Source organism: Phyllobates terribilis, unplaced genomic scaffold, assembly GCF_046119375.1.
Source record: "Phyllobates terribilis strain yellow unplaced genomic scaffold, ASM4611937v1 Scaffold_1__5_contigs__length_1240528914, whole genome shotgun sequence".
In the NCBI taxonomy this organism is placed as follows: Eukaryota; Metazoa; Chordata; class Amphibia; order Anura; family Dendrobatidae; genus Phyllobates; species Phyllobates terribilis.
Window position 1 is genome coordinate 787,804,186 of NW_027362761.1, and position 144,179 is coordinate 787,948,364.

Consider the following 144,179-nt stretch of genomic DNA (forward strand, 5'->3'; position numbering starts at 1 on the left):
ACTGTACACAGTATTCTAAGTGTGGTCGCACTAATGACTTGTATAGAGGTAAAATTATGTTCTCCTCATGAGCATCTATGCCTCTTTTAATGCATCCCATTATTTTATTTGCCTTTGCAGCAGCAGCCTGACACTGGCCACTAAACGTGAGCTTGTCGTCCACCAATACACCCAGGTCTTTTTCAGTTACAGTTTTGCCCAGTGTTTTACAATTAAGCATATAATTATACATTTTATTTCCTCTGCCCAAGTGCATTACCTTACATTTATCCCCATTAAAGCTCATTTGCCATTTATCAGCCCAAGCTTCTAGTTTACATAGATCCTCCTGTAATATAAAATTGTCCTCCTCTATATTGATTACCCTGCAGAGTTTAGTGTCATCTGCAAATATTGAAATATTACTCTGTATGCCCCCTACAAGGTCATTAATAAATATGTTAAAAAGAAGGGGGCCCAATACTGACCCCTGTGGTACCCCACTATTAACTGAGACCCAGTCTGAGTGTTTTCCATTAATAACCACCCTTTGTTTCCTATCACTGAGCCAATTCTTAACCCACATACATACATTTTCCCCTATCCCCATTGTTCTCATTTTATGTATCAACCTTTTGTGTGGAACCGTATCAAAAGCTTTTGTAAAGTCCATATACACAACATCCACTGCATTTCCTTGGTCCAGTCCAGAACTTGCCTCCTCATAAAAGCTGATCAGATTAGTCTGACAGGAACGGTTCCTCGTAAACCCATGTTGATATTGGGTCATGAGGTTATTCTTCTTCAGATACTCTAGTATAGCATCTCTTAGGAAACCCTCCAGGATTTTACCCACAGTAGCGATTAAGCTTACCGGCCTATAATTTCCAAGTTCAGTTTTTGTCCCCTTTTTGAATATTGGCACCACATTTGCTATACGCCAGTCCTGTGGTACAGACCCTGTTATTATGGAATCTTTAAAGATTAAAAATAATGGTCTATCTATGACGTTACTTAATTCCTGCAGTACTCGCGGGTGTATCCCATCCGGGCCCGGGGATTTGTCAACTTTAGTGATTTTTAGACGCCGCCGTACTTCCTGCTGGGTTAAGCAAGTGACATTTACTGGAGAATTTTTGTTATCACTAATCATGTTTTCTGTCATGCGATTTTCTTGTGTAAATACTGTTGAAAAAAAATCATTTAGCATATTGGCTTTTTCCTCATCCTCATCCACCATTTCACCCAGACTATTTTTAAGGGGGTCAACACTATCATTTTTTAGTTTTTTACTATTTATGTAGTTAAAGAATATTTTGGGGTTATTTTTACTTTCTCTGGCAATGATTCTCTCTGCCTCAATCTTTGCTGCCTTGATTTGGTTTTTACATAATTTATTTAATTTTCTATATTTATTTAATGCCTCATCACTACCTACTTGCTTTTGTTCTCTAAATGATTTCTTTTTGTCACTTATTGCGCCCCTTACAGCTCTATTTAGCCATAGTGGTTTCCTCCTATTTCTAGCATGTTTATTCCCATAGGGTATATATTGTACACAAGTCCTATTCAGGATGTTAATAAATGTCTCCCATTTGCTTTGTGTAGTTTTATGTCTCAGGATATCGTCCCAGTTTATTGCACTAAGATCATCTCTTAACCGTTGGAAATTTGCCTTCCTGAAGTTTAGTGTCCTTGTAACCCCTCTACTACACATCTTATTAAAGGTTACATGAAAACGTATTATTTTGTGATCACTATTACCCAAGTGACCCCCAACTCGTATATTTGATATGCGGTCTGGCCTATTGGTTAATATTAGGTCTAGCAGTGCCCCCCTTCTTGTTGGGTCCTGAACCAGTTTTGAAAGGTAATTGTCTCTCATAGTAGTCAAAAACCTATTTCCTTTGCTTGAACTACATGTTTCTGTCCCCCAATGTATTTCAGGGTAGTTGAAGTCTCCCACAATAATGACTTCTCCTTGAGTCGCTGCTTCAACTATTTGCTTTACGAGGATATTCTCCGCTACTTCCATTATTTTTGGAGACTTATAACAAACTCCTATCAGTATTTTATTATTTTTTCTCCCTCCCCTTATCTCCACCCACAGGGACTATACATTTTCATTAGATTCACATATATCCTGCCGCAAGACAGGTTTTAAGGATGATTTTACATATAAACACACACCCCCCCCTCGCTTGTTTGTACGGTCATTTCTGAACAGACTATAGCCCTGTAAATTAACTGCCCAGTCATGGCTCTCGTCCAGCCACGTCTCAGATATCCCTACCATGTCATAATTATTTTCCAACAAAATTAATTCTAATTCCTCCATTTTGTTGGTGAGGCTTCTGGCATTAGTGTACATGCATTTTATGTATCTCTCTGTACCTCTATTCCTTCTTACTTTATTGACTGTTCTAACCCCACCCCCAATTTCTTTATTTGTGCCCAGGTCACTATCTGCACTATCTTCCCCACCTATAAAACGAATACCCTCCCCCCCAATCCCTAGTTTAAACACTCCTCAAACCTTCTAGCCATTTTCTCCCCCAGCACAGCTGCACCCTCCCCATTAAGGTGCAGCCGGTCCCTAGCGTAGAGTCTGTAGCGAACTGAGAAGTCGGCCCAGTTCTCCAGGAACCCAAATCCCTCCTTCCTACACCAGTTCTTGAGCCACTTATTTATCTCCCTAATCTCCCGTTGCCTCTCTGGCGTGGCACGTGGTACCGGTAGTATTTCAGAGAATACCACCTTGGAGGTCCTTGCTTTCAGCTTGCAGCCTAATTCCCTGAAATCATCTGTAAGGACCTTCCACCTACCTCTAACTTTGTCATTTGTGCCAATGTGCACCATGACCGCTGGGTCCTCACCAGCCCCTCCCAGTAATCTGTCAACCCGATCAGCGATGTGCCGGACTCGAGCGCCAGGTAGGCAGCACACTGTTCGACGATCCCTGTCTTTGTGAGATTGCCCTATCTGTTCCTCTAATAATTGAGTCCCCCACTACCAGCACCTGCCTGGCCTGCCCTACTCTCCTATTTCCCTCTTTACTGGAGCTGACACTCCTCCGGCTTTCAGGGGACATGCCTTGCTGCAGTAGTGCTACTCCTGTACCGTCACTCCCCTCATCTGCCAACTTTGCAAACTTATTGGGGTGTGCCAGATCAGGACTAGCCTCCCTGGCACTCTTCCCTCTACCACCCCTTCTAACTGTCACCCAACTAGCGACCTCACTGTCCTGCAGCTCCCGACTACCACCCTCCCCCACATCTACCCCAGTGAGTTGCTGCTCAGTGAGCAGCAGACTCCTTTCCATGTTGTCAATGGATCTCAGTATTGCCAGCTGCTCATTTAGATCCAGTATCTGGGCTTCCAAACGCACAACGTGCACACATCTCGCGCAGCAGTAAGCAACCTCGACCGGCTGTTCAAGGAATACATACATGTGGCAAGATGTACACTGGATAGCATTATAAGTTTCGGTCTAGTAGTGCAAGATTAGATTATTTCTTTTTTGCTAGGCAAGCATATTCAATATAATAATGGCCCGTAGAACACTGCAGATCAGGAGTACACCCAGCTTTGTTCCGGCAGTCCAGAGAGTGAAACCGAATCTGCCTCTGAAGCAGAGCAGTTTTCAGGCAGTGGCAACCCATCTTCCTCCACGTGATGCCACAGCCTGGTGGTAGCAGAGTCAGAGTCAGTTGTCACTGGTGAATCGTCAGAGACAGGACTAAGTACAGCAGTCCCCCCTTCACTGTGGTATCCTGACAGTGATAAAGTTTGGTTTAATAGGACAATATTCACAAAGGTGGACACTACAAAATAGATAATCAGTAAAAATAGGAGAGGGAAAGAGGAAAAAGGAACGAAATGTGAATAAAAAAATTGGACTAGCAAGAACTACTTGCAACCTGCGATGTCTAAAGTTTATATACCAGTATAGACCAGGACATGGGTTGCAAGGCTGTAGACTTCTTTCTATTTAAGGATAAGGACTATAACCCAATACGGAAAGATTTTCTCCTTGGCCTCCTTAGATGTATCCTAAAGAGGAATTATTTTGTCTTTGACGGCCGCTTTTACCTCAAACAGTCACACTCCAAACTCCACTATGGTGAAGACCAAAGAGCTGTCGAAGGACACCAGAAACAAAATTGTAGACCTGCACCAGACTGGGAAGACTGAATCTGCAATAGGCAAGCAGCTTGGTGTGAAGAAATCAACTGTGGGAGAAATAATTAGAAAATGAAAGCCATATAAGACCACTGATAATCTCCCTCGATCTGGGGCTCCAAACAAGATCTCACCCCGTGGGGTCAAAATGATCTCAAGAACGGTGAGCAAAAATCCCAGAACTACACAGGGGGACCTGCAGAGAGCTGGGACCAACATTACACAGGCTACCATCAGTAACACACTACGCCGCCAGGGACTCAGCTCCTGCAGTGCCAGATGTGTCTCCCTGCTTAAGCCATTACATGTCCGGGCCCGTCTGAAGTTTGCTAGAGAGCATTTGGATGATCCAGAAGAGTATTGGGAGAATGACATATGGTCAGATGAAACCAAAGTAGAACTGTTTGGTAGAAACACAACTCAGCGTGTTTGGAAGAGAAAGAATGCTGAGTTGCATCCTAAGAACACCATACCTACTGTAAAGCATGGGGGTGGCAACATCATGCTTTGGGGCAGTTTTTCTGCCAAGGGACCAGGAAGACTGATCCGTGTACATTAAAAAATGAATGGGGCCATATATCGTGAGATTTTGAGTGCAAACCTCCTTCCATCAGCAAGGGCATTGAAGATGAAACGTGGCTGGGTCTTTCAGCATGACAATGATCCCAAGCACACTGCCAGAGCAACAAAAGAGTGGCTTCGTAAGAAGCATTTCAAGGTCCTGGAGTGGCCTAGCCAGTCTCCAGATCTAAACCTTACAGAAAACCTTTGGAGGAAGTTGAAAGTCCGTGTTGCCCAGCGACAGCCCCAAAATATCACTGCTCTAGAGGAGATCTGCATGGAGGAATGGGCCAACATACAAGCAACAGTGTGTGCCAACCTTGTGAAGACTTACAGAAAATGTTTGACCTCTGTCATTGCCAACAAAGGATATATAACAAAGTATTGTGATGATGATTTTCAGGATTTGTTTTCTCATTTTGTCTCTCATAGTTGAGGTCTACCTATGATGTCAATTACAGGCCTCTCTCATCTTTTTAAGTGGGAGAACTTGCACAATTGGTGGCTGACTAAACAATTTTTTCCCCACTGTATATACAGTGGGTATGGAAAGTATTCAGACTCCTTTAAATTTTTCACTCTTTGTTTCATTGCAGCCATTTGGTAAATTCTAAAAAGTTCATTTTTTTCTCATTAAAGTACACTCTGCACCCCATCTTGACTGAAAAAAACAGAAATGTAGACATTTTTGCAAATTTATTAAAAAAGAAAAACTGAAATAACACATGGTCATATGTATTCAGACCCTTTGCTCAGTATTGAATAGAAGCACCCTTTTGAGCTAGTACAACCATGAGTCTTCTTGGGAATTGTAGCATCGGGGTCTCTGCCCCTGCCAGGCAGAGACGCCGTCCCTCTCACCGCCGCGCTACCCGCCCGGCGTCCTCCAGCGCTCCTCTTCCTGCTTCTGCCGGTGTGCGCAGCTTCCCGGGCACTGTGCTTAGGGCGCGCGCGCTCCCTCCCTCTTAAAGGGGCCGCGCATGCCGCCCTAAGGAGTCCCCGGCCAATTGCCGGAGACCCTCCCATATTTAAAGCACCTTCTCCAATATGGAGGTGCCCGAGCAATAGTTGATGCACAGTTTACTTACCTCTGCTTCAGCCCTCAGGTCCCGCTGCTAGTCTGACCACTAGTCCTGCCCGCCAGCCTGACTACTCTCCAGCCCGACAGTCTGTCTTCCGTTCAGTCCACCTGTCTATCTATGGGCTTTGCCCGCCTGCTTACCTGGAAGCACCTGCCTGTTACCTGTCAGCCTACCTGGAGGCTCCCGCCTGTATCTTGCCGTGACCACCTGTCGGCCTACCTGGAGGCTCCTGCCCGTCACTTGCCGTGACCACCTGACAGCCTACCTAGAGGCTCCCACCTGTCACTTGCCGTGACCACCTGACAGCCTACCTAGAGGCTCCTGCCCGTCACTTGCCGTGACCACCTGACAGCCTACCTAGAGGCTCCCGCCTGTCGCCTGCTGTCTCTGCCAGTTCATCTACCCGAATCTCTCGTCAGCCTGCCTGCTGTGCCCATCTGCAGTATCGGTCAGTCCCAGCCATCTGACCCGTGGGAGTCACCTGCTCTCTTACAAGGTCGTCCCCAGAGTAGCACCAGGTCCCTCTGCTCGGTCCCTCCCTGGTCACAGAGTCGATACTTAGTTACGCCCCTCTGGGTCCCTCCTTGCACCGCAGCACAGAGGTTCCACCACCCGGATCCGTAACAGGAATGATGCAACAAGTTTTTCACACCTGGATTTGGGGATCCTCTGCCATTCTTCCTTGCAGATCCTCTCCAGTTCCGTCAGGTTGGATGGTGAACGTTGGTGGACAGCCATTTTCAGGTCTCTCCAGAGATGCTCAATTGGGTTTAGGTCAGGGCTCTGGCTGGGCTAATCAAGAATGGTCACAGAGTTGTTCTGAAGCTACTCCTTTGCTAGTTTAGCTGTGTGCTTAGGTGTCATTGTCTTGTTGGAAGCACTCTGGAAGAGGTTTTCATCCAGGATATCTCTGTACTTGGCCGCATTCATGTTTCCTTCAATTGCAACAAGTCGTCCTGTCCCTGCAGCTGAAAAACACCCCCATAGCATGATGCTGCCACCACCATGTTTCACTGTTGGGATTGTATTGGGCAGGTGATGAGCAGTGCCTGGTTTTCTCCACACATACCGCTTAGAATTATCACCAAAAATTTCTATCTTCGTCTCATCAGACCAGAGAATCTTATTTCTCATAGTCTGGGAGTCCTTCATGTGTTTTTGAGCAAACGTTATGCGGGCTTTCATATGTCTTGCACTGAGGAGAGGCTTCCGTCGGGCCACTCTGCCATAAAGGCCCGACTGGTGGAGGGCAGCATTGATAGTTGACTTTGTGGAACTTTCTCCCATCTCCCTACTGCATCTCTGGAGCTCAGGCACAGTGAACTTGGGGTTCTTCTTTACCTCTCTCACCAAGGCTCTTCTCCCACGATTGCTCAGCTTGGCTGCACGGCCAGGTCTAGGAAGACTTCTGGTGGTCCCAAACTTCTTCCATTTAAGGATTATGGAGGCCACTGTGCTCTTAGGAACCTTGAGTAATGCAGAAATTCTTTTGTAACCTTGGCCAGATCTGTGCCTTGCCACAATTCTGTCTCTGAGCTCCTTGGGCAGTTCCTTTGAGCTCATGATTCTCATTTGGTCTGACATGCACTGTGAGCTGTGAGGTCTTATATAGACAGGTGTGTGCCTTTCCACATCAAGTCCTATCAGTTTAATTAAACACAGCTGGACCCCAATGAAGGAGTAGAACCATCTCAAGAAGGATCGCAAGGAAACTGACAGCATGTGACTTAAATATGAGTGTCTGAGCAAAGGTTCTGAATACTTATGACCACGTGATATTTCAGTTCTTCTTTTTTAATAAATTTGCAAAAATTTTTACATTTGTTTTTTTTTTCAGTCAAGATGGGGTGCAGAGTGTACTTTAATGAGAAAAAAATGAACTTTTTAGAATTTACCAAATGGCTGCAATGAAACAAAGAGTGAAAAATTTAAAGGGGTCTGAATACTTTCCGTACCCAATGTAGACCAGATTGTAATTTGGAAATGTTACATAGATGATGTTTTATCTGGAGGGGCATGGGAGATACCTTGAACAATTTTATTGATATCCTCAATAGCAATCGGCTTAATTTGAAGCTTACACTCTCCTTCCATGAGAACTATATTCCATTCCTAGGTATTATGATCTGGAGAGATGCAGATGACATGATCAAAACGAATCTATATAGGAAAGACACGGCAACAAACAGCATCTTGGATGCCAAGAGTGTCCATTCACCTGCAACCATCAGAGCCAACCCGAAGGGGGAATTTTTGCGGCTACGCCGCAACTCTTCCACGTTTGAGGGATTCAAATTAAGAGTGGTGAAATTAAAGGAGAGACTGCTTGATAGGATCTATTCGAAGATGATGAAGAAAGCGTACAATATCGTTTTGAGAACAGAGAGGAAAGATCTTCTGACCCCAAAAAAACAGAATCAACATCAGAATGATGTGAGATTTATCACAGAATACCATAAGGACTGGTCAACAATGATGAATACTTTTAATAAACATTAGGGGATTTTGAGGTCTGATTGTGATCTCAATCGATTTCTTACACCATGGGCATTTGCGGGATACCGTAAAACAACTTCTATCTCCAGTCTCCTAGTCTGTAGCCACTTTAAGCGGAATGGCAGAGCTCTGACAGTAAGAGATCCAGGCTTCTTCCCTTGCAAGATGTGCATGTCAAATTCTGATCCCTATGAGATCCTTTCAAGACGCCTATGGAGAAAATTTTGTTTTACAGCAACATCTCAACTGCTCCTCTACCAGGTTGATATACTGCTTGGAATGTACCTGCGGACTAAAATATGTGGGGAAGACCACTTAGAGATTTGAAAACCCATGTGAGGGAACATATCATGAGTATTATTAACTTTGATAAAGACGAACACGCAAGTCGGGAACATCGAAGAGTCTTCACTCCCATCCCCATCGCAAGACATTTTAAGAATAAACATGATCTGCGGTGGAAAGAGCTTAAAGGGTGGGCAATTTACCAACAGAAATTGGACATCAGGGGTGGAGACCTGGACTCAATCCTTCTAAAGAAGGAAAGTGAATGGATATTGAGGTTAAATATGGTTAATCCTTATGGACAAAATGAAAACTTTAATTTTGAGTGTTTTTTTATAGTATCTTGCTTGGAATTTAACAACCCCAGGTCCGGTCTTGGACTATAGTGGTCCTATGTGGTTGACGGATACTGGACCAATACCTGAGAAGCTTTAATGAACTTATATGTGTAGGTCCATAAGAACCATGAAACTAATCTTCTGTAAATCCCTCGTTTTCGTTATGAATAATGCATGTGAGTTTTTACCTCACTTTAGTCCTTTGGTGTATTATGTGGGCATTGATTTAGTCAAGGTCTCGATAAATAACATTGTAAGGATTCTAGCATATTCCGATTTCTGGGACTTATGACTATGACTATGTACTCCTCTACATTTGGGATATATTTTCCCTATGTAGGAGTGCTGACTAAATTGAATTTATGTAAATTATCCTTATAAATGATAACAGATCTATATAAATTAAAGAAATTGTCATGACATGTATTAACTTTCAATTCTTATGATTTTGGGTCAAAATTACCAGATGAATTGCCCAATGCATTTATGATATTTGAGTGGTATTTAACACATATATATGCATTGTAATTTTTTTTATTTTTGTATATTTATTATATTTGTTAATTTCACAACTTCATGTATCTTATACATTCACAATTTGATTGGCTGCCATACCTGTCAATCATGACAAGGTGCATAAATAGCTTGAGGAGGCGGTCGACTCCGCCCTTAGAAAAGGCCGGTACCCCCGGCGAAACGCGCATAAGCGACGGTCTGTCCTGTAAATGTTATGTGACTGCACACCTAAGATCTCTATGTCCTGTTCCTACCACGTCATTGTGCCGTTTGTGCCCCCAGTATGCTGACTGATATTAACAGACCACCGTAGTGCCTCTCCAGAGCCTGACTGCCTCCGGTGACACAGACCGCATGCGAACTGCTTGCACGAGATCTGTTTGGGAGACCGCACTGATCTATGTGCGGTGTAACTGTGCGTACCGGTGGTTCACTTATGCATCTAACCGCAAGGTGCCACACTTAACTATCTGTGTGGCTCCTGTGTCGGCTGAGATTCTTATCCCACATGATTGGTTTATGGGATCACACAAACACAGGTGTGATCCCTGTCAGTGAAGTATCGGTTCCAATCTACCAACACTGTTAGAACGAGAAGTGGCACCATAGGATGAATTGATGAACTATAGCAATCCACAGGCAATATTTGACTTGTATATGAAGATTGCGGCTAGTATGGCCACAATTTAATTATAATCAGCCCCCATCGTTGGTAGTGTGGATGCCATTTCTATCTAACACACAATACAGTCATTTTTACATGCCAGTGTAGGATGGGCATAATTTGAGATCCCTAGTCATGGATATATATTACCCAACCACTAATTGTAGGGACATTGGTTGTGGAACCACTTAATTTTAGTGCTGTCCCACACATTACAGGATTTAGAGGGTCACAGCTATTTAATTTATACATATAGCAGTGACCCTATATATATCCTTAATAGGATGTATGGTCTATTTTATATTTTAAATGAGATATTACTCAATCAATAAAAGTTAATTTTTTAATTCTTTCCTGCATCACGACAGTACATTTTCCCCTCAAATTTCCCCTGTATCAGCAACCCCTGGAACAAAATTTTTCATTACCCCAGAAGTCATACAATTAATGGCCCACCAAACCAATTTATTTGCCCAAAAATATATTTCACAAAATCCCACATCCTTTCATTCCTGTTCATGGATCCCCACAAATGTCCCTGAAATAAAAAAAAATTTGGGCCTTACCATCAACATGGGTTTAGTAAAAAAAAAAACACTCTCTGCCCCAATTGGGCAATAAAATCTGTCCACAACACCCCTGTTTTTGTAACTGTCATGTCCCGAGCCCGATATGAAGCCCTAATGAAAATCCTTCATTTTTGTGATAATTCCCAAGCCCCCCCCCCTCCCCCAAACACCCAAGAAATGACCCCTTGAAGAAGCAACATAACAAAATGTATGTCAGGGTTTTTCACCCTGTGCTGCTATCCCACCCAGGTATACTCTCTATTTTTTTTATAATCTATTAATAGTTTTGACATTTACTGATGCATGAGATTTAAATAGCAATCTTTTCTAATTGGTCTCTTATACTTACCATGTCTATTCTAACTGACCTGTATGCCACACTGTTTTCCACTAGGCACTAATAACCAAACTAACCAATCTTGATTACCTGAATGCACTGCCACTTTACATATCATCTTATTTCATTTTTACAAGGTGGTTGAACTCCTATAAACAATTTGTTTGGGATCTACTTTGCTTGCTCCAATTCATTTATTTGGTGTTCATACCTTTTGTCTTTTATTTCCTGTTTATTATTGATACAGCTGTATGTGAATATAGAATAGACCACTAGATGTCACTAGATACCTGATATAATATTTATACCTTATATTTATAAGGATTTCATCTCGAGTCACTAGCTATTATTGATTATTATTCTTTTCTTTTTATACCTATTTATATAGCGGTAATTGTTCTCTGCACAGGAATCTCTGCTCATTTTACCCTTTATGTATTTTATGTATTTTTCTAAAATTTTTGATATTTGGGCTCTATTCCAAATAGAGCCAAATTTGTGTTCCAAATTTCACACTGTGCCCCTTCCATTTGGAGCCCTGCTGTTTGTTCAAACAGAATTTTTTGACTACATGTGGGGTATTGCCGCACTCATAAGAAAGTGTAGCAAACTGTAGGGTCCACTTTTTGGTGTTACCTCTTGAAAAAGTGAGAAATTTGGGGCTAAAGCAAGATTTTTGTGAAAAAAATGAACTTTTTCAATATGACGACCTAATGTTATCAAATTCTGTGTAGTACCTGTGGGTTCAAAATGCTCACTATACCCCTGGATAAAATCCTTGAGGGGTGTAGTTTCCAAAATGGGGTCAGTTGTTGGAGGTTTCTGCTGTTTAGGCACCTTAGGAGCCCTGCAAATGTGACACGGTGCCTGCCATCTTTCAGTCAAATTTGTGTTCCAAAATTCAAATATTGCCCCTTCCCTTCCACGCCCTGCCGTGTGTCTACACAGAACTTTTTGACTACATGTGAGCTATCACCACCCTCGTAAGAAAGTGGGTAACAAACTGTGGGGTCCTTTTTTTGGTGTTACATCTTGCAAAAGTGAGAAATTTGGGGCTAAAGCAACATTTTAGAGGTAAAATTTAAATTTATATTTTTTTCATTCCACTTTGCATTAATTCCTCTGTAGCACCTGAAGGGTTAAAACATTTCCCGACAACAGTTTTGAAGTATTTGAGGGGTGCGGTTTTTAAAATGGCCTCACTTTATGAAGTTTCCAATGTATAGGCCCCTCAAAGTCCATTTAAATCTGAATAGCTCCCTAAAGAAACAGATTTTGGAAATGTGTTGAAAAAATGAGAAATAGCTGCTAAAGTTTTAACCCTTCTAACATCCTAACAAAATAAAATGACGTTTGAAAAATGATGTAGATGTAAAGTAGACATGTGGGAAACGTTATTTATTATTTTGTGTGGTATAACTATCTGATTTATGGGCATAAAAATTGAAAGTTTGAAAATTGCAAAAATTTTCATTTTTTTGGTCAAATTTTCGACATCTTTAAAATATACGCAAATCATATCGACCAAAATTTACCACTAACATGAAGTACAGAATGTCCTGAAAAAACATTCAGACTGTGTGCCCACTATGTGTTTTTCAATCGTTTTTGCCGCGGAATTTCCGCAGCTAAAATGCTTAAAAAACGCTTGGTAATACGTGCCCCATGGTTCCCAATGATAATCCGCAAAAATTTCCACTGCGGATTATCATTGCTGAAAAATACCACGCATGTCCATTAATTTTGCGGACACGCAGCGTAATTGCCGCCATTGACTTGCATTGAGACGCATATTATCCGTGTCAGTACATTTGTACACACGTATATTATGCGTTTCAATGTGCGGATGGTACCCAGGTTTGGAGAAGAGGAGGCTCTCATCCAGACCTGGGTACCATAGAACCTGTAAAAAAAAATTAAAATAAAAAATAAAGATTATACTTACCTTCCGTTGGCCCCCGGTGTTTTCTCCGCTCCGTCTGGTCTGTTGTATGAGTCGTGGTGGTGTGAAGGACCTGCGGTGACATCATTTAGTCATGTGACATGTCACATGACTCAATGACATCACCGCAGGTCCTTCACACAACCGCGAGCCGCCCAAAACACCGGACATCGGAAGGTAAGTTTAATCTTTATTTTTTTACAATTTTTATTCTTTTTTTAACTATTTCTTGGTCACACTATATAAATCCATGCCGGTTGCATGGATTTATATAGTGTGACCAAGTTGTCAAGCACTTTCCAAGTGATGCTAAAATAGCTTGATAACCCGCATGCAGAAATGCATGTGAAGAACGCTTCTACCTGGCAGGAAAAACGAATGTACAATCCGCATGCGTTTTTCCTGCCAGGGAGATGCAGAAAAAATCAGCAGCATTTCTGCATCGTGGGCACTTAGCCTCACAGAAACAGGGGGATCCGTTGAAGTGTTCCAGAGTAATTGCCTCATAAAGTGACACTGGTCAAAATTGTAAAATTTAGCCTGAACATTAACGTGCAAAGTGGGCTCCGTCACTAAGGGGGTTCTACACATACATGCCCTTTTTAGTGGAAGTTCTGAAACAATATGGTGCCAGTGGTTACTGACAGGTCTCCAGCCATAGCTGTACGTTTAGTCACGTCAGTGTGATAGCCCCTTTTCCTGACACCAGCATCATATAGGGCTGGTTAGGACAGGAATTTATAAGGTAATGCTGCTGGGTTGGAGGGCATGGAGGACGCCATTACAGGTATAGGCCAGTATTTAGTAACGTGAGGAGATTCTCTCCTCTGCTTCGTCACACAATAAAAGCTTTATGACATTCTGACGCTGCGCCTCCGCGCTTTTATACCTTATCTGACTAAACACTTCCGGTTTGCGCTGTCACGTGACAACAAGGTAATTCTGCCGCTTAATAAAGCTTTAACAATTTGAACGTCCTCGCTTTCCTGTTGGTGAAAAGCATTGTGGGAGTTGTAGTTTGCCATCTTTCTCTTCCCCGGGTTTCCCTTTCCCGGCCGACACGGAACTGTAGCAGCTGTAGTTCAGGTTCGTGGCTTATTCATTCCGCGTGTGTTTGTGTGCGCGCAGGGCGTGCGTGGCCGTGACGTGAGCGCCCTTGAGTGTGCTGGTAATGAGCTTTCCCATTGTACCTTTCCTGCTGACACACATCAATGGGGTGCGCTTCCTTGTGGGGGGATGTGTGTTGCACCATGTTACATGACTGCAGTACGGGGGCGCAGAATACGTCAGGTGGAGGGGGCTGCCCAGAGCTCCCACTAGCTGCTGTTGGTGGATCTTATTCTTCCTAAGTGCCCATCAGTCTTCAGTGCAGTCAGTCACCAATCCTGGGGGGCCACTCAAGGGCAAGTAGTGACAGCGCAGGCACGGTACTGTGGCTCACTGCTGTAAGTGGCCCGTAGTCCTCATTGATGACTAAATGCCAAGTGTGGGCGGCATGGAATGGAGGGGACCAGGGTAGGCCATTTTGATTATTTAAAGGATTTATCCAGGACTTTTTTTTTTTTGCTATGGGACTAGAAAGGAGCTTGCTGCCTATTCGCGTGTTGTGCCCAGTGTTGATCTGACGCCAGTTCTGAGATTGGCACTGGGCATAACAGGTCGACAGAGCAGCCGCTAGAGGAAGAACTGATGTGTTGACGCCGAGCAGCTGAATTGCGGGCAGTGACTGCTCTGTGTGTCATTGCCGGGAAGAACAGGCTGGTAGTTAGCCATTAGCTTTGCCCAGGGTATATCCTTCAATGTCAATACAGTATATTAGAGGATTAATACTTTAGCCAGAGATGTGTTTTTGGCCCATTGCCAAACTCATTCCTAGGTAAGGTCTATGTAGAAGATTGTTCTTTATAGCAGAGTAGTGAATTGATGGAGCGTTCCATACCGGGTGAGAAGGGTTTCTAAAACGACATTAATGGTAACAAAGTTGTTTTGCCAAAGAAATGGCAAATTTTCTATTCTAGGATTACATAGACAACATGAGAGCAGAGCTGTCAGCTTAATATGCCCCATATAAGAGCAGCTCCTTACAGCTACAGGTCCGTTCTCCCATTAGCCAAAACGGCACAAAAATGCTATGCGGCAGCCCTACCGGCGGGCACAGGGGCAGCCGCCTGTCTGAACAGTAGGGAGAGTATTCTTCTCATGATTACATTGAGCTCGTATACCATATGTCTGGTGTATCTTTTCAATGCTCTTAGTAGCCTAATGGCGGAACGTTATTTGTGAGCTTTTGGCTACCAGGAGCACAGACTTATTTCCATAATATATGGCCACGCTAGGTAATTATGTATCTAAAGCTTATTCATAGTAGCAAAGCTAGACCTCTCTAGGCTACGTAGGCCATCATACGTACTCTGAAATGCTTCATCTACTCCCCATCCATCAGTGCTGTATGGTAACAAATGTCTGGTATGATGGACTAAATGAGCGAAATAGGAAACTCCTCATTTTCCTGAAATGCGACGATCACTGATGTATAATTTTCCTAACACAGCATATTGCTACAGTTGCGTGTTTTTGGCACAGTATGTAATGACACTTTGACAGTAATATTTTGATTTGGCGATTGTTATTTCTGGCGTTTTGTAGGACACACAAGACCAATCCTCAGAATGGCTGCAGACTCGATGGAAATTGATGATGGTCTATACAGGTGAGTAATGTAATACTGCTAAATCAGAATATCATCCTAAATAACAAATCATTTTATTCGCATAGGGCCAACAAATTCCGCAGCACTTTACAATTAAGCGGGGACATGTGCAGCCAATAAAGACCTCGCAAAGTAATACATAGTTCAACAGTTACAGGAGGATTGAAGGCCCTGCTTGGAAGCTTACAATCTATAAGGAAATAGGGGACACATTAAGTAAAAAGTGCTTGTCATGTATGAGCCTGTCACCAGTATCTAAGTGCAGTTACCGTGTGCTGTTGGCTGCATGGAGGATGTGGAGACAGATGAATAAGAGGGAGCAGATTCTCAAGAAAATTTAGGCAGAAGAGTTGGATTAGTGAAATGAGGTGATAGGCCTGTCTAAAAAGATGTGTTTTTAAGGAATGCTTAAAATGTGAGGGCTTGGTATTAAACGGATAGTCCGGGGTAGTGCATTCCAGAAAACTGGCGCAGCACAAGAGAAGACTTTGAGACAAAAGTGGGAGATTTAGCTTATGGAAGACATTGGTCTAAGAACAGTTGCACAACAGAGGGCATGGGTAGGGTGATGGACAGATATGAGGTAGGAGATGTATGTTGGTGCAGAATAGTGAAGAGCTTTGTAAGTGAGAGAGAGAATTTTTATATTGTACTCTGTAGCGGATGGGCAACTAGTGTAATGACTGGCACAAGGTGGAGGCATCGGTGAAGAGACTGGACAGAAATACAACCTAGGAGTAGCATTCAGGATGGATTAGGGAGGAGTAAGTTTGGCAAGAAGGGAGACTGATTAGTAGAGAATTTTGGTAGACTAAACTAAAATAAAGTGAATTGAAATTGCATGAATAACGAGAAGCAAAATGTCAAATTGAATCCAGTAAGAAAATTGAAGTTGTGTTTCAAAAGGTGATTGTGGACATTGATATATCCTGACAAATCCCTTTTAAAGGAGTATTCTCATCTTAGACTTTTATGGCATAATGTGTTGTAGGAATTCAAAATGTTTCTTTAGGCTATGTGCCCACGTTGCATTTATGAAGCAGAAAATTTCTGCTGCATAAATGCAAGTCCTCTCCCGGAAAAACGCATGCGGAATTCCGCACGCGTTTATCGCGCATTTTTTGCGCGTTTATCACGCGTTTTCCACATGCGGAATTGCCTTGCGTTTTTTATGCATTGGACAAAGGCAATTCCGCTTGCGGAAACGCAAAATTAAATGACATGCTGCGGATTTTTGAACGCGGCATAAACGCTGCGGAAAAATCCGCAGCATGTGCATAGAACTTGCGGAATCCCATTGGGGACCATGGGGTGCGGATATACATGCGTTTTTCAAGCGTTTACGCTGCGGAAATTCCGCAGCATATACGCTTGAAAAATGCTACGTGGGCACACAGCCTTAAGTAGCTGTAATATTGTTGCTACCCAATGTGTGATTAAAGAGGATTCCAATGTTCCATCCCAATCTACTGAAAAATGCCAGTGACCAGTTACAGCGCTCATCTCCTCAATGACTGGAGTAAGATTTCTGGCGTAAGGAATGCCACAGCTCCTCTAATCCATTCTAATTCTTCCCACCCCCGACAAGCTCTGTCCATTTAGTGGTGGAACTAGCGTGGATGTGCCAGGAGTAAGAACTTGTGTCCCAATGGTTCCTTAATAGAAATGTGTATACTGCTTGTGTGTGTATATCATTGTTACTCTGTATTTGACACAGGCCCCTTGTTGGCTGATGGACTGCGTTCTGGCTTGATGATGTACTTTGGACAATAAAGATACAAAAGCAATCATTCCAGTGCCTTGGAAATATTTCATTTTGTGCATTTTGGCAGTAGTGGCGTGAATATGCAAAATGTCACTAAATGTTTGCACACCTGCAATTGCAAAAATGTTCTGTTTTTTCAAAGCGATTTTCTCCAGAATTCTGGTGTATTTGCTTTGATAACTTGGGACACAAGTAGGCAATTACTGTGCTTTGTGAAGAATAATGTGATTGTGGGAATAACTCTTTAATGGGCTACACTAAGCATACACCAGGGGAACCTAAATTAAGTTGTAAAAACATAAGAAATCCTAATATTTGACCTTGGAAAGATTAGGCCTAAAATGCTGATCTGATCTCGAGGGGTGTATAATCAGATTCCTCATGGTTTTTCATTTTTGCCCCCATTCACATGTTGCCTGTCAAAGAGTAGTGTGATAGGCTTTCAAGGTGTTACACTTTGAATGCCTGAATGTGTTCACGTGGCCTTATATGTGGTAAATCTATTGCACATTGAGCCAAGCCTTGCTAGATACTGTGAGTGAAGAATGTAGTGATCGCTAATTAACCCCTTCCCAGTTACATGACATACTATTATGTCAGGCTCAGGAGCCAAGACCGTGTCACAGTGGAGCACAGCAGCATCTGCTTCTAGAAGTAGTGATCACAGGTATACTCTGATCACTGCTCCTAACTCCTTAAATGTTGCTGTCAATCTCGTACAGTGGCATTTACAGCGTGCATTGCCTCCCATCACCACCACCCCTCGTGGAGCAATTGTAGAGCGTTGATGAGTTGCCACTGCAGGTAATCGAACAATCACAGGTTCAAATCTCCTAAGCGGACTAAAAAAGTACAGTGAAAAAAACACGTTTTTTTATAAATGTATCTTAAAATTCAAATCACACCCCCCCCCCCTTTTTCTACACTTTAAAAAAAAAAAAAAATCATATTTCGTATAGCTGAGTCCCTAAAAGAGAGATCCGATTTTTATTTATTTTTTTTACAAATTTCCACTTGGGTTTAAAAAAAAAAAAAAAAAAAGTTTTGCTCATATGAAGAATCATGTTGCCAGGATATATATATTATATTACTCACTTATATAGCGCCATTAATTCCACAGAGCTTTACAGACATTATGGGCACTGTCCCCATTGGGGCTCACAATCTAGATTCCCTATCACTATGTCTTTGTAATGTGGGAGGAAACTGGAGAACCCGTAGGAAAACCACCCAAACACGGGCACGGGGTGAACATACAAACTCCTATCGATAGATAGAGGTATAGTTATAGTTTTGGCTCTTGGAATAAGGGGAGGAAAAAAACTAAAGTGCACGAAAATTGGCAACGACTGGTTTAAACCATAGGCTTTTCTGCCTCTTACAAAAATGACAATAAATTTACTCTACTCTTGGGAGTAGAACTTCTGCTGCTCCTTCCATCCCTCTGACCAGTATGTGCTGCCAAGTATTGTATATTCATGTAATTTTTACCACATTTTCCTTTTTTTTTTTAGCCGGCAAAGATATGTTCTGGGAGACACAGCTATGCAGAAGATGGCCCAGTCTCATGTTTTCCTTAGTGGCATGGGTGGACTTGGTGTTGAGATAGGTAAGAATAGCCAATTCCCTATTTTTATGTTTAAGAAGATCTATTCCTTTAAAATGCATTTTTTTTTTCTTAAATGGAATGCGTTATCAGAAAATGACCCATAGTCGCGGGGTATGCTGGGCTGTGCTGTGTGGTGAAACCCTGCCTACAGCCCATCAATCAGGGGGGAGCGCGCCACTGGGTCACACCTGGCTGCAGCCGAAACTTGAGGTTACATCAGCGGATGTCGGAGTCGGCTGCAGCCGGGGGTCACATGATGCCAGGTGAGCGGCCAGTGATAGCGCCGCTCACAGGTAAGGTTGACAGTGCAAGATTTACAAAAAATCTTATTTCCACCATTTACATCGATGGGGGCATGCTCTATAGTAGTGGACAACCTCTTTAAGGAAATTCAGGTGTACATTATTGGCAATAGGATCTGGGTCAGTCTATCTTTTGCACTGAAGCATCTGAGTATGTGCACAGGTCATTGAGAAGGGAGGGGGAGCCAGGTCAGGTGTGACTTCATCTATTGTGATTGATGGATCCTGTGTTATCAGCTGTGTGAATAGATGTTACCTGTTGTCTATGTAATTCTGCCTCCTATGATATTGAGCCTCTTCAAAACTCTTCCTGAAAGGACAAAGTATGAGGCTAAACTAGCCCGAGTGACCAGTGTAAAAATTGCACAATTGGGAATGTTTTTTTTTTTTTTTTTTCAGTAACAATCATGATATGAATAAAAAAAATGTCTAAATCTATAACACAAACTTGAGTTAAATAGACTATTTTCTGATGACCTTTTCTCTTTAGGGGTTAATGATGGCTTAGGTACTCTTGCACTAAGTCCATTTCATGCCTGAGTGTCACTGCAAAACGTGTTTTCATGGGCTACCACAGGTAGATACAGATTTTCGAACGTGCAACTGTGGGACCTTATGCTGATTAATGACATAGGATGGTCATCAGTGTGCTATTTAAGAAGTACTCCTTCTCCCATCAAAGTTTTTATCCTCTTAATATATTGCAATCATCATACGTATTATACAGCACTGTGTACTTACAATTGCTCATTTTGCCTTTCTACCCAGTTAATTATTCTATTTCTCTGTTCTATGTAGAAACAGGAAGTCTGTTGTCCCTGCATTTATCATTCCCCTCTTCACCTCCTGACCCAGCTGCTCCGTTCTTCCTTTCCCTGCTATAGACCTTTGCAGTGGTTTATGACTCATGACTTGTGCAAAGAAAACTGACCTTCTCTTTCTACCTAGAGCTTAGAAGGATTCAGCTAGTCAGTTTTTAATCACATGATGTCATAAACCTAATGGAAAATAGAAGAATTAGCTGGGTAGAAGGGTAAAGTGAGCAATTGTGAATACATTGTATTTCTAAGGGTATGTGTTGCAGAACAACAATCATTATTAGACCCGTCTAGAAAATGTGTGCAGCCGATCTCTGGCATGTATATACAGAAAAATGATGGGGAACAAGCATTATGAGCTTTTGTTCATCTAATCATCTGTGTTAAATGGTGATGAATGAAACTATTCAAACCAAGCACAGTCGCTCAGTGCACCCTTGGCATTGATGAGCATTTCAGTGTACCTTCCAACCAAATTCAAATTTTTTTATTTATTTTTTTAACTAAAATGTTGCTTTATCTCCAAATTTTTCAGTTTTCACAAGGAGTAAGAGAAGAAATTTCATCAACAAATTGAGCAGTCCATTTTTGTCCTACGTACACTGATACTCAATATGTGGTCGTACACTACTGTCTTGGCACACTGCAGGACGGAAACTGTCTGGAATAGTTTCCAGATACAACATGGTGTCTGTAAAGTCACAGATGCCAAAACAGTAGAAATCTCCCACAAGTGACCCTATTTTGGAAACTATGACCCTTGAGGAATTAATTTAGGGATATGATGAGCATTTTGAACACACAGGTGTTTCGCAGAATTTTGTAATGGAGGACATGAAAATGAAATCTTATGTTTTCTCCAATAAAATGTTGCTTTAGCCCTAAAGTTTTCATTTTCACAAGGAAAAAAATTACACCTTTTTAGTTTTTTTTTTTTGTGGAATTTCTCCTGAGTACGCTGCATGTGGTCGGAGATTACTGTTTGGGCACACGGAAGGCCTCGGAAGGGAAGGAGCGCTACTTGAATTTTGGAGAGCAAATTTTGTTAAACTAAATTGTGGACTCAATCGCATTTAAAGACCCCCCCCCCCCTCTAAAGTGCCAAAACAGCAGATCCACTCTCCTCCCCCCAAAAAGTAACATTACTTTACAAATTACACCCCTCAATGAATTCATCTAAGGGTGCAGTGAGCATGTTGACCCCACGGTTAGATCATTGGGTGGTGAAGAAAAGTATTTACACTTTTAGCCAAAGATTTTTAATTTGATCAAGAAGCAATAGGAGAATGAACTGTATTTTGTTACATAATTTCTCCTGACTGTGACAACATGGCAGGTTGGGAGAGAAGAAGAGAGATTTGACTTTTGGAGCGCAGATTTTCCTGGAAGAGTTTTTGGGTGCCATTTGCAGAGCCCTCAAGTGCCAGAACAGCAGAAATCCTCTCATTACCTTTGAGAATTCATATACTGGTGCAGTGACTATATTGTTTCCATGGGTGTTTTCCACAAATAAACAAGTAATTGATGTTGCAGAGTGAAAATTGGAAACAAGCCATTGTAGTGGCCAATACACTGTAGTGGCCAATACACTGTGACCAGCTTGTGCTTTTTGAGACATGCACCCTGTAAATTAGGTGGGCTCTTCTTGCTACAGTAATGGCAAACATGTGGATGGTAAGGGTATGTTCACACAACGTCTTTGTTTTTTGGGGGGCAGATTCTATGTAGAACCCTCTTGGAAAAGCACTAAAATAAATGCCAAAATGAATGAACATATGGACTATAATGTAAAAATAACTTGCTGGTCATATTTTCAGTCTTGTTGAGTTTCTTTTAACAACGTCAGGTTTTGAAAGCTGTGAAGTGGCTAAAAGAAGTGACCTGTTCATTCTTTAGGTGGCTTCCATCATCATTATCTTATGAATCAGATAAAAAAAAAAAAGCCAGCAAAAGTTGACAAAACAAATCCTTCCAGAAAAAAGGATTGTCTGCTACAAAAATGTTGTTGGTACATCAACGCCTAAAAGACACTGTGTGCACTTACCCTTACTGTTGTGTACACTCTCTGAGGCTCAGCGAGGATTGTAGAAGTTTTGATACATTATTTTTAGTTTTTGTTTTTTTTTTTTGGAGAGGGAAAGTACAATATAGCCTTTCCAGTCTTTGTGCTACTAGTACCGTGGAAACCACCTATGCCTGGTGACAATGACTTACCCGAGTAGTGGCTTATTGTTTGTGGGTTGACTCGAAACTTTGGCTTGGTACCATTTTGGCTATATAAAACTTTGGAATGCATTTAAGGCTCAATTCACATTTATCCTGTGCTCTACGCTGAGCACTTATGTCATGGTTTCGTCTAAATCTGTGTAATATGGGATTCAGACAGAGCCATTCACTATAATAAGGCAGATATAGTCACTTTGGACTAATGCCTTTGTTTGGCAGTGTCCATCTTTTTAGAGATGTACAAAAATATCTTTACTAAAGGGAACCTGATGGCAGGATATGTTGTGAGGAGGAGGCTTCATTTTCTTACCCTACGCCCTGCGACGTGGTCCCTGTTGGAAATGGTGGTCATAGTAACTGGCAGTCACAGAATATAACTTTTTTTTGGGGGGGTGAAAAGTCTTCATCTTCATGGACAAATTGACACATTATCATAGGTTGAGCCCAGGGATACTAGATCTTGATGCCTTCATGTTGCTGCTTCTAGTCACTGTTTATTTTTCACATTTGCAAAATTGTCTTCAAATTTTTACATTTTAGATGCATTGAAGTACTAAAAAGATAAAAGCTAATATTACTTAATTTCACTTTTTTTTTCTCTCATAGCAAAAAACATTGTTTTAGCTGGAATAAAGGTAATAAATATTTGTTTTTTTATTTTTGTCTTTTTGTGTGTATGATGTATTTTTTCCTCTGGAGCTAGATATATCTAACAGGTCTTTTTTCTTTAAGGCACTGACAATCCATGACACACGACATTGTGATACATGGGACCTTGGGACTAATTTCTTTATCAGGCAAGATGATATCACAAATAAGATAAACAGGTTAGTATCTGTCAGCTTTTTTCTGTATTTAGCTGTATATAAGGCATAGTATTTTTATAAAAGGATTTAATTCGGAATACAACATTTTTGTACTGTAGTTGTCTGCTTTTACTAAGCACATAAATACTATGTAGATTTTTTTTTTTTCTTATCTTTTTCTATAATTTAAAGGGCTGAAGCATGCCTTCACCACGTTGAAGAGCTCAACCCTTATGTTCAAGTAATGTCATCAACTATACCTCTGGATGAGGCTTCTGATCTGTCATTCCTGAAGCAGTACCAGGTAAAGACGTTACTCTTCTTGTCACTGTGAATCCTTTACTATTAAAGGGAATCTGTCAGCAGGTTTTTGCTATGTAATCTCAAGACAGCATGCTGTAGGGGTTAAATCACAGATTTCAGCGATTCCTCTTATCAAGCTCCATTTTGCTTGTAATTGTTTTAGCACCAGGAGCTTATCCTTGCTTGGGCACAGAAGCATGTGCATGCTAGTCCAACTCCACCCCCTTCTGTGATAAGCAGCTCACTGTCTATGGACATTGTATATACAGAGCCTGGTGTGGGCGGGGTTAGCTTCCTCAGCTCTGCTGCATTGCTAAATCTAAAATCTCTGATAATGTCAGAACATCCGCACCCAGTAATCTAATGATACATTGTTGGATCCAGCTTTTCTTTGCCTACGTTGGTTGCTCTCAGATGAGGTAGCAAAAACCTGATCACAGATTGCCTTTTAAGTGTGTGATTGACAGGTGCACACATTCAAATCCATTACATTGCCAAACTTGAGCCAGACACAAATGTCCAAATTTTATATTTTCTTTGAACGTTTAGTGCGTAATATTAACTGAGGCAAGGCTTCCCCTGAGGACACGAATCAATAACTTTTGTCATGATCAACAGCCACCTATCAAGGTAAAGAATACATGTGTCCGTAGTAAGATGTCTTCTCACAATTCAGGATTTGGTAACACATTGTTTTGTTACAGTTTATCTGCTCCAATTCTTACGGTGTTTGCTCCTATGTGTTTTGTGACTTTGGAGATGAATTTCAAGTCTTGGACCCCACAGGGGAAGAGCCAAAGGAGATCTTTATTTCCAATATAAAACAGGTAAGTGCACATTTCTCATTTTAACAGTGTTTCCTTTTAATACCTTCACAGTCATGATCTTTTGTAATGAAGTACAAACAACCCAAGAATAATTACTTATTATTTTTATTGAAGGTAGGAAAACAGTGTTCCATATTCTCATTATTGATATTAATGGAAATATGCTAGAAAGGTTCCCATCACATTAAATATAATAATTCTGTGCATGCTCTGCAGGACTAGCACTGCAGCCGGAGCCTCCCCTCACTGCTGTGTCCACAGTAAGAAAAAAACAATAATCTTTCAAACAATAATGTTGCCAAAGCGCTTAAAAAGACGCCCATCTGTCTTTTGACCCCTTCCATTGATTTGTATTGTAAAGTACAGCGCGTCTTCGAGCGGAAAATGCCTGAACTATGGTTTGCTCACTTCTAACTGCTTTGCATTTTTGGAAGCCTGCGACGGTTAAAAAGACGCTCAGAAACCTCAACATGGCAAGTCGTTTTTATATAGCAATAAATATGTTCATTCTTTTGAGCATTTAAGTAGCACTTTTTCAAGTGTTTATTTGGATGAAATCAGTCTAGAAAAGACCATCCAGTTCCTAACTGGGCTCATTTTTGGGTTTTATCATGCATGCGTTTAGAACAGCTCTAAATATCTTTCTCGTTCAGACATGTGTCATTATGGTGATATCTGGAACGGCTGAAGAAAAATAGGCAATATGTCTATTTTTCACATTTATTTTTTCTTTTAGCACCTCAAAGCAGTGCTAAAAACATTTTAAATTGCATTATACTGTGCGTAGAAACAGTGATTCAGACAGGCAGATTTTTTTTTTTTACCAGGTTTTTTTTTGGTTTACCTTCTATTTTTTTATTTTATTTTACTCACTATGCCATATATATATATATATATATATATATATATATATATATATATATATATATATATATATATATATATATATATATATATATATATATATATATAATATAATATTTATTGTGCTGATTTCCCATATAACTGGGGCTAGTATATTTACTCCAGTTACAGGGGAAATTCGGCCTCCTGCTGCATAGCAGAGCTGACTAGGTCTCCTAGAACACAGCAGCTGCTGTTCCCTCCCTCCACCCAGTAATCACATGATCACAGGGTTTCTCCTAATTTGTATACACAGTTGCTTGTTCAGCACGGTGTATACAGAGATCAAGAAGGTAAACATGTTAAAAAAAAGTGTTTTTTTTTTTTTTTTTTTTTTCTTCTCTGGGGAGTCTGGTTGTGTCTGACAATCAGTTCCCTTACCCCACTGCCTCACAGTCTTGTACTTGATGCTTACTCTGCATTGACATTTTAAAATGTCAGATAAGTGTGTCCTTCCCGGTTTTGTATAATCAGTGGAGACGGTCTAGAAATAGTTGAATAATTGACATAACTTTTAAAGTTTTGACATTTTAACAGTTTTTTTTTTTTTTTTTGTATGTTTACTAGTAAATAAAATATGATTTATCTGGTGGATTTGTGTTTTAGTCTAATCCTGGTGTGGTCACATGCTTTGATAATCGCCCTCACAATCTTGAGTCTGGTCAGTTTATGACTTTTCGTGAAGTCAATGGAATGACCTCTTTAAATGGCTCCACACACCAGATTACAGGTGAGTCGCACTCTATGCATAAGTTGGTTGTCATTTGTATATCTCATGTTTGCTTCTTTAGTGATTAAATATTTCTGATGTTTAATAAGTATTGCCTATATTTGTCATTTACCATTGTCTATTACACCAAATTTTTTCATACAAATATCAAAAGCTGCTTTTTCAGATAAGGTCTAAAACCTAGTTTTGACCAAATAGAGAAATAATAATAATTAATCTTTTTATTTATATAGCACCAACATATTCCGCAGCGCTTTACAATTCAGACATTATCGGCACTGTCCCCATTGGGGCTCACAATCTACATTCCCTATCACTAGGTCTTTGGAGTGTGGGAGGAAACCGGAGAACCCGTAGGAAACCCACGCAAACATGGGGAGAACATCAAAACTCCTTGCAGATGTCCTTGGTGGGATATTGCTAGTACTAGGTATTAGCATGCATGGCATCAGATTAGTAATCATGTAAGAAAAAGGAATACATTTAGGGTGGGTCCATTTCCGCTGCTGATCTTACCAGGGCTGTGGAGCCGGTAAGCTAAACCTCCGACTCCTCAATTTCCATGCCACCGATTCCACGACTCCGACTCCCTCATACATGGCTCATGTTTAAGTGATAAATTTACTGTAGCACAGATTCATCTGAGCTAAAAGTCTAGACCCTTAGATCAGAAATAGGACAGACATTTATAGGACATTTCATAACTTTCCCAAATTCTTATGAAAAAATATTCCCCACAAACTGCATTGACCTACTGTACCCAATTTATTATATATTTTAGGAGTCAGTCCATTTTATACCGGCTACAACTCCACGACTTCGACTCCACAGCAAAATCTGCATGTGCTTTACGTGCAGATTTTCTTTTTTGTACAAGTCCTAAAATCCTTAGTGTATGTCCTCAATGAATGCACAACACCATGAACAGGGCATAAAAATATCATCAACTTGTAGGCCAGATATGTAGCAAATATCAACTTGCCTGGTACTTTAATGCATTACAGGTTGTAATTGCACAAACTTTGAGACTTTTTGGCTGGACTACATCGAATCCACTGCATTATATTGAATACTCCCCCGCACAATAATAGGATTGTGATTTATTTTATTTTTTTTTTTACATATTTGTACTTTTTCCCCATAGCCTGCTCAGTGTGTGAACTATATCTGTCTCCTTCTATAACTTTTATACTCTTCACAGTTACATCACCTTACTCATTCAGCATTGGCGATACGTCAGACATGGACCCATACGAGCATGGTGGGCTAGCTGTTCAGATTAAAATGCCACAATCCTTCAGCTTCGTAAGTAGCTCCTGAGAAATGTTAGGCAAATGTTTGATATAGCTTCGCTCCAAAAAAAAAACACTTTTCAGCTGAAATAGTAATTCTATTAAAGAGGTTGTCCGGCTTTAGGGTACAAGTCTTCAGTCATATGACACTGTGCTCTGAGGATTCTCCAGTGCCGGCGGAAGGCACATGACCGCAAGTATCTGATTTGCTTACATGCAGTGACGTGCAGACTAGACGTGCGTGGCCTGCATCAATATGACTGTATTGAGTGTGAACGGAGTTGTGCAAATCGCATACTTGCGCTCACATTACTGCCCGCTCCCGGCACCAGAGAAACCTCACAGCACGCTCTGAGAATTCATAAGTCTGCAGTAATGTAGAGTGACTGCAGACTTGTACCTCAAGGCCGGACATCCCCTTTTATTCTCAGTAAGTAGTAAGAGAGGTTTTGGAGACTAGATACGAGTAAATGTAGTAGGCAGCATTCACACACAGCAGTCATGCTGCAGCTTTTAACCACAACAGCCCTGTGCCACTGCAGTCTTTCCACTGTTTCCCCGCACAGTCACTTGGGGACCACTGCTTCACCTACTGAAAGCCATGGTTATTAATAACGATTGGCCACACGGTATTACAGGTGAAGCGGCGGTTTTCTTGCAAAGATTTGCACAGGGAAACAGTAGAAGGATCACCACACAATTTCCCAATAAAAGATGCAGTATATTGCAATTACTGAATGATGCCTAATCCTCGGCTTGTATTTAACAGCAGAACATCACCTTTACTGTCTTAATGGAAAACTTGCTTTCTTTTTTTTTCAGGAAAGACTAGAAAAACAGTTACTGGACCCAAAATATCTGATTGCAGATTTCAGCAAACCCGAGGTAAATAAAATGAGAATATTAGAAATGTATTGTATAAAGTCTAATGTAATGAGAAGCATACTGTTCCTCGTTGTTTATATTGATTTCGATCAGTTATTTATTTTACTCGCTTATATAGCGTCATTAATTCCACAGCGCTTTCCAGACATTATCACTGTCCCCATAGGGGCTCACAATCTAAATTGTTTATCTCCCACACTCTAAAGACATATTGATAATCGGTAGAAACCTAGGCAAAAATACGGCGTACGTACAGACCCCTTACAGATTTGGTCAGTGGTGGGAAAAGCCCAGTACCCCAGTGCTGCAGGGCTACATCGCTAACCACTGAGCCTCAGTGTTGGGTCATCAAGTTTTTGCTTTTTTTTTTTTTTTTTTTAATAGATTTTGACCCAAACAAGAATTGGTAGAACTGGTAGATTGGGCTAGTTCTTGATCTGTTATATAGTCTATTATAGTAGCCTATTAAAGCTTGTAAGATCACAAAGTCATTGGTAAGAAAACATTATTCTATGCTTGGCTCCACTTTTGGTAAAAGTTTCAGTATTCAAACTGCAAAAAAAAAAAAAAAGTTTGAGACTTTTCATACTATTGGGGTCCCTACAGTGGCTCATCCACCAATTTGTCCTTGTCTGTATTTTGGGAGTTTTATTGCATTTTTAAATCCAATCCAATGTTTTTAGTTCTTGGTATTTTTTTGGCAGAAAAAAAAGCAAAGTCTGAATCAAGCCCTAAATCAATAAAATTAATAATTGCTATGTAAATAAAGAATAAAAAATAATCATCTTAAATTAACCCACTACTTGCCAAATTAGCAATTTTCATTTTTTGTTTTTTTGGACCTAATTAGAAAATCTTAGTTGCTAGAAGCAAAAAATTAGGCGTCCCAAAAAAAGGACATTAATAGATAATGGGTTTTAGCAATAAGCTTTAAATAAATCCTTGGGTTCCTGAAGGTATATTTTACCACCAGGTCCAAGCAATCCAAGTGCTAAACTGCTCATTACTGATTAATACTGAGAATTACAAATGTCCCTGGTAAGTGCAGAATAACAAATATTTGCAATATGGAGAGTATTGTGTATTTTGTAAGTCTTTAGTACTTCAGTGAGTGTGCCTTATTTTTCTTCTGAATTCTCAGGCACCATTAAGCATCCACTCAGCAATGCTGGCATTGGATCATTTCCAGGAGAAGCACGATCGTCTGCCAAACATAAGGTAGTTTTAGCACGTGTAAGACTGCCATGAAGAGTTGATTGTGCAATGCTTAGGATGTTATGCATGAATGTTCCTGGGTCACCTCATCTACATTAATAGATGCATTGAATAAATAATTATCATTTTTTCATTTTTGTTTAACCACTGAAAATGTAACGGATAACTGCCAGAAGTGTTTTATCCAGCACACTTTATTTAATTATTTTATTGAGGAGTGTATGTAACGTGGCGAGGGGCGGTAGCCGTGGTGAGGTGCTCTACTCTTACGCCATAGGATGTTACATGAAAGTGGGGGTCCTGGCTGGGTGGGTGGAGTTGTGCTGTGAGAGCACTACACCTGTGCAGGGCGCATGTAACCGTTCAATGGACCAGATGTTTTACAGTTCAATGAGGGAGACAACCATTTGAAAATAAACTTTTTACTGAACAGAAACTCTGTAGGGAATATATACAAGAGATGGCGCGTACAGTCTTATGAACGTTTCCTTTTACATCTTAAAGCATTTTCCACACATTTTCGTTTCTCTATTGTTCTCTTTCTACTGGTCCTCTGTTTCCACTGTTTCTCACTACTTCACCACAACCCAGCTTTAACTTTTTATAGCCCTGAATGTGGCACTGCTCACCTTGGACCCTTAGGGCCTGGAGTGCATAGCAAGTGGACCTCTCGGTCAGAAAATGGTCACTTTCCCTGCAACTACGCCTCTCCCACTCTGGGATAGACCCAAACATTAATTCTTATTATCACTATTGTCAAACTATACATCACAGTTCACATTGCATCACATAACATTTTACTATAATAAACTGGTTTCTTCAAGAGGGAAACTTGGGCAACATGTCCATATCCTTGCATGTATATGGGAGGTATTGAATTACCGTATATTCCGGCGTATAAGACGACCTGGTGTATAAGACGACCCCCCTACTTTCCTGTTAAAATATAGAGTTTAGGATATATTCACCGTATAAGACTACCCCTTTTCCAACGCATACCAAACACCGGTAAAAATGAAAAAAAAACAGATTTGAATTTAACATGGTCCTTTTTTAATTTAAATTCTTATGACATGCAGGTATATAGCAGGAAAACTGTCACTCATAAACATATTAAAATAGGGGGGACCCCACGTCATTTTTTGGGGGGGTCCCCCATTCTAATAGCTAGTAAAGGCTAGGTATTCAGCTGGGGGCTGATATTAGTAGCCTGGGAAGCTCCGTGGGTATTACCCCCTTCCCAGGCTTCAAACATCTGCCCCAGCCGTCTGCTTAACCTCCGCTAGAGACTATAATGATGGTGGATCCCACGCCAATTTTCTTTTTAAAAAATCCTTTATTTTAACACTAAATGACAATTGAGGGGTTAATAAAGATGCAGTCCCTAAATTATTATTAATTTTGTAATTAATTTTTCCCAAAAATGTTGACGTGGGCTTCGCCATATTTTTGTGTCCAGCCAGGTACAGCAGGCAGGAACGGGCTGCCCCCAACCACCAGCTGCCTATTTGTACCTGGCCGGACACAACAATATAGGGAAGCCCTTTTTTTTTTTAATTATTTCATGAAATAATTAAAAAAAAAAGACGTGGGGCTTCGCCCTATTTTTGTGTCCAGCCAGGTACAACTAGGCAGCTGGGGGCTGGAATCTGCAGCGCAGGGAGACCCAAGCTTTCTGGGCCCCCCCCGCTGCAAATTGCAGTCCGCAGCCACCCCGGAAAATGGCGCGTTCATAGAAGCGCCATCTTCTGGCGCTGTACCCAACTCATCCAGGGCCCTGGTGCGGTGGCTCACTGGGTAATAAAGGGGTTAGGGCCAGCTTGGCATTATCAGCTGGCCCTAAGCCCGAAATTCATGGGGTCACGCCAATATTAGACATGACCACCATGAATTTCTAGTAAAGTAATTAAAAAAAACACAACACCCAGAATAAAGTCCTTTAAGTGAAATAAAGACACAATTTATTAATGTTCTAAATTAAACCATACTTACCATCACGCCCATTCCAGCTGAAGCCAACGATCTCCTGCAATAAAAGTAAAATAATAAAGCAACCTCATCCTTACCTTTCCATGGTTCCCAGGACCGGTCCAGCTCTGCTACATTCACATGACAGGCTGGACCGCAGCAGAACGCTGCCGTTCAGCTTGCCATGCGGCAGACACGGAGAAGCGCAGGCATGCTTGTGCTCCTCAGTGTCTGACTGTGACGGCATCCAGATGAGCCGAGATCATGTCCAATGAACTCGGCTCACCTCATGCACGTCACTGACAGCGTGGGAAAATTCTCCTGCTCCCCGCATGCGCAGTAGAAGTTTCCCACGCTGTCAGTGACGGACGTCCAGGAGGTGAGCTGAGTTCATTGTCGGCTCATCTGGATGCCGTCACAGCGAGACACTGAGGAGCGCAAGCAAGCCTGCGCTTCTCAGTGTCTGCGGGATGACAGGCTGGATGGCGGCGTTCTGCTGCGGTCCAGCCTGTCATCTCGATGTAGCAGAGCTGAAGCTGTCCTGGGAACCATGGAGAGGTAAGGATGAGGTTGGTTTATTATTTTTCTTTTATTGCAGGAGATCGTTGGCTTCAGCTGGAATGGGCGTGATGGTAAGTATGGTTTAATTTAGAACAATAAAGAATTGTGTCTTTATTTCAATTAAAGGACTTTATTCTGGGTGTCTGTGTTTTTTTTAACTTTGACTATGGGGTTAGTAATGGGGGTGTCTTATAGACGCCTCTCCATTACTAACCTGGGCTTGATGTCAGCTGGCATTATAAGCTGACATCAACCCCAACCCTATTACCCCCTGCCACCGCACCAGGGCAGCGTGGAAGAGCGAGGCTAAGTGCCAGAATTGGCGCATCCTATGGATGCGCCATTTCTGGGGCGGCTGACGGCTGGTGTTTCTAGCCTGGGAGGGGGCCAATATTCATGGCTCCCTTCCTGGGCTATTAATATCAGCCCCCAGCTGTCTGCCTAGCCTTTGCTAGCTATTAAATTAGGGGGGACCCCACGTCATTTTTTTTGGGGGGTCCCCCATTTTAATAGCTAGTAAAGACTAGGTATTCAGCTGGGGGCTGATATTAGTAGCCTGGGAAGCTCCGTGGGTATTACCCCCTTCCCAGGCTTCAAACATCTGCCCCAGCTGTCTGCTTAACCTCCGCTAGAGCCTAAAATTAAGGGGAACCCCACGCCAATTTTTTTAATAATAAATCCTTTATTTTAATACTAAATGACAAGTACAGTAACCAACACTATCACTGTACTTCATATATATGTGACTGACATGTTTCTATCTATCTAATCTATGTGTGATGCTCTATTCTGTCTGTTATAAATTGTCGGGTACAGATGCTGAATTGCCGGCGGCTTTTTTAAAGAGACGGTGCATGAAAACACTATTATTTGTTTTAATAAATCCTTTACACTAAATGACAAGTACAGTAAGCAATACTGTCACTGTACTTCATATATATGTGACTGACATGTTTCTATCTATCTAATCTATGTGTGAAGCTCTATTCTTTCTATTCTAAATTGTCGGGTGCCGGCTTATGCCGCTGCTGAATTGCCGGCTTTTCATATATTGTCACAGAAGCGATGCGAACTTCCCTGCTCCGGACACAGCGCAGCCCTTCTGTGACAAGTGAAAGCTGTCGGCACAGAAGCCCTGCGCTGTGTCCGGAGCTGGGAATACGCAGCGATGTGTCAGTTTCAGCACAGAAGCGCTGACTGTCTGGACCTACCGCCGCCGTATTTTAACTCCCTCCACCTTATATTAACTCCGACATGGCAGGGATACGGCCACGGCAGCTTATTAACACCCCCAGAGTATCACCGCATGTCAATTTCTGAAAGTTTAAAAGCATTACCGGCGTATAAGACGACCCCAGACTAGACAGAAGATTTTTCAGTCTTCAAAAGTCGTCTTATACGCCGGAATATACGGTAATTTGGCATGTGGCAGTTGTAAATTGGCAAACCTGGCTTGCATGTCCTGCATTTGCCCTGAACTGGCATGTAGTGCAGTCCTAAGGGAGACTAGGTGCTGTAATTGGGTTATGTAAATTTAGTATATGAAATCTTGTTTCTGTAGGTGCCTTCAGGATGCTGAAGAGATGCAGACTTTAGCGGCATCTGTAAATGAAAATCTGCAGAGTAAAGTAGGTTTCACAGCCTAAAGACTGCTTCTCAGGTTAAAGGCTTTATTCTTTTGATTATTTTACATCTGCGACTACTGATTTATCTCCCATTTTGAAGTAATACTTTCACGTGTACAGTGTCTCTGGTTTTCATGCACGCAAACTTATCCGCAAACTGCCATCTTATAGCTGTATACATTGCACCGTGACTCCATAAAAATTAAAAACTATTTTAGATGTATTGGTTTTTCCATGATCAAAAAGCCAAATGTATCCAAAAGGGGTATAGGTAAAAACAGCTTGTTCCTCAACAGCAGTCTTATTTTGTCGACATAAAAAATGTGTCTGTGTGAGTCTGCATTACATAATATTGAAAAAATGGCAGCACTCCTCCAATACGTGAAAAAATAAGGTGCTTTTATTAGTGCATATCCAGTAGCAATGTTGCAGTTCCTCCTAGAGCTTTAAAGAGGTTCTAAGAGGAACTGAAACGTCTGTGTTTTTTTCACATTTTATAGATTTTTATTTATTTTATTTTTTTTCAACTTGGTCTTTATTTATTGAATTTATTTAAGGAAGGAATACAATCACAAAGCACTACCGTGCCGAGATATAATAAGCAAAAAAACAATCACTGAGGGGTGGGAAATAACAGTGGGAGATATCAACTTGTTACTCAAATCCTGGGAGCAGTGCAGGGCAGAAATCTCCTATGAACATTAAGGAACAGAATGTGAAATCACATAACTATGATTGCCCAAAAACGATTGGAATAAAACAGTCAAGAGTATACAGAGGAGAAGGGAGAAAAGAGAAGAGCAGAAAAGGAGAAAAGTTGGGGAAGCAGTCGGGAGAGGTATTCAATGTGGGCCTAAAGAATATAGGTTCAACTTTCCCCAAGAAGGGCCAGGTAGTCAGCCGTGGAGCTAAAGTCCAGGCAGTAAACCAGGTTTTGAAAAAACGATCATAACTGTTATTAATCGTAGAGGTAAGTTCCTCCATTAGCATTACCTTGTTTATTTTAGTAAACCAGAGGCCTCTTGTCTGAGCGTTCCGGTGATGTGAATATGTAAAACTTGGGGCTCTCCGAATATGACAACGTAAAACAGAATTTTTTTTTTTTTTTTCAAAGTATGTATGTCTTTATTCAACCTTCTTTACTATTATGAGAAGGCCAAACTTTTAAATTCCTATTTTGCATTTGTGTTCTGTAAGAAAGCAAATGTAACATCAACTGATCTTCACTATACTATTGAAGGAATAAAATTATCCACAGTATCTATAAACAGAGACATGGTGAGGGAACCCTTGGCTATTTAAATTAATTTAAATCTAGTACAGATGAATTACATCCTAGGGTACTGAAAGAGATCAGAGAAAATTGCAGAACCACTAGCCAGAATCTTTGAAAATTCCTGGAGAGCGAGAGAAGTCCCAGAAAATTGGAGGGCAAATGTTGTCCCCCATCTTCAAAAAATGAAAGATGGAGCCAGGAAATTACAGGCCAGTGAGCCTTACTTTTATACCAGGAAAAATCTTTGAACAAAGTATTAAACAGCATATATGTAAGTACTTGGGTAAGAATACCGTAATTAACCAGAGCCAGCATGGGTTTGTAGAAAACAAGTCATCTCATACTAATCTAGTTTCCTTGTATGATTGAATCACTGACTGAGTGGATCAGGGAAATGCGGTAGATATACTATATCTCGACTTCAGCAAATCATTTGACAAAGTATCTCATACCATCCTTATTGAAAAAAAATGACCATGTATGGGATTTACAATGCTATGGTTAGGTGGATTCATAACTGGCTTAGTGATTGTACTCAGAGTAGTAATAAATGGTTGCACATCTAATTGGAAGCTTTTCAAGTGGGGTACCACAAGGCTCTGCCTTGGCCCCAATGTTGTTCAACATTTTTATAAATGATCTAGATAAGGAAACTGAAGGTAAACTAATCAAATTTGCAGATGATGCAAAGCTAGGAGGGATAACTAACCGTAGAGAAGACAGAAGATTCAGAAGGATTTAGGTAAGCTTGAACAATGGGCAGCAACTAATAGAATGGTATTTAACTGAGAGAAATGCAAGATTCTACATTTGGGCTAGAAAAACGAAACTTGCATCTACAAAATGGGAGGAATAAAACTAAGCAACTGCACACGTGAAAAAGACTTAGGTATGCTAATAGATCACAGACTGCACATGAGTCAACAGTGTGATGCAGCAGCAAAAAAGGCAAACACCGTTCTGGGATGTATTAAGAGAAGCATAGTGTCTAGATCACATGAAGTGATTATGCCCCTCTACTCCTCCTTGGTCAGACCTCATCTAGAATCCTTTGTCCAGTTATGGGCACCACATTTTAAAAGACAGTGAAAAACTAGAGCAATTTTGGAGAAGAGCTACCAGGATGGTGAGCGGACTGCAAACTATGTCCTATGAGGAACGGTTAAAGGATCTGGGAATGTTTAGCTTGCAAAAAAAGAAGACTGAGAGGAGACTTAATAGCTGTCTACAAATATCTAAAAGGATGTCAGTGTAGAGAGATCATCTTTATTCTCATTTGCACATGGAAACACGAGAAGCAATGGGATGGAACTGAAAGGAGAACATACAGATTAGATATTAGAAAAATCTTTAACAGTGAAGGGTGATCAATGAGTGGAACCAGCTGCCACGAGAGAGGAGTTCTCCTTCAAACATAGGCTGCACAGACCTCTGTATGTATATATGTCATTGTGCTGCTTGGATAAACCAGGTCTTCCTTTAAGGCTTTATAATATTTATTAATATGAGTATTACATCTTCATATTTGTATGCCAAGACCAAAACACAGACCACGTGTCAATCTGTAAATTATAATTATTCTCTGTAAGTTGCTGGTTTTGGAAAACAAACTGCGTTCAATAAAACTTGACAAAATACGGATGTGTGAATAGACCCTAAGGGAGCATCTCTAAACTGGCTAGTAGAGCGTGTTACCAGTGTGTGTGTGTGTGTGTGTGTGTGTGTGATTCCTTTCTTTTTAATACAAATAATGCCCATTAGCCTTTTTATCAGACAACCCCTTTAACTTTGACCTTTTATTGTCCCTTTTGAAGGGGTTTTCTGTGATTTAGATTTCTTTTTATTCTGGTTTCTTGGAGTATAAAAATAACATTTTCTGTAATCCTCTATTGCTGCTCCAGCAATGCCTCTCTCCCGCTGCTTCAGGTCTTTGACAGGCAGCAGCGCTGATATCACGAGTGCATCACATGTGACCTTTACAGTCAGTCACTGTTCTGAGCAGTCTAATGATGTCTACATCAAGACGACCGCTGAGCCCAGTGATTTGTAGTGTAGTCGTGACCTCATTGCTGTTGTGATGGGTGAGTATAAAAACATTTAGTGTTTTGTTTTTATTAAAAACGTCTTCAGCCCATATAATAACGAAGTTAGTCCCTTTTGTCAGTTTGATATTTCTTCATATGGTAAACTTGCCTATTCTCACCCAAACTTCTCATTATGATTTTTAGCCCTCACTTGACAAGCACTTGGTGAAGTGGATATCCTGGACAGCTCGAGGTTTTCTTGCTCCTCTCGCCGCAGCAACAGGTGGAATTATCAGCCAAGAAGTTCTGAAAGCTGTCTCTGAAAAGTTCTCTCCTTTACAACAATGGGTAAGTATTCCCAGCTCCCATTTAAGATTTCACTTTTTGCAGGTCTTATCTTGCTGATCTGGCCTAGAGCACCAGGATAAGACCCTGCCTCCCCAGAGCACGGGTATATCTTTAACTCAAAACTGCAAACACTGATTACACAAGAACCACAAGACTGATTTCTTCACCTCCGGTATCATTTTAATCACTGCAGCAGCCCCAACATGACACTGCCTTTTAATTTACTTGGCAAAATCCTTCTGACAAGTTTCCTTTTAATGCTGAACGAGTATGTTGTCAATGCTCATAGCTTCCGCTGTAGGAACTAACCGCCACTGTCCTTTTCATTATGCATGTTGTGAAGTGATAATACTTCTGCATTGAAGGCAACCTCTCTGGTATCTTCTCGTCAGTGCCATGCATCTCCAGGTTCACCGGCCACGTCATACCTAGGCTCGGCCTCGTGCCCTAATGTTATGCGCCTTCCATGTTGCCTGCCACGTGACCGTCCGGTGTGGTTAGGTGACCCAGTGACATGGTTTCCGAGCACCGTCTCCACCGTGTCACGATATACATTATGTCAGATGCGCTCCATACCTTTTGGGTTACCTCCTCCCTCATTTAGAAGCAGTTATAAAACACCTTAGATATGACCTATCCCCTCCTGACGAAACTGAAGGTAAAGACGCACGTCGAGGCGGGGCTTTTAGGTTACGGTCTCACTAATTCAACTATGGCTAAAGATATTTCCTATAATACAGCGGTATGTAAAAGTTTTGGCACCCCTGGTTAAGGGAAATGTGTAATCTTTAACTCTAGCCCTTTAGAGATCATTTCATCTTCAGCTTGCTTAACTGTCCACAATAACACTAATTTTGACCAAGGTTGCCCAAACTTTTACATACCACTGTATATTGGCTGATCATGACTATTAATTTATATACGGTCATACCTTTGTGTGCAAATATATAATGTGTCAATGGTTATGTCTTCTCCATGTAATACTCTGCCTATCAAGTGCATATTGACATCTATTAACTTCCCTCCTTGGATATATGGTACTACAGCTACAATTTATTCAGCACTTTGCCATTTGTATTTTACCTATGTAGCAGTATCCTTTATTTTTTGTGAGATACCTCTTGTTCCTTATCTTTGTTTCATATAATGGTCCCTTGACTCTTACAAGGGTCCTCTTTTCTCTCCTGTATTTTGGATCTAGTATTTTACTGTATCTACACTACATTAATAAATATATTTTTTTATAAACTAACTATTTCTGGCTCCCTTATCTATCTTGTATGTTATATACCTTTTAATGATATGATGTATTGCTTTAGACACCAAATTCAATTGGGTAATTCTGGCAAGCTAGGCCTTTATATTATTTATTATGAAAGCCCCTGGACTCGCTACCACTGGAAGTTCCATTAAATTATATAGTTTGTATCTGTGTTTTTTTTTTCTCTATTTTTAGCTTTTTCTGGATGCCATGGAAATTGTGACTCCATTAGACCAGATAAGCCAAGAAGAGTTCCTTCCTAGGTATGACTTTTACCTGTGATGTCAGTAGAATTGTGAACGCCAGGGGTGGGCAATTAATTTTTCCAAGGGGGCACATGAGAGACTGTAGTGGAGGGACCAACCAATCGTCCGAACTTGCTTAGATCTGATTTATTATGTAACACAGGTACTTTAGATGCAGCGACACAGAAACACAGAGCAGCCAGTACATGGTTAATAAACAAGGGGGATTTACTGTAACAGGGTCAATCTCCACGCAGGGAGTAACAGGGGAAATATGGGGACAACAAGGGAAGTAGCAGGTAATATGCTATAACTGACAAGCCACAGTTGGGCTAGATGCAGCAGAGTCAACACTGTTGTAATCGGCAGTTTTTACACTTGGCTGACGCTAGCTCCTCACAAGGCAGTTGCCGGTTGGTGCTGGTGTTGCTTTCTTCCGGCTTCCCCCGCTTAAACAATGCTCCATCTTCTGGTGGCAGCGGGCGGTCTCCGGTTTGACCCGCTGAGCCCCTAGTCCATAACACGGCACCTCACTTGCTCGGCTCCAGGGATCCTGCGTCTCTTCTCCCTCTAGTCGGGCTTGGCTCCCACTGTCCACTGCTGCTTTTCCCGCACAAAAACTCCTTTTCCACCCTCTTCCTAGACACAAGCTCAGCATCCCGGTCACCTGACTCCTAAGCTCTCTCTCTGGACACATCCCCCTGCAACAAGAGGCACTGCCCCGGTAGTTCCGGATCCCTTGTTCTGAAAGTACTTACACCCCGGTCTTCCCCCTTACAATTATTTTAGATTTTATCACTTAAAGGGAATTTGTCCTCAGGTTTCTGCTATGGTATCTGATGGCAGCATAATGTAGAGACAGCAAGCCTGATTCTAGCGATGTATCACTTACTGGGCTGCTTTGGGACAGTTTTTTATGGAATCTCTGCTCTAGATGTAGCAGTTCTCTGAATGCTGAGCTCTTTATAACCCTGCCCACACCACTGATTGGCAGCTTCCTATGTACACTGAATTGTCAGAAAGCTGTGGACGGGGCTACACCATTAGCCCGACATGTGAGTCAGTCATCTAGTGATAATCTCCTGCTGATAAAATACTGGTTGCATTGAAACTACAGCACACCGCTTAATAAGAGACACATCCCTGTAATCGGGCTTCCAACTACTACATTATGCTACTCTCAGATTAAATAGTAAAAACGTGCTGACATATTCCCTTAATTCTGTATAATATTAAACTATGGTTCATACATATTACCATAAGGCTTATTGTAGTATGTATTCTAATCAGAAACAGCTAATCTAAACCATATAATTACTGCTTTTCATACCCTTTATAAAAAACAGAAAAATCGTGCTGCCCCTGTTATTCAGCCCTTGCACAATGATCAACATTTCCCCTATAGAGTATGAAGCCCCCAGTCAGCCCACTCCCTCACAGAATGATGTCCTCACAGCCCCTTTCACACAGTATAATGGCACTCCTAATGCGCATTTTATGAATCTAGCTAAAGACTAATGCTTATATTAAAGGGAACCTGTCAGATTAATTTTTTTTTTTTTCTACTGAAAGATTTTAACTTAAATTATGCTGATTGCACAAAGTCACGTTAGAAAATGCATAATGTGTAATATTTAGAAAATGATGTATAACATATCTGCACTCAGGACCGCTCTTCTCCTCTCTCCTCCAAAGTAGCTGAAACATTTGATAAGCTGTAGAACAAGTACATGTTGAATGACAACCTCTTCTCCATTAGTGGGGGGCACGGCCATGCTGTTATTACCATTATCCTCTAGTTATAATGGTTCTAATCGAAATCTAATTAATTCTCTGTCATTTCTGAGGTGTCTATTCACAGCGGCCACAGTTGTGAATCCTCATAGCGCGCACTGCTGTGAGCATTCTCCAGGAGTGGGCAGGCATGTGACTGCAAGTATACAATTTGCATACATGCGGTCACGTGCCAACTAGACGTGCGCGGCCTTGCTCAATACAAATACTTGCCACCCGCTCCCAGCATCGGAGAATCGTGTCCTTGCTCAATATGCACACTGTGAGGATACACAAGTCTGCAGTCACATAAAATGTCTACAGAATTGTACTGCCCTCCTCATGCCTGGGCAACCTCTGTAAGGCTTACTATTACGGCAACATTTGGCTACACCTAGTCTCTACAAAGCATTGGAAGCTCACAGGTTTTTTTCGGACAAGTAATTATGGGAGGGTTTTTTTTGCTATACATGGGCTTTATTTTTAGGTCGCTGTCATATTTCTATTTTTTTTTCTTTAAATATCAGGCAATATTTGTGAAAAAATGACCACACAGGACCGCTAAAATACCTTTGTTCCACATTCCGTAACAATTATTTTTAGCTATTAGACACACTTTTACGGGGGTGGGGCTAGTAACAGTGTTTTGGATTGACAGTGGCATTTTTGTTTTCGCCTGTTTTTTCATTTATTTTATTTTACACATTGTACCATCCCGTAAGGTCATAACAGAACTTTTTTTTTTTTTTCTTCAAGATGAGGGGGAGCATTTAAATATTGAAATATTTTTATTTTCATGTTATTTCTGCTGTAAATGGGGCTGTTATGGCTCCAGTTACAGGGGAAATGCAGCTTAGCAGGGGCTGTCCGGGTCTTCTATGACCCAGCAGCTTCTGCTCCTTCCCTATATACAGTGATTGTATGATTGTTGTGCGCCATCGGCGCTTCTTATTACTGCATGCACAGCACTTGTTTAGCATTGTGTATACAGCGATCGAGAAGGCACAGAAGGTAATAAACCGTCTCTGCTTTCTCTATGGGGACTCCGGCTGCACTTCCGCATCTGCACATTGGGTGTAGCCCTGCTACGTTTTAGAATGTCACTATAGGGTAGTAGGACAAAAAAAGTCCATGGGTGGTCCAGAAGCAGTTAAAGACTTGTCAAGTGTCAGGGTCTGCACTTATTTTATTCCTGTTGCTCCACTAAATATTTTTTGTTTGTTTTTACAAAATCAGCCATGCAATTTCAGAACAGTGGGCCTTTTTATTTACTGGTAGTCTTTTTTTTACCAAGGGGGTGTGACTAACAAGGGAGTTTTGCAGAGCAGTTAGTAGGCAACTGAGCTCATTTGTGAACCAGGTGCCTATTGTAAGGACCATACAAATTAGCACTAAATAAAAAGAAAACTGCTTACTCAGGGGAGCAGCGAGAATAATAGAAGAGCAAAATCTTGCTACTTTGATCTCATGACAGGTCCTCTATGACACTCTATTCCCCGCACTTGCGCAGTGAGGCTGTGTGATTACCAGCTTCACTGCGCATGCGCTATGACCCTCTGTTCCCCGCATGTGTGCAATGAAGCTGGTAATCACACAGCCTCACTGCGCAGACGCGGGACCAGTTGCCGGATATGTACAAATGCGCATGCGCCCCACAATATCAACTCTTGCCGGGAGCAGTAATACATGGGCAACGCCAGCAGTGACTGAATGTGAGAATCACACCCCTATGACTGAACGAGCAGGTAGGATCTAAGTATATTAAAGATTATAAAATCAATATAGCTGCATAAATTTTAATGGAAAAAGCTGGTTAGTGATGCACTAACAACGCTATGGGGGCAGTATAGAGGGCAGCTAGGACGTGACAGGTTCCCTTTAACTTTAAAGAAAGGAATGAATGCAAAACAAGGCCCCACTGTAAAACTAGAGAAACCATGGGTCGTCTGGAGCTACTGTAATGGATAGACTAAGCTGTGCTTCTATAGATTGTGTTTCCCACTCATGGATAGATAATGGTGCAGCACATATACTCCTATGTGGCCTTCCAAATAGTCTACGTTTTTGGGGCAGGTGAATGGGATGGTTGTATTGTTTATATTTTATAAAATGATAAAACCTTTCTAGAAAAAAAATAACACCTAAAAAAAGCGCTATGTTGTGGTTTTTAGCTGACAATCCATTTTCCCTTGCCATTTAAACTACTGAGGTCTTCTTGTTTCTCTAATTTCATAAAACTTATCCCAAATTGCGCTAATCTTTGTTCTTGTCCAGTCTAATGTTATGCTAATTTGTTGGTATTTTTGTTTAATCCACAGAGGTGATCGATATGATGCTCTCCGAGCTTGTATAGGAGATACTTTTTGCCGGAAGATTCACAGCTTAAATATTTTTTTAGTAAGTAACCTCCCTACCCCATTCATTTTGTGTGCATGGGGATAAATATCAGCATCTGACATTACCTTCCTATTTACACACAGTTCACTTCTTCCTGCCCAAAGATATAAAGCTGATGAACTTGTATAAATTTGCCATCATTGGCTAGTAAATGTGCAGTGATTGTACGATCAATGAGAGTTTACTCATGTATAGTTGATTGACCTTTTTCTCCTTCCCCCATGACGGCACCACGGAGAGAGGGGATCCGCCCTTCAATGACAGGAAACCTGCAGATAAAAGGGCGGTACCTCTCTCCCTCATCAGTAGATTTCTTGTCCTTGACTGGATCCTACAGTTCCTAAAGGAGGCATACCTGCGGGGTGCCAGAAGATGAGTGTCGTTGGAAGCCAGACCCTGCCAGTCCGATCCAGGCAGCGGGGGTTCCCTTCCTCGGCTGGTGAGGTGCCCTGAAGCGCCACCGCTGGGGTCAGAGGCCTTTAGGATGTGGGGGGGGGTCCAGACAAAGTCGAGCGGGGCCTATCAGGGCCCGCTGTGGCTTGCTGCCCTGGACCCTCCCCCTGGTTGCGGCAGGTGCGATCGCGGCACTGCTCGGCGGCAATCTAAAGACTTCTGGGAGCTCCTGCGGGTGCACCAGGCGCCTCCTGGTGGCGCAGCGCCTCCTGGTGGCGCAACGCCACAAAGCATGACTGGGAAACCAGTCTGCGCAGGCGCGAGCGTCCCCCGCGGATGCGGGGGTGGAGGGGTGCACCGGAACACCGCAAGCGCTATGGGAGGGACTCCCAGAGCCTTAAGACAGCTGGGGGCGCCAGTAAATGAGTTAAAAACCTGCGGTAGCTGCCACATGTACGGCCAGGTCATTAATGGTCTGTCTAGACCAGCTTGAAATGCAACTGCGACAGAAAACGTCTAGAGACACAATGCTAGAATCCGTCCCGGTAATGAACGGGGCAGCGGCCTTCCTACGGGACGCCTCGGCGGACTCTGTCAGATTAGGAGACAGGGCTCGCTAATGCGGCCAGGCGAGCCCTCTGGCTTAAATGTTGGCTCGGGGACTCACAAACAAAATCGAGATTGTGTTCCATCCCCTGTGAGGGTGAATTTCTATTTGGGACCCACCCTTGATGACATCTTAGAGAAAGCGGGGGATAATAAAAAGCGGTTCCCTATCCTATCTAACACTGCTTACAGGAAGCCCTCGAAGCAAAACGTTTATCCGCAGAAAGCCCCCTAAAGATCAGGATAAGTGGGAGGACAGGAGAAGGAAAACCAACGGGTTCCTATTCAACAAATCCCCCAATGATGGCAGAAAGCCCTCCCAATGAGGATTTGCCCCGGGTGGGGGGAAGGCTATCAGATTTTCTCCCAGCCTGAGAAACCATATCCAACAGCTCATGGATTTTGAACCTAATAAATTCAGGTCTGAAATTCCAGTTCCTCTCATTTCCACAGCCAAACTTTGTATTAACCCCCAAAAGGTCCTCAAACGAGGAGCAGTTGGCCTTGGAGCAAGAAATCAGAGGACTGGTAGGGAAAGCAGTCCTTCAGGAGGTCCCTAAGGGGGAGAAAGGCGAAGGCTTTTACTCTCCTCTATTCCTGAGGAAAAAAACAGATGGGACTTACAGGACAATTATAAATTTAAAAAAGCTGAACAGGCTTTGGAAGGTGGAAGCCTTCAAGATGGAGACAATAAAATCATCAGTAAAAATGCTGTTTCCCGATTGTTTCATGGCCGTTCTGGATTTAAAGGATGCCTATTATCACGTCCCAATACACAAAGGTTACCAGATGTTCCTCAGAGTAGCAGTTCACATAGGTGGAGTGGTCAAACACTATCAATACACCGCCCTCCCATTCGGCATCGCCATAGCCCCAAGGGTATTCACCAAAGTTATCACGGAGGTGATGGCACATCTAAGGGAACAGAACATCCTGGACGACTTTCTGGTAATAGGCAGTTCCTTCCTACACTGCAGAACTCATCTAGGAAAGGTCATGGATTCCTTGGACACACTTAGGATGGCTTTTGAATCTGAAAAAATCTAAAACAGAGCCATGCAAGGTACAGGAATATCTGGGCGTCGTGTTGGATTCAAAAAGACAAGAGTGTTGTCTCCCATCAAGGGAAAATTCACAAGATTCTAGACCAAATATCGCGGGCAAGGACCCACCCATCTATGACCCTACGGAAAGCCATGTCCCTTCTAGGCTCCCTGACGGCGTGTTTCCCGGGTGTCCAATGGACACCAGGGCCCTGCAGTGGGAAATCTTAAAGGTTAGAAAAATCTCTAAAAGGGCATTTAGAAGGGCAGCTAACTGCAGAAACCACACTTTCCCTAGAGTGGTGGGTGAAGATGGGCAATCCCCACACCTCAAATCCTGACCACAGACGCAAGCCCCGGGGGCTGGGGGGCTCACCTCAACAAACTTGTAGCTCAGGGGGTCTGGACAGAACATCTGAAGCCAGTTTCCTCAAACATGAAGGAGCTTCTAGCCGTAGAGTTTGCACTCCGGAAATTCATACACACAATCCAAGGCCACCACGTGAGGGTGTTCTCGGACAACCGAGTAGTAGTAGTAGCGTACCTGAACCATCAGGGGCGTACCCGGTCCCATTCTCTGATGCAAGCGACAGAGGTCATCTTTCATTTAGCTGAGGAAAACTTACAATCCCTATCAGCCCTACACATAAAGGGATAGAAAATCGCACGGCAAACTTCCTGAGTCGGACCCAGCTAAGGCAGGGCAAGTGGGCGTTAAATCAGTCAGTTTTCCGTCAGATTGTACAAATGTGGGGACGTCCTTCCGTAGACCTGTTCGCCAACAGTCGGAACAAGAAAACGGACTCATTCTGCACTCTAGATCCCAAAGGGAACCCCATAGTTTTAGATGACTTTATGATCCCACGGAGTCTCCCTCTAGCTTACGCTTTTCCTCCAACCGCCCTGATTCCAGCTATTCTGAGGAAAATCAGGGAAGAGAAAGTGAGAGTAATCTTGATAGCCCACTTCTTGCCTAAGAGGGCGTGGTTTTCTTGGCTGAGGATGATGTCAATCTCCGACCCATAGTTTCTTCCGGACCTTCTTTCGCAGGGTCCGGTACTTCATTCTCGTGCATCAAACTTACACTTGACAGCCTGGAATTTGAGAGGGCTCTTCTGAAGAACAAAGGATTTTCCCCAAATCTCATCACCACACTACTTCAAAGTAGGAAACCCGTGACCACCAAACTTTACGGGAAAACTTGGAGGAAGTTCCTTTGTCTCGGGTTCCAGGCTAGGAGGGGAGGTTCCATTAACAGCTATCCTAGAATTCTTAGAGGGGTTTGGAACAGAGCCTGGCCACAAGTACCTTTTTAAAAGTCCAAGTTACTGCACTGGGCGCCCTATACAACTTTGATCTGGCCAGGGATAGATGGGTATCTAGGTTCATTAAGGCATCATCTAGATCCCGACCCATCCCCTCTTGAAATACTTTCCCTTGGGATTTAAACTTGGTCCTTTTCAGCTTTTAACAGAGGCCCCTTTTGAACCTCTGTCAGGAGCATCCCTAAAAATCCTATCCCTCAAGACAATTCTTTTCTTTTAGTAGCTCTCACATCAGCACGTAGGGTCAGTGATATTCAGGCCCTATCTGCAGGCCCTCCCTTCACACAAATCTTGGAGGATAGGGTTACGCTGAGAACTGACCCTGCCAAAAGTGGCGTCAAGATTCCACAGGTCTCAGGAAATCACCCTCCCTTCTTTCTGCCCCAATCCTAGGAACAAGAGAGAGACTTGCATACGCTAGACGTCAGAAGGTGCCTAATCCGTTACCTAGAGGCAACACGAGTGTAGGGAGGATAGTTCTTTGTTTGCTTTCAGGGTCCTCGTAAGGGGGGAAAAAAGCTTCTAAGGGCACGCTGGCCAGATGGATAAGAGAAGCCATCACACTATTGTACTCCTTACGAGGGGAAACTGCCCCGGAGAAACTGAAGTCCCACTCAACAAGAACGGTGGCAGCCTCCTGGGCAGAGAAGGCCGGTGCCACAATAGAGCTGATATGTAGAGCGGCAACCTGGTCTCCCCCCTCTACTTTCTTCAATCACTAGCGGCTAGACTTAACCTCTTCTTCAGACCTTACTTTCGGAAGAAGAGTTCTGGAAGCTGTTGCCCCCCCCCCCCTAATGATTCACTTCTCTGTAATTCTCTCTGTGGTGCCGTCATGGGGAAAGGAGAAAGACGTAGTTACTTACCGGTAACGGGATTTCTCAGAGCCCATGACGGCACCCGTACATTCCCTTCCTTCACGTGTGGGTGCACACACTTATTAGTTGCCTGTTTGTAGCCACATGGTGTTTCTGATAACATTTCAAGAACTTAACTTTTGTGTTACTAATCTGGTGGTCCTCTCATGCTCTGTAAACAACGGATGTGGGAGAGAGATACCGCCCTTTTATCTGTAGGTTTCCTGTCCTTGAAGGGCGGATCCCCTCGCTCCGTGGTTCTTTCATGGGCTCCGAGAAATCCCGTTACCGGTAAGTAACTACGTCCCTTTTTTTGTTCGTTTTTTTAATTTAGTAGTAGCCTACAAAGATTCTGTCAACAGTATATCCCTATGTGTAAACGGGTAACTGTTTGTAATTGGCAGACAAGACTGGAAGAGTGATCAAAATCAGACGGATTGATATGATCACTATTAGATATAAATACGTGTATTAAAAGAATTAACAACTTACAATATTGTTGATTGGTGCTCATCTACACATTTTTATTTTCTGTCTGTGTAAGGACCCTAAGGCTACTACTGGTCAATGAAAGAAAGCAAATGTATGGGGACTCTAATTTGCATTGTTTGAAGGGAATCTGCCCCCATCCTTATGTTGGACAGCATGAATTGGTGACGGACATGGAGATTTCAGAAATAGCCCATTATTTATGAAAATATTCTAGAATCTTAGTATTTTATCTCTTGTGATTTTTTTTTTTTCTTCAGTTTACATTTGCAGACTAGATTTAGTGTATTGATTTTATCTTAGACCTGTATGAAGGGTTTGATTGACTTCTGTCGGCAGGTTGGATGCGGTGCTATTGGCTGTGAAATGCTGAAAAATTTTGCTCTCTTGGGGGCAGGCTCTGACTCCAACCGCGGTTTGGTAAGTACACAAACCATACACAATAGATTTACACTGTGCGCACAATTATTACGCAATTTGTATTTTTGATGATTAATTTTAATATTGAACTACAATGCTGTTGGCCAATCCGAAAGATTAATAAACCTGAATATTTAGGTAAAAGTGAGGTTTTGTCTTTCTTAAAACAATCTCTGTGGGCATAATTATCGGGCAACTATATTATTGTGCAGAATTATTATGTAAGTAAATGAAAAATGTAAATTTTCCCATCTCAGTTTATTTTCATCTGTTAACAAGAGAATAATAACTAAACAGCTCAAAATGTACAAAAATACATTTGACATTTGTGGAAAAAATCATTGCCCAATGTAGCCCCCCTTTTCAATAACAATCATAAGCCTTCCTTCCATGCAGTCTGTCAGTTTCTTAATTTGTTGACTATCAACCTTTTGGGCAGCACCGACCACAGCCTCCCAGACACTGATCAGAGAGGTGGACTTTGTTCTTTCACTGTAAATCTCCTATTTAAGAAGGGCCACCAGTTCTCTGTAGGGTTTAGGTCAGTTAAGGAAGGGGGCAATGTCATTATTCTTTCATCTTTAATACTTTTACTGGCAGCCAAGAAGTGGAGTATTTAATGCATGTGATAGTGCATTGTCCTGCATAAAAATCCTGATTTTTCTTGAAATATGCAATCTTCCTGTATCACTGCTTGAAGAAAGTGTCTTCTAAAAACTGGCAGTAGGTTTGGGAGTTAATTTTGAGTCCATCTTCAACCTGAAGAGGTCTAGCCAGCTCATCTCTAATAATACCAGTTTATAGCCGTACCCCATCTCCACCTTGCTGGTGTCTGAGTCGAAGTGGAGGTTTTTGCCCGGTACTGATCTAGCCAGCCATCCTGCAGCATCATGCAGCTCCACCTTTCCTACATACAATTTGGACATCTGCCTCCTGATGAACCTAAACGATTGGGGAAATGCGTCGAGGCGCTTTTGTGATGCAAGATAAGTTTATCAATTTACTCTCGTCAAAACTTTTATCTGTATTTCTTTGTATGTATCCCGCGCTAGGCAGGATCGGAATAGGAACTTATCAGGGCTATTTAAGCTTATATTTAGAATCCTCCTTAGGGAGTTATGTCATCTATCTACTCAGATAGTGCTTGCTTTTAATACATGGGATTTTGGTGTATTTTTAAGAATATTAATAAAGATATTGTTTTAGAGGATCTATATGTTCACGCCACAACAATTTCTTCTTAGTATATTGCATATGTTAATTTCTTGACCGATACTGATCTAGCCACGGTCCCATCCATCTAGTCTAGGGATGGGGAACCTCCGGCCCGTGGTGTCCTTTTCTGCGCCCCCCGGGCAGATACCGTCAAGTGTCACTCTGATTTATTCAGTCCATAACACCTTTGAAAAATCTGTCTTCAAATAGTTCTTGGCCCAGTTTTGACATTTCAACTTTTGTCTTGTTCAGTGGAGGTCAGGTTGCAGCCTTCCTTACCTTGGCCATGTCTCTGAGCACCTTGTACTTCTGGGCTCTCCAGGGAGGTCGTAGTTCTGGAATATGACAGTACTGGATGATAATGACTTCCTGGTCACTTCACATTTGATTCTTCTCATAATTTTTGCAGTTAAAGGGTTTGTCCAAGTTTGGCACGGAAGTCTGTAGTCACTCTATATAACTGCAGACTTGTGAATCCGCACAGTGTGCCCTGACAGTGCTGGCGGTGAGACCAGACAGTCCTATGACTGCAAGTATGCAATATGCATACTTCTGGCCACATTGTGACTAGACATGCGCAGCCTTGCTCATTCCACTGGAGTTGAGCCTGGACGCGAACGTCTATGCAAAATGAGTCTGGGAGTATACATATCGCATACTTGTGGTTACATGACCATGCTGCTGATAGGATTCTCTGGTGACTGCAGACTTGTGAATCCTCAGTGCGGGCTGTTAAATTGTAACTACAGACTTCTGTGCCAAACCTAGACAACCCCTTTTAATTGGGGTCTTTTTTTTTTCTCAACACGTTTTTTGCCACCCTGTTGACTGTTTTGCAACAAACCCTTTTTAATGGTTCTGTGATCATGCCCCAACATCTTAGCAATTTCATCATCAATCTGTAAAATGTGTTTCGCAGTCAGTTAAATAGCTTTTTGGCCCATTTTGCCTGAGGGAAAACAAGCTGGCCTAAAAATTCTGCATACCTTGATAAAGGGTGCTGGTATCCTTAGGCCGCAACCTCCCGTATTACACAAATATACTTCACCTGATCTGCTTTATCTAATAAGTCTTCAAGGTTATACAGCTTGAAATTGGAAAATAGGTGTAAAAATGATGATATGGTCAAAATACTCACTTGCCTAATAATTGTGTACACATTGTATGGGAAAACGTATCCAGTATGCTTGCTATAAACATGCCACCAATTTAGCAAGATCATGGCTATGGAGCACAGCAGCTCAGAGTGACGTGGCATATGAGCTGCCATTCTGTATGACTCTTTAGTAGTAAAAAGTTAAAAGCCAAATAAGAGCACATGACAGTTTGTGGACCTCCCATATAGAGGCTGTGCACTTGCCTTGGTGAGTCCAGCACTGAAGTGAATTCATTTCTATAGAGGTTGCAGCAAGAGGTCTGTTCCCCTGCTTCATCTACCTCGTCTCTTATTGTGCTAAGTATTCCTACTCCCTACTCATTAAGAGAATCTGTTTTTCAGAATATTTTAGTTTGAGGGGCTGTGATGGGGTTAAAAAGGACTCCTAAATTCAGAAAAAAAGTAGATTTCTCTGAGATTTATTATAAAGGTTCTTACATGTGCTTTTATATTAATTGTACTATTTAAATACAGTTTTGTTGAAAAACAGTGACCCCAAGATCTATTCTAGAAGTACTGTATTTGAATGAATACTACTGTTGTATTTTTTAGATTACTGTAACAGACCCGGACTTAATTGAAAAATCAAACTTGAACAGACAGTTTCTTTTCAGGCCTTACCACATTCAGGTATGATAACCTTTTAAAAGGATTATTTTTGAGGAATTGTAGTGAATTGCCTCAAGGAGTAATTTTCACTGTGTGATGCACAGCGTTAAGCGACCGCCAACATGTTTGCACACTGCGCTTCAGTTATGCACAACAGTCTGTAATGGATCGTTCAGTACACTTAGGCTGCCGCTGTTTTAGGCAGCGCTTGTCCTTTTTACACAGGACGATGTGCTGCCAAGAACAGTGATCTTTTTTGCAAACTCCAAGATCATTTCATCCTGCAAACAAGCTTTTTGCTTGTTCATCGGATGATCGTCAGCCTGTTTAGACTATACGATTTTCGTGAAGCGATAGTTCCCAGGAGAGCGCTTTCACGATAGACTTGCAGTATAAGGCTATGTTCACATGTTCAGCAATCATCCGTTAGAATGTGTCCAGCAGCAATCCTTTGGCAAAAAAGTGGAAAACTGATCCGTTAATTAGCCATTCATTTTCTTCCAATTAAAACAGATCCTTTACAAATGAAAGAAAAACGGATGGCTATTTAACAGATCTGTTTTCCGTAGACTTCAATGTTCAAAAAAAAAAAAACATCTGATTTCAACTGGATCCGGTTTCTTTTCTTTTTTTTTTTTTTGTTTTTTAGCCAGACAATGAGTTGTCTCTGCACAACTTTTTAGTTAACGGATTGCTGCCGGAGTCGATCCCATATAATAAATTTAAATATATATGGGACAGAATTTGGAATACCATATGTGATCATGCAAATATTTGGCGGATTGCCTTGTGGCAGTGCTCTTTCAGCAGGGACAAGAGGACTCATGAAATATGCTTTAGGGCACCTTCTAACCTACTATAGTCTGATATTTTTTCATTTTGTTTTGTCAGAAACCTAAAAGCTGTACTGCTGCTGCTGCAACCTTGGGCATTAATCCCCAGTTGAAAATTGAACCACGTCTGGATAAAGTGTGTCCTGCCACTGAAAATATCTACACGGATGATTTTTACAGTAAGCAGGACGTCATTGTGACCGCCCTGGACAATGTGGAAGCCAGGAGATACGTAGACAGGTAGCTGTACGTGTAACTGTTTCTGTGTCTGAAACAGATTTATTCATTATGCTGTGTGATGTCCTAGAAACTTTTATGTACTAATTTCTTTATATTTTTTCACAGTCGATCTGTATCCAACATGTGCCCCCTACTTGACTCCGGGACCATGGGGACGAAAGGACACACAGAAATTATTGTACCTTGCTTAACAGAGTCGTATAACAGTTATGTAAGCAAAATATATCAAATCACATTCCATTCATTTTGTTTTCAGAAATATAAATTACCCACTCATCTCTTAAAGATCTCTTTCATCTTCGCATCAGAATTAAAACGTCCAAAAGTCAGGATGCATATGTTTTAAAGGTGATCGGTCAGTAAGATCAGCCCCTCGAACTGCACATATGGGCATGCAGGTCTATGAAACGTAAATCCATAGACACCATTATGTCTTCTATTGCTTCATTGGTAAGTAATTAGCTTTTTCAGTCATATGTAAGTGAAGCATTAAGTGCTCTAGGCACAACCAAGCACTTAACCTTGGGAGGCAAAGGCTCCTTATTTCCCTGGCCAACACCAGCTTGATTGATAGCTCACTGTCTGAATTTCCTATCCTGGCTCCTGATGTCATATAGACAGTAAGCTATAATTTAAGCTAAAGACTGGTGCTGGGCGGAGAAACAAGCTCTGGAAGCAGTGGCTCCTTAAGAGCTCTGTCACACCCAGAGCACTCAACACCTCATTTGCTTATGTATGAATATGCTAATTTCTTAGGAATGCAGCAACAGATAGGTTTTAAAAGTGTCAATGGATTTACATTTTAAAGACATGCAGGCCCATAGAAATGTTTCAGGGGAAGGGGTTGATCTTATTGGCAGATTCCTTTTAAAGGGGTAACTTAGTTCATCCCCATGTTTTACTCTGTTTCCTCCCATACTCCAAAGATATACTGAATTTATTGATGATGATGTAAAATAGATAAATTGTGCACTTGTCCTATTTTAATTACCGCATTTTGCAGATTATCAGAAGCACCCCAAATGTTGGGGTGCAAAATAGGAAAAAAATGTTGTTTTTTTTAATAAAATGGTGCGCATTATAATCCTTTTTACCTGGGGGGCAGCGGTGGTGGAGCGGGTGTCACGCATACCGGAGATTGGAGGCGGCTGCGGCAGGAGTCGAGCAATGCTGCGGGCCCCGTCCTCAGAAGAAGTGTCGCTGATTCAAGGGGGCAGCGGGGCGATGCTGAGCCCCGTCCTGAGAAGTCAGCGGTAAGCTGAGGCGAGGTTCCCTATCTCATACGTAGCCCTGCGCTTCGGCAAAATGGCCACCGGAGCATGCGCAGATCGAGATCTTAATCTGCGCATGCTCCCGCTGCCATTTTGCCAAAGCGCAGGGCTATGTTCGGGATAGGGAACCTCGCCTCTGCTCACCCCCGACTTCTGAGGATGGGGCTCAGCATCGCCCCGCTATCGCCACCACCACCTTGAATCAGCAACACTTCTTCTGAGGATGAGGCCCGCAGCCGCCACCAACCTCCTGTATCTGGGACCCCGATCCGACACCGCCCCCCCCCCCCCCTGGTAAAATACCGTAAGTTCGCATTATAAGACGCACCCTCTTTTTCCTCAGAAATTTGGGGGAAAGTGCGTCTTATAATCCGAAAAATACGGTAATAGTACAGGTGGATTATACCTGCCAGCCACACATGAGACCTGGCAAGTGGCTGACAGATGCCACATTGGATGTAAAAGGCATGTCAGTGTTTTTTTTTTTTTTTTTTTACATACTTTCCTTGGACTCATTGATATAGACTAGCAGCCAATAAAAGGTGTGATCTGGCTTTCTTGAGCAGCATCTCATGTTTTGTCAGTAGGAGTTGTCGTAGCGAAGGTTGATTTAAGTGAATAGTAATAGTGGTTATTACAAGTCTGGGGGAAAAAAGCAGAAAGTTATTGAAAATTAAAAAACGTTTTAAAACCATTCTTGCCTTTGTTATGTAGCGAGACCCTCCAGATGAAGAAATCCCATTTTGCACTTTAAAGTCATTTCCAGCAACTATTGAGCACACAATTCAGTGGGCTAGAGATAAGGTACAAAATTATGAATATTTGTAGTTTATATAATCTGTCTTTTTATTTGTGCCTTGTGGTCACTCATTTACTTTATCGTTTTGCAATTTCAGTTTGAGAGCGCTTTTACCCATAAGCCGTCTCTATACAACAAATTTTGGCAGACACATTCAACTGCACAAGACGTTCTACGGGTATGTATATAGCCCCCTAACAAATGTACAAAAGACCCTTTCTCTACACTCTGATCTCCTAGGCTCCTGCACACATTAGTAATATTTAGTCTGGAAATTGTCAATACAACTATCTATTATAATAGAGACTGTCCGTTATTAGATAGCCATTTGAATGCCCCCGGTATACTAAATAAAATAAGAAAAAAAGCCTACTTACCTGCCAGACTAGTGCCGCTACGAGTGCTGTGTCCGCCGGTGATCTCATGACCTTTTTCTTTAGCTAACTGGGGGCACTTAAAAGTGTGTGTTTGTCCAGTACTCGACAACAACCCCTTTAAGCCTTGCTCCCACACGAACTTAATTACCTCTCTTGTTCTTCTGGACGTCTATATAAGGCAGGATAACACAACACAATAAGTACACACAAGGCTTTGTTCACATTGTGCTTACGCCTTTCAATGAGATGCTTCTGCATACAAAGCTCAGTCATCTACACTCTTCCATACTTTAAAAAAAAAAAATATACTAATATATGTCGCCACGACTGAGGCTAAGGCTATGTGCCCACGTTGCGGACCTGAAGCATATTTTTTACGCTTCTCCCTGGCGGGAAAATCGCATGCGGATATTACATGCGGTTTTCCCGCCAGGTAGAAGCGTTTGTGAGGCGTCTTTGCATGCATTTCCGCATGCGGGTTATCAAGCACTTCTCCAAGCATCACTTGGAAAAGTGCTTGACAACTTGTTCAGAATGGTAAAAAATAAAAAAAAAAACTTTATACTCACCTTCTGATGCATTCTCTGCCCCGTCCGGAGGCTTGAGAGGCTCACGCTGTTGTGTGTAGGACCTGCGGTGACGTCATTGAGTCATGTGGTGGGTCACATGACTCAATGACGTGGCAGGTCCTTCAGACAACAGCGCGACGGAGGGAAAACATCAGAAGATAAGTATAAACTTTATTTTATTCTTTTTTTTACAGGTTCTTTGGTACCCAGGTCTGGATGAGAGTCTCCTCTCCTCCAGACCTGGGTACCATCCGCACATTGATTCCGCTGCGCTTCCGCAAAATTAATGAACATGCTGCGGATTTTTGACTGCAGCATATACGCTGCGGAAAAATCCGCAGCATGGGCATTGACATTGCGGAATGCCATTGGGGACCATGGGGTGCGGATATACATGCGTTTTTCAAGCGTTTACGCTGCGGAAATTCCGCAGCATATACGCTTGAAAAACGCTACGTGGGCACACAGCCTAAAAAAGACTTTTTGTTTTTTTGTTGGCCTTTTATGGAGTGCATAGGGCCTATGAATACTTTTGGTGTATGAAGCATACCATATAGACTGTCTATACCATATGTACATATCTAATATGACCCCCTATTCCTCATGGGAGGGGTTGTATGCCATCACTTCCTACACACACACACACACACACACACACACACACACACACACTCTCTCACTCACCATCTATACAGCTAACACCAGAAGGAAGTGTGTGCCTCCAATATGGCCACCCCCAGGAATGTTTTTAAGGCTGCATCCAGTAACTTCTAAACCAAGTCCGTTTCATTTGTAATAAGTAGAAAATGAAAGAAAAATCAGTCCTATAAACCCCATCATATTATCGTTTTGTCACCATGCTTCTTAGAAAGTCAAGTCTTGTGAGAGCTTAGAAGGCTGCTTCCATGTTGTTAAACTACTAAGCAGGAAGCCCAGATGCTGGTTGCAGTGTGTGGAACTTGCAAGATTAAAGTTCCAAAAGTATTTCGATCACAAGGTCAGTAAAACCATTCCAGTCCACAAGGATTACCTGTCGCATTTATTTTCCTACTTAGCGATTTATTGTAGCTTTTTTACAATCCTCTAAAGTTAGAAGATGCAGCTGATTTCCCAATCCCGTGGCATGAATTAGTCTGGGCTACATTTACCCATCTGGGTCTTAAATTTTGACTGTGTAGAATTACACTACATGCATCAGCTTTATCACATGCAGTCATGCTGGATGATCACTTTGGCTAGCCTTTTGGCTGGGTTGTCACGAGTGTATGCTAAATCATCTGTTTTACATGCAGAAAAAAATGACGATTTGTCATCCGTATGACATGTCTTGTCTTTCAAATTTGTATCCAAACTGAAAAAAGGTTGTCACTCAGAACTTCAAGAATTTATTTGGAGGAGTACAGTGTGTTAAAATGACATTAAAAATAGTCAAACCACTGACTTGTTTCGGAATACAATTCCTTAATCTTAGACTGAGATTCTAAGATTAAGGCATTTTATTCCAATAGGTGTCAGTGTTTTGCCAATTTTTAATGTCAATTTTGCACATGGAATTTCAATAAAGAATTTGAGTGGTCTGGAGTGCCGACCTTTTTCAGTTAGGATTTAACTTTCATGGCTGTTCAGGCTGCTGTGCCCCCAGAATGTTATAGATGCAGGTGTAGTGAGCTGTCGTAATAGTTTCTGGATATACAGTTCGTATGTCCGTTTTTGTATGCAATATGGCATCCATTTTTTACATGAACAATTTAATAAGCATTAAAGATAAAATACAGTTCCCTATCTTCATAAATGTAACGTAACATATCTGTGAAAAACACATGACATACGGAAAGTAACCCATATGTGATGCGTTTTTTGCACACTCATTGATATGTGATGGGCGAACCTGACCGAGAATATGGATCAAAGTAGTTTTTTTTACTCGCTGACCATCAATTGATGTGTAAAACATTCATGTGGCTTGCCCTGTATTGGTCACTTTGCTTTCCATAAGCGATCAGTTTTGAATATGGACTGCTGAAAACAAAGCCAGTCAGTACTACTATATCAATCAGTTGTCCTTGGGATTGGGTCATCAATATCAGATTGGGGGTGGGCCGACACCGGACATCCCTAAGGATGAATTTTTACCAGCTCTGGCTGCAACCTGAGTTGAAATCCAAAATAATTACGTGGGATATTTCATTACCTAAGACATTGTTAGAGTCAAAAGACAACAAATGCAATAGATTTTAGTCTATCACACGCAAGTCGCATTGGGGGAATGCATTATTTTCATAGATGAATTATCTCAAAAACTAGAACCAGTTCAGCAAAAGTAATGGGATTTTTTAATTCAACACCCTGAAAATACCCTAAATCCATTCAAAAACCTTGGCACCTGAAAAAATATTTTGGAGGACATGTGTAATATATACCAACAGGGTAAAAAGTCAGATAAAAAAAAAAAAAGACCCAAGTTTTAACAAAAACCATAAAAAGAGAGAAAAATCTAATTGATTGCCTCAGTATGCATAGGGAAATTGTTTCATGAGTAATCTGTTTCTTGTGATATCTATCTCAGACTAACGCCGCAGTGTATTTGTAATGTGTTGCAAGTTTTTTCTTCTTAAAACATGGAATCTATTTTTAATATATATATATATATACTTTTAAGTTATATAAGGAGCTAGAACCATCTTTATTTCGATTTTCCTGTATGTAATCTGTGTACATTGTGGAACACTACAGCTCCATCACCTTTCTAGTGGCCGTTCCACGTACTGCAGCTCAGCTCCTAGAGCCAAGGATGCCATCTCATCAATATCGTAGTAGAAAACCCATTTAAAACCTGTATTCTTAGCAATCCAGTTCTGTACGTTATGGGGGCCATACTGGTGTCCTTATTTTAGTAGGTCGTAGTGAATTAGTTTCACGTTAAATGAAAAGCACTTACTGGTTCTACTATTTTTGCATATTAAAGAATGTAAAGTCCTACTCACTATTTTTGCCGTCCTAGGCTCAGCAGTTATTGCATTCATTCCCTCTTGACACCCGGCTAAAAGATGGCAGTAAGTATCTGCTAATATTAATAATAATGTGCACTGTCATTGTACAACTCTATTGCTTTTATGTTGAGCCACTTTCTACAATTTTAAAAGGGTCTACCTAGTGAGGTGTACAATTTTTTAATGAGTTAAGCATTAAAATATTAAACTTCATTAAAAAACTTTAGTAGCAGTCCAACAGCACAGCAATCCATCAATAATATGGCTGCTGATGGAGGGGCACGTGAGCAGGGACATCTATTTACTGCCTCCAATGTAACTGCGCATGTCTTGTACAGTCCAGGAACAAGGGCATTTATAGTGGAGCACGAGGGGAGGAGAATAAATCCAGGTATCTAAACAAGAATTCTGATAGTATAGCTGGGAAGTACCAGTTATCCCTATTGTGTCCTAATATCTGGATCCCTGCCTAAACAGCGGCGGTTGGCTCCCTATGTAGGCGAGAATGTTGACCCCGCTCCACGGCGCCCTTAATAAATATGTACATATGCAGTTTATGAACCAATACAGATCCTAACACTGAACTATCAGCTAGCTGCCAATCAGTGGTGAGGGGCGGGGTTACACAGATTGGCCTGACTGCCTGGCACGTGACACCTAGTCAGACAGTGATCATCTCCTGCTGATAAAAACTGCATTAAAACTACAGCAAACAGTCTAATAAGTGACTCATCCTCGCTGACAGATTTCCTTTAGGTTGCGGACAGATGTCTCGTCACATGTCCCTCCATCTGCAGTCTTATTCTGGACAGAACGACATAAAAAAAAAATGTTTTTAACAATATTACAAAATTCTGAAAACAGAAGCGTTTGATTCACTCCCTTTTCTCAATACAGACATAAAGAATATTTTTACATCTGCAAATGTCCGCTCTATAAAAATCTACAATTATTTAACCCATACAGTAAACTGTAAATTTAAAAAAAAAAAGCCCTTACACTGCTCCATCAATGGAAAAGTGAAAAGAAAAGTTATGGGTCTCAAAAATGTTGACACACACATTTTATTCTTTTTTACATATTTTTTAAGGGGAACCTGTCTGGCGATTCATGCTGCCTAAACTACGAGTAGTATGAACCATAGCTTGCCTGCACAATTACAGCCTGGTATATTATTCTCTGAAACCCTCTAACAGCTGAAATAATAAACTTTGAAGATCCTTTTGGGGACCGTAGCTGGACACCAGACTAAGTCCAGTTTTGCCCCTTGGCTGGGCTTTTTTTTAGCACCGATGCAGATGATTGACAGGTCTCTCCCTCTTGTGTACATAGGGAGAGACTGTTCATTCACCTCTGGCAGAGTTTGGAAGACCCAGCGAGGGGCAACACCGGACCAACTGTGGTCCCCAACCCGATCTTGAAAGAATATTTTCTATGAAATTGTGCAGCCAGGCTGAATTTCATGTTGCCTGTGGTTTGGGCAGCATGAATCGCCTGACAGGTTCCCTTTTAACCAGTTAAATAAATCTATATGACTATACAAGTTTGGTATAGTCGTTATTACACTGACCTGAAGAATATTCTCAGGTCTTTTTTACCACATAATGAACGTTGTAAAAACAAAACTCAACAATAGCGAAATTGTTTTTTTCTCTTTACCATTTTGCCCCACTTAGAATTTTTTTTTTCTTGTTTTTGAGTACATTATATGTTTAAAATGAAACTAAAATTTGTTCCTCAAAAAATAAGCCCTCATCTGATTACATCAGTTAAAAAAAACACCTTTTTCATTTTTTTTTTTTTTCAAACACAAGAGAGAAAAAGAGTAACACAAAGTGTTTAAAACCCCAAACTTTCTATCTGTATAAAAACTCCTGCCAGGGTAGGATAACTTTGTAAGACTTTTGAGACGCTATAAGAAGTAGATACTATGATGTCTTATATGGGTTTTTCAGGATCTTTTTGTGTTTTATTGAAGAACCGTTTCTTTATTATTTTGCAGCTGATCTCGTGCGATCTATTATGTGTTGCTTATATAGCACCACCATATTTCACAGCGTTTTACAGACATGATCATCACGGTCCCCATTGGGGCTCACAATCTAGATTCCCTATCAGTATGTCTTTGGTGTGTGGGAGAAAACCGGAGAACCCGGAGGAATCCCACACAAAGACAGGGAGAACGTGCAAACTTTTGCCCATCCTTGGGCTTTTGAACCTAGGACCCCAGTGCTGCAAAGCAACATTGCTAACCACTGAGCCACTGTGCTGCCCTTCTATACACTCGACCGCTGCAGCAACTTTCAGATGGCTCATGTTCTACATAGAGGCTTCATCGTTGAGGCCAGTGATTGGCTGCAGTGGTCACCTGGGTAGGCAGCACTTGATCAGCTGCAAGGATGTAAATAGAGACCAATGAGGACCACCTATGCAGCTGCACTTGACCCATAGGTTATTAAACTGGAAAGTAAAATTAAATCCTGGACAAGAACATTTAAATGTTTCTTTTAATATGTTGTAATGCTTCTTTACCCTTTTTTAGGTTTATTTTGGCAGTCTCCAAAGCGACCACCTACTCCAATAGAATTTGATATAGACGATCCACTGTAAGTATATATTTAGGTTGTGGGTACATGGAAGAGTTTCTTAAAGTGAGACCTACATTTGCTATTACTTGAGCTTTATGTAAATTGATGAACCATAACATTTAAAATCACTGTCCTATCCGTTGAAGCGAATAACCTTGATTATCTTATTATAGCTCTTGTTGAGTGGTGGAATATATTAGGTGATTAGAAAGTTATTGAAGTTGATTTCTGGAAGCAGAAAAAGTGAGCGAGCTTAAAGGAAATCTGTCAGTAGGATGAACCCTCCTGAGCCGTCTTTATTCAACTTTCTATTACCTACATGACAATATAATGATACCTTGATATCCTTGATCCGATGTCTTATTCCTGAGAAAACCATGTTTTTCTTAATATGTATATGAGCTGTTAAGATCTATAGGTAGAACATAAACTGTGGAGGCAGATTCTCAAGAAGATCTGTTTTAAATGAAAGGGAGGTGTTACCAGTGTGAGACATGTAGATCAGGAGAGCAGACTGTCGGTCATTAAAGGGAATCTGTCACCCCCCTGGGCAATATCAGACCTCTAGTGCCTGCGCTGGAGGGATTGATAAGTCTGCAGTCACACAGTGACTGCTGATTTACTTTTGACTGGACAACTCCTTTAACTGTTCAGATCTATGGGCCCGACAGATCTTCCCAAGAGTGTGCCTCAACATCTGGTTTTAAATGAAAGGAGGTATTACCAGTGTGAGACATTTAAAGAGAATCTGTCACCCCCCCCCCCCGCCCCAGGCGATATCAGACCTCTACTATGGCCATACAGGGTATAGAAAAGTAAATCTATACTTATCTGTATGGCCCATAGTAGAGGTCTGATCGCAGAGAAAAGCGTTTTAATCAATTCTTTTTTCCACAGGCTTGGCGTCCAGGGGACACCAAGCAATCCCCGCCTATCTGCTTATTATTCCCCTAAATCCTCGTCTCTCTGCTTAATTATCATATTCGCCCCTGTCCCCTGACTTCCGGGCATGCGCAAAGCGCTGCTCACATAGAGAGCGCTTTGCTTCATCCTGGCCCCATCTACCTGTGCACTGCGCTACAGGGTTCTATTGCGCAGATGCCGGAAAGTGACAGTGACCACCCCCCTCGCCGCCTGCGTAATTGAAACCTGTGGCGCAGAGCACGGAGAAACGGGGCCGAGATGAAGCAATGCGTACTCTACTTGAGTGGTGCTTTGCACATGTCAGGGAGCACAGTGCACGTCACAGGGCCCTTTGACGTGCAGGGGATGGGGGGGGGGATATGATAATTAAGCAGAGAGGCGAGGATTTAGGGGAATAATAAGCAGATAGGCGGGGATTGCTTGGGTTCCCCCTGACTCCAAGGCTGTGGAAAAAATAATTGATTAAAGCGCTTTTCTCTGCGACCAGACCTCTACTATGGGTCATACAGGTATGTATAGGTTTACTTTTCTATACCCTATATGGCCATTGTAGAGGTCTGATATCGCCCAGGGGGGTGACAGATTCCCTTTAAATGTCTCACACTGGTAACACCTCTTTCATTTAAAACCAGATGTGGAGGCCCACTCTTGGAAAGATCTCTGTCTGGCCCATAGATCTTAACAGTTAAAGGGGTTGTCCAGTCAAACGTGATAAATCTGCAGTCACTCTGTGTGACTGCAGTCTTATTAATCCCCCGGCGCAGGCACTGTGCGCTGCAGTGATTCGCCGGTATGTATACATTATACATACAGGCGCACTGGTATTACTGAAAATAATTGCTGCTTTTACAAACCACTTCAATCTTTGGACATCGACATATACTGGAAGTGAAGATCGACGCTTTAATACATTGTATAATAGTTTTTAATATAATATAATAGTTTTTCCCACTGTTCATAGTAACAATTTATGGGCCATGCCCCGTCTAGTGAAGTGGACTGCCAGTGGGCGCATCCGACTAGAAGGCACGGCCTCACTCAATACAGTACAAGTGTATGGAGAGCGAGGCTATACCCACTGGCCAGGGGGGTGTATGTATAATGTATACATAGCCTCCGGTCCCAGGTCTCATACTAATGAATCCCTGCAGTGCATAGTGCCTGCGCTGGGGGGATTCATAAGTCTGCAGTCACACACAGTGACTACAGACTTATTACTTTTGACCAGACAAACCCATTAATTTACAAATTAAGAAAAATGTGGATTTATTTGTACTCCCATGACAGCACCACGAGAGAGAGGATCCGCCCATCATGGACAGGAAACCTACAGGTTAAAAAGCGCGACACCTCTCTCCCGCCTCAGTTTAGGTTTCCTGTCCATCCTGCTGGATGAATATTGGAAGCGGTCTCTTGCCCTGAGGGATAGACAGGGTACCTGGAGCGGTGAAGTTCCTCCCCTTGTCTGTCCTCTTCTTCCTGGAGACGCCACGGCAGGGCTCATTGGGGCACCTCCGTGTGCATTGCAGTCAGCGTGACATCGACTCGATGGAGCCGGATGGTCCGCTGTGTGTGTGTGTGGAACCGCATGTGGGTAAGCCTCCCCCCACCCCACCCCCCGCTTCACTACAAGAGATCGGGGCCGCGCCGGTGGGGAACGTGTCAGGCGTGGCCCTGTTGCGGCGGGCCTATGACGTATTTCCGGTGCGCCGGCCTCCACCGGAAGTGGGTGCCGTTCGCGCGGCCAGGAAGTACGGGCCGCATGCGAGCAGTGGGGACACCGGAGCCCGGAACAGTATGGGCGTCCCGCAAGTACTGCTACATGCAGTGTTCTGCCCACCCCGGGGAGGGGGGAGGGTGAAAAGGAGGCCCCCCCCCCCTGGTCCACACAGGTACCTGCATGGCCAGTATAAAATAGGCCTGGTTACATGCAGAGGTGCTTCCCAGTCCTTTGTTTTTTCATAACAATGGGAGATACACAGGAGCTTTTACCTCAGCAAGAACATCTGCTGCAGGAGCAGCCCTCTGGGGAGCCCTCACAACAGGTGGTGCAACGTCGTTCCCGGACCGGGTCCAGCCGTTCAACTAAGAAGTTCACCACTAAGAGCAGGAAGGAAGGTCCTGTCGTTTGGCGTGATCCTCCGCCGGTTAAGAAGGATTCCTCTACTTCTACGGTACCGCATATGCCAGGGGGTAAGTGGAATCTTCGTGAAAGTTCTACTAATTACTTCCCTTTTTTCTTCTCTGTCTATGAAATCTTTTCAGAGCAAGAAATGTTCGTTTAAATCAAAGCATAAAGAATGTGCCCTATGCAGCAGCCCGCTCCCTGATGCATATATTAAAAAGTTGTGCCAGCCTTGTATTGACAAGGTGATGGTGGAAGAAACCCCAGGGTTTTCTTTGGGCCTAAAAACTCTAATTAAAGAAGAAGTAGGCAAGGCTTTGTGAGGTAATTCTGAGGTCAGGCATTCCCCTCAGGACCCTCGACCAGGCTCCGATGCCGACATCTCAGACATTTCTTCCTCTTCCCTATCCTCCTCTGATAGTGAATCTGAGAGACAGTGTTTTCCTTTAAATGAGGTAGATGCCTTGGTGGAAGTTGTCCGTTCTACTATGGGCATTGTGGACACTAGACCAGAGAAGTCCCTGGAGGATGTTATGTTTGGAGGTTTAGGTAAAAAAGAAAAGATCCTTTCCCATGAATACAAAGATTAAGGATCTCATTGAAAGAGAGTGGCAGAAGCCGAACAGAAAGGGCAGCATCCCTCCCTCTTTCAAAAGGAGGTATCCGTTTGATATCGCATGCTCCTCCTGGTCAAAGGCACTAAGGCTTGATGTGGCCATTGCTAAAGCATCAAAAAAGGCTTCCCTCCCCTTCGACGACATGGGAGCTTTAAGAGACCCCCTGGACAGACGAGCAGATACCTTTTTAAAAGGTACTTGGGAGACCACTACAGGAGCCCTGAAACCAGCAGTGGCTGCCACCTGCACATCCAGAGCCCTGATGGTCTGGCTGGAACAGCTGGACAACCAATTGAAAGAGGGTGTCTCCAGGAAGGAGATTATTTCTTCTCTCCCCCTAGTCCAGGGTGCAGCTGCCTTTCTTGCTGACGCATCTGCGGACTCGGTTAGACTAGCAGCGAAATCGTCGTCTCTTTCAAATGCTGCTCGGCGAACCCTTTGGCTAAAATGCTGGCCTGGAGATGTACAAACAAAATCTAGACTCTGTACAATTCCTTGTGAGGGTGAATATCTTTTCGGCCAAACCATGGATGATCTGTTGGAAAAGGCAGGAGATCCTAAGAAGGGCTTTCCTTCTGTACCTCTACCTTCTTTTAAAAAATCCTTTCGGAAAAAGAAGTTTCTCCGTAGACGATTCTTTAGCGAACAGGAGAAATTCGAGGAAAGGGGTCGCAAAGGTAGAGGCCTACTCTTTGGTTCTTCTTCCAGAGATGAGCGGAAGCCAGGGGAATCACAATCCACCTAGGTGGGAGGGAGATTGTCATTGTTTTTTCCGGCTTGGGAACGTATTTCACATAGCAGTTGGATTTTAGGCCTAATTAGGCTTGGTGTTAAATTTCAATTTCAAGCCCTTCCTTACAGGAGATTCGTAATTATTCCCTCTAGTTCCTCCCCAGAGCGGCAGGCTGCCCTCATATCGGAAATACAAAACCTAACAAAGAAAAACGTCCTGATTTGAGGTTCCGAAAACAGAAGAGGGAGACGGATTCTACTCCTCGCTCTTCTTGGTTCCCAAGCCAGATGGGTGTTTCAGGACTATCATAAATTTAAAATCCTTAAATAGGTTTCTTAGAATAGACACCTTCAAAATGGAATCGTTAAAAAAAATAATAAAATAGCTTTTTCCCCACTGTTATATGGTAGTCCTGGATCTTAAAGACTCTTATTACCATGTCCCCATTCATAGGGATTATCAAAAGTATTTAAGATTAGCCATCGAAATTAAAGGGGTGGTAAAACACTACCAGTATACCACGCTTCCCTTTCGGTTGGCTATAGCCCCAAGAGTTTTTACTAAACTGGTGGCAAAAGTGATGGCCAACATAAGAGAAAAAGATATTTTAATAATCCCGTACCTCGATGATTTCCTGATAGTGGGGAATTCCTTTGCACAATGCGAGGCCCACCTTCAGGTAACAATTTCTGTCCTACGAGACCTAGGTTGGTTTCTAAATCTAGAAAAATCTATGTTAACTCCACAAATAGCCCAACAGTTCCTGGGGGTCATTTTAGATTCAGATAGGCAGTTATGTAATTTATCAGATGAGAAAATTGCAAAAATTCAGGGACTAGTGAAACATTGTATGGATAGACCCCTCATCACACTGCGCAAAGCCATGTCTTTATTGGGGACCCTGACCTCAAGTTTTTCAGCAGTGCGCTGGTCCCAATTTCATTCAAGGGCTCTTCAATGGGATGTGTTATATAATGACTCAATCCTAGATGGACATCTAGACCGGGAGTTTACCTTGGCCCCTCGCTCCTTACAATCCCTTCGCTGGTGGTTAGTTTACACTAATCTTTCTAGGGGAGTCCCTTTGGAAAGTAAACCTATGGCAGTTTTAACTACAGATGCAAGTGCTACAGGTTGGGGAGCTCATTTTGAAAACTGCTTAATTCAGGGAACCTGGTCAGAAAATGAGGTACAGTTTTCCTCGAATGTGAAGGAGCTTTTGGCGGTTGATTATGCGCTCAATGGGTTCCTTGTATATTTACAGGGCCAGGATGTCTGTATACTCTCGGACAATCAAGTCTCAGTAGCGTATATAAATCATCAAGGGGGGACCCGTTCAAAAGACTTAATGAGAGTAGCAGACAGACTTCTTCAGAAAGCAGAAGATCATTTTCTCTCCCTTTCTGCGGTTCATCTAAGAGGAAAAGAAAACATCAGGGCAGATTTTCTCAGCCGCAATTCCCGAAAAGGAGGAGAATGGTCCTTGAACTCTCGAATATTCTCCAAGATCGTGGCAATGTGGGGTCTTCCAGCAGTGGACTTGTTCGCGACGAAGTCCAATCGGAAGGTGACAACATTTTGTTCTCTAAACCCCAGAGAAAAGCCCCTGGCGGTGGACGCCTTCATGATTCCCTGGGAGTTTCCTTTGGCGTACGCTTTCCCTCCTATGGTCCTGCTTCCGTCATTCCTAAGAAAGATCAGGACAGACAAAGCCAGAATGATCCTCATATGCCCCTTTTGACCCAAGAGGCCATGGTTCTCTTGTCTCCGCAGGATGTCAATATCAGACCCCTGGATCCTTCTGGAAATCCCGGACCTTCTTACTCAGGGTCCAGTTTCCCATCCTCCAGCCCCAAATCTCCATTTAACGGCATGGAATTTGAAAGGGCACTGTTAACCAGCAAAGGGTTTTCCTCAAATTTAGTAAACACTCTCTTAAGTAGCAGAAAGCCCGTTACTACCCGCATCTATGCTAGAACTTGGAGAAAGTTCCTGTCCTTTGCAGAATTCAAACTAGAGGATGGGATCCCTATTGGGAAGATACTAGAGTTTCTACAGCGGTGGTTAGAACGGGGTCTAACCACTAGTACTTTGAAGGTACAAGTTTCTGCTTTAGGAGCCTTATTTGCGTTTGATATAGCAGCAAATTATTGGGTAGCACGGTTTATAAAGGCCTCTTTCAGATGTAGACCTATCATTAAATCCAAACCCTCTCCCTGGGATTTAAACCTGGTCTTAAATGCCTTGACTAACCCCCCCCCCCGTTCGAACCTCTAGATTCAGCCACCCATAAAATTATTTTTCTTAAAATAGCCCTGATAGTGGCCCTAACTTCGGCCAGAAGAGTAAGTGACATACAGGCCTTTTCTATATCCCCACCATTTACCCAAATTATGGATGATAGAATTGTGTTAAAGCCTGATCCAGCTTTTCTCCCAAAAGTAGTCTCACTGTTTCATAGAACTCAAGAGGTAAATCTTCTAACCTTTTGTTTCCCCCCCTAAAAATCAGAAAGAGGAGAAACTACATACATTAGATGTTAGAAGGTGCGTGCTTAAATATCACAGTTTTAGAAAAGATAGTTCCCTATTTATATGCCATCAGGGGGCTAGAAGGGGTTGTAAAGCTTCAAAATCCACAATTGCGAGGTGGATTAGAGAGGCCATCTCCCTCGCCTACTCGGGGGATGGGGAAGTACTGGAAGGGTTGAGAGCACACTCCACCAGAGCAGTAGCAACTTCCTGGGCCGAGAAGACGGGAGTTTCCATCGAAGACATATGTAAGGCTGCCACCTGGTCTTCTCCCTCCACCTTCCATAGGCATTATAGATTGGATTTGGGTGACTCTTCTGATCTCATCTTTGGGAGAAGGGTGCGTCAAGCGGTGGTCCCTCCCTAATCTCCTTTTGTCTCTGTAATTCTCTCCTGGAGCTGTCATGGGAGTACGAATAAAGCCTTAGTTACTTACCGGTAATGGGATTTTTCAGAGCCCTTGACAGCACCCTTATATTCCCTCCCTACACTGGTGTTTTTGCACTCCCGTAGAGTTATTTTTCTTTTTTTGCACCTTCGGGGGAAGTTACTTAAAGTAATTGGCTTAAAATGAATTTGTTTTATTAACCTTGGCGGTCCTCTCATGCTCTGTTAACTAAACTGAGGCGGGAGAGAGGTGCCGCCCTTTTTAACCTGTAGGTTTCCTGTCCATGATGGGCGGATCCTCTCTCTCGTGGTGCTGTCATGGGCTCCGAAAAATCCCGTTACCTGTAATTAACTAAGGCTTTCTCTGCAATAAGGCCTTGGATGGTGGTCCAAGGACTGACTCCTGAATGATGAATTTCTGTAATGGCTGTATTTTGTTCACCTCCGAAAACGTGGAAAAATAGTGATTAACTTCCTTGGTTTTAGAATCCAGAGAAGAGTCCTTGTTTGGAATGCACAGATAATCCTTCCCAGCTGGTTTCTGGGCATTAACGTGGTTAGAAATTGGTCGAGTTGTGATCAAGTATTACCATAAATAGTTTTAAAGAAAATACACCTTTTTATTCAGGAAAAAAATAAAAAATGTATCATTCTCATAGTGAGGGGAAATTGGAGAGAAGAATGGGTGATTAAAAATTAAGTGTAGGTGACTCTTTTCAAACCTCCAAGGGTTTTGATTCGTAGCCTAAGCTATTTTTATACTTTTTTCCATCAAAGCGAGTGGCTAAAGAGTCAAAGACTGACGAAATATATATAACTTAATATCAACACAGGTATAGTATCAATTAGTCTTTAGTCAATATAAGCACATTAGATCAGTTTTGAACCTGTCAGTATGCTTGATTCCATGTTAAAAGTACCACATGCCTCTTTCATTACAATTGTATGCTGACAATTGCTGCCTCTTATAGGTCTGTTGACTCTCTATTCCTTGTACACTAACCTGAGTTAAAGCACCTAAATGGGTCTCTAAAAAATGTCTGACTGCACCTGATACAGTTATAACAATAAAACCTTAAAAAGAGCAAAACATATTGTAGATCTTAAAACGCGTAACAAATGCCTCTCTACCACACCCGAAAGAACTCCTAACACTAATATTGTTTTCTCCACTTCTTTCATCTGATTTATAAAAACATCAATAATTATTACACCATATTCCCATCTTATATCAATATTCCGACTTAGCAGAGATCCTACATATTGGTATCAGGTGTGCAGCAAGAAGAGGTCTGCCTATTGGTAATTTGGTCTCATCCAGCCTATAAACTCCGTACTCTCTCAAAACACACATGGGTTACTACCAAAGGATCATTTCCTTGTGTGGTATCTCAATGTGCTATATGCTAATAAATTAAACAAATCCAATGAAATCAAATCCTATACAACCAATACATTTTAGAACATCAATTTCTTTATAACTTGTAACACAACATGGCATGTATGCCACAAACTGTCATGAATGTAAAGAGAAACAGTATATTGGAAGTATAACCAGAAAATAAAATAAAAGCGCATCTCTGCACACGTATGGTTCTCTGACATGAAAAAAAGCTTCAAAAGGTTCTCTGTCAGGAACTTCTAGACAATTATTTTAGAGACCCCTTTAGGTGATCTAACTCACTTTTGTGTACCAAGCAATAGAGAGAGTTAACAGTAATTGGCAGCATACACCTTTAATGAAAGTTACGTTGGATTTTTAACATGGAATTGCCCATACCGACAGGTTCAAAACTGATCTAATGTATTTATATTGTTTAACATATAATTGATACTATGCATTTTTGCCTTTCATGATTCTTTAGCCATTTCCTTTCCAGTGAGAAAAAAATACCTTTAACTATAAAGGACATATAGGCTAATGAGCGCCCATAGACTTTATACATCAGTACAGGCCACTCTTTACCCTGCACTGACATTCTAAAAGGTCAATGCAGAGTGAGAAGCTTGCATAAGATTGTGCAGCTGTGGGGGCGGGAAGGTTGTTGTCAGACACAGACAGCCAAAAGAGAGAATAGACATTGTTTTAGTACTTTGTTTACCTTCTCCAACTCTGAACCAGAATGAGTGTATGGAGAATAGGAAGCATGGTCAGTGCTTCCTTTTCCAGACCCTACTCATGGGATCATGGAGTGCATGGACGGAACAAGAGCTACTGGGTTCTAGGAGACGGTCATCTTTGCTATGTAGGCAGGAGGCTGAAATTCCCCTGTAACTGGGACTAATATACCAGCCCCAGTTGCTAATCTACCAGTTGCAGGGGATGTCCACCAAAAAAAATGTATTGGTATGTTTTAAAATACCCCTCCCAAAGTGCTTTTAAGACGTGTGTGTGTGTGTGTGTGTGTGTGTGTGTGTGTGTGTGTGTGTGTGTGTGTGTGTGTGTGTTTTAAAAAAATAAATAAATACAGCATAAAAAACACTGCCAGAGAAAGGAATGCAGTTTTAAAATGTGTTGTTGTTTTTTTTTGTTTGTTTTTTTGTGGTCTTATTGTGATCATAATAATAAAAAAAAATAATGGATGCGCATTTCCTATTTTTATTCACATTTTCGCCTGATGCCATAAAAAAATGTAAAAATGAAGCCCCATGTATCACGGAAAAGAGGCAAAAATTATTTGAATATCCAAACAAGAAAAAGTATTATAGAGCTGTTAAGAGTACATATGCCAAAAAAAAAAAAACAGGAGGTGGGTGGGGGAGGTTAATGACCCGGCCATGAACTATTTAAAAACCCATGCTGGTTCGGAACTAATCAACTACAGTATGAATTTTCTACTCGCCTTTTTTCTTCACATTTTTCCCTCTCTATGATGACTATGAATTTTTTTTTTGTGCTATATGCTGTGTCTGACTGTACAGGCACATGGTCTGATCATACCACATCTCCTGGGCTGGGGGGAAGCAAAAGACTATACAGATATTACAGCAATGGATCGCAGCTGATTCTTTCTTTGAGATAAAATATTGTTTCAAAACAGGCAGTGAAATATTTTGCCTCACAGAAAGAATCAGCTGCGATCCATTGCTGTAATGTCTGTATATACAGTGGTGGCCAAAAGTATTGGCATCCCTGCAATTCTGTCAGATAATACTCAGTTTCTTCCTGAAAATGATTGCAATCACAAATTCTTTGGTATTATTATCTTTATTTAATTTGTCTTCAATGAAAATACACAAAAAGAATTGTCCTAAAGCCAAATTGGATATAATTCCACACCAAACCTAAAAAAGGGGGTGGACAAAAGTATTCGCACGGTTTGAAAAATCATGTGATGCTTCTCTAATTCGTGTAATTAATAGCACCTGTAACTTACCTGTGGCACCTAACAGGTGTTGGCAATAACTAAATCACACTTGCAGCCAGTTAACATGGATTAAAGTTGACTCAACCTCTGTCCTGTGTCCTTGTGTGTACCACATTGAGCATGGAGAAAAGAAAGAAGACCAAAGAACTGTCTGAGGACTTGAGAAACCAAGTTGTGAGGAAGCATAAGCAATCTCAAGGCTACAAGTCCATCTCCAAAGACCTGAATGTTCCTGTGTCTTCCGTGCACAGTGTCATCAAGAAGTTTAAAGCCCATGGCACTGTGGCTAACCTCCCTAGATGTGGACGGAAAAGAAAAATTGAGAGATTTCAACGCAAGATTGTGCGGATGGTGGATAAAGAACCGCGACTAACATCCAAACAAGTTCAAGCTGCCCTGCAGTCTGAGGGTACAGCAGTGTCAACCCGTACTATCCGTCGGCGTCTGAATGAAAAGGGACTGTATGGTAGGATACCCAGGAAGACCCCACTTCTTACCCCAAGACATAAAAAAGCCAGGCTGGAGTTTGCCAAAACTTACCTGAGAAAGCCTAAAACGTTTTGGAAGAATGTTCTCTGGTCAGATGAGACAAAGGTAGATCTTTTTGGGAAAAAGCATCAACATAGAGTGTACAGGAAAAAAAAGAGGCATTCAAAGAAAAGAACACGGTCCCTACAGTAAAACATGGCGGAGGTTCCCTGATTTTTGGGGGTTGCTTTGCTGCCTCTGGCACTGGACTGCTTGACCGTGTGCATGGCACAATGAAGTCTGAAGACTACCAACAAATTTTGCAGCATAATGTAGGGCCCAGTGTGAGAAAGCTGGGTCTCCCTCAGAGGTCATGGGTCTTCCAGCAGGACAATGACCCAAAACACACTTCCAAAAGCACTATAAAATGGTTTGAGAGAAAGCACTGGAGACTTCTAAGGTGGCCAGCAATGAGTCCAGACCTGAATCCCATAGAACACCTGTGGAGAGATCTCAAAATGGCAGTTTGGAGAAGGCACCCTTCAAATATCAGGGACCTGGAGCAGTTTGCCAAAGAAGAATGGTCTGCAATTCCAGCAGAGCATTGTAAGAAACTCATTGATGATTACCGGAAGCGGTTGTTCGCAGTTATTTTGGCTAAAGGTTGTGCAACCAAGTATTAGGCTGAGGGTGCCAATACTTTTGTCTGGCCCATTTTTGGAGTTTTGTGTGAAATGATCAATGATTTGATTTTTGCTTCATTCTCTTTTGTGTTTTTTCCTTGCAAGCAAATTAAATGAAGATCATGCCAAAGAATTTGTGATTGCAATCATTTTCAGGATGAAACTGAGTATTATCTGACAGAATTGCAGGGGTGCCAATACTTTTGGCCACCACTGTACTTTTTCTTCCCCTCTGCACAGGAGATGTGGTATGATCAGACCATGTTCTGTACAGTCAGACACAGCCATTACACATTACACAGCTGGGACACAATTATAAGATTATCTCAGCACAGGAACATTTTTTTTTTTTTTTTTTAAACATCCAATTGTGGGGTTTATTTTTACTCCAAGATCTATTAATTAAAATGTACTTTGTTTATGGCACAACCCCCTTTTAAGTTTCCAAATGCCCTGGATCAACATGACTGAGCATCTATAGGACATGCTGGAGAAACACGGGTTTAAAAGATTATCTGCAATATCTTTGTACCAGATGGCACAGGACGATTTCAGATGTCTTACACTGATTTTATACTTTGATAAAAAGCCATAATTTTTCCTGCAATGTAAGTATGCTACTTACACATTGTTCTCACAGGGTATTTACCATTTGTCTAGGCATGTCAGCTTCATACTCAGTGCGGCCAAGCTATATGCAGAAGTTTACAGCATCAAGTTCACTGAAAAGGTAAAGTACAGTAAGCAGACCAGCTCGCTCTTGGTTGTCTGATTTGGCTAACTTGATTTATTTGTATTGTACCATAGCTGAAGTTATAGTTGCAGTTGTCACTTTCCAGTCACATCTCATGGTCCGCCATGGTGGATGCTCAGTTTGCAGAAGGTGCAGGCTTTTCTTTTGGAGGGATACCCACATTTTACAGCTATTAATAAAGAAACCCATTACCAATGCAAGACCTTTTGTATCCATTGCCTTAGGGTTGGTTGCTCTGTCTACGGGTCATTACTGCTGACGTCATGCTGATTGACAGCTGGCTTCTCGCAGTCACAAAGCGGGGAGCCGGGAATCAGCATGACATCGGCAGTCACAACCCGTCAACAGAGCGGAAAAGAAGCAGCTGCTCTGCCAACGTGACATCAGTGGAAGTCACAGGACCTCTCTGAGCAGGCAGAAATCTGCGCTGGCAGAACGGGCAGGTAGTAGGCAATGATCTGCATGTTGGTTCTTAGGCCCACAGTAAAAAAAAAAAAAAAAAATTGTCCTAGATAATCCCTTTAATGGTTACATAGTTTTTTTTATTTTTGAGCTCTGTATCTACAACATATCATTAGATTGTTTTAAGCAAGTTTTCCCTTTTTGAAGGTTATAGTTTGTAACTACTTTTAACACCTTCACGACATTAAACGTACTGGTATTCCAATTTCTGGTTTCTGACTTTGATGCAAGCATAGGAGCCGAGTTGCATGATTGATAGCTGTGTTACATAGCCATCATCTGCCTCCAACAGAAGTGATCAGAGCTGAGCTCCACCTGCTGCTGTTAGCTTCTTAAATGTAACTGTCAATCTCTGATAGCGGCATTTAAAGTGCGTGAGCAGGAGGGATTGGTTCCCAACGTCATAATCATTTGGTGCCAATAGGTTGCCATGGTCCACGTTCCTGCCATGATGGTATTCCTGTGGCAGGTTTTTGTAAGAGACTGTCATTTTAACTGTATACTGCAATACCATAGTGTGAATCACTCCCTTTTTCCCTATTAAAATGAAAGAAAAAAATAAACATTTTTGGTATCCTCATGTCTGTAAAGGTCCGATCTTTCAGATTATAAAACTAGTCAAAACATCAGGTTTACCCCAAAATGCTATCAATGAAAAACGTCAGCTCGCCACTCAAAAACAAGCCCTCATACAGCTCCTTCTACCAAAAAATGAAATAAATATGGGTCTTGGAACATGGCAACACTAGCAAAAAAAAAACAAAACTGTTCTTTAAAATATTCACCACTTAAAAAAAAAAGAAAACTATCGACCTCTACTGCCAGACCATTTTTACTACACAGTGTATGATGTAAAAACAGAATCTCAAAATCAATGAAGAAATGACATTTTACCCCAGTTGGATTTTTTTTCCCGTCTTCCAGTGCATAAAAAAGAAAAAACAGTTGGTAATTCTGAAAGCAGAATGCAGATTCCAGCTATTAAATGAAATGCCACACTATTCTAACAAAGCACCAAACCAGCAAATCTTTGTGCCCGTGTTCCTCACCACCCATTACTCACCCACTCATATTACTATACTGTATACTTACTCTCGTGTTAATTAGTGCTTTTTTTTCTTAAATAATCCCAAATCTATTCTCCTGGTTGAACTTGATCTAGGTAATTCTGAACTGTCTGGATAAATGGCTTGCAGGCGGCATAATGACACGTGTGGAAAATCTTGTTTTTCTGGACTTTATAGCCGACTTTTCACAGATGAAATCTTTAGGCGTTTCATAAATCAGTGCATTTTTCTTCTTACGTTTTTCCTAATTGTACATGGAAGTAAGGCTATGCTCGTATAATCATAATGTGTGATCTCCACATCAGTGGCTTACGTCTGAAGCCCTGGAAAATTGGATTGAGACATGTCCGCTGCTTTGGCCATAGACTGTAATAATGCAGATGGAGTCACTGCATGATCGGTCAGGCATCATTTTCTGACGTATCTGCCCATTTGAGGGAAGCCTCAAAACCCAATCCACCTTATCTTGGTTCCTGCTTCAAATAGGCTTATACAGCTAAAAATGATGTCTGACAGAGCACACAGCGAATCAGTCTCCATTACAGTCAATGGTCCCCACAGTTCATTCTTCCGTATCCCGTTTTCCAGCTATTCAGACGCAAGTCCCAACAGAGTCACTGATGTGGGGCTAAAACGCAATGTGATCGCAGTCTTAATCCTTCAAACAAAAAGCTTTTTCGAAAGTGCCAGTATTACTGAACTAGGGTCTGTGCACATGTGGTTTTGTTGCTTTTTTCTCCTTTTTTTTTCTTTGTTGTGCAAATTTGTCATTAAACCTGAAGGAATTCTTAGTAGCCGCAAAGTGAATAAGATTCCTGAAGTGCGATGCACACGTTGCTTATTTTTCCCTGCAGATTTGCAGTAGATTTAAAAGGTCAAATGTGGGGACAGATTCCCATCTAAACTATTAATATGGGCATACAGGCTATAGAATGCTTAGGAGTGTGATCCCTGTATGTCTCATATGAGATGCCTTGTTGTGGATAAATCTTCTTTTATCACTTTGTATAAATGACCTCTTCCAAGCTCTGGGGAGGATGTTGCCTTGAAGATATCTCTGCCTCCAGAGATTATTTTACATGAAGGGGGAGTTACCAGTGTGATGAGTAATGGCCGCTCTCTGCTCTCCTGATCTCACTGCAGAGCTGTGTGTGATTATAGCGGACACATCTGCAGGTTCCTCTCAGCTTCCATCTCACAGGCAGTCAGGGCTGCAATATTGTTACAATACAGCAGAGCTGTGAGAACTGCAGCTGTTAATGTGTAAGAAGATAAAGTTCATTTCTCCTGTTCTGTGTTAGTTACTTGTCTCACACTGGTAACTTCCCCTTCATGTATAATAATCTCTGGAGGTGGAGTTATCCACCAGGCAGCGTCCTCCCCATAACCTGGAAAAGGTAATTTACATAAAGTATAAAAGATGATTTCTCAGCAACAAGGCATCTGATATGAGACATAGTAGTAGGACTTTTTTCAGCAGTCTGTAACCTGCATGCCCATATTAATAGTCTAGATAGGTCAATGTGGGGACAGATTCCCTTTAAATCTGCACCATGTCAATTTTTTCAGTGTTTTTGCTGCAGAGATCACCCATACTAATGGGAAAAATGCATCAAAAGCGCTTATAAAAACAAGTAAAAAAAAAAGACATGTTTTATGCTGTTTCTCCTGCCAACACATCAGTATTTGCAGAAGATTTTTCTGCTGCAAATACTGAGCATGTGCACATACCCATAACTTATAACCAGTATATCATCATCCTCAGCATCTTTTTCATCCACTTCTTCTTCATCTTCTTCTTCTTCACCTTCTTCGTATTATTCTTTTTTTTTTACATTCTTCATATTCTACTTCTTCATCATATTCTTATTTGTGACAGGCATTCCTGTAGTTGTTATCTATAAAAGGTTGGACATTACACCTTTCGTTCTGCCCGTCACAAAAGATTTACAACAGGATTTGTCCGCGTTCAGTTTGGCCTGCAGCAGCAGGTCTTTTCCAGGGGCACCACGAGAAGGAACGGACTCACCCCCATACACTGCTTAGTCATCTTCTGCTTATAATTTAGATATTATCTTTTGCTCTGATTTTTAGTCTTATGCTTAATGTTCTTCCGCTTTTTGTTCTGCAGCTTCTTGTATTTCTGCTTCTTGGTTTTCTGTCTCTTGTTCTTCTGTATCTTGGTGCTTGTCTTCTCTTCTTTGTCCTCTTGGTCAACTTCTTCAGGGTCATCTTCTTGGTCTTCTTCGGGGTCCTCGTCTTCTTCGGGGTGGTCTTCTGGGTCGTCTTCGGGGTGGTCTTCAGGGTCCTCGTCTTCTTCGGGGTGGTCTTCGGGGTCATCGTCTTCGGGGTGGTCTTCGGGATCCTCGTCTACAGGGTCGTCGTTTTCGGGGTCCTCGTCTTCTTCGGGTTGGTCTTCAGGGTCCTCGTCAGGGAGATCCAGAGTGATTACCAAGAACCATTTCAAAAAGCTTGAACTTGGAAATGTAGCAGAAGGTACAAGAAGGCTGAGGAACTACCAAGGACCAGCTGACGGTACTGAGACCCGGATGGGTAGCAGAAGGTACAAGAGCCAATGGAACTACCGAAGACCAGCTGACGGTACTGGAACTCGGTTACTAAGCAGGAGGTACCTGTGCCAGAAAGCACTACCAAGGACCAGCAGACGTGGGTGGAACTTGGATACCGAGAAGGAGGCACCTAATCCAAAGGCACTGCCGAGAGCCAGCTGACGGTACTGGAACCCGGATGGGTAGCAGAAGGTACCCATGTAAAAAAAAGTTTCAAGGCCGCGAGCCGGCCGCAGTTACCAAAACCCACAGTCCTACAGGGGGTGCTTGTCCTATTGGCACTATGGAACCAGCCTTCATTGCCAGATCCCGCAGCCCACATAGGAGTCACCTAAACTGCAGGCACCATAGAGTCGGCTAACCCGACCGCAACACGACAGGACAACGCATTGGAGGCAAAGTGACGTTGACACTACCCGGAAACAGCTGGCGTGCTGGAACCAGGCTGGGCAGGAGGGAGTACTCGTGCCAAAGACACTTCTGGGAAACAACTGGAGGTGCTGGAACCCAGGGTAAATACTAAAAACAGAGTGGAGCCAGAGGCGTAATTGGAGCAACTTTAAAATCTGTAGTAGTGTGAATGTGGACACAGCAGGAGAATTTGCCGGACACACAGCTGGGGATCAGCTGACGTTACTGAACCCCAGTAACACTGGAGCAAGCGTTGACTGTGCAGACGGCACTTCTGAGCAGCAACTAGCGGTATTGGAGCCCAGGGTAAATACTAAAAACAGAGGAGCCAGAGGTGTAATTGGAGCAACTTTAAAATCTGTAGTAGTGAGAATGTGGACAGAGCAGGAGAAATTGCCGTCCGCACAGCAGGGGAACAGCTGACGTTACTGAACCCCAATAACACGGCAGCAAGTGTTGACTGTACAGACGGCACTTCCGAGCGCCAACTGGCAGTGTTGGAGCTCAGGGATTACAGTTCAGGTGGTAGAAACATGAACACAACAGGAGACCTGGATACTGTTGCCAACCAATTATTTATTCTGGAAGAGGACTGGCAAATTCATGAGAGATCCAGGCCTTGTTCATTTTGAGAAAAGTAAGCCGGTCAACGTTATCGGAGGATAGTCGCATGCGACGGTCTGTTAGTACACCACCTGCGGCACTAAAGACGCGTTCCGATAATACACTAGCAGCCAGGCAAGCTAGCACCTCCAATGCATACTGACTAAGCTCTGGCCATGTATCCAGCTTACAGACCCAAAACTTGAAGGGAGAAGAGCCGTCTGGGAGTACACTAAGAGGGCAAGACATGTAGTCTGTCACCATCTGACGGAAACGTTGCCTCCTGCTGACTGGAGCCGTCTGTGATGGTGTAGACATTTGTGGCGGCGGGGACACAGAACTTTGCCACATTTCAGCCATACTGGTCTTGCCTTGTGCTGAGGCGCTGCTTCTGCTCCCTCTTTGTGCAGAGCTTCCTCCACTGCCTCGACGCACTGAGCTGCTTTGTAAAGCACTAGCAGCACTGCTCTCGGTTGGAATGGAGAACATGATGGAATGCACCAGTGCGTCTTGGTACTCCCACATTTTACGCTCCCGGTTCAACGGTGTTATGAGGCTTTGTAAGTTGTCCCGGTAGCGAGGATCTAGGAGGGTGGACACCCAATAATCAGCCGTGTTTAGAATGTGGGCGATGCGGCGGTCGTTTCTCGGGCACTGCAGCATGAAATCAACCATGTGCTGCAGACTGCCAACTGGCCAAGAAACGCTGTCCCCTGCTTGAGGCGTGATCTCTGCCTGCTCTGCATCACCCCACCCTCGCTCTAGATACTGACTACTAGAGCATTGTGTACCTCCCTCCTCTGGACAGATGTCTTCCTCATCCATTGACTCCTCCTCCTCATCCTCCTCACAAAGTGTCCCCTGCCTACGCCTTTGTGAGGAACCACGTTGCGCAGACTGTAGAGAAGCAGATGGCATTTGTGACTCCTCATCCTCCACCTCTTCCAAAACCTCGTCCCTTAGTGCTTGCAGTGTTTTTTCAAGCAGGCAGATAAGGGGGATAGTCATGCTGACTAGTGCATCATCTGCACTCGCCATCCGCGTGGAATAATCGAAGGCACGCAAAACGTGGCAAATGTCCTTCATAGAGGCCCACTCAGTGGTGGTGAAGTGTGAACGGCGCGCACTGCGACTTGTTTGCGCCTGCTGCAGCTGGTACTCCATTACTGCTGCCTGCTGCTCACACAACCTCTCCAACATATGTAACGTTGAATTCCACCTAGTGGGTAGGTCACATATGATGCGATGTTCCGGAAGACTTAATCGGCGCTGCAATGCGTGATCTTGCGTTGCTGGAACGCCGCAAGTGAGCGCACTCTATGCGGACCTTGTGAAGCAGTGCATCAAGATCCGGATAGTCCCTCAAACTCTGCACGACCAAGTTGAGCACATGTGCCAGCCATGGGATGTGAGTGAGGTTGCCTAGGCACAGAGCTGCCACCAGATTTCGGCCATTGTCACACACTACCATGCCTGGCTAGAGATTCGCTGGCACAAACCACACGTCGCTCTGCTGCTTGATGGCATTCCAGAGCTCCTGCGCTGTGTGGCTTCTATTCCCCAAAGAAATTAATTTTAATACGGCCTGTTGACGTTTGGCCACGGCTGTGCTCATATTGGTCATCATAACAGGTAACCGTTCACGGGTCGATGTGGAGGTAGACCGTGACGGCTCCTGCAGCGCTGATTCAGAGGAACTGGAGTATGAGGAGGAGTCAATGTGTACAGACTGGATTCCTGCAATCCTTGGAGTTGGCAGAACACGTACAGCGCCACTCTCAAGATCTGTACCCGGCTCCACAACATTTACCCAATGGGCAGTGAGGGAAAGGTATCGTCCCTGTCCATGCTTACTGGTCCACGCATCGGTGGTCAGGTGGACCTTGCTACTGACGGCGTTTTGTAGCGCATGTTTAATTTTTCCCTCCACATGATGTTGCAGGGCAGGGACGGCTTGCCTGCTGAAATAAAAGCGGCTGGGCACGTTGTATTGTGGGACTGCCAATGCCATAAAGTTACGGAATGTGCCAGTCTCCACCAGCCTGAGTGATAGCATTTCAAGAGCCAGTAGTTTAGCAATGCCAGCATTCAGAGCCTGTGCTCGGGGGTGGTTTGCTGAGTATGGGTGCCTTTTCTCCCATGCCTGTGCTAACGATGGCTGTAGACTAGAGTGTGAGGATGACTGGGAAAGTGGTGCTGTGGGTGGAATTACACTGTGTCTCTGTACAACAGTGCCAGAGATTCTTCCATGGCGATCCTGTGAGGAAGCCGAACCAGCTGTGTGAGCTGGAGGAAGAGGCTACAACACGAGCTGAAGAGGTGGTAGGTGGCGCTGTAGGTTGGCCTAGGTCTTCAGTGTGTTTTTGTAACTCCACCACGTGCTTGGTCCACACATGTTTCCACATATTTGTGGTATTGAGGTTGCTGACACTTTTCCCTCTTTTCACCTTCTGATTACACAGCTTGCATTTGACAAAGCTAATGTCATCTGCAACTGTGTCAAAAAAGGACCAGGCACTGCAAGTCTTGGGAGCGCCCGCTTTGGATTTTGGAAGAGCCATGCTCCTAATGGGTGCCGAAGTGGAGGCTACAGGCAACCAAGTCAGCCCCCTCCCTCTCCCTCCTTTTTGGGCTGTTTGGGGAATCTCTTCCTCAGAGCTGCTCCCACCACCTTCCTGTCCCTCATGCCATGATGGGTCAAGGACCTCATCATCTACACCACCCTCTTCAAACAACTGCTTCTCCTGGGTAGTCTCGACAGCACAGTACGCACCAGAAAGTGGCATCTGAGTCTCATCATCAGATGCGTACTGAGGTGTGCTGCTGACCATAGGCACTGGCCCACCCGCCTCTTCAGATTCAGAGAGACAAAACGGTTGCGCATCACTGCATACTACCTCTTATTCAAATTCTCGAATTCTGCTTGGCTGGCCCCCTCTTTCCAAGCCAAGAGATTCAGAGAACAGAAATAGAGATGGCTCCTGTCCAGGGCTCTCTGACTGCATGGGCAATTTGGCAGGAGGTGAAGAGACAGATGGGTGCTCTTCAGTGCTCAGGACCTGAGAGGATCTGGAACTAATTGAAGTCGATGCGTTAGCTGCCATCCATCCGACAACAGCTTCAATTTGGTCCTCCTGCAGCAGTGGGGTACGGCTAGCTCCTACAAAGCTGCGCATAAAGGACTGTTCCCTGGTAAAACTGGGGGATGCTGAGTCACTGGTGCCTGCAGCAGGCACAGAATCCCCACGTCCTCTCCCTGCAGAAACTCCACGCCAACGCCCACAACCACATGCCTTACTCCCTGCCTTCTTCATCTTGGTAGACTGATAAAGATAGGCAGAAAAGTACTAAGGGCTTAGTGTGCTTATTCCTGAACAGCTGCTAACAGGTATAAGAAACACTAATTTTATAAAGTGTGGACTAGACTTTAATATGAGCTAATGTGGCCTACACAACTGTAAAGTGGAGTGTTTGGTGAACTTTATTTAGGTTTTTTTTGTCACAAAAAGACACTGGATGTGCCTAAAGATGTAATACCGATAGTATCACAAAGTTTTTGTAGCTATTACAATGTAGGAAGGTAACCTACAATGCAATAGATGAGGCTACAAAAAATAGGCTAATACTAATCTGGCTGGGGCTGCAGGGCCCAATGCTGCAGAAAGGCTCCTCTAACTACTCCTATATAGTGTGTTTGGAACCAATTTAGCTGAATATGGATGGAACCACCACACTAATAGGAGATATCAGGAAAAATTATGAATTGGCAAAAAAGGACAATGTATAAGGCAGTGACACACACTGAGTCCACTACAACAAGGCGTGGCTGAAGCACACACTACAGGGTGAGCTGCACTCACACACCAGACCTTGCAGACAGCGGTGAACAGCACAGAGAACTGCGCACTAGCGCTGCAAGGCACAGCGATTTATAAAGTAGCTTGGGTAAAGCAGAATAGACCAAATAGGTAGCTAAAACTGTCCCTCAGAACAACAGCGTCCTATCCCTAACTGAATTCACAGCAGAGTGAGCTCAAACTGGCGGCGGTGGCTTTTATAGTGCATCATGACATCATTTCAGCAGCCATGCCATTAGTTAAGATGCCTACATGCCTAACAGGATGTGCCCACACTTCTTAGGATCCTCATTGGCTGAATAAAATGAAAATGGCTCATTGCATTATGGGAACTTCCGATTCCGGTATACGATATTGCAAAAGTATCGGAATTAAGTATCGGAATTCCGATACCGCGAATATCGGCCGATACCCGATATTTCAGTATCGGAATGCTCAACACTAGTCATGAGCTTATGGGGGTTGGCCACTAATTTACAAGTCCATTTCATGTGATCTAACTGCCTTTTGTAAGTGCTTCACTAAATACCTTGCTGTGACAAATCCTGCTGTAACCAGTGCGGCTCTCCTGGTCACATATTCCCTGGCTGAAAATCTCCTCCGGCTTCCTGTGATGTCACATCAAAATCTCCCTAAGTTATGAACTTTGGAAACTGACAGGTGGGCATGGCTTGCTGTCTGGGTGGCTGGGGCTCTATTCAGCTGAGCTCATGCTGTTTCTGTTCTGCATGCTGCTGTAAACGCATTTGTTACTTTCCCTTTCTATCCATCTATCTATGTAACCGATCTATCCCATCTACCTATTTATCCATGGATCACATCCATCTATCTATCTCATTCATCTTGTGTGTCTGTCTGTATTATCCATCAACTATCCTGTTGAATCCACCTATTAGTCATTAAGTTGGGAGTAGGGAATAATCTTTATGGTCAGGGCTGTTGTAATGGTGCTTTGTGCATTTATATTCCCTGTAACAGGGTCCTGTATAGAAGATTGTGCCGCTGTGTGTGATACTGGGGGATTAGTGAGAGGGGTTTAGGTGGAGTTATAGGTCTGTGCTCACTGCTGGCTTGCAACCCAGTACAGGGGATAATGGGAAATGTAGTAGGAAGGGAGCAGAGGAATCTGAAGTGGAAGTGATGATTGTGACAGCAGAGCTGATGCCAGGGCGCAAGAAGCAAAGCAGAAAAGCATTTCAAAAAAACATGAAGCTTGGCAGAAAGGTGTATGTGGGACTTTAGGGGCAGAATCTGTAAGCATTTGTAGCAAAACCAGTAACTGAGTAAGGGTAGTGGACAACCTCTTTAAAAAAACAAAACCACTATTGTAAATGCATATTTCTAGTCAGACAATGTTTTGTTCGGTCACTTGTTTCACAGTGAGCTAATACTTTACCATTCATATTCTTCCAGGTCTTGTCTCTAGATATGATAAAGAAAACTATTTCCGAAGTGAACATCAAAGAGTTTACCCCATCCAATAAGGTACTTGCGTTCAGTCTGCCACATGCTTTGTTTTTCCCGCAGCTGAGTTACATGCACATCACTAACTCCAATGGCATTACTTTCTCCGCAATCTAAAGATGGGAGAAGGTAGTCTATTGGTCTGTGCAGCACAGAGCTAGTAAGGAAAATTGATGAGAGTTGGTACAAAGCTTCACGAAGGACTGTACTCCTGTGCCCTCTTATTGGGTCCTCGTGAAATATCAGAGGTTATTATTGATACAGTGAGACCACTGTATTTTCTGCAATATCTTTTTACATTTAGTTTTCTTTTTCCTGGTATCTATGAATGTTTCCAAAAATATTTAGATGTGGCATTATCTTTTCGGCTGGTACCTTTATGCTGAAACATTGTTTTGTTTTGGGGTTCATATATCATTTATTATCTCTTTATGGGAAGAAATATAAGCAAAACAGCAATTCTGCCACTGGCTTTTTTAGCATTTTACATATTATGCTATTCACCCTACTGCACAAATAAAATTTTAACTTTATTCTGTAGGTTATACTCAGTAAAACGTATGGCTCTCAGAATATGGCCACGCAAAATTAGTTGATTTGATTCAGTCGCGAGAGTTGTGTGAGGCTTATTTCTTGGCTGACAAGCTGTCGTTTTAATTGGAACCATTCTGTTGTACATGCGACTGTTTGATCATTATTATTACACTCTCCGGAAGGCAAAATAAACCAGCAGCAATTCTAGATAATTTATTTAAAAAAAAAAAACATAGTTCACGGTTATTTTTATTATGCGATTCAATACGATCGTGACAATACCAAATTTATATATAAATTGTGCTTTTTGCTACTTTTACATACAAAATTGCTTTTATTTATTTTTTTGGTAAGAAGCATGAACTAAAAAAAAACTATATCTAGAATAATTGTTTAATTTCATTATAGTATGGAATTCGCCAAGTAGTACGATTGACATGTTAACTTTTACTCTGCAGGTCAATACGATTCCGGTGATACTCAATTTACATTGTAAAAAAAATCAGCTATTCTGGCAGCTTTCATATTTATTTTTCTGAAAAACTGCGCTGACCATGATGGAAAAGTAATAATCTAGTCTTATGGTGTGGGTCATTATAAATGCTGCAGTAGCAAATATATGCAGTTTTTACAAGGATTTTTTTTTAATAGAAAAAACATTATTTTATTATTAAAACTGTTTTTTGTTTTTATATTTGTGCAAGGCTTTTCTTTGGACTTTAAAATTTTATTTTTTTGCACCACTTTCTAGTTCCACGAGAGCACTTTAAACTTGCAATCCTATGATTGCAATGATAATGCACTGCACTACATAAGCTAGATAGTACAATAGACTACTTATCAGTGTTTGATTGACAGGTAGCCTATTGGACCCCTCCTCCACCACAATCTGATAGGCTGAGATATTCATATGGCAGACACTGAGGCCATCTTCCATGGCCATGCCGGTGACTAAACAGTCTGATTGCGGTAAGCTACTTGGTCTTAATGTACAGTTATGTCCTGTTGCGGGAAGGGATTTAAACGCTAGCAGCAATAATACCGTATTTGGGGGGTTTTTTTGGTTGTTTTTTTAGGTTTGTTTTGTTCACCATTCTCTATCTTGAACCCTTTTCTAAAGTCTCAGAGTAGTTTGCTGCCCGTACAATTAAAGCGATAGGTTTTTCAGTTTATGCTGACCTCCTAGAATCCGTTACTTGATGTTCTTTAAGTGTATTAGATTTATTGTTAAAACATGTTAGTGTTTCTCCTGTGATAACTGAATTTTTGGAAAGGACTAGCAATATAAATATAGTTATCGTAAACCGAGCACAAAATCGATAAACAATAGAAACTTCATTAATATAATTTTTTTTTATGTCGTCAAAAATCTTTTTACAACTACTTGGATGGGAAACCTGTTTTCTCAGTGTTTTTTTTTTTTTTTTTTTTTCCCCTTAGATTGTAGAAACAGATGAAAATGCAAAGAAGCCTGACCAAATACCAGTAAGCAGTGAAGATGAGAGGCTGGCTGTCCTGCAGTTAGAGAGGGTTATTGCCGAGGGCCAAGCCTCACAAGGTCAGTCTAAATAGGATATTTTAGATTTAAAAACAATTAAACTTAGATTTTGACTATATCATACAAACCGCTGATGTCAGATTATCAGGAATCCTTGAATGTTGATTAAAGGGGTTGAAAGTTATCCCCTATATAGGATAGGGGTCAACTTCCCAATTGTTAGGAGCGTGACACCTGGGACCAAAACCAATCCCAATAACCATTGCTCTGATGATCCTCCTGTGAATGAAGCGGAGGTCGATCATGCGCACTACTTCTCCATTCTTATGGGTGTGATGAAGACCAGCCAAACACTGCACTCGGCTGTCTCTGGTGGTCTCGTTTTGAATGATTGACCACCGCTCTATTCGCACAGGACTCTTCAAAGCCTCGGATCTTTGGAACCCTGGGGGTCCCAGTGGTCGGACCCCCAGCGATCTGTAAGTTATCTCCTTTAGCTTTCCAGCTTAACACCCCTTTAACCCCTTAATGACCGGAGCATTTTCTGTTTTTGCGTTTATTGCTCCCCTTGTTTCTAGAGCCATAACTTTTTTTTTTTTTTTTCGGTCAATATGGCTGTGTGAAGGCTTATTTTTTCGGGACAAGTCGTACTTTTGAACAACATTACTGGTTTTCCCATATCGTGTACTGGAAAACGGGGAAAAAAATTCCAAGTGCGGTGAAATTGCAAAAAAGTCCAATTCAACAGTTGTGGCTTTCTTTCTTTTTTTTTTACCACATTCCCCAAATGCTAAAACTGACCTGCCATTATTATTCTCCAGGTCATTATGAGTTTGTAGACACCAAACATGTATATGTTTTTTTTATTTAAGTGGTGAAAAAAAATCCAAAGTTTGCTTTAATTTAAATAAAAAAACGCCTTTTTCCGAGACCTGTAGCGTCTCCATTTTTCGGGATCTGGGGCCAGGTGAGGGCTTATTTTTTGCGCGCCGAGCTGATGTTTTTATTGATACCATTTTGGGGTAGAGCCGATGTTTTGATTGCCAGTTATTGCATTTTATTGCAATGTTGCGGTGACCAAAAAAACGTAATTCTGGCATTTAGAATTTTGTTCTCATTACGCCATTTCCGGATCGGATTAATTCTTTTTTTATATTGATCGGGCGATTCTGAACTTGGTGATACCAAATATGTCTGTGTTTTGTTTTTGTTTTTTATTTTAAATGGGGCGACATAAGGGTGATTTAAACTTGTTAAAAAAAAAAAAAAAAAAAAAAAAAATTGTTGCTTGCTTCAATAGGCTCCATGGGAGACTAGAAGCAGCACTTGCCTGATCGGCTTTGCTACATGCCTGTATGTAGCAGATTTGCTCACTTGCTATCAGCGCCGACCACTGGACCACTTATCGCGCGCACTTCAGTGATACTATTTTTATACATGTGGTCACGTGCCTACTAGACATGAGCGGCCTCATGCAATGCAAGTGCATTGAGCGAGGCCGGACACATCTAGTTGGAATGTGGCAAATCACAATACTTGTCACATGACTGCCCACTCCCAGCATCGCAGTACGTGCGCTGTGAGGATTGACAAGTCTGCAGTGACATAGGGTGACTACAGACTTCTACCCCAAGGCCAGACAAAAGACAACCCCTGTAAGTAAAGTCATACGTAGTATTTAGTAATTACTTTCCCTTTACAATCTTCTTTTTTTTTTTTTTCTGGTAGAGGATCTTGAAATGAAGATGCTATCATTTGAAAAGGATGATGACCGCAATGAACATATCAACTTCATCACAGCAGCTTCCAATTTGAGAGCCAAAATGTATAGCATTGAGCCAGCCGACAGACTAAAGACCAAGCGTATTGCAGGGAAGATTATCCCGGCCATAGCTACAGCTACGGCAGCCGTGTCTGGCCTGGTTAGTGGTTTTCTGATCCTTTGTATTGTGTTCTCTGCTGGCCTTTGTACCTATGCCCAGAATATCCATTATTTATGTGGATTTCATATCAATATATGCATGTAAAAAGATGCTCTTCGCTTTTTCCTGTTGAAATTAATAACAAGCTTATTTGAATATGTTGCGTTTTTTTCTGCACTTATTTTCCTGTATCATGTTAATTCTTTCCCATACAGGAAACATTACAAAATTGCTACAGAAATTAATTGCAAGTGGCCTATCCTTAAGTGCACCACATCTTGGACATTTGCCGATCTGCACATTTAAAGCGCCACATCGCTTCATTGTTGATAGTGGTACAGCGGCTTGTCTGAAGCCGTTATCCCTGGTACTCCACGTAATCCCATTTGAATGAGCCAGAACATATCTATGTATATTTGTGTTTAATTGTGGACACCCGGTCTATGAAATGTTTGGTCCCCTTTTCTTGTAAATATTCGGGGGAGCTGTGCTCCTCTTCAAGCTTTGGTTTCCCTTTACTTTTGCAGGTTGCACTGGAGTTGATTAAAGTTGTTGGAGGACATCCATTTGAAGCTTACAAGAACTGCTTCTTTAATCTAGCAATTCCAATAATAGTATTCACGGAGACTGCGGAAGTAAAAAGAACCCCGATCAGGTATACTGCCCAGATGAGGACTTTTATCAGTTTCCTCATTCTTGGGGAAAGCTTTCCCTTCCCATGTTTTTGTGTTTCCAATTATGCGACAAGTTGCAGTAAACACTAAACCAGTACTGGTAGAAATTTTACCGCCCTGTTAATAAGTTTTCTGTTGTGACCACAGGTCAGATGTAGAAAAGAAGTATTGTTTGCTATTATTTTTTATTTCTTCCCTTCTGGGTGGGAAATGGGGACAACATGGCCTTCTTTTTTGTCCCTAAGTGGGTAGGGCTAACAGTTGAATCATCAGATTGTTACTCCGATCTCCAAAAAGGCCGAGGAACAGAGCACTCTAGCTTCTGTCTTCTGCCCACCATGGGTATGCCCCCCATATTCAGCATACTCTCACAAGAGTGCTAGTCGCTGAAGGGGGGATACTGTTTATCTTCCAGGCCAGCCAAAGCGAAAAGAATGAACATGGTATGGGAAAATGGAAATATGGCAAAGTTCTTGGCCGCATGACCATGATTTGACCATAGAACTAATTAAGGTCCTGCCATCATTGTGGCCTTCTTGGCTGCTGCACTGACTATATCTTTCTCCAGCCTCTTTAGTCCGGAATGGCAAACTACCCCTCAGTTCACAATCGCTTAACGGAGGCCTAATCTCTATTGTGATCTTTACCCGTACCCTATAAATGCCACCGCAGTGGAGTTCTGGAGTCCTCACAAATCGTAGGAGTCCAAAAAGGTGAACCTGCTGGCGTCTGAAGATGTTGGATAAGGGAGTATAATTTCATATAGTTCCACAAAGGTCTTCATTTGTCTCAAGTGTCCCTTTTCCCTAAATAGCGGGGACATTTTCCAACTTCTGAATCGCCTCTATCGCATTCAGAGTCCTGCAGGCCGCTCGCTGCTAGGTGGCTCTGATGGGCATTTTTTTCCCCACCCATTGGGACTGCTCTGGAACATTCTGTTCTACTTACCATAAAATCACATTGGAGACACAGTATTGTTCAAAATAATAGCAGTCCAATATGACTAACCAGATTAATCACTGTTTTTACCACATGTCAAACAATTTACCAGTTGGTGCAGTAGATTTTAAGGAAACCAACAGACTCGGCATTCATGATCTGCATTTTTTTGAGTCTGTGTATTTGAATAATTAATTTGAAAGGGGGTATGTTCAAAATAATAGCAGGGTGGAGTTCAATTAGTGAGGTCAATCATTCTGTGAAGAAACAGGTGTGAATCAGGTGACCCTTATTTAAGGGTGAAGCCAGCACATGTTGTACATGCATTTGTCCTTGAAAGCCTGAGAAATATGGTTCGTTCGAGACATTGTTCAGAAGAACAGTGTACTTTGATTATAAGTTTTACCCTCTCTAATCAACTTTTTAAAGAAGTGCAGACAATGATGGGCTGTTCAGCTAAAATGATCTCTAATGCTTTCAAAATGGAAATCAAAACCAGAAAGACGTGAAAGAAAACTGAAGACTACCATTCAAATAGATCGAAGAATAGCCAGAACGGCAAAGGCTCAGCCAATGATCAGCTCCAGGATGATCAAAGACAGTCTCAAGTTACCTGTGAGTACTAGAAAAAAGAGGGGTCGCTCACTGGTCTATTCGGGTGCTCTGAAGAAAAAAGTAATCTCAATTGCAAAATGAACTTCGGCACTCCATACATGAATATATAAGAAATATTGGATCTAGACTAATGTCACCTTGAGAAATGAAGGTTTTTTGCGCATAATTTGGCCAATTTATGTGTGCCCATCAACCACGACAAGGTCACCCTCGTATGATGGGAAACCACGCTACGCTACCACTGGATATGCCACTCTTGGGCTGTAAGCCTGTATGGACAACATGTCTCTGCTTGGGCTTTTAACCTTCATTTCTCAAGGTGACATTAGTCTAGATCCAATATTTCTTATATATTCATGTATGGAGTGCCGAAGTTCATTTTGCACCTGTGAGTACTGTGACCGTTAGAAGATGCCTGTGTGAAGCTAATCTCTTAATGAGAAGTTCCCGCACATATACTGAGGCGGATACAATTTGCCAAAGAACACATCAACTGGCTTAAAGAGAAATGGAGAAACAGTTTGTGGACTGATGAAAGTAAAATTGTTCTTTTTTGGTCCAAATGCCGCAGACAGTTTGTCAGACGACCCCCAAACTCTGCATTCAAGCCACAGTACACTCTGAAGACAGTGAAGCATGGTGGTGCAAGCATCATGATATGGGCATGTTTCTCTTGCTATGGTGCTGGACCCATTTACTGCATACCAGATATCATGGACCAGTTTGCATATATTAAAATACTTGGAAGAGGTCATGTTGCCTTACGCTGAAGAGGATATGCCCTTGAAATGGTTGTTTCAACAAGACAATGACCCTAAACACACCAGTAAATCAGCAAAATCTTGGTTTCAGTCCAACAACATTTAGGTTATGGAGTGGCCTGCCCAATCCCTGGACCTTAAAATGATCGAACACTTCTAGGGTTACATCAAAAATGCCGTTTCTGAGGCAAAGCCAACAGATGGCAAAAAATTGTGAGATGTAGTCAAAGCATCGTGGGCTGGAATAACAGGTGACCGGTGCCAAAAGTTGGTTGACTCTATGCAACATAGGTGTGACGCAGTTCTAAAAAACTGTGGGTATACAACTTAATATTAGGTTAGTCATTCACAGGAATGCTAAATCCTCAAAATAAAATTACATATTGTCAGTTTGTAAAGACAAATGCAGAAATGCAGACACTGCTATTTTTTTAGAACAGCCCAAAGTAATTTTTTTGTTTTCTGTAAAGTAGTTAAAAATGATATACATTTCTTTTCATGTTTTGAATTAGAACAGTGTGCAATGTTCCCAATGCTGGAAATAAAAACTAGTATAAAGATTTTGTGCTTAAGGCTACGTTCACACAATGCGTATTTTTGCGCGCGCTTTTTCAAAATACGCAATGTGCCTTGTGTCTGCCGGCAAAGTGAATGGGAAATTCACTTTGCCGTTCAGACACTGTGTAATTTTACGCAGCGAGAAAGCGCAGCTGCGTAAAGAATTGACAGGGTCCTGCGCTTTCTCCTATTGTGCCCATTATAAGCGATGGAATTACGCAGCGGTGTTTGCACACTGCTTAATTCCAGCGCTTTTTTATGGAGGTGCAGGAGAAATGAAGGATGGGACGTCACATGGGGGCAGCCCTAGGGAAAATAGGAACCGGAAATCCCACTATTTTGGGATTCTTTGTTCCTGGTTCCCCGCCGCTGCTCACGTGTGACGAGCATGGACACCTTCAACAGATTATCCATGCTGTATACTCCAGTGTATAATCTCTTCTCAGTAGAGAAGACAGGAAATGACATCAATGACACTTTTTTCTCTTTTTTTTTTTTTTTTTTCAACAAACTTTGTCTGTCTTTGTAGTGTACACTGCAGAAAAAAAACGCATGCGTAAAAAAAAACTTAGTGTGTGAATGGAAGTGTTTTTTTTTACCTGCGGAAAAAACGCAGGTAAAAACTGCAGGAAAATACCCGTGCGTTTTAAAAAAAAAAAAAAAGCAAATGCGCAGTGTGTGAATGTAGCCTAACTCATGTTTTTGAACACACTGCTATTATTTTGAACACTACTGTAACTCCCACCCCATTCCAGGTGTTCCAGTTCTGGTTGCCTGTGGTGAGGTGCAAGTCATACTGATTCCTGTTTTTTTGTTTTTTTTTTGTCTTGGTTTTAGACTTTTTTAGACCTTCTTTTTTTTTTTTTTTTTGTCTTTCGGGTTACTTTACTACTTTTGGTAGTAACATGATCTGCCTTGTATCTGAGGAGATTGCATATAGCCAATAGTTGTTTTTTGTCCGGTGTCCCCCATTGTATTCAACAGGAAAGTGACTTTAAAGTAATTACAGAAAATTCAATTCTTTTTTTCTTTTTTTTTTGGACAGTTACTTTTCCACCCCCTTCTCCTTATACCCACATAAGTATAGGGTAAAACGCCACTCCACCCTACTCTTGGTACTTAAGAAATTGAGGACACACTTTTTATTTCATGGAGTCCAATTTTTAAGTTGCCTCACAGTTTCTATGAGCAATAGACCTTAATCCACCCCTGCTACACAGCAGGTATGACAGGGACTGGTGTGTAGGCCGCTACATTTCCCCTTTCATGGACTGAGTAAGTGTCATGCAGATTACCCGCTTTTGTTAGACTTTGGAAGTGGGGCATCACACCCTCATCTAGTCAGCCAAGTTGATGGCCTTAGTGGGTTGTGCATGGCTTAGGGATTCAAAGAACATCTGTCGACAATATGGAACAGTGACCAAATCCGAAAAGAGGACTAGGGAAGATATAATGTTATTATGAACTAATCTTCCAAGTTTATCCAAAACTATTTTTAGAAGTTTGGGCTGTAATGGGAGAGTGTGGTGTGCAACTAAAGGTTCCTATTAATAACCTGATTGTGTTCTGTCTTCCAGAAATGGCATTTCCTTTACAATCTGGGACAGATGGACAATATATGGCAAGGAAGAGTTTACACTTTTGGACTTCATCAACGCTGTCAAAGTAAGATTATGTCCTTTGATACGTTTCTACAGTTTTAACTAACTTATGTGATTAAAGTGAAATTAATGTATAATAAAAAGCTGAACTACCTTTTAACCCCTTTCTGACGTGAGGCATAATAATACATCCCTGTGCCGTGGGCCTTAATAATCAGGTACGTTTTATTACGTCTCAACGATTGCGACTGCACAGAGGCTCTGTGTGCGCAATCACCGCCGGGTGTCAGCTGATTCAGACAGGTGACACCCGGCACTCAGTGACATCTGGCACTTCAACCCCCTAAATGATGCGATCGCAGCATTTAGTGAGCAAGCAAAGATGACAAAAGCCCCTCTATTGAATTGGAGACCCCGCGATGATATCGCAGGGTCCCTATCGTTACCATGGTGTCTGCAGGGCTGACAGCTATAAGGCGTAGCAATGATCCTGCAATCAGACTGCAGAAAGTGACAGTCCAATAGTGGGACTAAGTAAAAAAGTGAAATAAAAAGTAAACAAAAGTTGTAAAAATTATTTTTTTTTAAAAAATAATAGTGTATTACATCACTCAGAGATTTAAATAGAAACCCCAATATCAGAGCTCAGTGTAGAGCACAGGATAAATGGGAACATTTTACATAACATTTTAGATCACAATACAAGCTTTGACTCAATCCACAAAAAAAAGCAAGTCCCCACTCAGGTCCATCATCTGTTAACAGAAATATAGGGGGCTTCCACGCTACTAGTAGCACAAAGTCTCTGCCCCCCAAAAGAAATTCTGCAAATTCTGTGCTCTGAATTACAAATGCCCACCTCCCTTTTGAGCCCCACAGTGTGCCTAAACTGCAGTTAACGTCCACATGTTTGACATTTCTGTAGCGATGAGAACTCTCCTAATTTAAGGGTGCATGTCTCCAGAAGCACAAGCTGGACATAATGCACTGGTCACTACAACAGTGGGTGGGGATGTAGTTCGTATGCGCTCTCTTTCCCCCTCCCCCTGTGGGTTACCACTTCCATCCCTCCATTTTCTGGTAGCACATGGACCTAATTTTCCCTCTAGCTCCTGGATATGTGTGTGACTGGATGAATGACAGGTGAGTATGAATGGGTATGATTTGGTACCTGGGACTATTTAATGGAGCTTTTCCCTGATTGTGGCAGTACCCCTTAAGAAGGCTGATGGAAGGGTATCTGACACCCTCTAGCCCATATCCGGTATAGTGTGCATTTGTAACTTGCATATGATGTCCCATGCTTGAGGGGTTTATGGTGTGTTTTCACATACATAGGATAGTGACCCAAATTAAGTGGGTTTAATAATATTTTGAATAGGACAATATGGTTTAGCTATGGTTGATTATGGTGCCATCTGGTGTTTTTTCCAATTTTTAAATTTGTGTCTTTTTAAAATGTTCTAATAAAGATGAAGTGTTTTGATTGATTTATGGTCTTTTGGTGATATTTTATAATTAGAGGTGGTTCGCATCCACTGCTGCTTGTTTCTGGATAACACCCATGTAGTTAAAATCCTCACCACACCTGTAGATAAATTCCCAAAGGGGTATAATTTCCAAAATGGGGTCACTTAAGGGGGGATTCTGCTCTTCTAGCACTTAGGAGCTGTGTATATGCAGTCTGCATACTTTTCTAGGAAAATCTGCGCTCCAGTCCGAGTCTCGCCGTACTGTATAGCCATATATGGGGTATTTCTACATTCAGGAAAAATTGTGACAAATTTTGGTGCCATTTTTACCCATTTCACAGTGTGAAAATGTAAAATCTGGGGCTAAAACAAAACTTTGGTTATAAAAATGTAATTTATTCTTTCTTCACTTCCCAATGGTGTAAAATTCTGTGAGGCAACATGGTCACTGCACCCTAGATGAATTCATTGAGAGGTGTAGTTTGTAAAATGGGGTCTCTTATGGGGCGGGGGGTTGTGCCGTTCTGGCACCTTATTGCTTTGCCCATTTGACATGGCGCCGTCAAATCAGCCCAGCAAAATGAGCTCAAATATGGTGCTTCTTCTCTTCTGAGCTTTGCACTGTGCCTCAAAAGTAGTTTTCGACCACATATGGGGTATCTGCGTACTCGGGAGAAAGTTCACAACAAATTTTGGGGTCCATTTTCTCCTGCTATCCTTGTGAAAATGAAAATGAAAATATTAGGGGCTAAAACAACATTTTTGTGGGAAAAATATATTTTTTTCATTTTTACAGATCCACATTGTAAAATTCTGTGAAGCACCTGTGGGTTCAAGGTGCTCACCACACATCTAGATAAATTCATTGAGGGGTCAAATTTCCAAAATGGGATCACTTGTTGGACATTTCCACTGTTTAGGCACATCAGGGGCTCTGCAAACGTGACATGATGCCCGCAGACCATTCCCATCAAAGTCTGCATTCCAAAACGTCACTCCTTTCCTTCCGAGCTCTGACGTGTGCCCAAACAGTAGTTTTCTCGGACATATGGGTTATCTGCGTACTTAGGAGAAACTGCACAACTTTTGGGGTCCAATTTCTCCTGTTACCCTTGTGGAAAAAAAAAAAAAATTGGGGCTAAAAATTTATTTTTTTTTTGGGGGGGGGGAGTAATTTTTTATTTTCATGCCTCTACGTTTCCACTGTTTAGGCACATCAGGGGCTCCCCAAACGCGTCATGGCGTCCGCTAATTATTGAAGCAAATTTTACATTCAAAAACTCAAATGGCGCTCCTTCCCTTCCGAGCCATGCCGTGAGCCAAAACAGTGATTTCCTCCCACATATGGGGTGTCTGCGTGCTCAGGAGAGATTGCACAACACATTTTGGGGTCCATTTTTTCCTGTTACCCTTGCGAAAATAAAAAAATTTGGGTCTAAAGTTAGTTAAATTTTTTTGAAGAAAAGTTAAATGTTCATAGTCTTCTTCCACATTCCAAAAAATCCTGTGAAGGGTTAATAAGCTTCTTGAATGTTTGCTTCTTCAATTTTGCGCTAAAGTCAAATGCTGCTCCTTCCCTTCCGAGCCCTGCCGTTCGCCCAATCAGTGGTTTTCCCCCACGTATGGGGTATTGGTTTACTCAGGAAAAATTGCACAACAAATTTTGTGGACCATTTTCTCTTGTTACCCTTGCAAAAAAAAAAATTGGGGTCTGAAGTAAAATTTGTGTGAAAAAAGTTAAATGTTCATTTTTTTTTCTTCTATGTTGCTTCAGTTCCTATGAAGGATGTGAAAGGCTAATAAAGTTCTTGAAAGTGGTTTTGAGCACCTTGAGGGGTGCAGGTTTTAGAATGGTGTCACTTTTGGGTATTTTTGGTCATAAAGGACCCTCAAAGTCACTTCAAATGTGATGTAGTCCCAAAAAAATGGTTTGGTAAATTTTGTTGGAAAAATTAGAAATCGCTGGTCAACTTTTAACCCTTATAACTTTCTAACAAAAAAAATGTTGGTTCCAGAATTGTGCTGATGTAAAGTAGATATGTGGGAAATGTTATTTATGAAGTATTTTGTGTGTCATATCTCTCTGATTTAAGGACATGAAAATTCAAAGTTTGAAAATTGCGAAATTTTCAACAAATTTCTAATTTTTTCACAAATAAACGCCAGACATGGCAAATAAATTTTACCACTATCATAAAGTACAATGTCACGAAAAACAGTCTCCGAATCAATGGAAACCGTTGAAGCGTTCCAGAGTTACCATATTTTTCGGACTATAAGACGCACTTTTTTGCTCCAAAATTTTGGAGGAAAGTGGGGGTGCATCTTATAGTCCGAATATATATGGTGGCTGTGGGGGAGCGGCAGTGGCGGAGGAGTGGGCCCAGGAGGTAGGAGCTGCCTGCTGCAGCCTACACTGCCCGCTACTAAAGAAAATGAATATTCACTGCTCCCCCATGCCCATGGGCATGGAGAGCAATGAATATTCATTTTCCTTAATAGCGCTCACACTGTACCGCACTGCGGCTCCTGCAGCGGTCAGTGTGCCCGCTATTAAAGTGCATGAATATTCACTACAACCCATGGGAGTGGGTTGTAGTGAATATTCATGCACTTTAATAGCGGGCACACTGACCGCCGGCCGCTGCAGGAGCCGCGCTGTGGTACATTGTGAGCACTATTAGGGAGAATGAGTGGTCACTGCTCCCCACACACACAGTCTTGGCGTTTGGAGCAGTGACTCTTCTGGCACAGCATCTCAGTGTGAGGGTGCATGGCGGTGACGCCATGCGCGGCTCAAACTGTGAGATCAGTGCTGGCAGCAGAGCAGGACACAGAGCTGTAACACAGGGAAGAAAGGCGAGTAGAAGAGTTTATTTTTTTGTGTGCAGCCTGAGATGGGGGTTGCCAAGCATATCAGGAAGAAGGATGAGGGTGGCCATGCATACCGGCATGAGAAGTCGGGGGGCCATATATTCCAGGATGGATGATATTAACAGAATTGGGGGACATTACCTCTATACCAGTGTCAGCAGCACACCCCCTCCCCCATAACAGTGCATCATGACCACATTTTTTGCTTAATTTTTTTTCTATGTTCCTCCTCTAAAACCTAGGTGCATCTTATGGTCCGGTGTGTCTTACAGTCCGAAAAATACGGTATTACCTCATAAAGTGACACTGGTCAGAATTGTAAAAAAAATTTGCCTGGTCATTAATGTGCAAACAGCCTTCGGGAGTAAAGGGGTTAAGGACCAATTCTGGACAAATTCTGCCATTGTTTTGGGGGGGGTTATTTTTCCGGCGTTCTTTGTGCAGTAAAAATAACCTGGAAAGGTGATTGTCCAGGTCAGTACTTTTTACAGCGATAACAAACCTGTTTTTATATTTAACCCCTTAATGACTGCCGCAACGCATTTTCACGGCGGCAGTTAAGGGTACTTATTCCTCAGCGCCGCTCTTTCACGGTGCTGAGGAACAACAGTGTAGCGCCCCCCCTAGCGTCAGAAAATCTTTGGGACTCAGCTACTGGGAGTAGCTGAGACCCTGGAAAACCTGATCAGGGCTGTCAGAGGAGAGAGAAATGAAGCTCCCCAGAGTCCTCCCGGTACCTCTACCATCCTCCGGATCTGTCCTCCAGCCCTCCGTCATCTTCCTGTAGAACTAAAAATGGCGGACGCATTCGCAGTGCGCCCGCTGAGATCTGCAAGTGCCTGGCAACAATAGGGAATTTTCCCCATTTGTTCCTTTTTGATCACTGTGATAAACCCTATCATAGTGATCAAAAAAAATAAATAAATAAATCAAATCCCCCTTTGTCACCCCCTTAGTTATATAAAAATGATAAAATATATTTTCTTCCATTCTTTGCAGTTGGGTTTCGGGGTAGGGTTAGGATTATGGTTTTGTTAGGGTTGTGTTGGGGTTGGGATTTTTTCAAAAGTAAAGAAAAAAATTATGATGATATGACGACTAGAGTTGAGCGGAAGTGCTCGGTGCTTGAGTTTGCATCTGGTGCTCGGGTATGCACAGAGTATCGCGGGTGCTCGAGTAACGTGCTCGAGTCTCCGCCCCACATGTTTCACGGCTGTTATACAGCAAAAAAAAAAAAAAAACAGGGACTTCCTGCCATACACGGACAATCCCTGCATGTTGTTTTTTTTTGGGGTGTCTAACAGCTGCTAAAATGTTGGGCGGGGACTTGAGCATGTCACACGAACACCCGAGATACACGGTGCATACCCAAGCAACCAATACAAACTGAAGTAGCGAGCACTTGCGTTCAACTCTAATGACAAGTTATTCAATATGATGACCTAATGTTATCAAATTCTGTGTCGTACCTCTGGGTTCAAAATGCTCACTATACCACTTGGTGTCACTTGTGGGGGGTTTCCACTGTTTAGGCACATCAGGGGCTCTCCAAACGCGACATGGCGTCCACTCTAGATTCCAGCCAATTTTGCGTTAAGGTCAAATGCTGCTCCTTCCCTTCCGAGCCCTGCCGTGCACCCATTCAGTGGTTTTCCCCTACTTATGGGCTATTGGCGTACTCAGGGAAAAATTGCACAACAAATTTTGTGGTCCATTTTCTCTTTTTACCCTTGCAAAAATCAAAAAATTGGAGTCTGAAGTAAAGTAAAATTTGTGTGAACAAAGTTAAATGTTCATTTTTTTTCCTTCTATGTTGCTTCAGTTCCTGTGAAGGGTGAATAAACTTCTTGAATGGGGTTTTGAGCACCTTGATGGGTGCAGTTTTTATAATGGTGTCACTTTCGGGGATTTTCTGTCATATAGCCCCTCAAAGTCACTTCAACTGTGGTGTGGTCCCTAAAAAAAAAAAAGTTTTCTCATTTTTCCAACAAAATTTATGAATCGCTGGTCAACTTTTAACCCTTATAACTTCCTAAAATTTGGCTTGGTCATTAAGGACATAATTGGCTCCATCACTAAGGGGTTAAGGGATGAAAAAAAGTCAGAATACTGTAAATTGTAAATATTATTTTTACTTTTCTTTTGATGAGGCTGAGTGAGGACTTGTTTTTTTGCCAGTTGAGCTGATGATTTTGTATGTATATGATGATTTGATTTCTTATTAGATTTTTTTATGGAGATGAGGTGAACAAAAAGGACCTCAGTTTTGGCTTTTTTCTTTTCCTATTAACTTGTACGCTAATCACTGTAAATTCCATGTTTTGATTGGACTTTTGCAAACATGGTGATATAATATGTTTGGGGGGATTTTTTTGTTTTTTAATTTTCCTTTATTTTTAACGTGGAAAAAGGTTTGAATTTTTATATTTTATTCTTTTTAAAGTTGTTTTTTTTCTTACATTATTCATTAGTTCTCTCAGTTTATTGCAGTATATAAGGAAAATCTCAGTCTCCTTTTGAGCTCAACCTATGGCTGAGCTTTACAGGAGTGCTGAGATGACAGCGATGGGGGCTTTCTGCAGGTGGGCCCCAGGTTACAATGGCAGCCGATCTGTCCCCTGCGATCCAGTCGCTGGTGACTCAAAGGGAACTAATGTGTTTTGAGCACAGGCGTGCTTTCCATTTAACTGCCAGCTGCGACCTGAGCTCGTTGTCACTGCTAATACATGTTACAGTAGAGCTTTTTCTAACCTATATTCTTACCAATAGCTGCTAATCAACACCATGCAGTTTACTGCTTTTTATAAAATGGATAAAAAAAGCAGTAAACTTTACTGCTCCTAAATATAATCAGCGTAGATGTAATGTGATTGGCTGCAATTTTTACTGATCTCTTCCATGGTCTATCTGTGTCATAAACTTTGTTTTTATCACATCCCGATCACTGTCTCTATCACAACCCCACTTTTTCATTCGTTCTCTTTCCATCCTTCCCACCTCCTTCTTCTTCTTCTTTTTTTTTTTTTTTTTTTCCACCCCCCCCCCCCCCCTTCCTTACCTCCTTTTTTTTTTTTTTTTTTTTTTTTTTCTCCTTCCTTACCTCTTCCCCCTCCCTTTCCTTACCTTTCACCCCTCCCCTTTCCTTACCTCTCCCCCCCCCCCCCTTCCTTCCCTCTTCCCCCCCCCCCCTTCCTTACCTCTTCCCCTCCTTACCTCTTTATTCCTCCCCCCTTCCTTACATCTTTCTTTCCCTCCTCTTCCTTACCTCTTACTCCCCTCCCTTTTCCTTACCTCTTTCGTCCACCCCCCCCCCACCTTCCTTACCTATTTCTTTCCCTTTTCTTATAACTGCTGCTTGTATGTCTTCGTTATCCATTATGGTGACATGCACATCTGCAGCGTCCAAGGAGACTGCAATGCTACCAACACCACATGGTCTCTTAGTATTATTTAATTTCCAGCTTTTTTCTGTCCATGTCTGTGGGCTGGATAGAGATGGCCTGCAAGCCGTAATTTCCCCAGGTCTGCTGTAGACTGATACATGACTTCAAAATCTCAGTTGTGTAATAAGAGAAATCTGTGTGAGCTATTAATAACAGCTCACACCTGTTTGCTTAGCCTTTACTGGCTAGATTACAGGGGGACCCCAGAAAAAAAAATGACATATGGGTCCCCCTATAAAATCTAACCAGAAAAGGCTAAACAGACAGCTGCGGGCTGATATTGATAGCCAGAGAAGGGGCCATGAATACTAGCCCCCTCCGTGGCTAATAATATCACCCCTCAGCAGTCCCAGAAATGGCGCATCCATAAGATGCGCCAAATCGGACTCTTAGCCTCCGCTCCGAGAGTGTGGTATTGGGGTTGGGGTTCATGTCATCCTTGTATTGGTGGTTGACATGAAGCCCAGGTTAGTAATGGAGGGTGTCTATTAATAGACGCCCCCATTACTACCCGCATAAAGTTTTCCATGCTTTTTCAATAAAAAACATGGCCAGAATAAAGTAAAATTAAATAAAATTCCACACGGTTTTAATATATTTTTTTATTAGACTCCTAGTCCTCGAATCCCTCGATCTTCTATAAAAAAAAAAAAAAAAAAAAAAAAAAAACTGATGTCACTGCTGTAGAAGACAGCAATGTACACTGACAGGAGTGTAAAATCACTCCTGTCAGTGTACATCGCTGCTGCAGAGGTGAGGTCACTTGGGTTCATCAGCTAATCAGCCCCGGTGAGCTCATACTGTATGTGATATGTGGGAACATTCTCATGAATGTTCCCACGCCACACCAGTGCCGTAAACTGAGCTCCCGGAGCTCATCTGATCTTCAGCTGATGACCTCAGGTGAACTTGGTCCCGGCAGCAGCGATGTACACTGCCGGGAGCGAGCGGGCTGATCGCATCGCCAGGGGACGCCGGACAGGTGAGAATACTTTTTTTTTTTTTTTTATTATTATTTTTTTTTTACACATTGCATGCACACATCGCCGGCTCGGCTGAGGAGACTACTGCTCCCCTCAGCTGCGCTGCTCTCTCTGTTATCAGCTGGAGCGGCGGTCGGATGATGGGAGAAGTAGTCCTCCCCAGCCGACTTGGGTACCATTGTATGTGCGTTTTTGCAGCGTGTTTTACCTATTGCCTAGTCAAATACACAGCAAACAACTGCAGCAAATCCGCAGATATTTTTATACCTGTGGATTTTCTGCGGATCAATTAAGGTCAGTGGGCGGGAAACGCTGTGGAAACGCAGCATACAATGGACATGCTGCGTATTTAAACGCAATGACAATCCTGAGCGGAAAATTCTGCATCATGTGCATAGCACATCAGAATTGTCATTGCATTAGCTGGCAAAAGGATTACATAGCGTTTTTGATGCATTTCTGTGCGAAAAAAGGCTGCGAAAACACAAAAAAAACGCTATGTGTGCACTTAACCTAAGACAGGACTCCAGTCCATAAGTGTTAAGTAAGTAAAATGTCTTGTGTAATAAGTGTTAAAACTACTATTCTTGACTGGTTGGGTTTGACCAATGCTAACCTGTTAAATGTCATTGATTGTACACTATGTATGTATAATATGGTTACATATTACATCTTTGTCGTCCGGTTCATCAGGTGGGACAAACCATGGATTTAAAAATGACATGGCAGTGCATGTTAGCAGACAAGTTAAGGCTTTCCCATTCCTTTAATACTTTTTCAACATGTTATGAAAGTGGCAGATACTAATTTGCAGGTCTGACGTGTTAGGACATTGGAGTTGTTGCTTTTTTTTTAAGGCTACAAAATACTGTTTCATAGTGGATCTTTGAAATTAATATTTGGGTAGAACTGCTATAAATGTGTGTATATGTGTGTGTAATATATATATATATATATATATATATATATATATATATATATATATATATATATATATATATATATATATATATATATATATATATATATATAATCTCTGTGCATTTTTCACAGGAGCATTATGGAATAGAGCCAACAATGGTTGTGCAAGGAGTCAAAATGTTGTACATCCCAGTTATGCCCGGTCATGCAAAAAGATTGAAGCTTACGTAAGTATTCAAGTGAAAAATATGCATTTTTCAATTTTTTTTATAAAGGCATTATCACTATAGGTTTAAATTAAAATATTTCATTTCTACCTGAAACTAATATTTTCCAAACTACCCTTTAATAAGCCCTGATAAAGGCACCTTTTTTGCTTCTTTATAAGTTGTTTCACCAATAACTGCTGCTGTTTTACTTTTCCACCTTTTTGATCATAAATACAAAGTACTCTATTGACCACAGCAATCAATCACCGCACAATAAAGACAATTCAAAATAAGTCCTAACTCGTAAAAAAAAAACCTGGACCGCACATACAATTTGTATATATTAATCTACTGTTGAAAAGCAACATTTTCAAAACTGAACCGGAGATTCTTGGTTAGCATTTTGATCAAAGTTTATAAGCCCACTGCCACATCATGCCAAACCTACTGTATTAGGTGAAGCAGTGCAGAGACCACTACCACCACAACTCTGCTCCAGCAGCAGGGTCCCACCTATATTTGTTGCCAGCTTTTTGTCTGACACTTCATCCAAGGTGAGGTGGGGTGTTTTTTTTTTTTTTGTTTTTGTTTTATGATCACAATGCACCAACATCAAGTGAATTGGTCATCGTTGCTGTGTCTGAGGGGGTGGTCTGATCTAAAGCCATGGGAGCTTTTACATAGCAGCTTTTACATACCAGCATAGGCACTTTTGGGCACCTGGTTTGCCCCCCCTGCTGTGGCAGTGTTGTGACAGCGAAGGTCTCGTGCAGTGCTATACTGAATGAAGCACTAAAGAGGTATGTTGAGACATGGCAGTAGGCTTTATACAATTTTGATCAAATTGTAAACTAAGAATCTCTGGTTTAGTTTTGCAAATGATGCTTAGCTGCAATAGATTAATGTATATTTGCATGTGAGGTCCATGTATTTTTTCTGCAGTGATGGGACAGCTTTATATGTTACACTTAATGTGTATAGAAAAGTGGAAGAAAAAAAAGTGCTTCATCTGGCAACACTTCTTAAAAAGTACAGCAGTGTATCACGTCTTTGAGACTCTAACCTTTCTGGGCTTGGAGCATAACACTAATGGATGCCTGTCATAAACCAGATGATGGATACTTGCCAGACTTCTTCTGTCCGATTGCCTGTGTTGGTCTAACTTGGAAGTCACATGTTAGAGGAGTTGTCCACTACTCAGACAAGCCCCTCTAAATCCTCATGTTTCCCCTTAGTAAAATTAAAACACTTCTCGCCTGCGGTGCCGGCACAGTTTCAGCAGTGTCTGCACTGGCTCTCCTGGGGCTCGCGTGACATTGTCATATGATCCCTGCGGACAATCAACGCTGGCTTCACTCTCCCCTCCTTCAGACAAATCGGACATCTGGAGGAAGTCAGAGCTGCAGCTGCTCTCTCGCCTCCTCCAGAAGTCAATTACATCCTTAGGCGAGCGAAGCCAGCGCTGATTGGCTGCAGGGATCATGTGACATAATGAGCCAGCGCCAACACTGCTGAAATGGTGCCTGCACAGAATGTGAGAAGTGTTCTTATTTTACTGAGGGGAAAAGCAGGGTTTGAGAAGGGATTTGTCTGAGTAGTGGACAACCTCTTTTAAGGTGATCTGTTGTACGAAGCTGTTTCATAGCAGAAAATGCCTGAAGAATTGTCAGGTCACTTATTCTAAACACTTGGTGTGTAAAAGAAGCCAACTTAAAATCGGTCAAAAAGCGGAACATATTAACAGCCAAAGAAATAAATAGTAAGTGTCTCAAGCGATTTTTAAGTGTGTTTTTTGTTCAGGCATTTTTGGAGCGGACCTGCTCCTAAAGACTCCTCAAAAAATTGTGTGTACATAACCTAGGTTTAGGAAAAAAAGGCTATCGCTAAGTTGCACATTTCTTGTTTAAGAATAAATGGAATGTTCGTCGTGAAATTTTTCTTAGTTGATTGGCATACAATGTGTTTCAGGCCAGACTGCTCCCCTTCATCGGGTAAAAAACTGATGTATAGGGCAATCTATCTCCAAAGCGCGTTGAATGCTAATCACCTCTAATAAGTTATTTCATGACAAACATTCCATTTATTCTTAAACAAGAAATGTGCCAACTGGGAGATGATACTTTTCTTCATGTACTTTGTAAGTTTTATCTTTAGACACTTTTTCCCAAATGTTCCCCTTTGTGGTAAAGTGTTGTATGGAATGTATATTGAGCACTTTTTTTTTCCACTCTAGAATGCACAAGCTTGTGAAGGCTGGAGCTGATAGAAAATATGTCGACCTGACTGTGTCGTTTGCCCCAGAGGCCGATGAAGATGAAGATTTACCTGGACCCCCTGTGAGATATTACTTCAACAAGGAAAGCAATTAATGGCAGCACTGCTGAAGTTCTCCTCCATTTTTGTTGGTACTACTTGTCACAACAGGGTGAAGCCTTAACAAAGAGGAACCAGTGGAAGTAGTGATTTGCACTAATATATGCATAACAGAATCTGCACCTATAGTGTCTCCCCTTGCTTTGTTGTATGCATTTCTTTGGACTGGATTACAGAATGTTTAGATGCAATATTCTGTGCTATAACCCAAAAAATAATCATGAAAAAAAAAACATAGGAAGGAAAATTAGGACGACTATTGACAGCTCAATTTGTACTGTATCTCTTTTCCTGAAATGATAAAGGTGGAATGTGCTAGAATACTATTCCGTAATAATACGTCTTTGTGCCTTGTAGTCAGTGTGTGCACTTGAGTTCATCTAGCTTTGTATGTGTGTGTGTGTATGTATATACAAGGTAAAGACGAACGTTTCTCCGCGTAACTTGTACTGTGACCCTACAAATGGCTCTTTTTTTTTTTATATATATATATATCCTACTGATCTCATTGAGCTAGATCACAGTATATACTTACACAGGGTAACATCTGTGCTGTACATTATAAGGGTGTTAGAAGTTGCTGACCTCTGAAATGCCTTAGTGTTCTAAGATGTGATGAAGTGGTGTAATGTGTGCTTGGCAGTGATGTATGTTCATGCACGCACTCCTTTATCTTCTTTTATTAATGTCTTCATAAATGCTTCTTTGTGTTCTGTATGACTTCTATATACCTAGATGACATACATATTCTGACAACAGGAGACTACTAAGACACTCTAAGTCATCCATTTTGCCTTAGCTGGTGTCAGACTATATATTGTAGTGTCTGATAGGTCACAGTAAGGGATGAAGAGCATTGAAAGCTTAACAGTAAAATTAGACCATTTATTTTGTAACTATAGGTTAGCCTCTATAAACAGCAGATTTTTTTTATTACATCTTTCTATAAACTTCCATACAAATCTGGCTGATTCTATTGATCATTAAGGGTCCCACCTTTCCAGACTCTTTTCTAAAATCTCTTAAAGGGAATCTATTATCAGGTTTTTGCTACCTCATCTGCGAGCAGCATAATGTACAAAAAGAGACCCTGATTCCAACAATGTATCACTTTGTGTCGCAACTGCTGCACTCCGTGAACTATCAGTTTTTAGATGTAGCATGTAGCAGAGCTATCCCTGCCCACACCACAGCTTTCTGTGTAGATAGTCCATAGACAGTGAGCTGCTTATCAGAGTAGGGGATGTGGTCAGACCAGGCTCACGAGCTGTAGTCCAGGCAGTGATAATCTCCTGGTGATAAAACCTAATTACTTTGAAACAGCACACAGCCTAAGTGACATCCCTGAAATCTGTTTCTCAGCCCCAACCTCATATTGTCCTCCGATTACATAGCAATAACCTTCTGACAGATTCACTTTAAAAGAGAAAATGTAAACTTGCTAATTTTTTGGGTGAAGGCTAAGAAATCTGTGCCAATTTATTATATGAAGCGACAGTCATTCACATAATTTGCCATACTTCTCAATTATGAGGAGTTGAGGCCCAATGCGTGCATAGCTCAATGGTCTTTAGGTTTACTCATCTACTAAACTTTCAATTTATTCCGTGAAAGAAAAGAAGTGCAGCACTGAATCTTAGAATATTGATACCCAGCGGGCATTTAACAAGAGATTTCACATTCTTCGACTTTATGAATTTTCAGCACTTTTGTGAATATGGTGATCATCGCATTAAAACTTCCATGTAAATCAAAGTTCTGCCATAAACTGTGAACTTGTTAAGATACTGACCAAAATTATTTCTTAAAGGTTGATTAATTTCTCCGATATTTTTTTTTTTGCACAGTAAAGGTTTTGGTCTTTTTTAAATGCACATTTCCTACACATTTTTTTTTCTACTGAATCAACAAGGATTTTTTTTGCTTTTATTTAAATAGTTTATTCATTGTACAAAGAATAATTCAGTATACTTTTAAAGGTAGTCTGTCACCCCCAAAACACTAACTTAACCGCTTACACAGATAGGTAGGGGACTCTGCAACTGCAATGTCTGTGTGGAAGTGCAGAGTCACTGATTCAATTCATTGGTTCTGAACCCCCATACGGACACTGTCATTGCCAGCTTGCATCCCCTGCTCCTTTCTGCAGTCGCCGCTAAGTACTGTACTGCAGACAGGAGCAGGAGACGGAAATTACTTTGTGATCATGGCGACACTGTGATCATTGCTACTCAGGCAGCGCTCGGTTGAGCGCTTTAAATCAAGATATGGCCGTGCTCAATATGCAGATTGAGGGGGTGTACCGGTGCACTAAGCAGAAGCATTCCTCATTTGCATATGAAATAAGTTTGTTTACTCTGTCGCCTCATTGGGGGACACAGGACCATGGGTGTTATGCTGCTGTCCACTAGGAGGCGACACTATGCATAATCTGAAAAAGATTAACCGTGGCTCCTCCTCTGCAGTATACACCCCTGGACGGCGTCGGCCTTCTCCAGTTTTTGCTTAGTGTCGCAAGGAGGCACACCTAAAAATTTTTACTCCGTTTTTCTCCGACGGGATTACAGATGGAGAAAAGTGGGTCTCCTGCGAGACTTCCGGCATGGGAGTGCAGGCAGGCATGGCACATGTAGACACAGGCCTTCCTGGCCCTGTCTCTGTGGCAGCACCAGCGCTATGGTGCCTCAGGGGGACCCTTCAAGGGCTCCCCCTTCCACTGATACCCCCACCGCTATTACTGCCTTTATATCCGGAGGGGGGGGGGGGGGTCCGGTTCAGATCCGGCCCCCTCCCGGACTTCTGCGCCGGCCTGGAGCCCCTTTGGGCATCAGGTTTCTAATTTACACTGTGGCTCCGCCTATCTCGAAGCCGCCACCCCCTCTCCGCCCCCCAGATGACGAATATGCACTCTACAGTGTGATAGGGGCGGATCCAGACTGAAAGGGCACGTTTTCATAGCAAACTGACGCCCTTTTCAGCTCTCCGCCCACCTTCCTCAACTCCGGCCATTATCTACTGCAGGAAAAGATTAACCCTGCAGCTACTGGTCGGCACATACAGACCAGGCCTGCCAGTCTCCGTGGGGCACAGCACTGTGGATCTTCGGCGCTGGACCTAGAGACACACTGGTGGGGTAAGATCACAGCTGGAGTCTCTCCCTTGGCTGTGAATCCTATAAGCTCCTCTGCATAGCCAGGGCCCTCTGCATAGCCACCCCTGTGCACTATACCGGGCTCAAGGTCCAAGAGAACCAGGCAGGACTGCTATTATGCACTCTGTACAGCCTGCAGTAATATTCTCCCCAGTGGCAGCACGTACCCACACTGCCAGGACTGCATCCAGACTGCTGTGCCAGAGCCCCAAGAAGCCCCTGCCAATGCTTCAGTGTCTAATGCCACGCCGGAATGAGTCACTCAGATGTCGCAATCTATGACTCAGTCTATAGATAACCTCACATCCACATTGCTTCAGACTCTGCAGAGTCATGCCTCGGCTATGAACACTACCCAGCAAAGGGAGAGTTCCACTCAGGGACTTGACGGCACGGGCACATCCACGTCTAGGTCAGGACGCAAGTGGACCCACAGGTCACATTCATCTGCGTCATCCCATACCCACACGGTCATCCCCTTCTAGGGAGAGACACCGTAGTCCCAGCTCATCTAGACCGTCCCCTGCCAGGGACAGACAATACAGATCCCCACAGCCATCCCTGACCAGAGAAGGCCTCCGCTCCGGTTCACCCAGCAGGAGACGCCTTAGTGATACACAGGATTCGGAAGACATCTGTGATTCCGACTCGGACAAGGAAACCGAAGGGTCCCTAATCCCTATCCCCCTAGCAATACAGCGCTAGTTGATGATCTAATCTCATCCATCCATCGGGTGCTGGACATCTCTGATCCACCCCCGGCGACACCAGGACATAAGATTTCCTTTGAAGGAGTTCTGAAACCGCCTAAGGTCTTCTTTGACCACCTAGAGTTTAAGGCGATCGTTAAAAAGCAGTTCTCACAGCCTGAGAAGAAGTTTACCAATCGCAGATATCTGGTGGCGCGGTACCCCTTCCCACAGGAGGTCACCAAACAATGGACAGATCCACTTGAAGTGGATCCCCCAGTCTCTAGGCTAGCAGCACAGTCACTCCTTTCACTGCCAGATAGCTCAACCCTCAGGGACACAGCAGACAGGCAGGTAGAACGCATGGCTCGTTCAATTTTCAAGGCCGCATGGGCCTCCCTGGTTCCCGCGTTCGCCTCAGTTTGGGCTGCCAAGGCCATCCTGGCTTGGGCCCAAAATTTACAAGCTAGCCTACAAGTATCTGCTCCTGAGCTGTCTGACCAAGCGGTCCAAATAGCAGTTGTAGCAGATTACATGCTTCATGCAGCTCTGGATTCTGCAAGGGGTGCAGCGGGGATAGCATCAAACGCCATCACGATTCGGCGTATCCTCTGGCTGCGGGAATGGAAAGCAGATGCAGCCTCAAAGAACTCCCTTACGCACCTCCCATACCTCAGTAGTCGACTTTTCTGTGAACAGTTGGACACAATGATATCCAATGCCACCAGGGGTAAGAGTACCTCTCTCCCCCAACTGAAGCCCAAACACACTTACAAGAAGCGTAACCAAACTCGATTCCGATCCTTTTGGAACTCTTCCGGCTGGTCTGTCTTGCGACCAGCACAAAATAGCAACCGCGCCCCACGCAGAGACAACTCGCGGTCGACGCAAAAGTCGGACAAGACCTGGCAGACGAGCAGGCCAATCAAAGTTTAAAGGAGGAAAATCTTAAATTTCCTCCTCCATGACTCACGGACTCTGGAAGACACCCCACCTGTAGGCGGCCGTCTTTCGCTATTTCATCAAGTCTGGCTGCCTATTACAGAAGACAGGTGGGTCAGGGAACTAGTGTCTTCAGGATACAAGATAGTTCACTTCCAACCCACCAAGCAGACTTTCTGTCTGTTCCCCCAAAACCGCCAGCCAAGGCTCATGCCTTCCACCAAGCGGTCTCCTCGTTTCTTCAAGCAGGAGTCATAGTACCGGTCCCCGCGGCCAAGCGCTTCCAAGGGTTCTACTCAAATTTATTCGTATTCCCCAAGAAAGGAGGCGGCGTACGGCCCATACTGGACCTAAAACAGCTCCACAAATAGGTACGGGTACGTCCTTTCCGCATGGAGTCCCTTCGGTCCATCATTGCGTCCATGGAGAAGGGAGAATTTCTCGCCTCCATAGACATACAAGACGCATACCTGCATATACCAATTGCGCCCGCCCATCACATTTCTCAGGTTCTCAATCGACCAAGACCACTACCAGTTCGTGGCTCTCCCGTTCGGACTCGCCACTTCTCCCAGAGTGTTTACCAAAGTCATGGCAGCCACCATGGATGTCCTGCACTCCAGAGGTATAGTAGTCGTTCCATACCTGGACGATCTCCTTATCAAGGCTCCCACCTTCAAGGACTGCGAGCTCAGCATCTCAATCACAATCGACATTCTGAGTCGCCTAGGCTGGTTAGTCAACCTACAAAAGTCATCACCAACCCCGAGTCAGTCTCTGACCTTCCTGGGAATGTTATTCAACACATCCAGGGGTCTAGTGCTCCTTCCCAAGGACAAGGCACTGCCTCTCCGTTTAGGAGTCCGCACCCTCCTAAGCAAACCCCCTCGATCTCTCCGGTTTGCCATGAGTCCTTGGCAGGATGGTGGCGGCAATAAAACCGGTCCCATTTGCCCAGCTTCACCTCAGGCCTCTCCAACTTGCCATCCTCAAGTCATGGGACAGGAACCCTTTTTCTCTCGACAGGGAGTTCCAGCTGACGTGGTCAACCAGGATGTTCCTGCACTGGTGGCTCAAGCCAACCTCACTAACAAAGGGGAAATCCTTTCTCACGGGTCAATGGAAGGTTCTGACCACCGACGCGAGCCTGACGTGTTGGAGTGCGGTACACGTACACCCACCACAGAGCACATGGCAAGTGGTCCCCAGCAGAAGCGACCATGCCCATCAACATCTTGGAAATTCTTGCCATCCTCCTGGCATTGAGAGCCTTCCATCACTTACTGGCAGCCTCTCACATCAGAGTGCAGTCGGACAATGCTGAATCACCAAGGGGGAACCCGCAGTGCCCAGGCGATGCGAGAAGTGACACACATTCTCCACTGGGCGGAAGACACCGGTTCGGTGGTCTCTGCGGTCCACATTCCGGGTGTGGACAACTGGGAGGCAGACTTTCTCAGCCGGCAAGGAATGGACTCTGGAGACTGGTCTCTCCATCCCGAAGTTTTTCGCCAGATCTGCCATCGCTGGGGGACTCCGGACGTGGACCTAATGGCATCACACTTCAATGCCAAGGTCTCCAACTTCATGGCCAGAACACACGACCCGCGGGCGCTAGGAGCGGACGCCCTGGTTCAGGACTGGACCCAGTTCCAGCTCCTGTACATTTTTCCACCTCTCCCCCTGATATCCAGAGTGGTGAGGGAGTTCCAACCATCCTAATCGCACCAAACTGGCCCAGACGTACATGGTACACCGACATCGTGCAGCTTACAGCAGACGTCCCCTGGCGTCTCCCCGATCGCCCGGATCTTCTGTCACAAGGCCCGTTCTACCACCAGAACTCAGGGGCCCTCAATTTGACGGCATGGCTATTGAGACCTGGGTTTTAACCCAGTCAGGGTTCTCGCCTGACTTCATTGGAACCATGATCAGAGCACGGAAGCCAACCTCTGCAAAGATTTATTACCGTACCTGGAAAGCCTTCTTTACCTGGTGCGAATCTCGTGACCAGACCCCATTCCCTTATTCCCTCCCCAGGGTACTTGGGTTTCTCCAGTCGGGTCTGGCGGCCAGACTGTCCCTGGCCTTCCTTAAGAGCCAAGTGTCAGCTCTCTGTGCTTTTTCAGAGGTGCATTGCTAACAAGCCGCAAGTAAAGACCTTTCTTCAGGGGGTTTCCCGATTGGTTCCCCCCTACAGACGACCACTAGAAACGTGGGATCTCAACCTGGTGCTGACAGCATTGCAGGAAACACCTTTTGAACTCCTTAGGGAAGTCTCACTCTGCCTTCTATCCCAGAAATTGGTTTTCCTAGTGGCAATCACCTCGCTACGCTGGGTGTCTGAACTCACAGCACTCTCCTGCAGACAACCCTTCCTGGGTTTTTACCAGGACAAGGTAGTTCTCCGTACGGTCCCATCCTTCCTTCCAAAGGCTGTGTCCAACTTCCAATTCAATGAGGAAATTTCACTGCCATCCCTCTGTCCGGTCCCGGTTCATAGAGTGGAGGAGGCTCTGCATACTCTTGACCTTGTCAGGGCATTACATATCTATGTGTCTAGGACTGCGCCCTTCCGGAAGTCCTAATTTCTCTTTTCCTTCTTCTTCTGGAAGGTGGCCGCAAGGGTCTGCCAACTTCCAAAGCTACCCTTGCCAGGTGGATCAAATCCACCATACAAGAGGCCTACCGCCTCAAAAATTCTCCTCTTCCAGCAGGTATTACGGCACACTCTACACGTGCGGTAGGGGCCTCCTGGGCCATTCGGCACCAGGCCTTGGCACAACAAGTGTGTAAGGCAGCCACCTGGACTAGCCTACACGCGTTTACCAAACACTACAGGGTTCATACCCAGTCCTCAGCAGATGCGAGCCTGGGCAGACGTATCCTGCAGGCGGCAGTGCCCCAATTATAGGGGCCTGTCCACACAATATTCGTCCATTGCTTCCCACCCTGGGACTGCTTTGGGACGTCCCATGGTCTTGTGTCCCCCAATGAGGTGACAGAGTAAAGGAGATTTGTGTACTCGCCGTAAAATCTCTTTCTCTTAGCCTCTAATTGGGGGGGACACAGCTCCCACCCTGTTGCCCGTTCCGGGCCGTTATGTTGAGTTCTCATATTTTGTTTTTTCTTGAGCTCGTACATAGCTGCCTTCTTATAGGCATGGTATGTTATCCATGTTACATTCCTCCTATTGCTTTTGCACAAAACTGGAGAAGGCTGATGCCGTCCAGGGGTGTATACTGCAGAGGAGGAGCCACAGTTGATCTTTTTCAGATTATGCATAGTGTCGCCTCCTGGTGGACAGCAGCATAACACCCATGGTCCTGTGTCCCCCAATTAGAGGCTAAGAGAGAGAGATTTTACGGTGAGTACACAAAAATCTCCTTTTTTTTTATGCCACCTAAAGCACTAAAAACTTTACTACAGGTATGATTTTTATAGGGTTTAAGTTCCCTACCTATATATACCTATATAATTGGCTTAGCTAGCATTTTGGGGGTAATAAACTCTCTTTAAAGGGGTCGTCTGAGATTCACACATTCACACCAACAAGAAATGTACTGACTCGGCACTATCCTTTAAATTGTTTGCCTAACCGCATCCGCTACTCTTCTCCCAGCTTTCTTCGTCGTCACAATGTTTGTTTTAAAAGGACCTGAATAAAGAATAACCTTTATTCCGAACAGTGAGTGCCGCTAATGTTTTTACTGGATGAGATGAGATTCAAACATTTCTCCCAAATTACAGAAACCTTATAAAAATTCTTGCCATAAAATGTCTGACTGCAAGTCTAGTCCCTGTTGGGCTTGTGTATACACTAGACCTCATAAAATTGTATCCTCTGTAACATGATGTGACCGTGTCACACAGTCTTTGCCGCTGGATGTTTGATTACTGGTCAGAGTAGCAATGTGGCTCCATGATTCTATGTTACTATATACACACAACACACTGAAGTCTAGTGCAAGGCAGAATTCTGAGATGTTTTCTACTGGGACCTTATCTGCTTGAACATAGGGATACCTGACCAATTTTAATACCAAATAGGCTTGTTTCACACCATATTTTTGTATTGTATTTTTTTTTTTTTTTTTGCAGCCTCACATTTTCATACTATAAAAAAACTGATCTGAAAAATGGATCAGTTTTTTAAGGGTAAAAAGATGCAGCAGACTGTTTGTTGCCTCCTGGGAAAAAAATCAGTTCAAAACAGAGTATGTCAAATTAGATACCCATTTGACATACGTTTTCCCAGTATATTCTATATACATAAAGGATATAAATGGATACTTTTTTTTTACAGTTCAAATGGATACGTCAAGTACACCATAAAACATGGTGTAAAGTAGGCCTACCTTTAATTTGTCTTCTAAAAACAGTATAACATTAAAGGACATTTTTCAGTAGGATCAACTCTCCTATGCCATGTATATGGATCTGTAGGTCACAGTAAGTTATTGATACCTTGATATCTGCGATCCTATGTCTTATTCCAGAGAAATCAATGTTTCCTATATAAATGATCTGTTAGGATCTATAGTCTGGACACAGATGAGAATCTGCCTTGAGAGCTTATTTTAAATAAAAGGGGGAGTTACCAGTGTGAGATATGTAATAACTTACAGTTTTCTCTCATAACTCACAGCTTTGCAGTGAGATTAGAGAGAGCTTGCACAACAGCAGAAGTGAAGTTTGTCTCATTACAAACATTTGCAGCAGCAGTTGCCCTCTCAGTGCTGGCAGCTGTGCTGCAGAGCTGTGTTTTGATTATAACCAACACAGTACAGCAGAATTGAACCTTGTCTCATTACAAATAAATTACTTAGTTTAACACTGGTAATGCACCCTTTTCATTTAAAATAGATCTGCATGAGAATCTGGCTCCAGATCATATGTCCCTCTGATGTATCTTAACAGCTCATTTACATATAAGAAAAAAACGTGGATTTTTCTGGAACAAGACTTCATATCGCAGATATCTAGCTGTCATTCTATTCAGCTTTCTATGACCTAAGTGCCTATATAGATGGCTTAGGATGGTTGATCCTACTCACACATTCCCCTTAAATAGACACACAAATAATTATCTGTTTCTTCCTAGGCTACTTTCAAACAGTTTTTCCTTTATTTTAAAAAATGGCCCAATTTCCATCATTGTATCATCAGTTTTTCTTGTATATGCAAACAAAAAACATATGATGGAGGTCTCTTAAATTTCTCTTAGCGAACAGTGAAAAGCAGACCGCACTAAGACGCAACTAGTCTGCCACCAGTGTGCTGTCTAAATTTTTCACCGTAGTTTTGCTTTTGCTAGTTTAATTCTTGATTTGGAATAAAAATGGACATGTTGTTTTTTTTTTTTGTTTTTTTTTTACAATTGTAACATCCCCATAGACTAATTAGTATCCATAAAAAATTGACATAACAAAAAACTAGTGCTACTATAGAAAGGCGTGTGAATCTCATGATCCCTTCCACAGCTGGGCCTCCCCTACAAGCTACAACTATGACGTGCTTCACCGATGGAAAAACACTGTTCTGTATTATGCACAGGTCCAACTGGAACTAATACATATTTTTAATTTTTTTCTATTGGGGAAAAATGTTCACATTTAGGATAATTTTAAACTACTTCTCATCTTAAGATCACTGCTTGCTCAAACTAAATGGAATCATTCTTGTTTGCAGGATGTCTATAGCCCATACAGCTAACACAGTTTATCATAGACCAGAACTTTGACTCGCGGTCATGAGCCATTGACCTACGTCATTTAAGTATGGGTATTAGGTTCTGAATCTAAACAAGAATGTGGACATTCACGAAACACAAGTAGTGAGGAATTGAAATTGTATAATAATTCTATAACGTTCTAATATAGTCAGCTTTATTCATGCAGCATATGGGTAAATCATGTACACCTTGACTTACTAACCTGACCAAAGTCTACTTCAGAAGTCACGACTAGGGAATCTAATCAAGTGGATAAACTTTGATACTGAGATCGCAGTTGACATGGAATTTCCATTCATTTAGTATCTACACATCTACCTGTACCCTCTTTTATTAAGGAAGATTGATGTAATATTACATGATGTCTTACATATGACTTGAATTTAATAAAACTCTCACTACTGGAATAGTCCAAAGGGTCAGTATGGAAAACAGAAATGAGCCAAGCTATCAAATCAGAGATTAATTTCTTGTTTTTATGTTTTATTTTTCTTTAATCCTCAGGGGCATTTTATTGCCATATGCAAGCAAGGCCATTGCCACAATGACAAGTCTGCGGCTATCAATTGTTTTAAAGATGTAATATTTTGGTTTCAAGACTGACTTTTCAGTACATAGTATTATTATAGTCGATATTTGAATAAAAGCAGTTAATATTTTTCAGTTCTACTGACTTTTTTCTTTTTGTACATCTATCCTAACTACATGAAAGAAAAAATTTGGGGGCGGTTTGAACTCTTAATGAGAATCATATGGTAGGAGAAAAAAAAAAATAATTAAATGACTAAGACTGGTTTAAAACTATAAGAACAACATTATGCCTTATTCAGATGTCAGTTTTTCAATGTACAAGAAAAACAGACCCAAGTTTCATCACATTTTCATCCGTGGTCATCAATGTTTGGTCAGAGTTTCAACAGCTTTTTTTTCACTGATTATAAAAAAAAAAGCAAAAAAAAAGTTTCTCCACCTTCTCACATCTATCAGTCAGTGAAAAATGGATAGTACAAGGATGGCATTCAAATGCAGTCAGATTTTTTTTTTTCACTGACCCATAAACTTTCATTGCTGAATTTGATCCAACATTCGGATCAATAATCGAACATGTCTCCATGATTTTTCTTGGACCACTCGGTCCGAGGAAAAAATCTGACAGGTCATATATTGTCATAGATACAAGTGACATCCGTGAAGAAAAACAACTCAAAACTGACGTGTGAATGAGCCCTTACGCTTTCTCACTCACTCCCCGCAGCTCCCATACCCAGTCCCTGCTGGTCTACTACTTACTGGTCATGCCTTAACAATCAGGCAATGCCTACACAACCAGGGATTGGCTGACCAGGTATTTCCTGCCATTTACTTCTTGGTCCCATCTTGGCACACAGCAAAGACCATTAAGGATGGGGTAAGTGTCAGAATGGGAGTTTTGAGGAATCGGTGAGGGTATTGTTTTAATTTTATTTTTTTCAGTTAGTCTCAACCATTTGGGAAAAAATATCTAGTAGTAATACCCGCTGTGTATTTATCGCTGTGGATATCATTACAAAGATGCTCTACATCCACTTCAAGTATTTGTGTCTTATCTGGGTGTCAATAAGGAAAGCACCTTTTAGTACAGTTAGGTCCATATATATTTGAACGGAGACAACATTTTTCTAATTTTGGTTCTAGACATTACCACAATGAATTTTAAACAAAACAATTCAAATTCAAATGCAGTTGAAGTTCAGACTTTCAGCTTTAATTTGAGGGTATCCACATTAAAATTGGATGAAGGGTTTAGGAGTTTCTGCTCCTTAACATGTGGCACCCTGTTTTTAAAGGGACCAAAAGTAATTGGACAATTGACTCCAAGGCTATTTCATGGACAGGCGCGGGCAATCCCTTCGTTATGTCATTCTCAATTAAGCAGATAAAAGGCCTGGAGTTGATTTGAGGTGTGGTGCTTGCATTTGGAAGATTTTGGTGTGAAGTAAACATGCGGTCAAAGGAGCTCTCCATGCAGGTGAAACAAGCCATCCTTAAGCTGCAAAAACAGAAAAAACCCATCCGAGAAATTGCTACAATATTAGGAGTGGCAAAATCTACAGTTTGGTACATCCTGAGAAAGAAAGAAAGCACTGGTGAACTCATCAATGCAAAAAGACCTGGGCACCCACAGAAGACAACAGTGGTGGATGATCGCAGAAAAATCTCCATGGTGAAGAGAAACCCCTTCACAACAGCCAACCCAGTGAACAACACTCTCCAGGAGGTAGGCGTATCAATATCCAAATCTACCATAAAGCGAAGACTGCATGAAAGTAAATACAAAGGGTTCACTGCACGGTGCAAGCCACTCATAAGCATCAAGAAAAAAAGCCTAGACTGGACTTTGCTAAAAAAACATCTAAAAAAGCCAGCACAGTTCTGGAAGAACATTCTTTGGACAGATGAAACCAAGATCAACCTCTACCAGAATGATGGAAAGAGAAAAGTATGGCGAAGGCGTGGTACAGCTCATGATCCAAAGCATACCACATCATCTGTAAAACACGGCAGAGGCAGTGTGATGGCTTGGGCATGCATGGCTGCCAGTGGCACTGGGTCACTAGTGTTTATTGATGATGTGACACAGGACCGAAGCAGCCGAATGAATTCTGATGTATTCAGAGCCATACTGTGTGCTCAGATCCAGCCAAATGCAGCCAAACTGATTGGTTGTCGTTTCATACTACAGATGGACAATGACCCAAAACATAAAACCAAAGCAACCCAGGAGTTTATTAAAGCAAAGAAGTGGAATATTCTTGAATGGCCAAGTCAGTCACCTGATCTCAACCCAATTGAGCATGCATTTCATTTGTTAAAAACTAAACTTCAGACAGAAAGGCCCACAAACAAACAGCAACTGAAAACCACTGCAGTGAAGGCCTGGCAGAGCATCAAAAAGGAGGAAACAGCGTCTGGTGATGTCCATGAGTTCAAGACTTCAGGCAGTCATTGCCAACAAAGGGTTTTCAACCAAGTACTAGAAATGAACATTTTATTTACAATTATTTAATATGTCCAATTACTTTTGGTCCCTTTAAAAACAGGGTGGCACATGTTAAGGAGCTGAAACTCCTAAACCCTTCATCCAATTTTAATGTGGATACCCTCAAATGAAGGCTGAAAGTCTGACCTTCAACTGCATCTGAATTGTTTTGTTTAAAATTCATTGTGGTAATGTCTTGAACCAAAATTAGAAAAATGTTGTCTCTGTCCAAATATATATGGACCTAACTGTATATTTTTTGTGATGCTTGCTTACATAGCTGATCAAATATTATACACACCTTACAATTAAAACTCCGTGCCAATCTATCACAACTAGACATGAACAGATCTTTTGAAATTTGATTTTGCTGCCTTTGCCTAATTTTCTCCCCAAAATTCCAGTGCGGAGTCTCTGCCACTGCACTAGTGTCTTCAGTGCTGCAGCGAAGAACCGTGCTCAGTGGCTCTGCTTGAGTTGGTGGCGCAAACCACTCTTAGGGCGGTTTCACACGTCCGGATATTTCCGGTACCGGAAAAACCTGTAGCGGAGATGTGTGTCCCGTGTGTGGCAACAGTGTGCCGCATCAGGATCACATGAACCTGGGAATCGGTGTACAGTTAGTGCTGTTCCCTAGCATCGGGTGCTAAACACTGCCCTCATCATTGTTCCTTGTTCGCACTGTGGGAGTGCGAATCTGGCCTGCACGAGCAAGAGGCAATGTTGGGAGTAGTTGTAGTCTGCTCCCGCAGTGTTCCGGTGTAAAAATAAGAAAATAATAAAATCCATATACTCACCTGTCCTAAGTGTCCCCCGCTGTAATCCTCTGACTGCTGATGTGGTGGAGCTGGGGAGAATGAGTCGCTCCAGCGAGTGGGCCCCAGAGCTGCGCTGAGCTCAGGAGCGGTGTCCTGTCACTCAGTGAGCTCAGCTCAGCACAGGGCCCCACTCCCTGCAGGAGTCATTCTGCCCAGCTCCTCGGCATGATCGGTCACATGGATTACAGTGGGGGACACTTCGGACAGGTGAGTATAAGGATTTTATTCTTATTTTTACACATGGACACTGCGTGAGCAGACTACTACTCCCAACATTAACCCTTGCTCGTGCGCATCACAGCGCGAGCAAGGGACAATAATGAGGGCGGCATTCAGCGGTGCTTGGGAACAGCACTAACTGTACGTTAATTCTCAGGCGCCGGTACGTGTCACACTGACACACAAATATCATCCATGTGTGTCCAGCGTGAAACATTTTGCGGACCGCACAGCGTGTAAAAAAAAATAAATAAATAAAATGGACACAAGGTCCGTGGAAGCACACAGACGTGCGCAGACCCATAGATTTGAATTGGTCTGCGTTTGTCCGTGTCTCCAGTACATGTGGAAACTGTCACTACACGTACAGCACACACTAACGTGTGAAAGAGGCCTTAGGATGAGTACAGCAGTGTTTACAAAAAAAAAACTGCAGCTGGCGCTTGTTTTCAGAAAACCCCTTTAATTAAGCTTTTGAGAGCCTCCTTCTGACACTCATAGTTACATTGAGAAAGGGACTTCCAGTCCACACAGAAGACACTGTGTAAGGCCCCCTTCAAACGTCCTGGTGTTTCCGGTACCGAAAAAAAACGGTATTGGTGAGATCCGTGTCCGTGTGACACGTATGGAATGAAATGCAGCATAGAAATTAACCCCTTTACAGCCCAAGGCGTACTAATACGTACTTGTTCCCTGGGCTTTAAGAGCCAGGTATTTATTAGTACGCCCTGTTGATTTCGCCCGCATACAGGCTGTGCGGGCACGATCGCCGTCGGGTGTCAGCTGATTGTCACAGCTGACACCCTGTGCTAGGAGCGGTACCGCACCGCTCCCGGCACATTAACCCCCGGAATGCTGCGATCGAAGTCGATCGCAGCATTGCGGGGGCCAAGGGAGGTGATCGCGATACCTCTCCAGCCGGCGTCCAGCGCTGTCTGTCGCGGCTTCCCAGATATTTCCATGACGACCCGATGTCGTCATGACAACATCCGGGTCACCAGACAGCAGGAAGATACTTTGGTCATGCACTGTTCATGAACAAAGTATCTTCTGCATCTGCAGCGCTGATGGCCTGTATAGAACAGGGATGCCTATGCTATATAGGCGATCAGAATGTAAAAAATGAAAGTCCCACAGTGGGACAAAGTATAAAAGTCCAAAAAGTGTTAAATGAAGAAAAAAAATAAAAAATTTTTAAATATTCTAAAAAAAAAAATAATCCACCAAAAATAAAAATATAATGTACCCATCAATAAATATGAAAAAACAATAAAAGTACACATATTTGGTATCGCCGCGTCTGGAACGACCTGACCTATAAAACTGTCCCACTAGTTAACCCCTTTAGTGAACACGGTAAAAAAAAAAAAAATAACGCAAAAAACAATGCTTTATCATCATACCACCAAACAAAAAATGGAATAACACGCGATCAAAAAAAAGAATATAAATAAAAATGGTACCGCTGAAAATGTCATCTTGTCCCGCAAAAAACAAGCCGCCATTGAGCTCCATCAGCCAAAAAATAAGTTATAGCCCTCAGAATAAAGCGATGCAAAAAAATATTTCATAAATATCTTTTATTATGTGAAAGCGCCAAAACATAGAAAAACTATATAAATGTCGTACCGCTGTAAACGTACTACCTTATCAATTTTACCACACGCGGAACAGCATGAAAATAAAAAATTCCTGAATTGTTGGTTTTTGCTTATTCTGCCTCCCAAAAATCGGAATAGAAAGCGATCAAAAAATGTCACGTGCCTGAAAATGGTACCAATAAAAACGTCAACTCATGCTGCAAAAAACAAGCCGTCACATGACTGTCGGCCACAATATGGAAAAATTATAGCTCTCAAAATATGGCGATGCAAAAACTAGATTTTACAAAAAATGCGTCTTTTAGTGTGTGACAGCTGTCAATCATAAAAATCCGATATGATTCTGGTATCGTTGTAATCGCACCGGCCTGAAGAATAAAGTCGTCTAATCACTTATACCGCACGAGGAACGGCTTAAAAAATAAACTCTGAGGTTGGGGTTAGTGTTGGGGTTGTATTAGGGTTGGGATTTTTTTCAAAAGTTAAATAAAAAAAATGACGGTATGGCGACTAGTGTTGAGCGCAAGTGCTCGCTACTTGAGTTTACATCGGGTGCTCGGGTATGCACGGAGCATCGCGGGTGCTTGAGTGACATGCTCGAGTCTCCGCCCCATATGCTTCGCAGCCATAAAAACCTCGCGGAGATTGCCTGCCATGCACGAGCATATCACTTAAGCACGCGCGATACATGGTGTATACCCGAGTACCCGATGCAAACTCAAGTAGCGAGCACTTGCGCTCAAGACTGACAACTTATTCAATATGATGACCTAATGTTATCAAATTCTGTGTCGTACCTCTGGGTTCAAAATGTTCACTATACCCCTTGATAAAATCCTTGAGGGGTGTAGTTTCCAAAATGGGGCCACTTGTGGGGGATTTCCACTATTTAGGCACATCAGGGGCTCTCCAAACGCGATGGTCTTTTAGACCACTGCGAGCCATACAACAGACCGGACGCAGCGGGGAAAACACCGGGGGCCATCAGAAGGTAAGTATAATCTTTATTTTTTACCATTTTTATTCTTTGTTTTAATTATTAACTTGGTCACACTATATAAATCCATGCCGGTTGCATGGATTTATATAGTGTGACCAAGTTGTCGAGCACTTTTCCAAGTAATGCTAAAATCGCTTGGAAAAGCGCTTGATAACCCGCATGCAGAAATGCATGTGAAGAACGCTTGACAAACACATCTACCTGGCGGGAAAAGCGCATGTAAAATCCGCATGAGTTTTTCCTGCCTGGGAGATGCGGAAAAAATCTGCAGCATTTCTGCATCATGGGCACTGTAACATACCTGGCGGCGTCCTTGCATAGTGGTCCATCTCCCACTTTGCAAGAGCGCGCACTTGATTTCCAGTCCAGACTGCCACTCTGGCTTCTTTCCATACTGTCTGCTTTGCTCTACTCTGTTGCTTAGGGCGACGCCCGCTGAACTTCCTGTTCCTTGTAGCTGCTGCAGACACACCCCTAATGCGTCCTCAGCCTATTGCTGTCTGTCACCTGGTATTTAAACCAGCTCCTCTTTGGAATCCATGCCTGAGCATCTTGTTCTGTCAGTTGGCTTCTTGTCACTGATGTGCCAGGTCCTGTCTATGTTTCCTGCCTTGCGGTATCAGTTCCCGTGTCTGAACTGTGTCCTGTCTGTGTACTCTAGCCAGCTGTCTGTCTGCCTTCCTGGAGGCTGTATTTCCAGGCCTGTCTGAACACGCTCCTAGCCTGTTCGTCTCGCCCTCTGGGAGCCGCATACCCAGACTCGCTCCTGTATTTGTTGCAGTACAGTTCCTGTCTGAACTGTCTCCTAGCTTCCTACCTGTTTTGTCTTTATGTCCGTTTGTTCCCTTTTTCTGCAGTGTCTGAACCAGCACTTGGCTTTATCTAGGCTCGTTCCTGCATTTTGTTGCAGTAACTGTTCTTGTCTGAACGGTCTCCTAGCTTCTTACCTGTTTTGTCTTTATGTCCATTTGCTCCTTTTTTCTGTAGAGTCTGAACCTGCACCTAACTTCTACTCGTTGTCATTGTACTTCCATTTGTGAGTTGGAGTCCTTTCGCTAGTTCTTTGCAAGTACCTTGTGTGTATCTGGTTCTGCCTTTCTTTTCCAGTCTGTTCTGTGTGAACAGAGCCCTGTCCCCTTTGCTTTAACTTTGTTTACCGCTTCGGCGATTTATCTCTGTCCTGTCTTATTTACTGCTTCGGCGGGTCCCGCCCGCTCAGCCTTGTCCACCGCGCCTGCGGTTTTGCTCTGCTCAGCCTTGTCTACCGCGTCTGCAGTTTCGCTCTGCTCAGCCTTGTCTACCGCGTCTGCGGTTTCGCTCTGCTCAGCCTTGTCTACCGTGTCTGCGGTTTCGCTCTGCTCAGCCTTGTCTACTGCGTCTGCGGTTTTGCTCTGCTCAGCCTTGTCCACCGCGTCTGCGGTTTTGCTCTGCTCGGCCTTGTCCACGGCGTCTGTGGTTTTGCTCTGCTCGGCCTTGTCTACCGCACCTGCTGTTTCGCTTTGCTCTGCTTGTTTACCGCATCTGCGGCTCTGAACCCGTCTCCCAGTCTGTACTGGACCCTACCCAGCCTGCACTCTAGCCTGCCTGTTCCTGTATTCCCCGGTGTGGGTCAACAGCCGTGTCCGGGGTCTGACCTGGAGTGGCACCTGGTCCCTCTGCTCGGTTCCTCCCTGGTGCACTGGCGTCGTATGCCGTCGTGCGACCTTGGTCGGATCGGGCAGATACTTAGTTATGCCCCTCCAGGCACTCTCCGGTTCATGGCTCAGTGGAATCACTAATCACGCACATGCCAGTCAGTCCGGGCGTGTGCATTACAGGCACTTAGCCTTAGGCTGTGTGCACACGATGCGTTTTTAATGCGTTTCCGCAGAGTTTTTGCAGCTGCGGAAACGCATTAAAAACGCATGGTAGAAGGGCAGCAATGTTCCCCAATGATAATCCGCATGTGCTGTGCACATGCTGCGGGAATTTCCGTAGCGGATTATCATTGCGGAAAAAAATGCAGCACTACCAATTATTTTGCGGAAGTGCTGCGTCTTCGCCGCCATTGACTTGCATTAGACCGCATGGATTACGCATCACTGTATATGTAGATGCGTAATCCAAGCGTTCTAATGTGCGGATGGTACCCGGGTGTAGATGAGAGGAGACTCTCCTCCACACCCAGGTACCATTAAAAAATCTCTAAAAAAAGAATAAAATAAAAAATAAATGTATATTTACCTTCCGGCGGCCCGCGCTGCGCTCCTCCTTGCTTCCTGGTGGATTGAAGGACCTGCGCTGACGTCAGAGTCATGTGACTGGTCACGCGACGCTGACGTCGGCAGGGCTTTCAATCCACCGCTGCCGGCACCGAGCGAAGCAAGCCAGCGCGGTCCATCGGAGGGTAAGTATATTTTTATTTTTTTATTTTTAACCACTCTCTCGGGTCACACTATATAAATCCATGTAGTTTGCATGGATTTATATAGTGTGACCTAGTTGTCACAAGCACTTTCCAAGTGATGCTAATCGCTTGGAAAGCGCTTGTCAATACGCATGCGGAAATGTCAGTGGGTAACCGCTCCATTTCCCCATGTCCCTGGCAGGAAAACGCATGTACAATCCGCATGTACAATCCGCATGCGTTTTTTTCTGCCAGGGAGATGCAGAAACGCTCAGGAAAAAATCCTGAGCATTTCTGCATCGTGGGCACATAGCCTAACAGTTTGGCAAGCATACTGCTTGTGTATGATGAGTGGGGAGATGTGTTTGATGAGGGGAGGGGCTGGGGGAGAGCAGACAGAAGCTGAGAGCAGCACCGTGCTTCTAATTTTTTTTTTCCTAACTTTGTGTGTGGAAATCGCGGCTAGCCAATCAGGACGCAGAAAGCATCCACACTGTCCAGGCACAAGGGCTTGTGTCAATGGCTGCTGAAATCAAATGTGCTCTCTATAAAGAGCGGACATGTTGTGTGAGTGCCATTTTTTGCTTATAAGTGGTCACAGACACTGCTGCTGGACCCTGCTCCTGCCTACTGAGAGATTTTAGCTAAATAGATAGGCGGTTGCTTCTAAGTCATATAGTTTAGATAATTAGCTTCCTGTGTGTCTGTTAAATCGACCTTCCAGCAGATTTTTTTTTTCTTTTGCCATTGCTGAGGTCTAGAAAAAGACAGTAGGGCCCATGACATAGAACTCTGTTGTGTACTGCTTCTATTGTGCTCCATGCACAAGTATCCCTTAAAAAAATCTATTTTTTCACTTGCAAATGTGATACAGCAAGCAAGCAAGCCCTACTAGCCCACCTTTTCATCTTTTGGGGGTGAAATGCAGCAGTATGCAGAGTAAAAAAAAAAACTTTTTTTCTGTTGCCAACCAGAGTAAAAAAAAAATTGTATTCTGTGACAAACGTGATGCAGTCTGCCATAAGCCACCTTGTCATTTTGTGGTGTTGAAATTCAGTTGTTTTCAGAGTAAAAAAATCTATTTTTTCTGTTGCTAACCAGAGTAAAAAAAAAAAAAATTCTGTGACAAACGTGATATAGTACATCATATATCACCTTGTCATTTTGTGGCGGTGAAATGCAGCTGTATGCAGAGTAAAAAGAATCTATTTTTTTCTGTAACTAATGTGATACAGCAGGCTAGATCTGAATTTGAAATATCTTGGAGCATATATTCTATGTTATACATGCCTCATCCACTGTAAAAAAAAAATAGTAACACAAGAAAGTAACGTTATACAGCAGGGGACATCTCAGTTTGAAATCGTTTGGAGCATATCTCCTATGTTATACAGGCATCATCCACAGTAAAAAAAAAAAAAAAAACTTAACAGGTTGATATGCAATGTGCCGACACTGTGTAATTCCACTCTGCACATGTTGCAGCGACTGTGGCAACAGCAACAAGCCCTGATGCAGTATGTTATGTCGTATAGCCTGGGCCCACACAGTACGGACGTGGGGCATATCACATTTACGGAGTGGGCACAGATTAAGGACCTCTGCACCCTTCTGCACAGTTTTGAAATGGCTACTAAGATGGTTAGCGCTGACGATGCTGTCATCAGTCATCTACATGGTGGAGCAGACTTTGAATAGTCTGCGGCAGGAGGTGGTGGTCCCAGAAGAAGAGGAGGATGCTGAAGGGGTAACAATGTCTCAAAGTTCCAGACTATCATCACACAGGCGGATGCTAAGTGAGGGTGGATTACTGCGATCGAAGGGGGTTGGTGATACCAGACAAACTGCTAGTGAAGGTGCAAGAGTCCCGCCCTGGAAAGGGACCCGCGAATGCTGGAGTATCGAAACAAGCTTTTAAGCAACCTTAAGAGAGGTTTTCCCCAAGATAGCAGTGAGGCACACAGTGTGCATCGCAGCTGTAGACATTCAACTTCTGGCACATCAATTCATCAACGCCAAAACATTAGCAGCAGCAGCGTAAGTGGTAGAAGCAATTTCTGTTAGTCCTTTCACAAATTTTTACACCAGCTCGTGCACCAGCACAACAAAGTACAAGTCTGACACGTGGTGAACGATTGGAAAGGATGGTGCAGAAGTAGCTAGAGCTCCATATCAATACCATTAGGGAGGATTTGGAACCTTTTACATTTTGGTCTTCAAAAATGAATGAATGGCCTGAGCTCGCCTGTCACGCCTTGGAGGTTTTATCATGCCCAGCAGCCAGCGTTCTCTCAGTGTCTTCAGTGCTGCTTGTGGTGTCCTAACGGATATGCGCAGCCGGCTGTCCCCTGAAAGTGGAGACCACCTAACTCTTGCACCCCAATCGCAGACTGTACAGACTAGGCGATGTTGTAGTTTTTAGTGTGCTGCATTGATCTTGCGTAATTGCAGTCTGTGATATAGCTTCTGTGCCTGCTCTTGCTGCTGCAGGTGTTAACATAAATTTTTGGAAAAGTGAACACTCGTGATTGTGTCTCCATCTGCTGGGTTGGCTGTAGTGGGAGAGGTTTTGGTCTCCATTATACTACTTCTACTCTGGTGAAATTGATGCCACTTTGTTGGTGTTAGGCCCTAATTTAGGGAAATGTGAACACTCCTGATTGGGTCTCCATCTACTGGGTTGGCTGTAGTGGAAGAGGTGTCTGTCCTCATTATACTACTTCTACGCTAGTGAAATTGATGCCACTTTGGTGGTGTTAGGCCCTAGTTTAGGGAAATGTGAACACTCCTGATGGGGTCTCCATCTACTGGGTTGGCTGTATTGGAAGAGAGGTGTCGGTCCTAATTATACTATTTCTACTGTAGTGAAATTGATGCCACTTCGCTGGTATCTGCAACTACAGGGTGGGCCATTTATATGGATACACCTAAATAAAATGGGAATGATTGGTGATATCAACTTCCTGTTTGTGGCACATTAGTATATGAGAGGGGGAAAACTTTTCCAGATGGGTGGTGACCATGGCGGCCATTTTGAAGTTGGCCATTTTGGATCCAACTTTATTTTTTTCATTAAGAAGAGGGTCATGTGACACATCAAACTTATTGAGAATTTCATAAGAAAAACAATGGTGTGCTTGGTTTTAATGTAACTTTATTCTTTCATGTGTTATTTACAAGTTTATGACCACTTATAAAATGTGTTCAAAGTGCTGCCCATTGTGTTGGATTGTCAATGCAACCCTCTTCTCCCACTCTTGACACACTGATAGCAACACCGCAGAAGAAATGCTAGCGCAGGCTTCCAGTATCCGTTGTTTCAAATGCTGCACATCTCGTATTTTCACAGCATAGACAATTGCCTTCAGATGACCCCAAAGAAAAATGTCTAAGGGGGTCAGATCGGGAGACCTTGGTGGCCATTCAACTGGCCCACGACGACCTCTGTATTGATTACCCTGCAGAGTTTAGTGTCATCTGCAAATATTGAAATACTACTCTGTATGCCCCCTACAAGGTCATTCATAAATATGTTAAAAAGAAGCTGGCCCAATACTGACCCCTGTGGTACCCCACTGTTAACTGTGACCCAGTCTGAGTGTGTTCCATTAATAACCACCCTTTGTTTCCTATCACTGAGCCATTTCTTAACCCACATACATATATTTTCCCCTATCCCCATTGTTCTCATTTTATGTATCAACCTTTTGTGTGGAACCATATCAAAAGCTTTTGAAAAGTCCATATCCACAACATTCACTGCATTTCCTTGGTCCAGTCCGGAACTTACCTCTTCATAAAAGCTGATCAGATTAGTTTGACAGGAACGGTCCCTCATAAACCCATGTTGATATTGGGTCATAAGGTTATTTTTCTTCAGATACTCTAGTATAGCATCTCTTATGAAACCCTCCAGGATTTTACCCACAGTAGAGGTTAAGCTTACTGGCCTATAATTTCCAAGTTTGGTTTTTGTCCCCTTTTTGAATATTGGCACCATATTTGCTATATGCCAGTCCTGTAGTACAGACCCTGTTATTATGGAATCTTTAAAGATTTAAAATAATGGTCTATCTATGACTTTACTTAATTCCTGCAGTACTCGCGGGTGTATCCCATCCGGGCCCAGGGATTTGTCAGCTTTAGTGATTTTTAGACGCCGCCGTACTTACTGCTGGGTTAAGCAAGTGACAGTTAATGGATAATTTTTGTTATCACTAATCATGTTTTCTGTCATGTGATTTTCTTGTGTAAATACTGTTGAAAAAAAATCATTTAGCAGATTGGCTTTTTCCTCATCCTCATCCACCATTTCACCCTGACTATTTTTAAGGGGGCCAACACTATCATTTTTTAGTTTTTTACTATTTATGTAGTTAAAGAATATTTTGGGATTATTTTTACTTTCTCTTGGCAATGAGTCTCTCTGTCTCAATCTTTCCTGCCTTGATTTGGTTTTTACAGAATTTATTTAATTTTCTGTATTTATTTAATGCCTCATCACTTCATACTTGCTTTAGCTCTCTAAATGCTTTCTTTTTGTCACTTATTGTGCCCCTTACAGCTCTATTTAGCCATAGTGGTTTCCTCCTATTTCTAGCATGTTTATTCCCATAGGGTATATATTGTGCACAGGTCCTATTCAGGATGCTAATAAATGTCTCCCATTTGCTTCGTGTAGTTTTATGTCTCAGGATATTGTCCCAGTTTATTGCACTAAGATCATCTTTCAACCGTTGGAAATTTGCCTTCCTGAAGTTTAGTGTCCTTGTAACCCCTCTACTACACCTCTTATTAAAGGATACATGAAAGCTTATTATTTTGTGATCACTATTACCCAAGTGACCCGCAACTCGTATATTTGATATGCGGTCTGGCCTGTTGGTTAATATTAGGTCTAGCAGTGCCCCCCCTTCTTGTTGGGTCCTGAACCAGTTGTGAAAGGTAATTGTCTCTCATACTTGTCAAAAACCTATTACCTTAGCTGAAACTACAGGTTTCTGTTCCCCAATGTATTTCAGGGTAGTTAAAGTCCCCCATAATAATGACTTCTCCTTGAGTCGCTGCTTCATCTATTTGCTTTATGAAGATATTCTCCGCTGCTTCCATTATTTTTGGAGACTTATATCAAACCCCTATCAATAATTTATTATTTTTTCCCCCTCCCTTTATCTCCACCCACAGGGACTCTACATTTTCATTAGATTCACATATATTCTCACGCAAGATGGGTTTTAAGGATGATTTTACATATAAACACACGCATGTTTGTACGGTCATTTCTGAACAGACTATAGCCCTATAAATTAACTGCCCAGTCATGGCTCTCGTCCAGCTACGTCTCAGATATCCCCACCATGTCATAAATATTTTCCAACAAAATTAATTCTAATTCCTCCATTTTGTTGGTGAGGCTTCTGGCATTAGTGTACATGCATTTTATGTATCTCTCTGTACCTCTATTCCTTCTTACTATATTGACTGTTCTAACCCCACCCCCAATTTCTTTATTTGTGCCCAGGTCACTATCTTCCCCACCTATAAAATGAATACCCTCCCCTCAATCCCTAGTTTTAACACTCCTCCAACCTTCTAGTCATTTTCTCCCAAGCACAGCTGCACCCTCCCCATTGAAGTGCAGCCCGTCCCTAGCATAGAACCTGTAGCCAACTGAGAAGTCGGCCCAGTTCTCCAGGAACCCAAACCCCTCCTTCCTACAGCAATTCCTGAGCCACTTATTTATCTCCCTAATCTCCTGTTGCCTCTCTGGTGTGGCACGTGGTACAGGCAGTATTTCAGAGAATACCGCCTTGGAGGTCCTTGCTTTAAGCTTGCAGCCTAATTCCCTGAAATCATCTTTAAGGACCTTCCACCTACCTCTAACTTTGTCATTTTTGCCAATGTGCACCATGACCGCTGGGTCCTCACCAGCCCCTCCCAGTAATCTGTCAACCCGATCAGCGATGTGCCGAACTCGAGCGCCAGGTAGGCAGCACACTGTTCGACGATCCCTGTCTTGCCCTATCTGTTCCCCTAATAATTAAGTCCCCCACTACAGCACCTGCCTGGCCTGCCATGCTCTCCTATTTCCCCCCTTACAGGAGCTGACACTTCGGCTTTCAGAGGACATGCCTTGCTGCAGCAGTGCTACCCCTCTACTGACACCCTCCTCATCTGCCAACTTTGCAAACTTATTGGGGTGTGCCAGATCAAGACTAGCCTCCCTGGCACTCTTCCCTTTACCCCCCCTTCTAACTGTCACCCAGCTAGCTGCCTCACTGTCCTGCAGCTCCCTACTACCACCCTCCCCCACATCTACCCCAGTGAGCAGCTGCTCAGTGAGCAGCAGGCTCCTTTCCATATTGTTAATGGATCTCAGTGTTGCCAGCTGCTCATTTCGATCCAGTACCTGCGCTTCCAAACGCGCAACGTGCACACATCTCGCACAGCAGTATGCACCCACGACCGGCTGTTCAAGGATTGCATACATGTGGCAAGATGTACACTGGATAGCATTGTCAATAATGGAGCTCATTTCCTAATGGTGATTGCACTAGACATAAATGTTAAGTAAAAAGAAATGTAAAGAATGAATAAAATACAGACAGCAATTCAGTCCAAATTCCTCCCTTCCAAACTCCCTGAATCCAAAGTCACACACTTACTTCCATTTGCACTTACGCTCCAGTCACACTCAGCTCATTTACACTCGCTAAGGAAGAAGATTTAAAGAGTTTTGGTTTTCTTCTCCCCTTTAGCAGCAATCCAACCTACACTGTCAAAGGTTTTGGTCTTCATTATACTACTTCTACTCTGGTTAAATTGATGCCACTTTGGTGGTGTTAGGCCATAATTTAGGGAAATGTGAACACTCCTGATTGAGTCTCCATCTGCTGGGTTGGCTGTAGTGGAAGAGGTGTCGGTCCTAATTATACTATTTCTACTGTAGCGAAATTGATGCCATTTCGCTGGTGTCTGCCACTAATTTTTGGAAATGTGAAGAATTCTGATTGGGTCTCCATCTGCTGGGTTGGCTGTAGTGGAAGAGGTTTTGGTCTCAATTATACTAATTCTATTCTAGTGAAATTGATGCCACTTTGGTGGTGTAAGGCCCTATTTTTTTTTAAATGTGAACAGTCCTGATTGGGTTTCCATCTGCTGGGTTGGCTGTAGTGGAAGAGGTTTTGGTCTCCATTATACTACCGTATTTTTCGGACCATAAGACGCACGTTTTTCCTCCAAAATTTTGGAGGAAAATGGGGGGTGCGTCTTATGGTCCGAATGTTGAGGGGGGTGTATATTTTTGTGTGGTGTGGGGGGGAGCGGTATCGGTGGAGGAACGGGGCACAGGAGGCAGCAACCGCCCGCTGCAGCCTACACTGTCCCCGCTGCTAAAGAAAATGAATATTCACTGCTCCCCACGCCCATGAGCACTGAATATTCATGCTCCTTAATAGCGGTATACAGTGTAGCCGCGCTGCGGCTGCTGCTGCTGCCGGCTATCTCCTGTGCCCGCTGTTAAAGGTATGAATATTTAACCTCTCTCCACACCCATGGGCGTGGGGAGAGGGTGAATATTCATGCCCTTTAATGAGCGGGCACAGAAGATAGCCGGCAGCAGCAGCAGCCGCAGCGCAGCTCCGCTGTGTGCCGGCTATGAAGGAGAGTGAAGTCACTGCTCCCCGCGCACACAGACCCGGCGGCATGGGGAGCAGTGACTTCCGGCAGCTGATCTCTCCTTGTGAGCCGCGCATGGCAGTGACGTCATGCGCTGCTCACATGGAGAGATAAGTGCAGGCAGACAGGACGCAGCGCTGGAGGAGAGAAGAAAGGTGAATATGAGTGTTTTTTTTAATGTGCAGCCTGATGGGGATTAGGGGGACCATGCATACTAGGACAGGGATTAGGGGTGCCATGCATACCAGAACAGGGATTAGGGGTGCCATGCATACCAGAACAGGGATTAGGGGTGCCATGCATACCAGGACAGGGATTAGGGGTGCCATGCATACCAGGACAGGGATTAGGGGTGCCATGCATACCAGGACAGGGATTAGGGGTGCCATGCATACCAGGACAGGGATGAGGGGTGCCATGCATACCAGGACAGGGATGAGGGGTGCCATGCATACCAGGACAGGGATGATGGGTGCCATGCATATCAGGATAGGTATGAGGGGTGCCATGCATACCAGGATGGAGGGATGCCAGGCATACCAGGATGGGGATGGGGACCACATATAAAAGGAAGGGGGGCGGCATATATACCAGGATGCGGGATATTGTCAGAATTGGGGGACATTACCCTATACCAGTGTCAGCAGAAGACGCCCTCCCTCTTAAAAGTGCATCATGACCACAGTTTTTGCTTAAATTTTTATTTTTTTATTTTCCTCCTCTAAAACCTAGGTGCGTCTTATGGTCCGGTGCGTCTTATAGTCCGAAAAATACGGTACTTCTACTCTGGTGAAATTGATGCCACTTTGGTTTTAGGCCCTTATTTTTTTTAAATGTGAACACTCCTGATTGGGTCTCCATCTACTGGGTTGGCTGTAGTGGAAGAGGTGTCAGTCCTAATTATACTATTTCTACTGTAGTGAAATTGATGCCACTTCGCTGGTGTCTGCCACAAATTTTTGGAAATGTGGAGAATCCTGATTGGGTCTCCATCTGCTGGGTTGGCTGTAATGGAAGAGGTGTCGGTTCTCATTATACTACTTCTACTTTAGTGAAATTGATGTCACTTTGGCAGTGTTTGGCCGTAATTTTTTTAAATGTGAACAGTCCTGATTGGGTCTCCATCTGCTGGGTTGGCTATAGTTGAAGAGGCGTCTGTCTTCATTATACTACTTCTACTCTAGTGAAATTGATGCCACTTTGGTGGTGTTAGGCCCTAATTTAGGGAAATGTGAACACTCCTGATTGGGTCTCCATCTACTGGGTTGGCTGTAGTGGAAGAGGTGTCGGTCCTATTTATACTATTTCTACTGTAGTGAAATTGATGCCACTTCGCTGGTGTCGGCCACTAATTTTTGGAAATGTGGAGAATCCTGATTGGGTCTCTGTCTGCTGGGTTGGCTGTATGAAGAGGTGTCGGTTCTCATTATACTACTTCTACTGCCACTTTGGTGGTGTTAGGCTCTAATTTTTTTTAAATGTGAATACTCCTGATTGAGTCTCCATCTGCTGGGTTGGCTGTAGTGGAATAGGTTTTGGTCTCCATTACATTAGTTATGCTATTGTTCTCCACACAGGGGTACACAGACATGATAAACTCAAAATTGGTTTTCTTACTACCGTGGTATATAAAGCCGGCTACATCTCAGCTTAAAATTCTTTGATGCAAATATTGTTCTCCATTCAGGGGGGGGGGGGAAGTACGGTCCACGCAGCTTCTTGATCCTCGTCACCAGACGTTAATCCCCAGAAGGGGGAGGTGATTGATCGTGATGAGACTCAGATACCTGAGGGTCACGAGTACTGTACTATCAGGGCAGGAAGAGGAGGTGGGTGACTCTCAGGGCGAGGAATGGGATAACACATTGGATGATGATGAGGTTGTGTATCCCACTTGGTGTGAACCCAGAGGCATGCAGCTGAGTAGCTCATCTGAGGAGGTGGATGAGGAAGACGAGGAAGTTTTGTTGCATGCTACTGTGCAGACACGGAGTGATACAACCGCGTTGAGCACTGCATCCTTACCCACAACTGTGGCAGTGACCAGCATCGGTCACGGGTCTGCAGCTCGCAGGGGCAGCAAGGGTTGCCTAGCCTGGGGATTTATTGACACCACAAGGGATGAGCCTACTCAAGTTATCTGCCAACTTTGCAAGGAAAAAACTCAGTAGAGGGAAAGAGTGCAATAATTTGACTACTACATGCATGAACTTTCACATGTGCAATCAACATGGGTTACTCTGGCAATTTCACTGCGATAAAATGCGGACCAGCAGACCTCAACAACCATCAGCTGCCCCATCAACCGCATCTGCTGCTTCTTACTCCTCCTCTGTTACCGTGCAAAGTATTGTCACGCAGGTTTCCCACCGCAGAACCTCCGGTTCTTTACCTGCTCCAGTCAGGCTGAATGAGAGCCCGTCAGCTGTAACGGAAGGGGATATGCCTGATGGTTTTGTCCGATCTCAGAGAACGAGCAGACCACAACTTTATCAATCCATCGTAACATCTCCACCTGCAACTCACTCACGGTCCAGCAGTTTGTCCAGTTCACCATACTCTGCCCTCTCTCAACACGGCAGCCAGCCCTCGGTCGTTGTGGTCACGTAAAAGATTGTTTTCTCCTACACATGACAAAGCTAAGAGATTGAACTCCACCATCTCCAATTTGTTGGCCACGGAAATGGTGGTGTCAGGCCCTATTTTTTGGAAATATGAACATTCCTGGTTGGGTCACCATCTGCTGAGTTGGCTGTAGTGGAAGAGTTGTCGGTCCTCATTATACTAGTTCTACTCTGGTGAAATTAATTCTTTGGTGCAGATATTGTTGTCATAGGGGTACATATGATATAATCGAAATTGTTTTTCTTACTACCATGGTATATTGTCACGGGTGTGTCAGAAGTGACAGATAGTCACCCTGCAGTTGGTTGCAGGAGATCTCTTCGTTTGGCATTACAGACACCTTATTAGAAGCTGTCTCTCTAGGATCCAACAGCTACCTTCCTCTTGCTAATTAACACCCTGACCTGGGTGTATAAATACCTGCTGTTTGCTAGAGGGAGGTGCCGGTGACACATGACCCCGTGTGAAGGCTTGGAGCTAGTGCAGTACTTCTTCCTCTCTGGTGCTAAGAGGACGTGTGTTCATCTCTCTGAAGTCGACTAAAGCTAAGCTATCTTCCCTTGTTTGTTCCCCCTTGTTGTCTTTAGTTGTCAGTGGAGATCGACTAGCGCTCATCCCCTCCCTTCCCTAGCCAGGACCAAACGCCAGGGAAAGACAGGGCGAGGTCCCTGTGCGGCGATTGGTGCGGAACCAATATAGAGACTTTAGGGAGACAGGGTGATATAGGGAGACCCCCTTTCCCTAGAGTCTGGGCCCCTTTTACCCCTTCCCTTCGTGTTACACTTAGTCTTTCCTACACCTTGCGTGACATACAGGTGCCTCTCACAAAATTAGAATATCCTCAAAAATGTAATTTATTTCAGTTCTTCATTACAAAAAGATTACAAAAAGTGAAACTCATATATTAGAGTCATTACAAACAGAGTGATCTACAGTTGTGCTGAAAAGTTTACATACACCAGCAGAATTTTTCATTTCTTGGCTTTGTTTCAGAGAATATGAATGATAACAAAAAAAACTTTTCCTCCAATCATGGTTATTGGTTGGGTGAAGCCATTTATTGTCAAACTACTTTGTTTTCTCTTTTTAAATCTTAATGAAAACCAAAAGCATCCAAATGACCCTGATCAAAAGTTCACATACCTTGGTGATATTGGCCTGATAGCATGCACATAATTTGACACAAATGGGTTTGAATGGATACTAAAGGTAACATCCTCACCTGTGACGAATTTGCTTGTAATCAGTGTGTGCATAAAAGCTGAGTGAGTTTCTGGGATCCAGACAGGCTCTTGCATCTTTCATCCAGCCACTGACGTCTCTGGATTGTGAGTCATGGGGAAAGCAAAAGAATTGTCAATGGATCTACAGGGAAAAGGTAGTTGAACTGTATAACACAGGAAAGGGATACAAAAAAATATCCAAGGAATTGATTATGCCAGTCAGCAGCGTTGAAACTGTGATTAACAAATGGAAAATCAGGGGCTCTGTAAAAACCAACCTACGGTCAGGTAGACCAACAAAAATTTTGTCCACAACTGCCAGGAAAATTGTTCGGGATGCAAAGAAAAACCCACAAATAACATCAGCTGAAATTCAGGACTCTCTGAAAATTAGCAGTGTGGCTGTTTCAAGATGCACAATAAGGAGGCACTTGAAGAAAAATGGGCTGCATGGTCGAGTCGCCAGAAGAAAGCCATTACTGCGAAAATGTCACAAAGTATCTCCCCTACAATACGCCAAACAGCACAGAGACAAGCCTCAAAACTTCTGGAACAAGGTAATTTGGAGTGATGAGACCAAAATTGAACTTTTTGGCCACAGCCATAAACGTTATATTTGGAGAGAGGTCAGCAAGGCCTATGATGAAAGGAACACCACTCCTGCAGTAAAGCATGGAGGTGGATCGCTGATGTTTTGGGGATGTGTGAGCTACAAAGGCACAGGAAACTTGGTAAAAGTTGAAGGAAAGATGAATGCAGCATGTTATCAGCAAATACTGGAGGCAAATTTGCACTCATCAGCCCGGAAGCTGCGCATGGGACGTACTTGGACGTTCCAACATGACAACGATCAAAAACACAAGGCCAAGTTGACCTGTCATTGGCTACAGCAGAACAAAGTGAAGGTTCTGGAGTGGCCATCTCAGTCTCCTGACCTCAATATCATCGATCCACTCTGGGGAGATCTCAAGCGCGCAGTTCATGCAAGACAGCCAAGGAATTTACAGGAACTGGAGGCTTTTTGCCAAGAAGAATGGCAGCTTTACCATCTGAGAAATTAAAGAACCTCATCCACAACTACCACAAAAGACTTCAAGCTGTCATTGATGTTAGAGGGGGCAAAACACAGTATTAAGAACTGGGGTATGTGAACTTTTGATCAGGGTCATTTGGATGTTTTTGGTTGTCATTAAGATTTAAAAAGAGAAAACACAGTAGTTTGACAATAAATGGCTTCACCCAACCAATAACTATGAGTGGAGAAAACGTTTTTTTTGCTATCATTCATATTCTCTGAAACAAGGCCAAGAAAGGAAAAATTCTGCCGGGGTATGTAAACTTTTGAGCACAACTGTATTTCGAGTGTTTATGATGTGCCCAGTGGATGGGGGATGACTCGGCGCCCGAGCCTTGTTGTTGCCTGACCTTGGGGGGGATGTCGCGGTGGTCGGCTCCCGGACCCGTACCCTGGGGTCACTCTTAAAAGAAGGGGGGAAAGTTGTATGGGATAGGGGAATGTTCGTGACGCCACCCGTGGTGTCTGGTGAGGATCACCAGCGCTGCTACCGTCCTCTGAGGCCTGTGTTTAGGCAGCTTAGTTGGTGCGGCTCCCCACAGGTGGAGCGGGGCCTCGGGCAGCGTGAGAGTAGTGGATGCAGGACAGATGGGGGACCCAGCCGGGTCAGAGGAAGGATAGAAGAATAGGCACACACACCGGAGTTCACTTCAGTACCTTTACTTGTGGTGTTTCAGGCACGATCCAGGGTACTTCAGGGTGAAGGATGCATATCAGGACTCTCCCCAGTGAGCGGGTGTGGGGCCTCCTGTTCCTTGCCTTTCTTTGATAAGTTTCTGACCTGCCTGGAGCTAGGCCTAACTTGGTCTCTGTCTTGCACCTGCTGACCCAGTGGTAGGGCCTTCTGTTGGAGATCACACTCTCTGGTCTCTTGGGCCTCCGTGACTCCTGACCCTGGTATAACTGTCAGCTTTTGGTATTCCTGCGACATATAGTTCGCCAGGGGTTCCGGTTGTTTCTGCTGGATGTAAAGGATCCCTGCAGACGCGGACCCGGTGTCCGGTAAATGATTTTGGGGAGAGTTGGTTAAGCTCCTCTGCCCCCTATGTAGCTTGCTTACTCCACTGGCCTTCGGCCACGCTCGGGGCCCTCACTAGGCTTCACACTGGCAGTAGGCCTCGCTACTCTTCACCGCTCTTTTGGCGTCGGCACGCCCTAGGCTCACTAGTCTGAGCTCTCTGAGTCTGAACTGACCTGACAACCTCTCTGGCTGCAGCAGACTTCACACAGGCTTCACTCTCTGTGGACTTCAGACTCCAGACTCAACTGCCTAGCTCCACCTTCCCTATTTATATCCCTAACGGGCTCCCTCTGGTGGTCTGAGGTGGAAGGTGGAGGTGTGTGAATGCTATGAGGGCCTCTTGTGAAGGAATCCGTCCATGCACCCCTCTGGGATCTGTGGCACCAATGCGCAGCAGGGCGCCACATTCCCCCCTAGCAAAGCTCAGTACTCCCGGACTGAAGTAATTTTTATATCAACAATAACTCTTCCCTTTATGGGAGGCACTTTGCTTAAACGTTGCATATAAAACATTAGAGATAATAAATAGATATGTACAATACAATAAGCAACCTCAGATTTTAAGTCTCTTCCGGTGAGGTCCGCTAACAGGGTGTCCATCTCACAAGTTAAAGTGCTTGGTAGCTTGAGGGACCTGTCCAAAGCAAACCCTCAACGTAGGCCCTGGGGTGGCTGCAGGGCATGGCGATCCTGAGTTGGACCTCCACTTCGGCCACGCCAGACAGGTTTTTGTTCTGAGGTCACCTAAAGGGGCACTCCAGGGAGTGCAATTATTTACAGCAAACAGTTTTTGGGCTGCACACAGTCCTCAGCCACAAAGTTCTTTAGGTACCCTTACGGGTAGTTAGAGGGAAACAAGAAAAGTGTCCATATCACCTAAATTGTCCATTGCAAGCAAAACACAAAGTAATAAATACATATACAGGAAAATACACAATATAATACCCCAGGGGCAACTATCTACACTGTCAGAGTTTCCTGCTCTATTCTCTGTATCTGACAGGGGTCTGACCTCGTGTGCTACGTGTCGACCTACGTGGTACTGGGATGCGTGAGGCACTAGCGTTTACACTACCTCCCATTCTGTGTGTTGGGGGACTACAGGGTTGCCTTGACCTCTCTACGGGACTGGCAAGTATACCATTGGCTGGGCCTTCTTGCTATGCTCCAACCGGGGATCCTTCTTCCGGGGATTCTTCTTGAGCAGGCTCTTCTGAAGCACTTACAGATTCTACTTGCTGTGGAGGGTCTTCTGGCTGTTGAAAGAAGTGGATCACAGGTATTATTACTGCTCCTCCTAGTTGAGGCCAATCTGCCGGGAAATCTCCTAAGTCAGTATGGAGTACTGCTTCTTTAGGCTCCTCCGGTACGATGAGAGGCACTTCTTCTTGGGGCTTTAGCAGGTCTGGACACAACTACAGATGGTCTCTAGATACCGTTGCAGTCGTTATTCCTCCATCTTTGCTAATCAAACAGGTCTTCTTGTTATCAAATCTTGAATTTAACACAGTGTAGGGTTCTCTCTCCCACTGGTCATCAAGTTTGTGGTTTCTCCTTTTCCTCTTTAACACCACTTCTCCTGGTGTGAAGGGTTCTGCGGGCGCACTTTTATTGTAGTGGGCTTCCTGCTTGTCCCTTACCCGAGTGAGACTGTCTTCGACACGGCCTGTACTCTTCTGTACTGCTCCTGTCTGGTCGTGTCCCAGTCCTCAGTGGACATATCTGCTTCTGGTTCTACTACACCAAGCTCCAGGTCCATGGGCAACTTCCCGGGTCTTGCTCGCATGAGATATGCTGGAGTACAATTGGTGGAACTCACAGGTATGTGGTTGTACCGATCTACCAGGTCAGGTAGTTGGTCTGGCCACTGATTTCTCTCCTCTAGTGGTAAGGTCTTCAGCTGGTCGATGACGATGTTATCCATCTTTTCACAGAGACCGTTGGTTTGGGGGTGGTACGGTGTAGTCCGGATCTTTTTACACCCGTACAGATGGCAGAACTCCTTGAACAGTTCGGCTTCAAAGGCTGGGCCTTGATCCGTCAGCACCTGCTCCGGGTATCCATGGGGCCTGCAGAAGTACACCTGAAACGTCCTTGCTGCTGTCTCTGCCTTCAGATCCTTGACGGGGGTGACCACCAGGAACCGGGAGTAGTGATCCACCATGGTCAGGGCATAGGAATATTCTGACCTGCTGGGTGACAGCTTGACATGATCCAGGGCCACGATCTCCAAGGGACGAGTCATCTTGATGGGTTGCAGGGGTGCCTTCTGGCTGCTGTAGTCTTTTCTTCTGAGGCTACAGGGTTCACAATTCCGGCACCACCTCTCAATGGAACTGCGCATTGCTACCCAATAAAACCGACACTTCAGCAGGGTTTCTAGCTTCTTCCAGCCAAAGTGTTCCGCCTGATCGTGGTAGGCTTCCAACACCATCTGGATGTCTGTCTTGTGTACCACTATCTGCCATACCATCTCATGGGTTTTGGGGTTGACGTACCTCCGGCACAGCTTTTCTCTATAGATGAACAGTCGGCTCTTCTCATTCCACAGCTCCTTGGCTTGTAGAGACGCGTCCTTCTCCAGGGAGGAACCTTCTTGGGTTATCAGCTCTTTGAAATGGCTGACAACCGGGTCACTGTCCTGGGTCTCCTTCCAGCTGTGGTGAGGCAGGGGGTTTAACGTCTTACCGCGAGGCCTCCTGGAGCCTCGTTGCTCGTGGACCATTCCATTCCGATGAAAGGCAGGTAGTTCAATCTCCTCCAGGTCATCCACTTCTTCTTCCGTGTCCGACTGGTGAGGCATCCTGGACAGGGCATCGGCATTGGCGTTCTTGCGGCCTGCCCGGTACTTAATGGTGAACTGGTAGTTTGACAGCCGAGCCATCCATCGTTGTTCCATGGCTCCTAACTTGGCTGTTTCCAGATGAGTCAAGGGGTTATTATCAGTGAGGGCAGTGAACTTACTGGAGGCTAGGTAGTGCTTGAACCGCTCGGTGATGGCCCAGACCAGGGCCAGGAACTCCAACTTGAAGCTGCTATAGTTCTCTGGGTTCCTCTCGGTCGGGCGGAGCTTCCTGCTTGCATAGGTGATCACCTTCTCTCGGTCATCCTGCTTCTGACTCAGTACAGCTCCTAATCCTTCGTTGCTGGCATCAGTGTACAGCAGGAACGGTTGGCTGTAATCAGGGTAGGCTAGGATCTCTTCGCCGGTCAGGATCTCCTTCATCACCTTAAAGGATTCAGCTTGCTCCTTACCCCACTGGAACGGGGGATTTCTGCCTCTGGGGGACTGTCCTACCAGGAGGTCTTGCAGAGGCGCCGCTTTCTTGGTATAGTCCTTCACAAACCTCCGGTAATACCCGACTAGTCCCAGGAACTGACATACCTCCTTGAGGCTCTTCGGCTCCGGCCATTTCTGGATGGCAGTGACCTTCTCCGGGTCTGGTGCTACTCCCTCTGGACTAATGATGTGCCCCAGGTACTGTACCTTTCGCTTGAGCAGGTGGCACTTTGAGGGCTTCAGCTTCATCCCATACCGGGACAGCGACTCAAATACCTCCGCCAGGTGCTTCAAGTGGTCCTCATACGTTTTGGAGTACACTATCACGTCGTCCAGGTATTATAGTACAGTCTCGAAGTTGCGGTGTCCCAGGCAGCACTCCATCAATCTCTGGAACGTTCCGGGGGCGTTGCAGAGTCCAAACGGCATACTATTGAACTCGCAGAGTCCCATCGGGGTGGTGAAGGCCGTCTTCTCCCGATCCTCCTCAGCAACAGCTACTTGCCAGTACCCACTAGTGAGGTCAAGGGTGGAGAAGTAATTTGCAGACTTTAAGGCAGCCAGGGATTCCTCTATACGTGGTAAAGGGTATGCATCTTTATGTGTAATGCGATTTACTTGTCTGTAATTTACACACATTCTCATGCTTCCGTCCTTTTTCCTGACTAGAACTAGGGGAGCTGCCCAGGGACTACAACTATCCCTTACTACCCCTGCCTTCTTCATGTCGTGCAACATCTCCTTCGCCTTCTGGTAGTGTGCTGGTGGTATAGGCCTGTAACGTTCTTTGATGGGTGGATGATCACCTGTGGGGATATGGTGTTGAACCCCCTTAATCCTCCCAAAGTCAAGTGGGTGTTTACTGAATACCTGATCATATTCCTGAACCACCCAGTGTACTCCCTGCTTCTGATGGGCAGGAGTGGCGTCTGTCCCAACATGGAGCTGTTGACACCAATCCTCCACCTGGGTTGCCAGGTCATTATCCTCCACTTCGTCTGGTAAGGTTAAGGACTCCGCCGTGTGTATGGAGTTGTTATTTACTGTGTACAGTTTGGCAACAGTGGCGTAGCGTGGTAATCTAACCTCGTCCTTCCCATAGTTTAGGAGGCGTACGGGCACCCTCCCATTGCGTACATCCACTACCCCTCTGGCAGTCAAGAGTGTAGGTCTCTGCTCTGAGCTAAGGGGCTCTACTACTGCCTGGTAGCTCCGTCCTTTGAGACTTATTGCTACTCTACACCAAATCAGCATTTCACTCATCGGTGGAATCACAATGGGTACCGGGTCTGTCACCCGTACATTACCAATTTCACCGCCTGTTAGCTTTACCTGTTGCTGGTACATAAGGGCTCGGATCTCTTTCTGGAGCGCCCTTCTCTGTCCTGGTCTGGCAGTGTCAGCTATCTGTTGGAGCAAGAACAACACTTCTCCCAAACAGTTACTAACAATATTAGTGCCAAGTACCATATACAAGTCTGTATCATTAGGATTAGTCTCTACTACAATTAGTCCCTGGTCCTTCAGTTCCACTCTTCCCACTCTTCCCCACTAGGTTAAGGGGGAGGCCGTTTGAGGCATACACGGAAAGATTTTGATCTGGTGGGTGAAGTTCGTCTATGGACCAGAACCTTTTGTAGAGGACATCAGGCATGATGGTTACCTGAGATCCTGTGTCCAGCAGAGCGGGTGTCGCGATGCCGTCCAGCACGATGGACAGGAAAGGTCTTCCTCCCACGAACCTGCGGTACCAGTTTGATGGGTCTGAGGGGTCTTCTCCTGGGTGTCGGCCCTCGGCCCCAGGGTTTGCTCGTTTAAAGGACAGCTCTGGACGACGTGACCTGTCTTGTGGCAGCGGTGGCAGACAGGGTCACTCGGCGGGCGGCGTTGGTCACTGGTCCTCCCAGGGGGTGGCGTTGCCCTCCTCCTCCTTCTCATCCAGGGGACATCCTCAGGGCTGTCAGCTAGCAGGATCCTTCCTTCTGCCTCGGGCTCCGTCCGCAGCTGCAGGGCACTCAGTACAGTGGTCAGGGTTTTGCTCAACTGACGCACTTCAGAGCGCAGGCTGTCCAGCTCACTAGGGGACGTTGCTGGAACCTTGGCTTCAGCAGCCACCGGGGAAAAGGTGCATGCTGCGGGCACTGGGGTGGCCCCACCCTGGTAACATTGGATAGCAGTTGTTTCCAGGGGCTGCAGTCCTTTGATAGCCATGTCCTTAAGGGTGTCAAAGGTGGCATCTGGATGATCCAGGGACCACCAACACACTGTCCTGCTCTCCTCTTGAGACCTCAGTCCCCGGATAAACTGTTCCTTCAGCATTCTATTTTCATCATTGATGCTGGTTGGACTAACCTGTTTAAGAGCTCGCAGGGCCCCTTGTAAACGCCAGGCATAGTCCCGAACACAATCCCCGGTTACTGAGAGCAGTTGTAGAACCTCATCCGGAGGTCTGTCTCAGTTCGATTCTCAAAGACAGTCTGTAACTTTTTAAAGATTGTGGACACTGACTCCTGGTCTGCTGCCGACCAGGTTTCTACTTCTTGCTTCGCAGCACCAGTCAATTGTCCCAATACAACAGCGGCTTTTTGCTTGCCTGTCATAGAGTACATGTCCAGTATACCGCATATTTTCCTTTTGAATCCAGACAGGGTATCTGGTTTGCCACTGTACTGGGGGAGCCACTTTGCTCCAGGGATGTACGGTAGGGCCATGGGTATG

The 144,179-nt window shown here is 43.2% G+C and overlaps 1 protein-coding gene across 2 annotated transcripts; it reads left to right on the forward strand.

Moving 5' to 3' along the window:
- Positions 1–13,920: 13,920 nt before the first annotated feature.
- UBA6 (ubiquitin like modifier activating enzyme 6) lies at positions 13,921–116,183 on the forward strand. 2 transcript variants are annotated; one of them, XM_073637039.1, is made up of 33 exons: positions 13,921–14,037; positions 15,598–15,661; positions 18,941–19,035; positions 22,988–23,016; positions 23,114–23,208; positions 23,380–23,491; positions 24,040–24,120; positions 24,195–24,317; positions 25,827–25,950; positions 27,152–27,255; positions 28,065–28,127; positions 29,269–29,345; positions 33,433–33,499; positions 37,001–37,144; positions 38,601–38,668; positions 42,742–42,820; positions 47,873–47,953; positions 50,877–50,954; positions 51,825–52,006; positions 52,112–52,217; positions 53,992–54,081; positions 54,174–54,254; positions 55,891–56,019; positions 58,024–58,075; positions 60,555–60,618; positions 73,097–73,166; positions 83,574–83,645; positions 85,599–85,716; positions 87,385–87,578; positions 88,106–88,233; positions 92,703–92,790; positions 102,552–102,646; positions 104,862–116,183. In XM_073637039.1, the coding sequence occupies exons 2-33, from the start codon at positions 15,621–15,623 to the stop codon at positions 104,995–104,997; spliced, it is 3,066 nt and encodes a 1,021-aa protein (XP_073493140.1). In that variant the 5' UTR covers positions 13,921–14,037; positions 15,598–15,620; the 3' UTR covers positions 104,998–116,183. The 2 variants fall into 2 exon arrangements, with proteins under 2 accessions (XP_073493140.1, XP_073493141.1); XM_073637040.1 differs by having other exon boundaries at positions 14,036–14,119.
- The last annotated feature ends 27,996 nt before the right edge of the window (positions 116,184–144,179 follow it).

Bases quoted from the DNA above. Each gene is read 5' to 3' on its own strand.
- UBA6 (XM_073637039.1), top strand. From the start codon at position 15,621: ATGGCTGCAGACTCGATGGAAATTGATGATGGTCTATACAG. The intron at 23,492-24,039 runs GTAAAGACGTTA...TTGAACGTTTAG, and splicing joins CATTCCTGAAGCAGTACCAG to TGCGTAATATTAACTGAGGC. The intron at 73,167-83,573 runs GTAAAGTACAGT...ATATTCTTCCAG, and splicing joins GCATCAAGTTCACTGAAAAG to GTCTTGTCTCTAGATATGAT.